The 117,641-nt window shown below is 33.1% G+C and overlaps 4 protein-coding genes across 7 annotated transcripts; all 4 read left to right on the top strand.

Moving 5' to 3' along the window:
• Window positions 1-6,934: 6,934 nt before the first annotated feature.
• Window positions 6,935-55,465, top strand: LOC140440873 (uncharacterized). 2 transcript variants are annotated; one of them, XM_072531234.1, is made up of 7 exons: window positions 6,935-7,086; window positions 20,333-20,404; window positions 28,123-28,254; window positions 35,251-35,397; window positions 39,620-39,736; window positions 51,636-51,689; window positions 55,266-55,465. In XM_072531234.1, the coding sequence occupies exons 1-7, from the start codon at window positions 7,050-7,052 to the stop codon at window positions 55,403-55,405; spliced, it is 699 nt and encodes a 232-aa protein (XP_072387335.1). In that variant the 5' UTR covers window positions 6,935-7,049; the 3' UTR covers window positions 55,406-55,465. The 2 variants fall into 2 exon arrangements, with proteins under 2 accessions (XP_072387335.1, XP_072387336.1); XM_072531235.1 differs by lacking the exons at window positions 51,636-51,689; window positions 55,266-55,465 and adding an exon at window positions 42,942-43,086.
• Window positions 55,466-59,083: 3,618 nt separating this feature from the next.
• On the top strand, window positions 59,084-68,024 carry LOC140440872 (uncharacterized). 2 transcript variants are annotated; one of them, XM_072531233.1, is made up of 5 exons: window positions 59,084-59,218; window positions 59,708-59,767; window positions 65,724-65,873; window positions 65,936-66,082; window positions 66,870-68,024. In XM_072531233.1, the coding sequence occupies exons 1-5, from the start codon at window positions 59,188-59,190 to the stop codon at window positions 67,952-67,954; spliced, it is 1,473 nt and encodes a 490-aa protein (XP_072387334.1). In that variant the 5' UTR covers window positions 59,084-59,187; the 3' UTR covers window positions 67,955-68,024. The 2 variants fall into 2 exon arrangements, with proteins under 2 accessions (XP_072387334.1, XP_072387333.1); XM_072531232.1 differs by having other exon boundaries at window positions 59,708-59,770.
• A 6,442-nt stretch (window positions 68,025-74,466) lies between these two features.
• Window positions 74,467-98,282, top strand: LOC140442043 (uncharacterized). 2 transcript variants are annotated; one of them, XM_072533089.1, is made up of 7 exons: window positions 74,467-74,622; window positions 77,322-77,399; window positions 82,511-82,651; window positions 89,062-89,208; window positions 92,046-92,153; window positions 92,337-92,390; window positions 97,986-98,282. In XM_072533089.1, the coding sequence occupies exons 1-7, from the start codon at window positions 74,592-74,594 to the stop codon at window positions 98,159-98,161; spliced, it is 735 nt and encodes a 244-aa protein (XP_072389190.1). In that variant the 5' UTR covers window positions 74,467-74,591; the 3' UTR covers window positions 98,162-98,282. The 2 variants fall into 2 exon arrangements, with proteins under 2 accessions (XP_072389190.1, XP_072389191.1); XM_072533090.1 differs by lacking the exon at window positions 82,511-82,651.
• A 2,506-nt stretch (window positions 98,283-100,788) lies between these two features.
• LOC140440871 (uncharacterized) lies at window positions 100,789-117,045 on the top strand. The gene is made up of 7 exons (XM_072531231.1): window positions 100,789-100,915; window positions 103,047-103,115; window positions 109,857-110,006; window positions 113,523-113,666; window positions 114,439-114,546; window positions 116,324-116,377; window positions 116,735-117,045. The coding sequence occupies exons 1-7, from the start codon at window positions 100,870-100,872 to the stop codon at window positions 116,878-116,880; spliced, it is 717 nt and encodes a 238-aa protein (XP_072387332.1). The 5' UTR covers window positions 100,789-100,869; the 3' UTR covers window positions 116,881-117,045.
• The last annotated feature ends 596 nt before the right edge of the window (window positions 117,046-117,641 follow it).

Here is a 117,641-nt window from a genome sequence, read left to right as displayed (position 1 = left end):
AAATTCAAGATAAGTAAACTTTTTTTCCTAGTTATGGAATATAAATTTTGTCTTTTTAATATAGAAAAATTAAGAGACCGTGACATTTATTAAATGAGTGAGTAAACTATTTGAAGGTTAGTTTAGGACAGAATTATTTGTTAAACTTAAGTAAATGTTAAACGTAAGTTTTGTTATATAATTACTAAATAAAATATTTTATAATAAACTTATACAGTGGTACATCGATATACGAGCGCCCTAATATATTGGTGTCTTGAGATACGATCCGCGCAGCGAGCGATATTTTGCTTTGAGATGAGCAAGATTTGAGATACGAGGAATCTGTTTTTATTCAAATTCATACCTCTTATTCGACTAATTCTAATTTGGTTTGTAAATAAAAGGTAGTTTTACTGGTAATAGATCTTTACCAGTAAAAGATCAGATAAAGATCATTTTATGGGTCTGTACGTGACTATTACTTGGACCTACAAATTAAATGGACATTGGAAGTTTTACTCGACAAAAATTCGGATTCTAATACTAACCATATTGCGTATCTCGATGTCAGTGTAATTTACACTGTGTAATTTTTTATTACATACCTCAGTCTGTCTGCTTTGCTTGTTTTCCTCATTTTAGAAGTATTGTTGATAGGTTGGGTTCGCGTTTTGTGCTTTTTGTACATTACAATACTACATTTATTTTTACAACCATGGGTCCAAAGAAGAAAATTAGGTCTATTGAACTAAAACGTGAAATCATTGAAAAGCATGAACAAGGTGTACGAGTAACTGACTTGGCGAGAATGTACGAGCGTACCACATCAATGATATCTACTGTACTTAAACTGAAGGAGGTGATAAATAGTATATTGCCTGCTAAGGATGCTACAATAATTTCTAAGCTCCGGATTTCTCTCCATGAAAAGAACCAAAACGTTTCCCGAACTGATACATCAGCCAAAGGATACATTCCCAGCAATTCTTCAACTGTGATGAGACAGAGCTTTTTTGGAAAAAGATGCCAAATCGGACTTACATGACGCCAGAGGAGAAGACGATGCCAGGTCACAAACCTATGAAAGATAGATTAACTCTACTACTTTGCGCCAATGCGACTGTAAAATTAAACCTCTTCTAGTGTACCATTCAGAAAATCCCAGACCCTTTAAGTCACATAAGATTAAAAAAAACTGCCAGTTATGTGGAGGGCAAATCAAAAGGCGTGGGTCATTAGGAATTTCTTTGTGGAGTGGATAAACCTGGTGTTTGCCCCTTCTGTTAAAAAATATCTACAGCAAAACAACCTACTCATGCAATTCCTTCTTGTCCTTGATAATGCCCCTTCTCACCTATCAAATCTCGAAGATGATTTACTCCAAGAGTTTAAATTTACAAAGATTCTCTACCTATCAGCTAATACCACTTCTATCTTGCAGCCCATGGCTCAGCAAGTGATTTCTAATTTTAAGAAGTTGTATACCAAGCACATTTTTTGGCGCTGCTTTGAGGTGACGGAGAACACAAGCCTTACCCTTCGAGAGTTCTGGAAGGAAGGAAAGAAGAGATTTAACATAGTAATATGCCTAAGAATTATTGAGCAGGTCTGGCTAGGTGTTACAAGTACCTTAACTTCTGCATGGAAGAAGCTGTGGCCTGAGGCTATAGATGAAAAGGCCTGCGAAGTACTGGAAACCGAAGTGTCAGTGGTAGATGAGATTGTTTCTCTTGGAAAATCCATGGGTCTGGAGGTGGATGAAAGAGATGTGAACGAACTTGTTAAGGAACAGCGTCAGGAGCTGACAACCGAAGAGATATAAAGGAGATCCTGGGAATGTGGGAGAAAGTTGCAGAGTTTGTGGATAGAAATCACCTCGAAAAAGTTACAACTGGTCATGCATCGGTGTTATTCAATGAAACAAATAAAACAAGGGAAATTCTGAGTATGGCAAAAGAACGAGCGGCCAATTTTATGTAAGAAAAGTCCATTCGCTTGACTTTCGGACCAAAATTGACGCCAACATAGCCGATTAACGAAATTTGGTAAAAATCCAATGGTCTACAGTTTTTTCGATTTTCCGGAAAAACTGTGCATAATTTCTAGCCACATGTTTATATTTTTTTAATTAGCAAGTCACCCTTAATTGAAATAATTCAAATTTCAAACAAAATATTCACTTTTAATTTTCAGGAAATTTTCAGCTAATACAGACATCCAAGTGGAAATTTTTCTCATGAACCGTTAGATCTAGAAAAATTCTGAGTATGGCAGAAGAACAAGCGGCCAATTTTATGAAGAAACTGTCCATTCGCTTGACTCTCGGACCAAAATTGACGCCAACATAGCACATTTCTGCAATATTCTGAAAGGGAGGAAGAAACAAACCTCCTTGGACAGTTTTTTTAAACGATCTGTAGATGGAAATGAGTAAAGTGTGACGAAAAAAGCGAAGACCACTGACGAAAATTAAGCGCTTCCGTAAACACTTCACTTTTTCTTTATGTTTTTACAGAATATGTATGTATTTTTTGTTACTTATGAATAAATGTTTCTTCTTTTAAATACATTTTTCTTATTTTAAAACACTTAACAAAAACAACAAACGTGTTTTTTTGGGGACTGGAACGGACATGACATTTCATTTAATTTCAATGGGGAAAATTGCTTTGACATACTAGTAATTTGACATACGAACAAGATTACGGAACGAATTACACTCATATGTCGAGGTACCACTGTAATTGAAGAAGACGGAAAGTGGCTTTATAAGCAACGATCAAAGAGGTAAACATAACATGTATAAAATATTTTTTAACGAAACTATGAACAGGGTTCGTAAAAATCTTTCTTAAACTCTGACACTGGAGAGCTACTATTGTTTCTTAAAAAAATATATAGAAAGAGGTAAAACATTAACAGATCTGTACAATGATTATAAAGCTGATTGCCAAAGAGACAATGATGAATTTGTAAAAGTTGATTTATATCGTAAACTTTTTAATTATGAATTTAACTATGCATTTTTTTGCCAAAAAAGATCAATGACAGTATTATGAAAAATACAAAAATTCGAGCAGTGAAGAAAAAATAGCTCTTGAAGATGCTTATAACAACCGCTGAAAAACTTAAGCCGGGAGTTAAAAAAACTTAACAAAGAGGATGTAATTAACATACAAAAAGTTGCTTGTTTTGACCTACAAGCTGCTCTACCGACTAATCTAAGCTGTCAACAAAACATTTCTTTGTATGTGAACTTCAGAACAAGGGACTGGGAAATGTGCGCAGCTGTGTTTGGCACGAAGGAAAAGGTAGTAAAAGTGCCATAGACTATAAAAACCGATTCTGACGATTTGAAATTCATATTTGACTCAGACAATTGTGGTGGTCAAGGAAAAAACAAGTACCTAATTAATGTATCAGTACGCTGTGATTTATTTTAAAATTTCTTCTATAACTCATTGCTATTTAGTTGTCGGCCATACTCAAAATGAGGGTGGCAGCTGCCACTCTATAATAGAAACAAATATCACTAAAGCTTTAAAAGGAGGGCCTATTTATCTACCGGCATATTACGCTATGTTATTTTGAACTGCTTGTTGTAAACAACCATTCGAAGTACACGAATTATGCCATAATGATTTTTTTGACCTGAAAAGGTAAATACTAAAACAGCGACAATTTTCAATGAAGATTTTTAAGGAAATAGTTCATTTCAACAATATTTGTGAAATTTATGTAAAAAAAGCTCTGGTACTGACTACTATTTTAAAACTTCATTTGCACAAGAGGAGTACACATCGGTTGAAACAATCAAGAAAATAACAAGAAAAGGATTAGAACGTATGGATATTATAAAACCACAAAAGGCTTAGACTGGCAGGTTGTCAATAACTGAATAGAAGAAAAAAGACCTTATTTACCTTTCTAAAGACAAGAGTGTTACTCCAATTCACGCTGATTTCTACCGACATTTAAAGGATTGTTAATCATAATCATTGTTGTTCAAAAATTCCAATCCAATGTAGTAAAACAAATAAGACAAAATTATTGGCACACAAACTTTAAGCCCCTGCTAAAATTATTGCTTGTCAAATTTAACGTGATACTTGGCCGATTTGAAATTAGGCTCCACCCACGATGCGCATTCGACCACAACACAATTCGTCCTTAATATTTCTTGGCCCTTCGAAGGGCAAGGTACTTGTATAGTCTGCGACAATGTTTTTGTATTTTACTTATGTTTAAAGTTACTGTGTGTTGAAGAAATATCGTATTACAATAGATTTGACTTTTTAAATAATAATTGTATAATAAGTATTTTAAATAATAAACATGGATTTTTATTCAAAATTAGAAGGCAAAGTCTTCTCTGGACAAACGAGGGAGGTAATAGCCAATGTAATTATTTTTATGCAGAGAGAAGCGATGCAAAATCCGCATGTTAAAGATTTTAAAAAAGTTCAAGAGCGTGCTTCCTTAGCAACGGGAGTAAGTATAGCCACTATAAAACGGATCTCTCGTGAAATGAAAAATATAGAAGAAGGTGCTTCTACATAATTTTCGACGCCTAACAAAAGAATGAGATCTGCCCCAAAATCCAACTTGGGCGATTTTGACAAAGGTTTACTTCGGCTTCGGCGTATAATAATAAATTATGTCACGGAAAAACGAGTTCCTACATTGCGACATCTTACAAAAGTAATTAATGAAAACAATATTTATACAGGGTCGCATGAAACTTTGAGAAAAGTGATTAGAGATATGGAATTTCCCTAATGGAAAAACCCGATATACAAGTGCCCCGGAGAAAGTTTCTCAAAAATATTAAACAATACAGGGAAGAAAATCTGCCCATAATTTACATGGATGAAACTTATATTCATTCCTCTCATACCCATGACAGATACTGGGGAGACAATACCACCGGAGGTTTTCACAAGCCAGTGTCCAAAGGGCAAAGGCTGATTATTGCCCACGCTGGCGGCCAAATGGGGTTCATAAAAAAACGCATGTTTGACATTTAAATCTGGTACGAAATCTGGAGATTATCATAGCGAAATGAACTATAATAATTATAGACAATGCATCATACCATAATATCCAAGTGCAAAAATGTCCCACTATGGGGTGTAGAAAATACGAAATGATGGAATGGTTAAGACAAAAGAACATTTCCTTTTTCAGACGAAATGATAAAAGCATAATTATATAATCTAATAAAAATTCACAAACCCAGAAATAAAACTTATGAAATAGATCAAATTATGAACAATGCAGGTCACTCTGTCTTAAGACTTCCTCCCTACCACCCGGACTTAAATCCAATTGAGTTAGTGTGGGCTGCTCTAAAACAATATGTGGCAAATAAAAATGTAGATTTTAAATTTAAAAATGTTGAAACATATTGTGATGAGTTTTTCTGCAAATTTTCCCAAGATGAGTGGAAAAAATATTGCGAGCATGCTATTTCTTATGAGCGTTATTATATGGAAAAGGAACCAGCTCTAGACTTAATTGTAGACGATTTAATAATACATTTGCAGGAAGATAGTGACACTGATAGTGTGGATTCTCCAGAAAATAGTAGTTTGGAGACAGAAGATGAACTTTAATTTTAATCGTGTCTTTTGTGGTGAGTTATAAATTAAATTATCTCGAGTGACCGAACACACACAGTTTGGACAGCGAGACATCGACCCAGGTCGATGGGCGATGGCCCACTGTCTGGACAACACATTTAGGGAACATGAGTCCTAAGTAGTCATTCAGTTTATAGTCATCCAAAGGGAGAAAAGCTCTTCTAGCTACCCCTAGCTATTAGGTATTTAGCTATTAGGTATATTAGGTAAATTAGGTGGCTTAACCACATACGGAAGATGTTCTATTAAACAGGGTCTCCAAAGTAAAAAATGAGTACAGTCTCCTCTGCAAGGGGGAGGGGTGGAAGGATAGCTTGTGGGTCAGATAGGTACCACTCGAAGGGAGTGTGACCGGTTTGATCTTCAGACATGTGGGTCCCACCATTGGAACACATATCTCTGTAGGAGCTGGGTTGTACGCTTGTGTGTGTGTGTGTGTGTGTTTTTATTTAAAATAAAAATCATTCTTAGGCTATTTTCTTGTGGCATAATAATGTAATTTACTATTTTTATTGGAAATAAGCCACAATTTTAGTTTAAAATAAGTTTTAAATAAAATATTAAGACAACTCTAGTATAAAAATTAAGTAATACATGTTTCGTCGGTATGTTCCAGGTATAAGATTAACTACTGTTCTTTTATTCTTATACGGTTTACTGTAACGCAAATGTAAAGCTTTCATCTCTGCCAATATTCCTCTTATAAAATTACAGAACGAGACATCTATAGAAGTGTTAAAAAAAACTGCCGCTTCAACATGACTGAATGGTCAATATTAATGAGTCAAATAAAATATAATTATTAGAAGAATTTTTTTACCAAGTAACAAAACAAAATATTTTGTATTTTGAGAAAAATTTCCGAAGGAAACATTGAAATGTCAAAATAACATAAAATATAGACATATCATAGAAGTTCCATTAATAAATAAGGCCACTCTCTGTAAACTTGTAGTATGGAGTGTACCAACGAGGCGAAGAGACCGAGCGCATTATGTATCTCTTTTCCTCCGAATGCGTTCTCACTTAATTTTCTACGCAAGTGGACAAATTTGTCAAGCATCACCTTAAATTTGACAATTGTACCAGTTTTTGTGTTGTGCTACTATGGCAAACAGCCGACGATATATCCTAGTTCATTTTATTTAGTAATATATTGACTATAATTTGTTGCGATTATAAATAATTTTTTTAATTGATAAAAAACTCTTAAATTTTTATATATAAAAGTGATTTTGATACAGTATTTGCCTATTCCTTGCTGTCTTCCAAGTAAGAACGTTCGCTGTTAGTCATTAACCATAAATATTATATTACTCACTTAACAATTAGGAATAATTTTCCATTTTTTTAAATGTAGAATTATTATCTGATATAAATGTTAAAACATTTTTTTTCATTTAGTGTTGACTATCTCTAATTACAATGAAGTTGAAAACTTATTTGGCTGTAGTTTTACTTGGTAAGAAATAAAAACTAATTCATAGTAAACGTAGGTTAAGTGTATGACAGGATGATTTAATACATAATTTATAAATATAATTTATAAATTTATCGGTACCAATTTCATTGAGGGTTTTTTTTTAATAATTTCAGTGAAGTAGCTTCTCTGAGTGGGTCCAAATCAATCCAATCTTTTGTATGTTTTAACCACGAATGTTGCACATTTCCTGTCTTCTTATACATTTTCTTCTCCTCTCAGTAACTACCTTTATAAATTTAACAGCTTTTCTCTGCTGCTTTTTCTAATATGGTCAAGGAAAGAAGTTTTCTCTGTTTTATGGGGAAAATAAAACTTCTACAAAGAGAGTTGAAAGATGTACAACATTACCTACGTGGTCCGCCCACTGTATTTTAGAGAGTCTTCTTCAGCACAGTATTAAAATTGTAGTAAGTGACTCATATTTTCGGTGTAGATCTTTGCGGGTTTGAGAGCAAAGAAAATCGACGAGTCAAAGGCGTACGGTTTTTATTAAAAAAATAATCAGGATTTTAGAACGAATTGATTGTCAGTAGTAATATCCCTAGGACATTGATAACAGAGATAATTTCATGACAATCGAAAGCTCGTTCCTTGGTAACAGCACGAAGCCGAAGGCTGAGTGCTGTTATCAAGCAACGAGCTTGAGAAATTTGTCATGAAATTATGAGGCATTCATCAATGTCCGAGGGATATTCGGCGGATAATTTTTCGACTGTTCTAACAACCATTCAAATTTCGTCATTTTGAACATTAGACTGATAATTGCATTCAGTGCAATTTTCAATCCCTATGACAACACGATCGAGTTTGACAACTTCATCCAAATAAATTTTAAAATGTCAAAAATTTTCAATCTAATGTTAACTTAAATTTTAATAATTGTACTTTCACTAACTGTACTTTTAATAAATAAATGTTTCGTTATGTTGAGTTATGATTGTTTTTTCGAAAAATTATCCGCCGAATATCCCTCGGACATTGATGAATGCCTCATAATTTCATGACAAATTTCTCAAGCTTGTTGCTTGGTAACAGCCAAGGAACGAGCTTTCGATTGTCATGAAATTATCTCGTCTATTATCAATGTCCTAGGGATATTACTACTGATAATTTTTCGAAAAAAAAAAAATCATAACTCAACATAACGTAGGTTGTATTTCTGGGAATTTTTTCTTTGATTAGCACATTTATACTTTGAACATTCTCATTGCCGAAACGTGACATTTTGAAATTTATTTAGATGAAGTTGAGTCAAACTCGATCGTGTTGTCATAGGGATTGAAAATTGCACTAAATGTTGACATGATTGGGTGAAATTGTTCCACATGACACAAAATGACGAAATTTGAATGGTTGTTAGAACAGTCGAAAAATTGTCATAAAAATTGAATCGGTTATTTTAAAAAGGCCACAACTCCAGAAATGTTAATTTTACAGGAAACGAAAAAATCGTTTCATTTTGGTATTAATGAAGATATCTTTTTCTTTAATCCAACATAAAAAAGACATAGGTATACTGTAACAAATAATTTAGTTTTTGAAATTCTGGCCTTTTCCAAACAAACACTAATGATTTTATGAATAATAATAGAAAATAATAGAAAACTCCAATATTATTAAGGAAAAATTTATTAGGTGGCAAAAAAACATGTTGAAGGTTAAGAAATAGTCTTTTAGTAATCTTCCTCTGGTGGTTCATCACTATTAGTGGTAGGCCATAAAATCAGCTCATTATAAAAAAACATTTTGTCTTCTGGCACATATTGTACAAGTTTCTTGATGTTGTCCATTTTTTTCAAATTAATAGGGATTTTTTCTGTGTAAGCAGACTCTGTTGGCAAACTAAGACAAACTCCAGCTAATTTTCCCAAGGAAAATTCATGAAACATAAGCCCATCGATAAATGGACGTACTTTAACAATTCCCGGTTTTTTGTTGTCATATTCGAACTCATAATGAGATAAGAGATGAGATATATGTAAAAGGGCAAAACTGACCGACAAGGGCATAAACACAAATGGAGAAAAGCTTAGCCATCTAAGGTTTGCAGATGATATTGTACTAATAGCTGATAGGATAGATGAGGCCAAAGAACTTTTAAATCAGCTCTATCTTTCCTCGCTAGAAGGGGGATTGAAAATAAATATATCTAAAACCCAGATGATGACAAATCTTGTAGTCAGCGAAGATACATGCGTAGGAACATTATCCATAGACCAGGTAATGGCCTATAAATACCTAGGTCATGAGATTCGCATAGGAAAAGATAACCACACCCTTGAGCTTCTCCGTCGTATAAGACTGACTTGGGCAGCCTTCGGCAAGCTGAACCATATTTTCAAATCGTCTGATATACCAATATGCCTTAAAAGAAAAACGTTTAATCAGTGTGTTTTGCCAGTGTTAACTTACGGGCGGAAAAGTTGACCATGACAAGGAGAACAGTTCAAAAGATCCGTGTGTGTCAAAGGGCGATGGAGCGTGCTATGTTAGGCGTTACGAGACAAGATCCCAAATCGCCAGCTACGACAAAGAACAGGAGTGGCTGATGCAGTAGAGAGAGTAGCAACACTGAAATGGAACTGGGCAGGTCACGTGGCTCGAATGACAGATAATAGATGGACAAAACGGATACTGGAATGGAGACCAAGAGATGATGCCTACCGAAGCAGAGGTCGTCCACCAACACGTTGGACTGACGATCTAAAACGTTGTCATAGGAATTGGATGCAAGAGGCACAAGATAGAAATAGATGGAAAATTATGAGGGAGATCTATGTCCAGCAGTGGATAACCAAAGATTGAATGATGATGATGATGATGATTCGAACTCATTATATTGAGAAATTTGAAAAGTTGTTTTCTCATGTTTGGTTTTGTTCCCATAGGAATCAATGGAGAGTACGGTTTTCTTATAATGCATGGGCCACCATTTCTTGAATTCCAAAATTGTTTCACTTTTTAACAGTTCTATAGAAAAAAGAAATTTTCTTGACGATTTTTTTATCAATCGTAATATTCTTCAGGAAGAAAAATTCGGTTTTAATTACTCTGAACACACTAGCTTCGTAAACTTTTGTCAATATATTACACAATGTAACTACATCGCTTCCATTCATATTTTGTTCTCTGGCTCTAAGTCCCTCAAATACATTTCCGATCATAGTTTTTTCTTTGGGTGTTACATTGTGACATTTTGTTTAATATACGGTTTACTATACTACTGTCAGTTATATTTATTCTTGTCAAAAAATTGAATTAAACTAAATTACTCACAATTCACAAAAATTAAACGTAAAAGCTCATTCACTAGTAATAATACTACAACCAATTCTGTTCTTTGCTTTATAAAACACTTTAGTGACCTTATAATGCCGACGTACAAATAACAAGAGACAATAAAATTGTTACTCGAACAATGGCGTTGTTGTCAGTTTTATCGCCGTAATTTACGATAATGTTGATCGCCGACATTATTTACCGTTAGATAAAGATAATAACTACCACATTGCAGATAACGTCAAGTTAAATCATACACGCTGACAACGTTACATTTTTTTTAGAACCCAAATCTTTGCCAAAACATTTGAACAGTTTAAAAATAGACCAGCCAAATTATTGAAATTCATTTCACATAATGACGGTATTAGATTTTTGTTTTGATATAGGGCAGCGACAACCGCTTATACGTATTTCGACCTCTTTAGGTCTCGTCAGAACGGTATCGCCACTGCTCTGAACCAAAACAAAAATCTCTCCCGTCCTAGACAATAGTTATCAAAATAACTATATACGAACGTAACTACGCCATCTAAAAACAAAAAGAGATATCAAACGATTTCTACCTAGCGAAACCGAATTCAAATTTTTACCACTGTGTTTCCTAAAATTTGCGAAACAAACACCTGGATAAATTACTCGGCAAGGGAATCTAAAATTGAATTCCACATGTCGTTCATCCTGGTCAAAATTCGTAGTGAATTCAGTTTCTGGTACTCCAAACAAAGTAAGTAATAAAACATAATGACGGTATTAGATTTTTGTTTTGATACAGGGCAGCACTTAAAATAAATAATTAAAACATAAGTCACTTTCTACAATTGTGATATTTGATTGTATAGATACACATTAATTCAAACGCAAACTTACCTATAATTATTAGGACAAAGTAGTTCGACATCGACAAAAGATTAAAACCTTAAAGGATGGTGAAGATCTATCGCAATCACTTGCATTTACATAGATATATAATTATGTTGAATATGTTTCATTTCACTGTGAGTTAAAGGTGAGTCCATTTCAATTTAGGTTAAGAGAAATACTAAAAATACACTCACAATCAATTTATTCTACCACGAACGACTGGTTTCCCATACTACAATTTACAATTTACTATGCATCCTCAGATCTCTGGTAGGTACGGTAAACTAAATGATGAATTACAGATTACCAATACAAGGGTGCTGTGTGATAAAAAATATATACAAAAGTAGGGAGTAAATGGTAACTTAGCACCGGAGCACAACTGTTTCCCGCACCTGTTCGCGGACCTGTGTTCCGCACAACGATACCATATTGCTGGCAGATAGTGTGCAGGGCCCCAAAGGGTGATGAATGATGTAGAAATATCTTACAAATACGACCTAAAACTAAATTGCAAGAAGACGACAAAAATTATGATCATCAGTAATAACACCAACATAAATGCCCAAAGTTTACGAAATAGACTTTATTGACAGAAATTCTGACCAGTTTTTATAAGAAATATTTTGTTCCTCCTTTTTGTATTTTAGAAGTTATAGTGTAAGTATACGCCTACAATAAAGTGCTTAAAGAATGACGCGATATTAATTTATTAGTCTCTTTCAACATCAAACAAAGTTTAGTTAATATTTTATGTTTCTGTTGATAAATGTATACCCTATCCCTTTGAAAATTGTTCACAAATGCGAGAAAACTTATTATTCCGTATAGATACGTTATCGAATAATAACGGAAACGCGCCGTCAATCACAACCTTGAAATTTATCAAACTAATTTTAGGACTGCTATTGGAGCATTTAACTATGGTAGACATGGTAAATACACAAAGAAAAAAACAAGAGTTGTTAATTATAACCAACGTACCAGACGCGTAAAAAATGGAAATTAAAACATATATATTTACCATCGCTGATTGTTAATACACGATTATAATTATAGTATCGCTGATTGTTAAGGTCAAATAATATTGTTTTAATCTGCAGATTCTTTTTTTTATAGATGTTTTATATGTGTGAAGTTTTTGTTCAAGTAGAGAAGAAGTAATAGAAGGATTATCAAATATAAAAATAGGCAAGGCAGGTGGAGATGATGAAATTGAACCGGAAATGGTAAAATACATGGGAGAAGAAGAAATAAACTGGCTATGGAAAATATATAAAGAGGCGTGGGAAAAACAAACAATCCCTAAAGACTGGCAGAACAATATCATCGTGCCAATATACAAAAAAGGAGAACATGTAAACTGCGACAACTATAGGGCAATATGTCTGTCATCGGTGTGCTTTAAAATATATACGAAAATAATAGAGAAGAGACTGAGACAAGAAGTAGAAATGGTGTTGGGAGAAGAACAAATGGCATTTAGACCGGGAAGACAGACAAATGACAACATATATATCATTAGAAACCTAATAGAAAGAAGCATAGATACGGGAAAAAAACTAGTATTAGCATTCATAGACCTAAGAGCAGCATTTGACACGATAGAAAGACATATTATAGGGAAATGCTTAAGGAAAATTAACGTACCTAATGCATTTAAAAAATTATAGAAAGTACTTACAAAGAGGTAAAAGGAAGGGTACAAATAACAGGGGAAAGATCGGAAGCATTTAATTAGAAGAGAGGTATTAAACAAGGAGATAGTCTCAGCCCTTTGCTATTCATAATAGTAATGAACGAATTGATAAGAAACACTAGAGTCAGAACTAATCAACTACAGACAATAATAGGTTACCGCAGATTACAACCGGTAACAATAGAGTCCTTAATGTATGCAGACGACATAGTACTAATAGCAGATTCCTAGAATAAAATGCAGAAACTAATGGATATATGGGTAGAACAAATAGAAGAACTTAAAATGGAGATAAACGAGAAAAAAAGTAAGATAATGATAATCAGCGGCAAAGGAGATAAGGAAGATAATCAAATAAAGATAAAATGTAAAAACTCAGAATTGGAAATAGTAACAACTTACGAATACCTGGGAAGTATAATAACTAATGACGGAAAACTAGACTGGGAAATAACAAATAGAGCAAAGAAATCAAACAAGTTATATTATGCTTTAGCCCCAATAATGGGAAAAAGAGAACTTGCACGAGAAACAAGAATAAAAATATATAACACAATAGTGATACCGACTGTGCTCTATACAAGTGAAAACTGGACAATTCTGGAAAAACATAAGAGCAGGATAAACGCAATGGAGATGAGACATCTAAGAAGGATAGTTGGAAAGACAAAATGGGATAGATTAAGCAACGAGACTATTAGGAGAATGGCCAACCAGGAACCGCTAATGAACAAAATAGCAAAGAGACAAATGAACTGGTATGGGCATCTGATGAGGATGCAATCTAATAGAATAACAAGAAAAATTTATGAAGCAAAAAACATCGGAAAAAGAAAAAGAGGCAGACCAAGAAAAAAATGGATACAGCAAGTAGTAGAGGCGGGAAAACTTAAACAAAAATCACTCGAGGAATTGAAAATAATGGCAGGAAACAGAAAAGAATGGAAGAGGTGGGTAAATGGAAATTAAAATAGCTAGCCCAAATCCGACACCCTGTTAGGGTCAAAGGAAGGGGAGAAAGAAAGAAAGAAAGAAAGAAGTTTTTGTTCTCAAACATCTATTGTTAATCATTTGGATACGACGATTAAACAGGATCCAATATTTTTAAGGTAAAATAATATTTTTCTAAAAGAAAGGACAGTTAAGATATGATTTCACGTATAGTGCCTCTGTATATCCGCTTATACGTATTTCATCCTAAAAGGAATCATCAGAACGACTGGTACAAAAGCCCTAAACTCAAAAACAAATCTTTGTCGTCAAAAGAAGCAACAATAAAATTGCTTCGATTTGTACGCTATAGCGACATCTGATAATAAATTACGAAAGTAGAAATTGTGACGAATATTTTGCCTACCACATAGGGTATTACTATAAGGGGTTGAAAATTGGGGACAGAAATTACGGGGCTAGAGATAGGACTAGCAAAATGAACGAAACTTATGCGAACGGCGCTCAGGGTTTATTTGGAGAAATTAAGTCGTGGATAAGTGAATGGCGCAATGGGATTGGATTGGGCAACTACAAAAATTAAAAAAAGAGCACTTACATGAATCTCCTGGACAAATGGCCAAACAAAACAACAAGAAGGATGAAAGAGAAGGTTCTTCCGTCCTAAAAAACACAAAAGAGAGGTTAGGAACATTTTTTTTTTATAAATAAACAAATGTTTAGGGGAAAAAATTAAACATTTTTTACTGCTTCACCACAAACAGTTACAAAGTAAATAGTACAAAAATACTATATTAATAGCCACAAAGCTAAATACAAAAATAACAACGAGAAACACTTACTATGTCCTAACCGTTTACAAAATCTGTTTACAAGTTGGAGATACTACAAAACTTACAAATATTACTGGGCTATAATTTGTAGCAGAAATAAATCATTACAAATAAAAAATTTATCTTTTTAAATGACAGTATGGATAGTGATTAACTTTTTTCTAAAATAACCAAAACAAAATCTCAAATATGATTAGATATTTACCAGATGTCAAAAATAATAAAGCTAAACAAGTTAAGAAAATAACATTGAGCTTATGGAGATCAGTGTTGCCAAAACTCTCAGGCCGGTTTTGCTATTAGATTGTTGATATATGATTTATTCTAATCAGAGCCGTATTCAGCACTGTGTAGTTGTAGTTAATTAATTTCACTAATAAAAGGGTATATATAGTTGAATACAAAATAATGCATTATAAATACTTGTTTCTTTAATTGACATTAATAATATATAGGTATGTTATTATTATAGCTCTAATAAAAATAATTAAATTACACTATTGTTTAACATTACATATTTATTACCGCTTTGGATAAGATGTAACTAAAAAAAACAAGTGCAGCTTTAATTTTATTTTCATGTAAGTAATAACAACAATTACATACATAAAATTTTTTCCTTATGTACAGGGTAAATCACCACCAACGGAACGAAAGATTACAGCGAAAGAGTAAAAAAATTTAAAAAATTTTAAACTATTAGTTTGTAAGTTGGATGGATGAGAATGATGTTAATGTACAGTGAGTTAATTATGTCCTTTCAACCCATCAATAACCCAAAATTTTTGTTCTTCCTTAATAGCAATTTTACAATAGTTTTTTCAGAAGTTTAGAATAGTTTTTCCAGTTTTCCACTGTTACTACACCAAATGCATTTCTTATTAATTGTTCCATAGCGGCGGTCTTAAACTCTGTGTTGTGTGAGGGAATATGTCTTTTGACTTGACTCCATACCATTTCAATTGGAGTTAACTCACAATGGTATGGAGGTAGTCTCAGAATGACAAGTTTTTCTCTTTGCACATCTCGTCGATTTTATATTTTATGTATTTTTCTTTGTATGTGTTTACGACTTTTATGAGCTCTGATTTTAAATAATCTTCTTCAAAAAAGATATCTTTCTCCAGCAACCAGATATCTGTCGGAATCACTTCTTCTCTCCTCGAATGGTACGAAGCGTTGTCCATTACCACAAACCACAACAGTTTTCTCTGGAAGATTAGGAAGCAGCTTTTCCTTAAACCATTGTTCAAATATAAGACCATCCGTCTCATCATGATAGTCTGCTGAGTTTTTTAGCTAAAGACCAAAAAGCAGCACCTTCTACAAAGCCCAGTTCGCTACCTGCATGCAATCTAACAAATCGGGGGGGTCGTTGTGTCGGCTGTTTTAGGCCTGTTGACAACCCCTTAACAATCGCATCCATGGTTGAAGTCACTGAGAGGTCTTTCCATTCGTTGGAAACACTATGTCCAACATTCACCCAGTCTTGTCCAAATAAACGACCGTCTATCCTTGAGAACAAAATTTTTTCTTATCTCACGCAAATACTGATGCCTCCATTTTAGAATATCGGGTCATTCAATCATGTTTGACTTTACTCCTTGTTTGTAAAAAACAAAGTTCATTTCATGGAGTATTCTCCACATTGTCGTGCGTGATATGTTTGCTAAATCTTTGTCTTTTTTAACCAGTGCAAAAACTTTGTTTAATGTCGGCGGTAAATTTTTAAAGAAAAAACTATGTACGATGGCATGTAGCCGCGTATGAACTACTGCATTGTAAGTGAACTTTCTACTGTTCACTCTACTTTTGGTACGTTTTCTTGTTTTTTTCTATGGGCCTTAGTCCTCCTTCCGCAGCTTCTTTGCGTATTTTAGAAATAGTACTAAAACTTACTCCCGTCATAGCACTTACTTTATCGGTTAAACTTTTAACACTTTTAAATTTAGGTAATAATTAAATACATTACAATCAATTTGTTTTGCACGGATGTCCAAGATATTCCCTTGGCTTAATTTTTGAATTTCCATTTTTAATTAACATTTAACTGTAAAGTCACAATAACTACTAAAGAACCGCAAAGAATTATTATCATTATGTAGTCAGAGAACGACATTAAATCGCTGACATACGCACACCGTGTTATTTTAACTTGCAATTAGTAATTAGATATATGCATTCCAAGCGGTCCGTGTAATTGCATATCTTTCATAGCCGGCAAAATGCATGATTTAGCTAAAACTGATTTCTATGATTCATGGCAAATAGTATTCTCACCGAAGAACAAATAAACTGTCGTTACTATAATTAAAATAAGATAAAATAAAATTATCTTTTGTAAATACTATATATTTAATTAAAATCATTTTCCCTACTTTTCATCTCTTGTTTCGAATGGGCACTTTTGCTCAATTAGGTTAAAAAACATTAATTTAATTCATGTCTGTGGAAACGAAAATACTAATAATACAACTCTGGATCGTGCGTACATGGCGTGCTTACATGTCGTGCTTACATGGCGTGCGTGAAATACAGGGCCCCATCTCCGCAATGTTATTTTCTTAACGTGGAACGCTTTGTAGCTGTCATATGTCAAAACTAAATCTTAAACTAAGAACAAATAAAATGACAGTTAAGCCATGCCCTAACACATATACAATTTTAATAATATATACACAAGATATATAGAATTATAATGTACAATTTAAATTGTTATAAAAGCTACTATTATTAAAAATTGTTTATTTTTACTAATCAAACATTAAGAATCAAACACAAAAGTTACCTGGATTAAACTAAAACTTCTGGGAGTGGAAACTAGACTTCACTGGAATTTCTGGGGGTAGAACTGGGCTTAAACTCCCTGCCACACGAACAAAAACTGCATATCACACTGCGAATTGTGTTGAAACGGCTTCTTAATTAGGACAGAGCAAAATATGAGATTGAACACGCTGGACGCAAAATTTGAAGCTTCACTTCTGAAAAAACTGGAACATGTGGGTATTTTCCAAATTTTTTGGAAACGCCGTTTTATATTTCACGATGAGATATGGCATACAACAAAAACCAGTGATTACTCTTAGTTTAACTGACACATTACTTTGAGTATACATCACCTTTTTTTAACAAATTAGTCGGTTGTTTCAGACTAAATTAAACAGATCTGCCCCCAATGGCCTACGTTTCAAACCTCCCTTAAACTACGACTATTACATTGAACTGCTACTATATACTATATTTTCCAATCGCCAAAAGCCAATCGCTCTTGACAACGGCCTCAGCGAGAGTGAGTAAATTCTTAAAAATCATTCGCTTAACTTGGTAAAAACAAAACACTAAACGGGAATATTTATTTGAAACGCAGAATATTAAGCGGCTTCGATCAAAAGAAAATAACAAAGAAATACGCGTCTGTGATATATTTAAACCAACTGTAAAATGTGCTTATATCAACTCGTCGACGCAAAAAGGATTGAAAATATTTTTTGGTGTGTTAACGTATACGGGGTGATTTCAATATTTACCTAGAAATTTAAAAAAATTTAAAAATGCGAAGATTTCTATTGACGAAACCAAAATTCAGATTTTTGCTTTAATCTGTGCCTTCTATAAATTTGTAAGGCAAAACAGACGATGCTAAAAGATGTATTAGCAATATGTAGGATCTAAAAGTTGCATCTCACAACATATCTCCTCATCTAAGCAAAAATCTTTGGCGAATTAGTTTCATGTACTCATAAAGAGCATACCGAAATAAAAGAAAGAAAAGTTAAGATTTGATAGAATCTGATCACATTTTTTACTTTAAATTAGTACAATTAATAGAGCTGTAAACCACCAATTATCCAAATACTTCACAGGTCTTTTCAAGTAAGTCGATAGATAACGGTATCTGTTCTGCTGTCTAATTAATTTTCTAATATTTTCAGAAGTTAGATCAGTCATTCAAGTCATTAAATTAGAATGACTTACTTAATCTGACTTCTGAAAATATTAGAAAATTATTTTAATAATTATATAAAATGACTTACTTAAGCTGACTTCTAACCCTCCGCCGTTCAGGGTTGCCACCTCCGCCTTCCAAGTCGTACTGAAGATCTAGTTCTTACGTAGTCTTCGTTCATATCCCTGGGTAGGTTATACCCCACAGAACTGAACCCGACCCAACTAAACCCCAACCTGAACTTAGCCATCTATTGACTCCGGCCTACTAAAGGGATAGCTGCTCACCATCATGTTGTGGATGTGCCAGATTGGAGTTATCCACGTGACCGTGGTTAACCATGGTTACCACAAGAAGGTGACTAGTTCTAACCATATGATGATACCCAGATACAGACTAAAATACCTTTCCAAGTGGACAGAGGCACACAATCGGGATAAAATTGACGAAATATACTCTATAAATTGAGGCTGCACCGAGTACCTAGACGAGCACTAAACTAAAGGGATGTATATGGTGTTGGAGAACTATAATCTCCAACCACATAATTCTATTTTCATAATTAATAAATATATTTCCGAGCCGCCCCTGATAAGCAGATAAATTAAAATAATAACATTGTGCATAGACTGCACTCTTGTTTTGTAGAAAGTGTTAGTCTCCGCCTATTTGACCTTGAATGATCAGCCGATCATTCAAATGCAAAGATGCGTATTTTCGGGTGTTGTTAGCGGCACCAGTGAGTTAGTAACATTCTTAGGGCAAAGACCTGTTAATTTTCGGAGAGTCCTTCTCCAGGCTCAAAGTTACGCAACATAAACCGGGACCGTAATGTGAAGATCTCGTTATGGTGTTTTCGGAAGTTTGGTAACCTGTATATATTTTCTAATTAGGTTCTTTACAATAATTCACTTACTGCTAATACTATAAATTTCTATTTCTTGTCCCTTCTTTAAGTTTTTCATTATAATTCTAGCTAAGAAAGCAAGTGTTTAATTTCATTTTGTCAACCTTTTCAAACAGGCCAGATCACAGCACATTCTAAGAGTCCATCTAAGTTTCTCTACTGAGCATTCGAAGGCTAGCGGAACATTGGACTTACAGCAAGTGCAAACCGCTGAAAGAGACACTGATTTCATTTAAGACTCTCCCTGAAGGGGTGTTGAACACCGGCACCCCTCCATATGGATAAGAGATAAGGGTTATAATACTGGTGGAAGTATAAATATTTCTAATCCACTAGGAGAATATATCTCTGTATTTCAACCAATTACGCATTATGTAAAAAAAATTGTATGAAAGCTTCAAAATTAAGTAGATCAATATATACACAAATAGTGAAGTAACATAAAACCTGTTAGAAGCTCTAAGGTAGACTTTAGGCTAAAGCGAAAATTCTGAAAGAATTTGATAGATTTAAGGAACCTAAAGTGTTACATTGGTATTGGTTCCAGGTCACTGGAAAATACATGGCAACGAAAGAGCTGATGTACTTGCCAAAAGGGGATCAGCTTCAAAATATTTCGGTTCATAGGAGTACATTTTCTGAAAAATTAAGGGAGGAATTCGGTTATTTTTTAAAAATTTTTTCTTGTCCTACATGTTTTACTGCTATTGCTTTTTTAATTTGTCTTTTAACTTTTTTTTTAGTTAGTACCATTAATTTTTGTAAGGCGGGCAATACCACCGAAGTAACTACAGGCCCACTGGCGATAATTGAAGGTAAGATAACATTTTTAAAATATATTCACATAGAAATAGGGAGAGGAAGACACAGAGAGTAAAAGGCGAGTCGTACCTTACTTATATAGGCAATGATCGAGATTTGTTCACGTGTAATTATTATGTGAACGCACTTTTTGCTTACCGGTTTTTAGATTGCAAGAAAATTAGCAAACTATTTTTAACTTCGTTTTAACCCTTAACTGCTATAAGTCAAAAGTAATTACATAAGTATTGCTGTCTAATAAGTGGGTTTATAAGACCCATTTTTTTATATAAAGAAAACAAACAATTTTTTTTTAAATTGTTTATTTATAAACTAAGATTACAAAATGAAGTACCATAAATGGTTTAAACACAAATTGAAGTTTTTGCACACTTAATCAGAATATTGTAAATATACAGGCACTTTACACTCTGCGCAAACATAGTTCGTTCTTCTGTCTTTCTTGGCTGAACAGAGATGACATCTCTTTCTTTTTCGATTCTCATTGGCTCGAGGAGGCTCAGGTCTTAACATTTAAAAATTAGTGTCTGTCGAAGCATATTAAAGTTATATATTCTTCTCTTCATGTGTGTAAAGTACAAGCTTTCGGCTAATTGTTTTAGGAATTTTTCCCAACGGATAGAATTTCCTTTATTTATAAACTGATATAACACTCTGGCGTTAATACCTGCAATATTTAGAATAGCAAAAAACACTGCCATTGGCCATCTTTGTGATCTTCGAGCTACAGAATAATTGGCGCATTCCTGATCGAAGGCATCTATACCGGCCTTTGTCGAATTATAAAATAAAGTGATATCAAGCTTTTTTGTTTTCTCATCAACAATATTGTCATGGTGCATTGTAGATATCACTATTACACTTCTGGCTTTCGTAGGTACATAAGATACCATAGTAGAATCAGAAGTGAATCCAAACAAAGAAGAAGCAACTGGCCATTTTCTTTGAGGTAGAAATTCTGGCGGAATATTGCGATTATTTTTTTTAATTGTGTCAATGTAAGTAATATCCTTTGTTTTTAATTCACGAGCCACTTATACCGAAGTGTACCAGTTGAGTAACTTCGGTAGGATGAGAGAAGGGTAATTTTGCAGTTTTTTGTACGTTATACGTGTTTGGAATCGACCAATGTTTGTATTTTTAAGCCATATTTAGCATATTTGGAATGTACATTCTGAAGCCACATCGTTTCTTAAATGGAACTAACATTTGATCAATAGTCAAAAAATATCCAGGTGAGTAGTTGTTGGAACAATTTTGTACAAATTGTTGGGGCCAATTTAGTATCTCTTTTTCTCTCAGCTCTTGTTGTAGCATTATCAAATCGGAGACACGACATTATAAGGAAAAATCTTACTCTAGTGTCATTGTACATCGAAATAGATCGCGGCCTGTTCCACCTTCTTCTTCTTAGAGTGCCGTCTCCCTACGGAGGTTGGCAATCATAATGGCTATTTTTATTTTTGAGCTTGCTGCTCTAAACAAATCAATCGATCTGCATTGATACCAATCACGTAGATTCTTCAACCATGAGTTCTGCTTTCGGCCAACAGATCTTCCTTGAATCTTTCCCTGTATTATAAGTATCAAAATTTCTTATTTTGGTTCCCTCATCACGTGGCCTAGGTATTTCAGTTTTCTGGTTTGTATAGTGGTGATTAGTTCTGTTTCTTTACCAACCTTTTCCAGTACTTCTTGCGGTATAACCAGAGTTCGAAAGCCTCGATTCTTTCTAAATTGCATTTTTTTAATGTGATTGTTTTTAAAGTCTCAGCCCCATATAATAATATTGAACAGCAAATGGTACCTAGTGTGATCTCTAAATTTAGATTTTTGCATGTTAGGAGTGGCTTCATTCGTATAAGTGCTGATCTGGCAATCTCTATTCGCCTGTTTATTTCTGCAGTATGATCATTGGTTTCATTGATCAAAATTCCCAAGTACTGATATTTTTCTACTTGTTCTATCACGTTACCATTGATTGTCAATAGGTGATGTATATTTTGTGGTCTTTTTGTCCTATTCATATCATCTCAGCACTATTTATACTTAAGCTTTTGATAAGATGTAGTAGATCTTCTATACTCGTTGCTATGATCACAGTGTCGTCTGCATATTGTAAGCTGTTAGTTAATTTTCCGTTAACGGTAACTTCTGCTTTGATATTATCGAGCGTGTTTTGAAAAATTTCTTTAGAATATAAGTTAAACAAAAGTGGCGATAAAACACATCCCTGTCTAACTCTTCTACAGATCTTCATTTTTTTTGAGTGTTACCCATCAATTTGAACTATGGCACTTTAGTTACAATATAATGTTTTCACTATATTTATGATTTTACAGTCAATGCGCTTGTTCATAAGTATAGTATAGTAGTCAACAAAGCACAAGTGTAGATCATCGTTTACATCCCGACATGGCTGAATCAATATGTTGATGACAAATATTCCTTCTCGAGTACCCATTCCATTTCGGAACCCGAACTGCGTCTCGCTAATATCCTCCTCTAGCCTTTCGTATATTCTCTTATGTATTACTTTCAGTAGTACTTTTAAAGTATGACTCATGAGGCTCAGTGTTCGATAACCAGAGCACTCTTTTGCTGCTTGTTCTTTGGGAATGGTTATAAATGCTGACTTCAGCCAGTCTTGTGGTATTATTCCTGTATCGTATACCGTGTTGAATAAATCTGCCAATACTTACAAGTTATCTTTTTCCGATAGTTTTAACAGTTCTACTGGTATTTCATCTAATCCAGATGCTTTATTGTCTTTAGGTTTTTGATACCATATTTGATTTCATCTGTCTTGATCTTCTGTCTCTCTAAAGGATTTAATTCTTGTATTTTCTGCATTATACCTCTTTCATCTTGGGAAAGTTCTCGAATGTACTCCTCCCATCGTCTTAATTTCTCTGGTAAATCTATTAGTAGTACTCATTTTTTGTCTTTTATGTGTCCTTGCTGTCTATTTCGACCCATTCCAGTCACTTATTTTTTTGTGCATATTTCTCATATTATATTTTGTTTCTAGTTCTTCTATCTCTTTACATTGTTTCATCAAATAGATTTCCTTAGCTGTTTTGATTTTTTCCTTAATTATTCGTTGTATTTCTTTACACTTCTGTCTTTTCCTTTATATTTCCTTCTTTCTTCCATCTGTAATAGTATTTCTTCTGTCATCCACTGTTTTTTAGCCTCTGACCTATGTTGTATCAAATTTTCTTGAGCTGATTTCAGTAATGTGTTTTTTATATTACACTACTTTTTATTTACATCCATAATTTGTTTGTTGTCAGTTAGTGTTTTTTGTATATTTACATTCACATTTTTTTATTTCTTTGTTTTTTAGTATTCTTACATTAATTTTTGGTTGTTATTTTCTTAGTTCAATTTGTTTTAATTTGATTTTCACGTCAGCAACTAACGGATTGAGGTCTGAGTTAACACCTGATCTAGGATAAGTTTTAACTGAGGTTATGGAGTTTTTATATCTGCTATTTACGAGTATAAAGTCTATCTGGTTTCTGACAATGTAGTTTTCTGTATGTGAAGGAGAAGTCCATGTATATAGTCTTTTCTTAGAAAGCTGAAACCAAGTATTGGCAGTTACCATATTCTTTTCTTGGCAGAATTCTATGAGCCTTTCTCCTCTCTCGTTTCTAGTTCCTAATCCGAACTGTCCAACTATATTTTCAACTGTACCTACTCCAATTTTTGCATTAAAGTCTCCTAAAATGTAAGTAATATCTCTAGATTTTGGTAACTTGATTGTATTGTGCAATTATAAATAAAACTTTAAGATCTCATCTTCGGTCTTATCAGCTGTGGGAGCATAGACTTGGATTATATTAATATTACAGTTCCGTGCTTGAATTTTTAGCATTATTATCCTTTCTGAGATTTGAATCACACCTAGCCCTAATTTTCTAATAGTGTTGCTTATGATGAAAGCTACTAACATTATGTTATTTTCCAGGCTGATACATACTTCTTACATTCCAGGTAGTTATTTTTATCTGAAAGGGTTTTGCATTTTTTTTTGGTTTTTTCTGCAAGGGTTTCGCATGTTGACGACCGAGGAGGCCTTGCGTTCTGATCGTTGTCCTTCCGTGCCAGATTTTGGTCTCCGATTACCATAATTAATAATGTCTCTTACGCAAATAGTGCTAGCCATTATAATTTATACTAGAGATGCCATCAGGGACCTTTAATACAGTGGTTACTCGTTGCCTTCTGCATTCTGATGCCGTTGACCACTTTCTTGGTTCTTCCGCCTTCGAGACCAATTTCTCAGTCTCAGTACAACAGAGTTAAGTGGAAAGACACTAACTAGCTCATACGGCCTAAGCCGTTGGCCAGTAAATGGTGGATTGCTTATCCAGGCAAACACTCGGACGCCAGAGTCTCGTTAGTTATCTAGCAGGATGTACTAGAAGACCATGATCTAGATCATCATACGAGCAGGTGAGGTTGACATTTAAATAGGAGTGGCTATATGTTGCGCTTCACTATCCCATTACATCCCGTACATTGAACTTAAATCCTCGGGTCCAGATTTAAATACTGCTTGAATATAGCAAACCAATAAACGCTTCCATTTCTGCAATATCAATGGGATGTATAAAAGCAGGACCGAATACCTTTCTGGAATTTTTATTTTGTTTGAATGTTGCAGTTTGATAACTTCAATTCTTTCATTGGTCCGAAGCGCTACTTCTTCTAATATATCTGGAGTAATAGAAATTTTCAAGTGTCTATAATACTGTCAGGATATTAGCGTGAATGGCACCTTTTAAACCAGGCATAACTATCACAATATTCGCTTTGGGAGCTTTAGCCCTTTTTGGAGGAATTTCTGACCATTTTGTTTTGTCTTTTCCGTATGAGTAATTTCTTTGCTTTTCTTCATCCAACGCATCTTTATTTTCAGATTGGTAGGTCTCTTCACTAGATAGAGTTTGAATCAGCTCTTCATCTGATGGATTCCAGTCGATATCACTGACCGAATCATGATCGCTAAAAATTTCATGGTCACTATCGCTTTGATCGCTGCCATCGGCAATTTGAATGATATTGCCTCCTGCTTGTATCTCCTCAGCACTTACTAAAACATTTTTTATTGAAGACGACGCCGACATTGACGCAACATTTTCCGGATCGTTAACACAAAAATCCTCACTTTGAAATAAGTCATCAATATCTTCGACGGTAAGAGGTTTATTTCGAGCCATATTAAATTGAAAAGGAGAAAATAGATATTATATTAAAAAAATAAAACGAAAAGAAAAACAAATTTCAAATAAAATAAATAAGGATAGACTAAATTAACTTAATATAAAATAATATTTACCTTAAATACCATAATTATGTAAAAATCACATAACTGCTATAAGTGGGTCTAATACATCCAGCTACGTCTATAAAAGTCGCTAGTTCCAAACAAAAGTTATACACTCTTCACTATCCGCAGCCAAAAATTGCGTAAGGTTCTTGGTTGCCGAGAGCTCTCTGGGTCTGACAGACTCAGATTATAGTAACTGAAGGTTAAAACTGTTTTCTTCTGGGTAAAACATTGTGTTTCTATAGAATTACGTCACGATTTATTGCAGTGATAATGAGATTTTTAACTAAAAAAGGTTTCTTTAAAAAAGATTGTTTAAGAATTTTTATAAAAAGAGTGTATACCCGTTAAAGTTGTTGACGACGTTATGCCATTTTACAAAATTGAAAATAAATCCAATTGTCCGCGATGTTATGGGCAACAGCCATGCTTTGACTGAAAAGAGATAAAGGTGGATTTTTGCCCTGTGGAATACTTTGACAGTTAGTCACTCTTTTTTAACAAAATTATTAAATAGTCTTTTTTGAGAACGATTTCACATAATAAAAATCGAAAGTTCAAATTTTTTTATAGTTAAAAATGTAATTAATATTACAATCACTCGTGGCCTAACTCCATATAAACACAATATTTTTAACACGTTCTTTAATTTGATTGAGATTGGGTAGTGTGTAGACCAGTGGTTTCCAACCTTTTTAAGCTTGAGGCACACTAACTTAAAAACTTGCTAAGCGACGGCATACTTGGGTAAATAATCTCTATAATGAGTATAATCATAATGTATTTTTATGTGATTTTTTTACTAGGTTAGTTTCCTTAAAAATATATTTTCAAACAATGAGATAATGCTGTGGACAGATGTAAGAAGTTGACAAGGATATTATTGCATTCATATCTTTCTTTGTCACCAGTGGATATTCATTGAAGAGGGGAATCCAAAATGATGCAACATCTACATTAACTTTGATTTTCTTCAGTTTTGACTGAGCCTCGGCTTCTTCAACTCGTTTACTGTACTTAAGTTTAAGTCCACGGTCGTGTTTTATATCTATTAGTTCACTTCCTTTATCAGTAGTGAACAAGGCCGTGTCATAAGCCGACTCGATGTATGGACTTCGCACCCAGTCCCTTGATGACGTATCGAGGGAGGATCCTTTTTGATATTTATACGAAAATGGTTGCGTTTCGATTTAATTTGAGTTTCTTACCACTCCCTGACACGTGTTTCTGGGTCTTCCCGTCATCAGAGAGAGCTTGTAAGAAAACTCAAACTAAACCAAAACGCACCGACTACTCTAGCAATTATGAGTAAATTGTTGATGCATAGTGGAATATAAATATTCCCAGCATCGCTCTTAATGGCTTGATTAAGCGTGAGTATACAGTTTACTTTAATTGCTATCGACACATTTAACTTCATCTTTTTGATATTGTAATTCAGTTTACTAAGACTTTTCAAAAAACGGTCTGACAGATTTGGTAGTACATTGCAATTGTTTGTTAATTGAAACATGTCCCACTTGGCTTAATTTTCAACTTTCTTTATCCACAGTTAAAGTTTTTGCTGGAACAAACTGATTTTATCAGTAGAGGTGAGAATGTTTTCTTGCTTTCCCTGCATGCCCTTATTTAAAACATACAATTTCCCAAAAATATCTGCCAAAAACGCAACTTTGGAGCACCAGGTGTCATCACAAAAGAAATTGGCATATTCAGACTGTTCACTAGTTAAAAATACTAACAGCTTCTTTTTAAATTCATAGAATCTTTGAAGGACACGTCCGCGAAATAACCATCTTAGTTCTTTATCCAACAATAGCTGCGTATGCTCAGAATCCATAGCAGAACATAAATTGTTAAATAATAATCTCAATTATTTGGCTCGATGTTGTATTGCCATCGATGGTTCGATTCCGATGTTTAATCAATTTTAACCATCGATGTTTTTTCAACGATGCTCATCTCTAGATGTGAGTGCCTTCAAACGCTATCGCCACAAGCGGTAATATGTTGAACTAACCCACGTCTGTATACGATACTGCTGCTACTTTGTTCTGTTGGTCGAGCGTTGAACTATTGAAACTTATATTCAATGAAAAATAGTCGGTAAAAGTTATTATCATGGCAAATTTAAACAGTTTATACTAGTAAAAAAAACGTAAAATTTCGCTGCACATCTACAGGGACTTCGGGGCACACCAGTATGCCGCGGCACACTGGTTGGGAAGCTCTGGTGTAGACTTTTTATTTTTTTTTTCATTTATCAATACTATTTTTTATACTGTCTTTATTAACACTTCTATATTTTTTTTAAAATACAGGGTATTAAAGATATGTATGTTAATAACAATACAATCTCCTTATTTACAGGTGTTATCAATGGCATTCGTAAGGTACCAGCTTTAATATTGGATGATATTGTAAAGTTTGTAGAACGTATTGTAGAAACGTTTACAAATACATTTAATTTGACAGATATACATTTATTTCCTACTACAGAACGTAAGTACTAATAGTTTTTGTAAAAGTATTCAAAAAGAAAGGGTTGGAACATGCCGAGACGAAGCTACGTGATTTTGATACGTAGTTTACAGGTCAAGTTTAACCTTTCAGTAGACGCAGGTTGTCTAGAAGACCGGTGCGAGTCAATGACGGTAAATTCTAAAGTCAATCGGAAGCTTTCGAAATTCTCTAGCTCTGTACCTTCTTGTGATGGGTATAACTCAACAGATATAACAGCAACGCCCAAGGTCACTTCATCGATAGTGGGAGGAGCTAATAGTCAGTTGTATGCAAGCGCCCGAAGCGTAAACATCCGTATACTTAGCATTGAAGATACATTTTAGTGCGTTTGCCACGTTGTCAGATAACTTCGCAATTCGTGAAATAGTTACTGTTTGTTGAATTTTCATAATAAAATCCAAGAGGTGAAATAATTTTTTATTAAAATAAATTACGTAAATGCCGTAAAAAATCGGATTCTGAGTGCACAAGCTCGTGAAATTATATACTCGGTTTTAAAATTTACGCAACAGGAAGCAGAAGGAAATGTTCTTCTTATTGAGTTATTCAAAGTGCAAAAACGTGTAGCTGCTTTGACAGGTAAATTGATTTTATATTTATATTAAAAATCCAGCGTCATAAAAATCACTAAAGAGGGTCGTGAGGTTGAAAATGGAGAAACCCCCAGGTTCTCCACACCTAATAAGCGAGAAAAAAGTCCTCAAAAATACAGCTAGATCCATGTGATTAAAGTATATTACGGAGACAAATATATGATTTTCATCATGATCATCATCATCTTGGTGTTACTGCCCTTATAGGGCCTTGACCTCTTCAAGCTTTCTACGCCATTCTGTTCTTTCCCTTGCTTGCATTTTCCTGTTGTCGACTCCGATCTTCTCGGCATCTTGTGTTACCCCGTCCATCCACCTCAGCTTTGGTCTACCCGATCTTCTCATTCCCGCAGGTTGCGCTGTTAAAATCTTTTTTATCATGTTCGATTCAGGGGCTCGGGCTACATGTCCTGCCCACTGCAGGTGGTTTCGCTTAATTATAGTGGTAATATCTTTACCACCAAACGTATACTTGTAGATATTCTGCAGTTCAAAGTTATACATACGCCTCCATATTTCGTTCTTACAGACCACTCCGAATATCTTGCGTAGCACTTTTCTTTCAAAAATCGATAGAGCGGATTCATCTGTTTTAGTTAGCGTCCATGCCTCTGATCCATATGTGAGAACGGGGACTATCAGTGTTCCATACAGCCTTATACGAGTTGTTTAAAACAGACGTTTATTGTCTAAGTACTTTAATAGACCATGATAACACCTGTTTGCAATTATTATTCGCCTTTTTATTTCCTCAGATGTGTTAATTATTGGAGTTAACCGATGTCCCTTGATATATGAACTCTTTGATTGCTTTGAAGTTTTGGTCATTGATGATTAAATCTGCGTCAACATTTCCAGCTCTTGTGTATGTGTTAGTCGCCATGAATTTGGTTTTATTTAAATTTATATGTAACCCCATTCATTCTGCTGCTGCTACTAGGATTTCCGTAGTTCTCGCCCTGGTTCTTGTTATAATGTCTCGTCTGCATATGCTAGAATTTGATGCTAGGACTGATCTGTTATATGATTTACATCTTCGCGATAAACAAGTTCCCACAATTTAAAAAATTTACCAAAAATTTGTAAATGAATTAAATTAAGCAGGAAGTAGAGAAAGTATGAGGATGGGATTTCACAAACTTGGGTTTCGCTGGAAAAAAACAGTTGACAACAGAAAAATGTTGATAGAGAAACAAGAAATTAGACATTTAAGGCTACAATATCTAAGGAAAATCAAGGAAGCAAGAGCATGCAAATAAATTTATAGTATTTACTGACGAGACTTATTTACTAAAGGGCCATATTACAAAAAACATTTGGTGTGATACCAGTAATATTGGACTTAAAAAATCAGTGTCAAAAGAGCAACGTTTAATGATTGTTGAAGCAGGAAATAAACAAGGTTTTATTTCTGGTTCTTATTTTAGGTGGAAGTCGACGTCAAAATGTGGAAACTATCATGATGACATGAACTTTGAAAATTTAAAAAAATGGTTGGAAGAACATCTTTGGTGTAACTTGCCTCCGAATAGAGTAAAGCCTGATCTCTATAACATAATAAAATTGCATAAACCTCGTTATGTAAAATATGAAATCGATAGAATTATACAAGATAGTCGGTCAGATAGTCAAGCGGGCTAGGCGGCCGATTCTCATTCGCTTCACTGTCAAATGGTTCAGTGGATGTGGGTTCGAGCCCCAGCTCGGTGTACAGAAAAAATCAAAAAAGCTAACGCAGCAGTTTAAAATTCTAGATGAATCTGCGGCTTAAACTAGAATATGCTGGTATCTGATCGGCCTATGGTGGAGGAGTATGGCAAGAGATAAGGACATGCTTCTCGGTGATACTCCTCCATAGATCCCTAGCGGAAGGGCGTGGCGAGTAAAAACCGTTTGTATATATAGAATTATACAAGCACAAGGACATGATGTATTTAGACTCCTATCATACCATCCAGATCTGAATCCTATTGAAATGGTTTGGGCAGCTTTGAAATTATACGTGGGAGCCAGAAATGTAAACTTCACATTTACGTCAATCCAGCAGCTGTCGAACGAATTTTTTCAAACCTTTCCTGTGGAATTGTTATTAATCCAGACGAAGATTCAGATAGCGGCGATTTACAATTAAATTCCGACAGCGAAAATAGCGACCTTGATGATATTTGAAAATAAAAACGGGTAGGTAAATCTATTTTTATAAGCTTATTTCCACAACCATTGGAAACAATTTATTTTAACTAAATATCGCAATTCTAAGTATGAAACAAATTTAGCTTTCTAATTTAACAGACTTCCATTCATTCAGGCCATTTTATTGATTATAACTAATAACTTTAGCAAATAACATATTTTATCAATAACCTCAAACATTTTAACTTTGATATTAGTGCTTTGATAATAAATATAATTATAAACTCAATGGAGTATTCAATACCTCTAAAATAATATTTCATTAGGCAACACCACAACAACCAACATCTGTCGTGTCTGGTCGTGTCAAATCGTCACTGTTGCAGTTAAATCTGTTTAGCGGTACAACATTTATCGATTGTGTATATCATTGCAGACTTGATGCTCTAACTGTAAGTTTGTAGTTTGTAAAACCGGTGCAGTGGACCGTGTGCGTCTAGAGAAGTAATAGAATTTTGTCACTTGTAAGTAATTGTTTTATAATCAAAAATTATTTTTCAGATATTATGGATTATGAAAAAGAGCAAAAAAGTTTGTTAGTACCTTTTGAAGAAGTTTCAAAGGGTGATAAGTATGATAATGAATAGGAAATGGAAGAAGAAGATCATGTAGAAGAGAACTTGGGGAAAAGCGATACGGAACATAAAAATGAGGAATTAGATGATGAGACAGCTTTTGATATTGGTCCATATGTTTTGATCAAAAATAATAAAAACAAAATGGACTAAGCATATTGCCCCTACTAAGAACGTCAGAACTCGAAGTGAAAATATTGTTCTGCAGCATTTAGGTTCAAAAAAAAAAATATGTCAGACAGAAAACCGATATTTTAGATATTTGGAACAATATATTTGATACTGATATGTTGCAAATAATTGTTAATGGGACCAATACAAAAATAGAAGCAGAAGTTCTGTCAAGATCTAGATATATATACTCAACAAACATTGATGAAATTCGCGCTCTTATTGGTCTCTTACATCTTGGCCTCATACCTCAATACAAGGCATGATAGAGTTAGTTTGGATAAATAAGTGCCAATAAGAAATATTACTACGTGGAACGAAAATCAGAAAAAATATTTCTCTTAATCGCAATACGTAATAGTGGACGAAAAGTTGGATGCTTTTAGAGGACCGAGATTGTTCCGCCAGTACCTCTCAAGCAAATACAATAGATCATCATCACTTGGAGCTACAGCCCTTCGTGAGCCTTGGTCTGCTTCAAAACATTCTTCCATCCTTCCCTATCGAGTGTCTGTCTTCTCCAGCCCCTCACTCCAATCTCCCTCAGATCGTCCTGTACATCGTCCAGATATCTGAGTTTATTTCGCCCCCTTCTTCTTCTTCCGCCCGGCCTGTTTATAGACCGGTCAAATACAATAGATACGGTATAAAAATATTTGCACTTTCTGATGCAAAGTAAGTTTATACCAGTAACATGGAATATACATTGGCAAAAATCAAGTGGTTGGTCCATACTATCTAAACATTTGTATCAAGGCAGTGGCGGAACGAGCCTGTCAACATCTCTATGGATCTAAGAGAAATGTTGCCACCGACAATTGGTACACTAGCGTTGATCTTGATATAAGCTTGAAGGAAAGGTTTAACTCTCTTTGGAACAATAAAAGTAAATAGAAGAGAAATTCCTGCATATTTCTCCAACAATCAAGGACGACCTATTGGCTCTGGTGCATTTGGGTTTAGTTCAAAAGGAACACTAGTGTCATATAAACAAAAAAAAAAACAGAAACGTTTTGTTATATTTCATTATGCATAGTGGAGACGACGTTGATGTCCTGTAACTGGAAAATATCGGAAATCATATAAGCATATTAAAAAGCAGTATAAATTATGCGCACAATATGATGTGGCACGTTGTAGTAGAAGATGGTCTATGGTTGTTTTGTTTAGCCTTTTAAATTTTACAGCAATAAATTCCTTTGTTATCTACTATTGTTACATTCCAAATTTCACAAAAACCCGACGAGAAGTTTTGACAAATTTAGCATTTAGCCTTATGTACAATCACTAGAAGAATCGAAGCCAAAATGTCTAAATACCCAAGACATAAGGATTCGACTAAAGGAGATATGTCATTTGGATGAAGATGCGCCAGTTCAAAGAACTCCGGGAGAAATTGGGAGGTGTGGTGACTGTGGATGGAAAAAGAATCGAAAAACGAAATATTTTTGTTCAATTTGTAAAATATATCTTTGTGTGGAACATGCAAATCAATTTGCAATGACTGTAACAATATTCCAGCTTAATTTTATTATGTTTTTTGTCATCTCTTATAGGTCTCAGTAAAATAATGTTTTCTTTTTGTTTAAGATACTTCTTGAAGACTGATATGTTATGTTCCAATTTAAAATTAATTGTAATTTGTTTAGTAAAAAAGAGAATAAAATAAAACTATTACAAAACTTGTGGATTATTTTTTGTGCTACGTAAATAAACATTTTAAATAAACAAAATATGTCAATAATAATAAATATTGTAAAAAAAATTACAAACTCATTGTTTTATTGAAATTAAAAAAAAATGTATCGAGATGACTATTTTTATGGCCGGTGTATTAGACCGTATGCGACTACTGATACACAAAATTAATCTGCGTCTACTGAAAGGTTAAGTGTGCGTGCCGATTGTGCGATTTTCATTCATTGAGTCATTCCTGGTTTTGACAAAGTCAATCTTCTAAAACATATATACTAAGTGACATAGAAATCCGAACACCCAGTTTAAATGATTTTATTTTAATAAAATTTTGTATAAGTACTTAATGAAGCATAATAAGTAAATGATTAAAATTTTAAAATTATTGCATTGCTTTAAAGCCCTTTTACCTTTAATAATGTGTGGATGCACCTCAATGTGTTACGTATTCTCCAACGCGCCTAGGCATCCTTCTGATTAATTGGTCAACGTCCTCTTGTGGTATCTCATTTCAGGCAACCACCAACTCCTCTCGAAGTGCTTGTAGAGTCTGAGGAGGACGTTGCAAATTGAGAAATCTCCTACCCATCATATCCCACACGTGCTCAAATGCGGATAAGTCGGGAGATCTTGGCAGCCATGCTAACAATGTGACATCATTATGTTGAAAGAAGTCTATTGTGACTCTTGCAACATGTGGTCGGGCATTATCTCGTTGGAAAGTTGGATTTGCCAGGGTGTCAAAATAGGGTGAAAGGTGGGGTTCTAGAACTTCTTGGATATAACGCTGCGCGTTCATGTTACTTCTGATGATGATTAAAGATGATCTGAAACCATAAGTTATAGCACCCCAAACCATAACTCCAACAGTGTGATAAAAATGTCTTTTAACAAAAAACTGTGGATTCCTCCTTTCACCACGTCGCCTTCTAACCCTCGCTCGACCATCGTGCATGCCTAAACAAAATCTAGACCTATCACTAAAGACAATACTGTTCCACTCCTGATTCCAGAGTGACCGTTCTCTGCACCACTGAAGGCGATTACGGCGGTGTTCTGGAGTTAAAGGGAGGACCCAGTGTGGTAAGTATGAAAACAGGCCAAAACTTCTCATTCGTCGGTAAACACTTCGCATGCCAATAGGTCTTCCGTGTTCTGCAAACCATTCATTTGCAATGGAGCTGGTAGTGGAGAAACAGTCTCTTAAGGCCAATAATCTTAGGCGGCGATCTTCACGGTCTGTTGTTCTACGGCGGCGTCTAGTGCCCCTTGTTCTTTGCGCACGGCCTTCTTGAAGCCATGCCTGACAACACCTAACCACGGTGTCTACACTTCTTTACACTCTAACTGCAACTTCCCGAAAAAAAAGTCCAGCTTCCCGAAGTCTCATTATACGGCCCCTATCAAACTCACTAAGTTGACGAAATCGTACAGGTCCCCGTACTCTAGGCATCGTAACCAATCGTAAAGAATGTCAAGAACCACAATCCGCCAAATTTGGATCTTTACTGCGGCTGAAATATTCATTTTTAGATTGTTAGTGAATTTAAAAACAAAAAGTATAAAAACCGGAATCTCCAACAGATAAGGCTAAAAATTTTATCACTTGTTTTTTTCAGTAAGATAAATAAATTACACCAAATTTTATTAAAATAAAATCATTTAAACTGGGTGTTCGGATTTTCATGTCACTTAGTATATGTATATAAAGTATTAAGTATTTTTAACATAAACTATTTTTTTTATAGAACTTACAATAATTGGTAATACTTTAGTAACATTAGAAGGACAATATTTTGCTTTCTTGAACAGGACTCTCGAACCTGTTATAGACTTTGTAAAGCGACTTCCAGCATTACCTACAATACCTAAGTTACCTGAATTTCCAACTAGCGGTAAGCAAACAATAATTATTTTTTTTTCTTTTTATTATATTTCTTTCGAAGTAGCATTGAAATCTGTTCACTGACAAAACAATGAGTAATTTATTTCTAACTTAAAACCACAAACTGACACAGTAAAGCTACGGTTTGTTAGAATAGTGCGCAGCGCACGGCATACATGTACAGCAGAATCTGTTGTACGCGACTTACGGCAGTTTTGGGTGAGTCGGTTTGTTCAAACAGAGATTTATTTGGAACTGTCTTACAATTTATAAGGGATGATACTACTAAAAAAAACCCTACAACAGAAGACACCACTTAATTATCACAATAATAATAACTATATAAAAATTGTTCTGAAGCTATTTTCTTGTGGCATTTTAAATTAATTACTATTTAAATGGGAATAAGCCACAATTAAAGGCTAAAATAAGTTTATTGACGTTTCAATTTCCACTTCGGAAATCGTTCTCAAAATACAAACATTAGTAAATTAAACAAATTTTGTTTTTTGTTTCTTAGTGAAAAATTCTTCTAATAATTTAATTTTATCTGACTCATCTATATTGACAATTCAGACATACCTTATACATTTTAAAGTAGACGACTTTAAAATGATATTGCCAATATTGTTGAGTTGCGTTCCTGGGACGACTTTACTTTTAAGATAGTTCATTCGATTACATGAAATCAACTTTAACTTGAGAATATCCGTCAGAAAAGATCATAACATGTAATTCGTCTTTAAAAAGACAAATACATGCCATGATGACAGTAAAATTCTCCTGTTAGTGATTCCATAGTAAATTATTAGGGAAAAACCAGGAAAAAACCTCATAATACTATCCCGACATGGTAAGTATTTGATCGTGCATTTAGTTTACCTTCAATAAACACCAAATTCCGATATTATACGTTTGTTATTTAAAAAACATAAATGATGTATTCTCTATATGTTACTGACTTACCAATACTGGTATTTTCCTTTTAATAACTTCCCCTTTCAATATGGGTAACTAGATCCTACTACATTCTGCCGAGGAATTCGCGACACAATTGGTCTCATTTAGCATAATTAGAGCCACTTCTTTGATTTTTCTCGTTTTACCATCCGTTTCTTTTAGGACTATATTTGAATCATTCCATTGAACCCTATGTTCATTTAATGGTCTTGATGTTTCACCTAAATAAAACTGATCGCATTCACAAGGTATTTTATAAATGCAATTTTTTGTCCTTTCTTGTTCATTGTTAGGTTTGGTTTTGGACAAAATAATACGAGGAAAATAACAATACCATACATAAAAGCATTATCGGAAAAGCTTAAAAGGATAGGAAATAAATTCAACATTTCAACAACATTCAAAACAACAAACACGTTGAGATCTATTTTATCTAAAACTAAACCTAACAATGAACAAGAAAGGACAAAGAATTGCATTTATAAAATACCTTGTGAATGCGATCAGTTTTATTTAGGTGAAACATCAAGACCATTAAATGTTAGAATAAGTGAACATCAATCCTATATTAAAAATAGAGAATTTGATAGATCTCAAATCTGTAAACACGCGTGAGATAATGAACATAGGGTTCAATGGAATGATTCAAATATAGTCCTAAAAGAAACGGATGGTAAAAAGAGAAAAATCAAAGAAGTGGCTCTAATTATGCTAAATGAGACCAATTGTGTCGCGAATTCCTCGGCAGAATGTAGTAGGATCTAGTTACCCATATTGAAAGGGGAAGTTATTAAAAGGAAAATACCAGTATTGGTAAGTCAGTAACATATAGAGAATACATCATTTATGTTTTTTAAATAACAAACATATAAAATCGGAATTTGGTGTTTATTGAAGGTAAACTAAATGCACGATCAAATACTTACCATGTCGGGATAGTATTATGAGGTTTTTTCCTGGTTTTTCCCTAATAATTTACTATGGAATCACTAACAGGAGAATTTTACTGTCATCATGGCATGTATTTGTCTTTTTAAAGACGAATTACATGTTATGATCTTTTCTGACGGATATTCTCAAGTTAAAGTTGATTTCATGTAATCGAATGAACTATCTTAAAAGTAAAGTCGTCCCAGGAACGCAACTCAACAATATTGGCAATATCATTTTAAAGTCATCTACTTTAAAATGTATAAAGTATGTCTGAATTGTCAATATAGATGAGTCAGATAAAATTAAATTATTAGAAGAATTTTTCACTAAGTAACAAAAAACAAAATTTGTTTAATTTACTAATGTTTGTATTTTGAGAACGATTTTCGAAGTGGAAATTGAAACGTCAATAAACGTATTTTAACCTTTAATTGTGGCTTATTCCCATTTAAAGAGTAATTTATATAAAAATTATAATTTCGGTATAGATGTGTACGCTGTCAGCTCAGCTGAACGTTTGCATCCAAATCAAATCGCAATTGATTCCAGCGCACACCGTCGACGTACACTGCTATCGCTCTGCAGCCCGCGCAACTAAGCAGAACCTAAAGGTGGGTACACATATGCGAGCAAAACTGTTCGTGAACCGTTTGTGAATGCTATATTCGTATAAATTTGTACGACGGGACGAACCGATTGCGAGCTGTTCGTTCGTTGCTCGTCAGGAACCACGGCCTGTCGGTTTTTGGGACGAACACAAAGAATGTTCGCAGTTAAATTTGGACGGTGTTTGCAGCGATATTGTCTGTTCGTGCCGTCGTCGAATCGAGATTGTATGACTTGTTCCTACTTTGAATTTAGTGCGTATTTTTTTGCATAAACTCAAGTTTTCCATGATTGTACAGTGGACCGAGAATAAATGTATTTAACTTATTGACTTATATCAGAAGTCGCTTATTCTGGGATCTAAAAGACCGTGATCATTTTCGAAAAACTTAAAAGATAACGCACGGTGCGAAATAGGTGAGAATGGACATGCCACTAAAAGATTGTAAGCCGATAATGATAACCCTATCCGGCATCGTTTAGGCGCGAAAAGAAAAAGGTCTCCACAGGGACCGGTGAAATAGGAAAGGGTGTGTTGAATAAAACAGAAATTCTGAAAGCATAAATTATATTTCACCAAATTGTGTTTATTAAAAATGAATAAAACAATTATATTCTTTTCTACACATACAAATCTGTTATTTCGCACAAGTTGGTTCGTCGCTTTCCATGGATCGCGATGAGTTCGCTGTAAACATATTTTTAACGAAATATATGTATAATCATCTTAAAGGTCGGTACACATATACGAGCCAAACGGTATGCATACGGTATGCGAACGCTATAGTCGTTAATATGCGGCAGAAAAACCGCTTGCGTACTGTTTCATCGTGACTCGTTTCGAACCAAATTGTTGCGGTTTATTCCACGACTTCAAAGGAAGCTCGTCTTTCAGTTTGGACGGCGGCGGCGCTTACTAGACGCAGCGAACATTTTTATTGTCTCATCAAATCGACATTGTGTGAATGACGTGTAAAAACAGAAACATAAATCAGTACTCAATTTATAAATAAAATGAATCATTTCGCACATGTGTGTTCGTTGTTGGTTTGTCGCTTTCCATGGATCGAGATAAGTATGCGATCAGTACGATAGAGAATATTTTTCAAGGATCTGTACGCGTACGGTACGTATACCGTTCGGCTCGCATATGTGTACCCACCTATAGAGAAGCATTCCTTTAATTTTGACGAACGTGCGCGGCGTTCGACTGACTGTGAGTTATGCGTCGCTCACTGTTCTAACAAACCATAGCTTAAATCTGATGGAACCGTTAAAAAACGTGTAGCAGAACACAAAAAGGCTTTGAATAAAAGAACAATAAATCAACGTATGCACTTTACCTTCTAGAACATAATCATTCTTTTAATTACCAATTTCAAGAACATTAATTTAAATATTTTTACCTTCGTAAATAAATTCAATGAATTATTGATTTATTTTAAAACATCCCTGATAAAAACAATAACAGTATTCCTTAAAATGCGGTAAAAAAATAATTAAAGTTTCAATCAAACAATAACATAACCTTAAAACATAAACAATAAGAGTAAATATCTTAATACTTTGATATTCTTACCTCACAAATTCACTAACAACAAATAATACCAAACACACAGAATCAATGTTCATAACAAAAAGAAATTGTCTCACTGGCATTATCGGTTACTTTAGTTTCAAGCTATATAATTTTAATATCTTAATATTGCTAAAAATTTTTTAAATTATTTTAGGACAAACTTTAAATTTTATAGTGACACTTGTATCCCTCTATCTTGATTTTCTCCAAACCTTTTGTCAGAATTTACTTGTAAAGATGCCAGCATTACCACCTCTTCCTAATATAGAAGGTTAGTATTTATTTACTATATTAGATTACTTTTAGACAGTGCCAGCAGGTCATAATTTTGTTCAGGGGTCGCTGATTCGAGAATACAAAAAAAAAATAAATAGGTACTTACCAGAAGCCTACTTTTAAAATGAAACTGAGTCTTGTGTTATTCAATTTATAGTAGAGGGTTGAATTTTTTTACTTGTGATTAATAGGGTACCGAGTTATTGGAATTTACTGGAAGTAAAGAGGTGTAAGACATATTGCAGGTGATCTGCAATACTATAGTCATAATTTTTCTGTTTTGAGTTTTCCCAAGAGAGCGTCAATTAATATCGGCCATCGTAGAGGCTATATTACCTATTTTTAATGACAATCTATTACAGGTCTTATAGTGAATGGCGGATTTTCAAGGTAGGTGATTATCTTGCCAAGATTGGCATATACTAAATCACATTCATAGTAGAAGGTTTTATTCCTTTTTCTAGGTTGTTACTTCCATCTGAAAGATCTTGTGTGTATCTATTTTTGGGAGAAGTCAAAATACATTGGTACTTGCCTTAACTTTTCTTATATCCAATTAAGAGTCAACCACATGGATAATTAAATTGGACAATAGGAAACGGAGGAGAATTTAAATACCGAAATATCAAAAATCCTTAAAAATAACAATGAACCGCTGGAAAAGCGGAGTGAAATTAAAGAAGAGATTAGGACTTCAAGCACTAAGTTTTTACTACCTGATAAGAGAAAAAAGAAAGACTGGATGACTGCAGAAATCCTTGACATGATGGAAGAGGGACGGATATATAAAACTAAAGATACTGCCAAATACCGCGAAACCCATAGACGAATTAGAGCTGAGATAAGAAAAACTAAAGAGAAATGGTTCTCGGAGAGATGCGAAGAAATCGAACAGTGCGAAAAGGTATACGACTATCACAATATGCATAAGAAGATAAAGGAACTCACAACAAAGAAAAGCTACAATATTTTATCGAAAGGGCTATGCGATGATAATGGAAATCTACAACTAGACCCCGACAAAATAGTTAGAATCTGGGAAACTTATGTGGAACAACTGTTTAATGATGACAGTCCTAGTGGGTTTACACTGAGCAATGATGATACTGGCCCTTCTATTCTAAAATCAGAAGTGGAGAATGCTATAAAGGGTCTTAAAAATAACAAAAGACCAGGCAACGATAACGTATACGGGGAAGTATTGAAAATGCTGTGCGAAACAAACAGTCAACTTCTAGACTCACTCGTCAGACTCTTTAACAATATTTATAACAGCGGGGAGTTTCCTGAAGACTGGCTAGAGTCAACTTTTGTTGCCATACCGAAAAAACCAAAAGCAAAGTCTTGTGATCAACATCGAATGATAAGTCTAATTAACCACATTTCGAAAGCATACACCACGGTTATTTACAGAATAAGCAAAAAATGCGAGGATAACATTGGAGATTCGCAGTTTGGGTTTCGAAATTCTCTTGGGAACAGAAAAGCACTTTTTAGTCTACAGGTACTCATCCAGCGCTGCAGAGATATGAACAATGACGTGTACATATGCTTTATAGACTACGCAAAAGCATTCGATAACGTAAAGCACGAAAAGATAATTGAAGTTCTCCATAAGATCGGAGTCGACTACAGAGACATTCGAACAATAGCGAGTCTCTATTGGGGCCAAACAGCTAAAGTGAAAGTAGAATCTACATTGACCAATAAAATTGAGATCAAGAAAGGGGTACGACAGGGCTGTATCTTGTCTCCTATTGTCTTTAATATATACTCAGAAGAAGTATTTAAGACAGCGCTGGAGGAAAGCACAAAAGGCATAAAGATAAATGGAGAAATAATTAATAACATAAGGTATGCTGCTAACACTGTGATTCTAGCAAGTAGCATGGAGGAACTGAGTTGCCTAATGAGTAAGATACAAAAAACAAGTGCACAATACGGACTCAGACTAAATATCACAAAAACCAAATGGATGTTAGTAAGCTAAACCCAACAACCACCACAGCAACTGATATTAGACAATGAAAAAATTGAACACGTGGATTCGTACATCTACTTGGAAACAACAGTTAACTCAAATTGGGATCAAGCGAAGGATATACGTATAAGAGTAGAAAAGGCAAGAGCATCGTTCACGAGCATGAAGCAAATTTTCACCTCTAAAAGCCTCACCCTACCTCTCAAAATTCGACTTCTGAAATGTTATGTATTCCCGGTTTTGTTATATGGAATGGAGGCGTGGACAATGACCGCAACATTGATGAAAAAAGTAGAGGCCTTCGAAATGTGGGCTTACCGACGTATATTACGTATATCCTGGACTGAGCACGTGACCAACGAAGAGGTACTACGCCGGATAGGTAAAGAGAGAGAGGTAGGAATAAGTATAAAGAAAAGAAAGTTGGAATACTTGGGTCACGTTATGAGACATAATAAATATAGAGTACTACAACTGATCATTCAAGGGAAAATAGACAGCAGAAGGGGTCCAGGGAGGAGAAGACACTCGTGGCTCCAAAACTTGCGGCAATGGTTCGGATTGTCATCTGCTGAACTATTCAGATCTGCAGTAAACAAAGTCAGAATAGCCATGTTGATTGCCAACGTTCGGAACGGACAAGGCACATGAAGAAGAAGAATAGGAAACGAATTATAGCCTTTAAAATATGGCGCTGAAGGAGAATGCGTAGGATCTGATGGACATAGCAGAATAAATCACTCAATTCCTACATTCAAACACGACTCTCTTCTATTTGTCCCGGAGATGTCTTTCGGATATATTGCAAGTTTTTTAGATATATTGCTAAAAGAAGTAATGATAATCTTGAGAGACATATAATTTCGAGAAACATTGAAGGTCACAGAGACAGAGCTCTCTCATCTAGTCCATAGACAGATGAAGTGCAGAAAGCTAGTGGCAAGACATTATCTGAGCCTATGAAAGCAGCCCAGGATACAAGTCGATTAAAAGTGATTCGTATGATAGGAGATTACGTTGGTCAGTGATGAGCAAAGAACCAGAGAGAAATATCAAAAATACGTTTTTCTGCTCAGGTAGCGTTAATCGATTTTATGATTAAACACAGAAGTAACATCTCAAAACGTATTAAATTTTTAATCGGATTGATATTATTATCTTAAAATATTACGAATTTTTACCAGATATACTCTAACTAAAACTGTATTTTTAATTGTAGCTCTTCTGCAATTTAAAACCATTTTCGACATTTCGGCAGTTCAGGTTATATAGGAGGGTTATTCCAATATTATATGTCGGCATCAGCGCCTTTGATGATCTTTAAAGTTGAGTACGAGATAAGCCACTAAAGTTGTTATTGTATTATTTATTTTTAACAATAAAATGTTACAGAAAATATAAGTTCTTCAGAAATTTAAAAATTTTTCCCAGCAACGTTATACGGATAACATTACGTTATACCGATATGGCAAATTTTTAACTACCGTAAACGTTAATCGGTATGTGGAACAAAGATAACACTTAATTGTTTGAATTGAAGTGAGAGGCAGCCATTATCTCGAAGGAATAGGCATAGTATATTGCTCTATAAAGAATCCGTAAGTTCACTCTCGCATTTTCACGGTTCCAATTTTGTATCCACTCCTAGGTAAATGCGCAATAGATTTCGAAAAGTGGAAAATAAATTTCATAAATGGTAAAATTCTTCACATACCCACTATACACACTTCTAAAGTTTAAAAAATCATATTGCCTAATTGACTTAATCTATTCAAATTACTAATCATAAGTATCTATCCATTGATTTATTACATTTGACAACATTGATTTTATCCCAAACACGTGTTTGTGTTTATGTTGTGAAACTAAAGTTATTTCAGTAATTTATATATAAATTTCAGTTATTTGTTGTTATATAATTGGTTTTATAAGTTTATTTCATATTTAATACAAATTACTGTGATATTTCTCCAGTTTTCTAAGTGGTCTTGTTATTTTAAACGAGAGATTATGATGAATTCAGGCGAAACAAATGTTTGTTATTGCTTTGTATGTAGAAAAAATTCCAGGGACCATAACAACTTGAACTTGAGTTTCTTCAGGTTTCCCAAGGATGAAAATCGGTAAGAACTAAATTCATCGGTGTTGTATTTTTAGGTTTGAAATCTTTGAAAAATTGCCATATCGGTATATACTTTCGAGCTACTCACTGTCTTGTATATATATATATATATATATATATATATATATATATATATATATATATACATATATAGTAAACTCTTAAATATTGGGGAAATCTGCAAGAAATACTCTAATGTGTATCAATTGTTTCGCCGAACGTTTTCGCCAAAGAGAATTAATTTGGCTTCTTCAGGGCTGAAAGAGAATAAATTATAATTAGCTACCATATATTATCTATTAAAACATTATTGATCTTACCGTAACTTAGAATTGTAGGGTTAGAAAATTAAAAAACTTTGCTAGTAACATAGTGGTGTTTTTTTTGTTACTATGTGCAAAAAAAAGTTTTTTTATAAGAATTGAAATGTATGGTAGCTTCGAACTTGACACGTAAAGGCTTACCCAAGGTTAATCGAAAAACCCAATGCAACTACATTTAAAAGGAGGTAATTCTTTGAAATGTCGGCAATAACTAAATTTTTGATTTTTAGATAGTTAAAAGTGAGGTTCTGTTTAAGCCAGAACGCAAGCGCTGACAACTTCATTATCGTTGGTATGAATCTTTATGTCGTTAAGGTTCATTGGTAAAAAACGAATGAATTTAAATCCCAGCAAAGGGAAATATTATTTTGATTTTCTTTATTTAATTATATTATATTGTTCATGTATTATTGAATCTTATTGAGACGTATCTAAGAAAAGCAAGGGAATGTTATATATGTTTGTATACGTATGTTCAATAATACATGAACAATATAATATAATTAAATAAAGAAAATCAAAATAATATTTCCCTTTACTGGGATTTAAATTCATTCGTTTTTTACCAATGAACCTTAACGACATAAAGATTCATACCAACGATAATGAAGTTGTCAGCGCTTGCGTTCTGGCTTAAACAGAACCTCACTTTTAACTATCTAAAAATCAAAAATTTAGTTATTGCCGACATTTCAAAGAATTACCTCCTTTTAAATGTAGTTGCATTGGGTTTTTCGATTAACCTTGGGTAAGCCTTTACGTGTCAAGTTCGAAGCTACCATACATTTCAATTCTTATAAAAAACTTTTTTTGCACATAGTAACAAAAAAAACACCACTATGTTACTAGCAAAGTTTTTTAATATTCTAACTCTACAATTCTAAGTTACGGTAAGATCAATAATGTTTTAATAGATAATATATGGTAGCTAATTATAATTTATTCTCTTTCAGCCCTGAAGAAGCCAAATTAATTCTCTTTGGCGAAAACGTTCGGCGAAACAATTGATACACATTAGAGTATTTCTTGCAGATTTCCCCAATATTTAAGAGTTTACTATTTAACTAATCTGCAAAGATTAAATTTCTTTTCTTTATACATATATATATATATATATATATATATATATATATATATATATATATATATTTATTTATATATATATATATATATATATATATATATATATATATATATATATATATATATATATATACAGGGAGTTGAAATTAGAAACTTTAGAGAAACGATATAGTTGATATTTGACAAATAAGGACACGCGATAATAACCGTAGATAAGAAGCAAACGCCTGACTCGCACTGAAGGACATCAATAAACGACAGTCAAATGAATGCCGCAATAATACGAGCAATTTTATGACTACTACTACTAAGGATTTCCACAGTTTTCACTGTCTTCCTTCACTCAACCGTTTTCTCCAATTTTCCCTGTCATTCCAGTCTCCATCTCGCAGGGTTCTTTTCTCCATAGCCTCGTCGATTTCATCTCTGAATGACCTTCGGGGTCTTCCTCTCTTTCTTCTTCCAATCGGGCTCCATTCTGTGATTTTGTTTATCCAGCGTCCTCTGTCCGCTCTTCTGACGTGGCCGTACCAGGATAGTCTCTTCTCCTCTATATAGTCGATTATGTCTGATTGCACTCCCATTCTCCGCTTAATCTCTTCGTTTTCAATTCTGTCTCTTTTTGTAAGTCTACAGCTTCTCCTCAGGAACTCCATTTCTACTGCTCTTATTCTACCTCTATTTCTCTTGTTTATTGTCCAGTTTTCGGACCCATATATCAGGATACTTCTTGTCAGGGTGTTATATATTCTCATTTTATCGCAATTTTATGAATGGTAACTAATTTACAATAAAAATTAAGTTATAATGGACTCCGATTCAAATCTCATAGACTTCCAATTTTTTTATTGTTGTCTTAGGCATTTTCCAAGTTTAAACTGACCCCTTGGGTCTATATGAACAGTTTGCGACGTATCTTCTAGAGTCTACATAAGCACTTCCGTGCCTTTAATGTACTAATACTAAAACTCACTTTAAAACTAATAGAGTTGTGGAGTGATACTCTCCACAACTCTATTACACTCCACATACAACTATACAACTCCACAAATAAATACAATTTATAGTTCACTATTCATTACACAAAGCAGGAGACAAAGCAAATTTAGAGAATTACAGACCGATTAGCCTCCTCAGCCATATATATAAGTTGTTTACGCGAATACTAGTTAAGAGAATGGAAAGAAAATTAAAGACTTATCAACCAAGGGAACAGGCAGGATTCCGAAAAAGTTACGGAACAAATGACCATCTACAAAGTATAAAAACCCTAATAGAGAAAGCAGTGGAATACAATAAACCGCTAGTTCTAATATTTATTGATTTTCACAAAGCCTTTGATACAGTTGAGCTAAGCAAAATATTACAGGCGCTTAAAGAATGCAGGCTAGATTATAGATATACTAAATTATTATACAAAATATACCTGCAGGCAACAACCACTGTCAGATTACATACTAACAGTAATCGCATAAAAATAGAACGGGGGGTTAGACAAGGAGACCCAATGTCACCTAAACTTTTTAATACGGTGCTAGAACATGCTTTTAAGAGTTTGGATTGGATGACAAAGGGAATAAAAATAGATGGAGAATATCTAAACAACTTACGTTTCGCCGATGATATACTTATAATAGCTCTATGAGAGCATCTAGGTATGGCAAGAGAGATGGTACAGGAACTCGTTGTGGCTACAGAAAGTGTAGGTTTAAATATAAATATCTCGAAAACAAAAATCATGACCAATTTGGTACCCAACCAGAACATCAGTATTGGTGGGAAAGAAATAGAACTCGTCTTCTTCTTCTCGTGCCACTCCTAGCGGAGATTGGAAATCATCATGGCCACTGCGACTTTGTTAGCAGCGCGCCTAAAAAGTTCAATCGAACTACACCCGAACCATTCACGTAGATTACGAAGCCACGATATTTTTCTTCTTTCCACACTTCTTTTGCCCTTAATTTTGCCCTGCATGATATTTCTTAAAAGTTCGTACTTTTCACCTCTCACAATGTGCCCCAAGTATTCCATCTTTCTAGTTTTTATCTCATTTAGAATTTCGCATCTTTTGTCTAAAGTTTGGAGTACTTGCGTGTTAGTGACGCGGTCCATCCATGATATTCTGAGAATGCGCCTATAGCACCACATCTCGAAAGGTTCGATGTTTTTTGTGGTCAACTGTTTTAGTGTCCAAGCCTCTACTCCATACAACAGGGTAGAAAAGACATACACCGCAGCATTCGTATTCGTAACTTTATATTGATATCACGATTGCAAAAGAGTTTGCGCATTCTATTAAAGACTGATCTAGCGATTTCTATTCTACATCTAATCTCTTTTGTTTGATCAGTATCGTCTGTGATCCAAGCACCTAGATATTTATAACAGGACACACGCTCAATCGTTGTATTGTCTATTACAAGATTAGCTCTGATGTTCTTTGATTTCGTGATTACCATAAATTTAGTTTTTTTCAAATTAATTTTCAAGCCGTAACTGTTACAGTATATATTGAGACTTTGAACGAGATGTTGTAGTTCTACTAGCGTTCCCGTTAGGAGAACCGTATCGTCAGCATACCTTATATTGTTGATCGTCTCACCATTTATTATCAGACCAAGATCTTCTTCCTCGAGTGCTTGTTCACAAATAGCTTCACTATACAGATTAAATAAAAGTGGCGACAAGATGCATCCCTGCCGGACTCCTCGACGGATTTGAATTTCTTCTGTTAGCCTACCCTCAACCTTCACATTTGCTGTTTGATTCCAATATAGGTTGCATATAATTCGAATATCTCGGCTGTCTATATTTTTCTTTATTAGAATTTGTCTTAGTGGTTCATGTTGTACTTTGTCAAAGGCCTTTTCGAAATCAATAAAGCAGGTGTAAATTTCTTGGTTCATGTCTAAGCATCTCTGTGAGAGAACGTTCATTGCAAAGAGAACTCGTAGATAGATATAAATACCTGGGACATGAAATTATGATTGGCAGGGATAACCAGACTCATGAACTGAAGAGAAGAATCGGCCTTGGGTGGGCAGCATTTGGAAAACTGAGAGAAACTTTTAGAAGTGAGCTGCCCACATGCCTAAAGAGAAAGGTATTTGATCAGTGCGTCCTCCCAGTCTTGACGTACGGAGCAGAAACACTTACCTTAACAAAAGCAGCAGCTACCAAACTGAGAGTCACGCAGAGAAGAATGGAGCGGTCCATGTTAGGAATAACTCTGCGAGACAGAATAACCAACGAAGACATAAGGAGAAGAACAGGAGTGACTGACATCATCGAGAAGATAGCCAGACTAAAATGGAGATGGGCAGGACACATAGCCAGAATGACAGATGGGCGATGGACAAAGAGGTTATTGGAATGGAGGCCAAGGGAAGACAAGAGAAGCGTCGGTCGACCACCTACAAGATGGACTGACGATTTAAGAAGACTCAATAAAAACTGGATGAGAGCGGCGCAAGATAGACGGGGTTGGAAACATGAGGAAGAGGCCTATGTTCAGCAGTGGACTCTTGAGACTGGATGATGATGATTTATTGTGATATTGTGATTATTGTACTAGTATTACTATTTACTTCAACTTTCAACTTTGGAGGGATTTCCAAAATTAATTTTTTGAAGTTGAAGTTATATGCAAGGAAAGAAGAAAAAATCAATGTTTATAATAATTTCTAAATATTTTAATCTATTTTAGGATAAGTTTGTTAATACTACTGTAGGTATAACCTAACTATTTTTGCCAAAATTCGAATGCCACCTCTCACATCCACCTCAAAACAAATCCGCCCTGGTCTATTATTTATGTCTTTGTGGAGAAATCGTGTCCCGCCTCGTGAATTATTAGTACGTTCAAGCGTAATTATCAATACACGTATTAATACAGCATTAACTGAAGAAAAAAATTAAGGATATACTACGCTATAAAAAACAGAACAATACACTCATCAGTAAAGCTCGGATTATAGGCAAAATGCCTTTTTTGCCTATTTTGCCTATTATAATTGTTTTTTGCACTTTTTGCCTTTTTTCGTAAATTCCGCCTATTTGTGCCTTTTTTAAAATTTCATGGTACTACCCATAATATTATTCTATTACTAAACCATTCTATAATAAAATTTTGGGTCAGTAATAAAATATCAATGGTTTGTTTATATAACAGATTTCTAGGAAAATGTACCTGATCGAGACTTGAGGGTTAACTATTTGGAAATCCCTAAGCTTTATTAGTTTATTATCATTATCAGTTGTACAGTCGGTTACTGTATCAGAGTTTAGTCACAAATTGCTATATCCTAGTTTAGTTTTGTTGCGTATACCGAAATGCAAAGAACACGTTTTAAAACGTTTTAGACATTTGTGTGAAAAGATGACATCTAAATTAAGGCTATGGATCGCACCTTATTCGGAACTTTCTCTAGAAGGAGATGGAGCATTTTGTAAACCATGCGGCAAATCGGTAAGTTTTATTTTTTCTCTTTTTTTCTCGTCCCACAACATAACTAAATTCTAAAGCGGTTTTAGAATTCTAATTATTTTTTTTTAAATTATCAGATTTCAAGTAGAAAAAAGTACTTTATTGGCCAGCATTGTGCAACCCCACTTTAAAAACGTAATTTGGAAAAATTAAATTCCTCTAAGTTAGCCCAAATATCTCTGCGGGATAGTTTAAGCAGTTTAAATAAAAAGGAGGAAGACGCATTTAAATTTGATTTATGCATTCCTCTATATAAAGTTAATAACCCTAGTTTTAAATGCTTTTTCAAAAAATATCTTAATAAATCCTTACCGGACGAGAGTACATTGAGAAAACATACTGTGGAAAAATGTTATGTGGAATGTATTTCAAAAATTAAGCGGGAGTTAGAGGGCAATTTTTTGTATATTATCGTAGATGAAACGACAGATGTATGCGGCAGGTATATAGCTAATTTAATGATTGGAATTTTGAACGAAAACTTTGCGAGAAAACCTTATTTACTTGCCGTTAAAGAATTGGAAAAAACAAACAATTTAACAATAAGTCGATTTATACAAGATAGTTTAACAAACCTCTTTTTACCCAACGCTATATCAGTGAATAAAATAGTTTTAATGCTTTCAGATGCTGCGGCATATATTATGTTAAAATCTGCTGTTAATTTAAAGATTTTTTATCATATTTTAATTCATTGCACTTGTGTAGCCCACGGGGTAAATAGAATTGCTGAAGAAATAAGAAATCTATTTCCGCTGGTAAATAATTTTATAAATTTTATGAAAAAAGTTTTTGTAAAGGCTCCGTTGAGGGTGCAAATACATAAAGAAAGACTTTCCGGTGCCCCTTTGCTACCTAAACCAGTAATTACAAGGTGGGGAACCTGGCTCGAAGCAGTTTTTTTTACTTTGAACACTGCAATGACATAGAATTAGTTATGTCAGAATTTGATGTTTGATGATGATATTTCCGAAGCCATTCGAGAAGCAAAAAAAAATATTAAAAAATTATAAACTCGCTTATATCAATAACAATTATAAATTAATAGTTACCACAATTACCTTATTAGAAAAACAAGAGATAAATTTATGTGAGTCAGTAAAATTAATAGATAATTTAAAGACGAAAATTAAATCGGCACCTGGAAGTAACGGTTAATTAATTTAAAAAAAAATTAAATATGTTTTCGACAAGAATGAAGGTTTTTTGTTTTTATCTAATGTTGCTAAAGTTTTGAATGGGACATTTTCCGAGGAATTTCAAATTATGCCAGATTTATTATTCGCTTTGAAATATGCTCCAATTACATCTGTCGATGTCGAACGTTCGTTTTCAATGTACAACTTAATTTTAAGTGATCGAAGACATCGTTTTTGAGACCAAAAATATTGAAAAACATTTAGTTGTTTTTATTAATGATAAAATTTTAAGTGGTTACAATGTTTAATTATTAATTTACAGTTATTTAGTTACTAGTTTATTTATACTAATGTTATGATTATGATGTGTAGATATACCTGCCTTAAGTTAATATTACGTTAATTCACTTTGTACAATAAATAATAAGTTCTTTTATTGCCTATATTTTGCTTAAATGTTAATATTCCTGCATTTTTTAATAAAAATCTTTGCCTATATAGGCGCCTTTTTCTTCAATTTTTGTTGCCTATAAATCCGAGCTTTACTCATCACAAGTAATCATTGACATACGAAATCTCAACTCAGCGGATTTAGGAAGCTATCACAATGTAATAAATCAAAATTAATATAAAATACAAACTCGAGAAATCCGAGACTGTAGCGACATAAAGCAAATAAGAGAAATTAATAATATTAAAGAAATTTAACATAACATCAGTACACAATTGACATAAAATATAGATATCTCTTCTGTTTTAGATATCATAAAATATATCATTGACGACATCTTTAAATTGTTAAACTCTATACCAGGTAAGAATATCATAAATTTTTTTTTCGAGAAAAGTAGATAAATTCACTTAAGTTGACTTAAGACTTCACTTCGCTGTGTTTTGAAGCTGTTTTATTGTAGGTCTTGAGATTTTCCAAATACATGTTTAAAACTAAGCCCAGATTTTGGAATGAAATTTCTATTTAACAGTTTAAATTTCAGCTTTTTACATTTCGGTATTTTCAAAAACTTTTTCACATTTCGGTATTTTGAAGAACTTTGCAGAACTGCTATTCCAGGAGGGCAAGGGTTCTTAAGCCCAAAAAAAAAGAAGATGGTTTGAAAAAGAAAGTAACCTGTCCCGGTAAAAAAGAAATATTTTTTTCACAATTGCTTTGAATAGTCCTTTTGAGCCACAATCATATAATTCTCTTAGATTTCTTCGCCAAGATATTCGTCTTCTTCTTACACTTTTTCTGTCCTTTATTTTGCTTTGGATTATGTTTCTTATAATAGTTTTTGGAGTATTTTTTTCAATGAATTAAAATGTACGAGATGTTACAGTTAAGTATTTTGGCGCTAAATTTACAGTAAAACCCAAATTACCAAATTGCCGAGAATCAGTAAATTTATTGATATGTGGTAAGACCGATCCAGAACCAATGTCTCTCTTCGCGAAAAGTTCTGAGTTATTTTGAACATTCTCGACCGTCTACATCTGCGACAACAAGATAAAGATAAAGCCACGCGCATGAATAACACTGTCTCTGTCTTCTATGACTACGTCACCGAAAAACAAAATGTTAAATGTTTTATTTTACGTTGTGTTTGTTATGCAGTTTGCGTAAGTGAATATAGTGCTAGATGAGCTTTTCGGAATAAAATTCTTAAATATAATTAGAAGTAGATTGAGCCTTCAATATTTTAAAAATGGTAAACTGTGCGATAGTTGGTTGCAATAGCAATAATAACAAAAAACTAAAAAATCCATCAAAGTGTCGGTTTTTATACCCTTGCGGGAAAAAACCTTGCCAAAATTTGGGTTGACAAATGCATGCAAAAAGAAAAAATAAACGTTTTTACAGCAAGTGTATGCTCAAAAAATTGTTGGGTTATCCAGAAAAAAATGCAAACTAAATCCAACAGCTATACCTAATGCTTATTTACCAACTGAAAACCCTTCTTGTTCCGCATCACAATCTAATACAAAACACCGGGCGGAAACAAAAAAAAGAAGGCAACTAGTCAAAAATATATTGGATAATAAGTGAGTACTTACAAGGACAGAAAAACTGTTTATTGGTTTAATTTATTACATTCTAGTGTATCGCCAGCAGTAGTATACAAAGATAACCTAGTAAACATGGAAATTGAAGGTAACAACCAAGAAAATAGTAACTCTTGTCTTTTACGTTCAATTGGCACTCAGACTGGTTCAAGTGAAGATGAAGAAAAAATTGGACAACTTGAGGAAGAAAATAAACAATTGCAAATTATGCTGGAAAAAATAAAGTTCGAGGCAGATGCTGTAGAAAAAATTTTTACTTAAGGTCAGTTGACAAAATTAAAAAGGGGAAAGCAAATTCAATAGTCTATTGAAGATGTGGCTTCAGCACTTTCCCTGAATGCAGAAGGACCACGATGTTATCCTTTATTACGTAAACGAGGGTACCGTCTGCCTGAAATTCGTACCTTAACAAGATGTAGCCTATCTTATTTGATTATAATCGGTCAATGACAAAAGAATTATTTGAAATAATGGAGAGTTTGGAGAACATTTAACATCCGGTTTATGCTATAAACTCAGATTTATAGGTGGCAATAATCGAGGTTTGTGGAAACGATTGGATATTTATGAAAGTAAGCCCTGGTTTGAAAATCCAACATCTGGAAAACAAATTTATCTATTCGCAGATGCACCACATATGACAAAGTTATTTAGAAATAATTTTTTAAACTGGTTATGTTTTAAATGGAAAATTGACAAAGTCAGATCGATAGTCGATTACACAAGAATACAAGAAGCGTTGATTTGAATATAGTTCACAAAATCAGCGAAGAATTTTTAACAGTGAAAGGACCTCCACGCCAAAAAGTTAAATTGGCAACAAAATTGTTTTTACACACTGTTTCTAGGGCACTAACTAGATTGGGGTCTTTGGGAAAATTCGAGAATAACATCAATTGGCTAGAATGTGCTAAAATGATAAAACAAATTAATGACTGGTTTGATATATTCAATTCAAAAGTTCAACAAAAAGATACAAGACATCATACTAAAGCGTACGGAACATCTTTAAATGAGCTAAATATTATTCTAGATAAAATCGAAAATCTTGTGAAAAATATTCGTACCTACATCCACCTCAAAGTCTTTACTGCCCTTTCAAATGGTATTGCTGTTAGCATTAAATCTTTGCAACTATTCTTTCTAAGTATTTAGAGTATTTAACATCGTCCCAATTGGGGTACGGCGATTTGTTTTATTAAGAATTATTCTCATTCTACGGTTCTGTAATTTTTGTAGCATGTTTTGATGAGTAATAGTCAAAATGAGGTTGAATAATTGTTTTATATACTGTTATTTTTGACTCCATTGACAACTTTTGAGATATTCTACTCAGAAAATAAAGTTTTTTTGATATTTTTTTTATGAACGTACTCGAAATGACTCAAAATTCAGAATATTGTCAAGTTGAAATCCCAAATATTTAACTGTTGTGAAAATTTCAATTTTTTCATTATTATTTGAATTTATGATTTCAGAATCAAGCAAGCTATATTTATGCTTGGTTGTGAGAACCATTGCCTTTGTTTTTTTACATTTAACTTCAGTTTATGGGAAAAATTCAGGGCTTTCAGGAAATCAAAAACTACACAAGAAAGCCCTGAACTTAGTATTTCCACCACCAGAGAAAAAACCCAGTACCTTCTGCTCGATTACATATACAGGCAAAATATCAACAAAAATAGCCAAACTCATAAAAAAGAAAGGAATAACACCAGCTTTCAGAACAAATAACAACCTAGGCAAATATATTAAAAACAATAAGAGCCAACATAAAAAATACTTACACAGTGGTGTGTACAAACTTAAATGTGGTGACTGCCCAAAAACTTACATTGGTCAAACAGGTAGAAATTTTAATAAACGAATAGCAGAACATAAAAGGGCTTTCAATAATAGAAAAACAGATTCTACATACGCACTTCACCTTCTAGATCATAATCATTCTTTTAATGACGAATTTAAAATTCTACACATTCAAAATAAAGGCCTTAAGCTGTCTTTCTTAGAATCTATGGAAATCAACAAATTAAAAAACACAGATATAATTCTGAATGACCAGCTTGAGACAAGCAGTTCTCCCCTCCTCAACCTATTTCATTAGAGACTATAAAATGTAAACTCATGCCAAAAACAGATCACTTGAGAAAGGCAATCAGCCGAAACAGCTGTAGTGATAAGAATTTAAAATAAATTTTGTGAAAGTTTTGGTTTTCAGTGTTTTATTGTTACATATATATATATATATATATATATATATATATATATATATATATATATATATATATATATATATATATCTTTAGTAACTACTTAAATATGTTTTCAGCTACAATCTCCAACACGATTGTCCAAATAGCTAAAGAATATCAACCAGTTGTCACCAACGTTATTACTAATATTATTAAAGGAGTTCTCGACGGTAGCATTAAACTTGGTCCAAGTATTAAAATACCTTTCCTTGGATAAACAGTATTAATGAATTTGTATGTAGGCTTTACTATATTGATAAATTAAAAATATATAACTTTAAAATTTGTTTATTTTTTTTTGTTGATATATGTTTTGAACATAGAAATATAATACAAATAGACCACTGGAAGTGGGAAGATTTTGGAGACATTAGTTGGAATTTTTGATTTGCGTAACTCACATGTCAGGGGCAAGAAGGCCTAAAGTGCGAACTGAAAAATAATAATAATATATGCCTATTGTATTCTCCCCTTAATCCTGTGATTTTACTCCCAGTCATACGGATGCGGGTTCTGCATTTAATCTCAAAAGTAATAATCTCTTGGACAAAACTAAAGTGCTCGAAGAGACTTTACGAAAATCCCTTGTTAGTATTAAAAGCGAAATAGAAAAATTAAGACATAAATGGAATTCCTAAGAGAAAAGGATGTAATACAATTATTAGAATTACTTGCTAAACAAATGGTACAAATTCAGATTAAAATAAGACAGAAGTAATTTTTTGCATGATTATCTCTGATGAATATATGCCAAAAACATATCACTCTTATTGTCATGAAGAACAGGTATTTTTATACAAAAGGATTTTTAAATGAGGCTATCGTATTAAAATTCTCAAGCAACTAATCTACAACTCAGATTTATATGACGGGCATGTCATAACAGATTAACAGATCCCGTTACTAACAAAAAGTTACTCTAGGTAAATGGCTTAACTAACAATAAAATCAAGCTGATGAGTGAAATTCATATCATCAAAATAGCCAAATGTAACAGAATATCCAATAACAACTTATTCTCGAAAATTAAAGATCAGACACCACTTCTAAATCAGAGTAATCTCATTTACCAACTTGTCTCGAATGTGATGGGCGGTATATAGGACAAACGTCACAGTGGTAAAAACAAAGAATAACGCAACACAAAGGTGATTGTAAAACAACAAATATTCTTGTGCAGTAGCACACCATTCCAACACAATAGGTCACACATTTAATTATTCAGATGTCAAAATCTTCGAGATAGAAAACAACTACTTCAAAAAAGAGAATCTGATCCAAATCAGTGCCGCTTTATTCATCGTAAAATATGTGTCGTTTCAACATAATTTGCTTTATAAAATAAAACACAACATTTCGTATCTTTCTTCTTCCTAGGGTGCCTGTCCGTTTCGAACGTTGGCGATCATTCTGGCTATGATGACTTCGTTGGTTGCTATACTGAATAGCTGTGTTAAGGTCTTTCTATACCATGCTCTCAAGTTAGCAAGCCAGGATATTCTTCTTCGTCCTTGGGAAATTTTTCCTTCAATTTTGCTGTGCAAATTCATTGGAATAGCTCATATCTACCTTGATGTTGGTTGCTATATGGAATAGCTGTGTTAAGGTCTTTCTATACCATGCTCTCAAGTTAGCAAGCCAGGATATTCTTCTTCGTCCTTGGGCTATTTTTCCTTCAATTTTGCTGTGAAAATTCATTGGAATAGCTCATATCTACCTTAATTTCTCATTATATTACTGTACTGTACCTTGATTTCTCATTACAAGTACTGCAGCTTACGGTCGTTCACGATGTTGACCAAATCAGCGGTTGTGTTCACCCTCCGCAGTACTTCTTCATTGGTGACTTTGTCTTTCCATGGTATCTTCAGGATCATTCTGCATCACCATTGCTCAAAAGCCTGAAATTTTGATATAGTTTCTGCCTTTAATGTCCACTTTTTTACTCTGTACAAAAACACTGAGTATACGTAATATTTAAGGAGTATTTTTGTTTTTAGGATAAGGTCATGTCGCTTGAACACAGAGCTCATAGTCAAGAATGGTACTTTTTGCCTTTGCGATGCGACATTTAATCTTTTGAATATTGTCCCATTATTCATTGATTATAGTTCCCAAGTAGTTGTACTGTGAGACACGTTCAATTCTCCTTTGTTTTACATACAGATTTGCTCCAGTTGTGTTTTCCTTGCTGATGATCATTAGCTTGGTTTTGTTGATGTTTATATCCACTCCATATATTAGTGGTTTATCACCACTCCAGTGGTAAAATTATGCACCCATGTCTCACCCCCCTTACGATTTTGACCTAATATATCAATATTTTTTATCTACTCGGAGTATTCCTGATTGATTCCAATACAGGTTAGCTATTATTTTTAGGTTTCTTTCGTCAATCCCTGTCCTCTTCAGCACTTCCATCATTTGTTCATGCCTGACTCTATCGAAAGCCTTCTTGTAGTCAATTAAGCGTGCAAAAACATTACAGCTGATATCTCTATATAAATAAAGTTTCTGTCTTGCCAACGGCGTTCACAAATCCAAACTGATTGGGTGCCATTTGTTCCTCGCATTTCCGGTAAATTATTTTGTAGATGACTTTTAAAAACAGCTTGAACATTAATTTATTTATACTAACAAATTAACCTCAACCGAAAACATGTGTTTAAGTAAACTGATGTGAAGATAGCCCACGGATAGCACGGTTTTAGTTACGTCAATCCAAGCGGTCTAGGCGTTCTGGAGTTTTAATTGGACATACAATTTTTTTTTATATGTAGATATAGATTCCAAAAGCAGAAGACAAAAAAGTTACACCCTATGTAAAATGAGAATTAGATGTAAAAACCGTGAATCCTAGCTTGCATCGAGGAGGAGCTATAAACTGAGTAGGGGCTTTTCAGTACTTCATGTAGTTATGTGGAGATGTGGTACTACCGTCGAATGCTGAAGATAAGTTGGGTTGAAAGAATTACAAATTTTGAAGTAATGCGAAGGATAGGAAAACACCCAGAAATTTTGTCAACGATCAAACGAAGAAAACTCGAATATTTGGATCACCTGATGAGACGACATAAATACGCATTATTTTAAAATATAATGCAAGGAAAAATAGAACGAAAAAGGAATCCAGGCCGTAGAAAAATGTCATGGTTGCGTATTTTGAGAGAGTGGTTTGGCTGTACCCCTAATGAACTCTTTAGGCCAGCTGTAAACAATGTCAGGATAGCCTTGATGATTTCCAACCTCCGATAGGAGTAGCACAAGAAGAAGAAGAAGTACTTCATGGAAGATGGACTGGACGGGTAAGTCCTTACTGTTTAAATCCTAATTGCTGTTAGTTAGTTATCGTCATGGTTGTTCCACAATATTTTAGCAGTTCATTTAGTATCTTTTCTTAAAAATTTATTTTCTGTTTTTCTTTATTTACCGACTCTTAGGCTATTCCAGTGATATTAAACTTCTTGCGCGGGTTTATTAACTTTTTTTATTTTTGGCTATTTCTGTTACTTTTTGTTCTAACGTCATTTTTTGTTCTTATGTGTGCAGTTTTTTTAGATAGTCAATCCATTTACTGTTTTCTGTGTGTTTTTGGTACATAAGTTCCTTTATCTTCGTTCTTTATTCTCTCATAAACCATCATGTTATCTTTTGTATACCTACCATAAAAATTATGATTTATTTCTTTTAAAAAACATTCAATTATTATTTTTGACCCTTTTTACAACATCCTTAGTTTCTTACGTTATAATCATGATATGTCATTATGTAAATAATTATTGTACCAGCTACAATGTATCACGAATTATAAATTTCAATTTTAACGTATCAGTTTTGATAAGAAAATGTCAAATTGAACCATATCATTAGATTTTACATAAACTAAAATTTTTATGAAAAATTAGAATATGGCTAAGTAGATAGTAATATGGTTTACCATATCAGTGTATAAAAACAAAAGGCGTGAAAATAAAATACGACGTATTAGTAATTGCCAAAATGTTGCGCGAAATAATTTTAATATCTTTAGGTAAGTTTTTCAAAGTATTTTATAAACTTCTCCTAATTTTATCGGCAGCTGCCACGAAAATGTCTAGTTGATTTTTTTATATAGGTCTTCAATTATGCTTTTCCTATCTTTAAACTTAAATTAAACAAAATATGTGTAAGATATCATTGACATTTATTTGTTTAAAACGTCTGTTGATGCCATTATGCCGCTACGATCTGTGGCTTATTCAAATAAACGTGCGACTTAGAAAACCCCACAAAGATGAGTCTAGAATTTCGTTGGTTTCCATATTATTTATCCGGTCTTTATCCGGTTTATCCCAAAAATCAGCTGTTACACGATCGGTTCTTGGTGAGGAAGGAACATTATTTCACCACACGATTTCAATTGCTGATGTTTCAGTTACTTTACTTTGTGGTTCTCGAATTTATTTTTTAAATTAAAAATTTTTTTTCTTAAATTTTTTATATATATGTAGGTATTAAGTAGGTAATACTATTTTTTTAGCTATAGCTGGTTGTATGGCAGATGATCCTTTATCACACACGGACATTGACGGAACTATAGGTAGTAAGTTTTTATACCTGTAATGTTACATCATATACATATATATATATATATATATATATATATATATATATATATATATATATATATATATATTACTTATTTATGCATAAAACATAAAACTCGATAGTCACTTTTGTTACTTTCCAAGTACTCTAATAAATCTGAGGCTTTACTGTTAGTATTGACAAAATATAAGTACTATTTGATATATACAAATCTACATAACCAAAAAAAATACCTTATAATAATAAGATACAGTGGCAGTAACATATCGATGGTATAGATGACATATGTGGTAAGTAGATTTTTTGTACAGTAGACCCTTAATCTTTTGAATTTCAGCTAGTTATTTAAAGTTGGGTACCTTCTCAATTTATAAAACACCTTTTTTAATTCTTAAGTTGCTGTTTCATAATTAGAATTCTATCATGCGGCTGAAGCATAGTTTTTAGAAAATTTTGGAAAACTTACGGACTCGTGAGCTAATGACATTAAAAACTGTACGAAATGGAATAATTTAAAGTTAATATCAATATCTGTATCGATGGGATATACCAACTAAGAAATTTTATGTTAAATCAAAAAAGAATTAAGAGATCAATCTGCATTTTTAGACATTATTTATTGGATAGCATTGATGAGGAGATGTTGTTGTTCATAATTAGTATGGGAAAATGATGACTTTCATACAAATGGGATGTCATATCCTACGTCAGAGATGGTTGCAAGACAGGGTCACCAAGGGATAAATGTATTGGGGACATAAATTTTGTGATTCTTTTATGATTAAGAATAGTCATCGAATCAATAGAATCAATAGCAATTTGTTCGATTTTACATCCCAAGGAATCTGTTTTTTTTGCTCCCTCAAAGTATAATAAGGGCATTCAAATCACCTAATTTGTTTATGGATGCAACTCAGTCCGAAAGAAAATAAATATTACAGATATTAACTTTGTGAGGCCTTTTTATAGTTAGATACTGCCCTTGTCTTTAACTAAGTTTCTAAACATATGAGTTATGACTTCGGTATTATATGAGTTATGAACATATATTACTACTCTCCTACTAGCATGGCTAGTAGTCATTCTATTCTTAAAATACAAGTATAGTTTCTTTAGTTATGATAATTATCTTCTTTGAAGTAAGTCTCTTGTAGACATATTATCGATGGTTTTAATTTAGCTATGAGTAATTTAAGATCTTCTAAATAGGTGTAATGCCAATTTAGGTTCCACTACAGTATACAGTGTCAGCATATCATTACCATATCTGTCAACATATCTTCTCTATACGTTTAGCTATACTGCGAGGATCGGAAGAACCATGTGCGTTTTCGAAGAAATTAATTAAATCTTTCTGGGTTAAGTATCCATTTTAAGATTTATCTCGAAAGAAAAAACTAGTGTATCTAATGCAATCTTCTGCCAAAATCTACTGGTTCTGGCCTACTGTTGTCGAAGGAGTAGTTATTTCTAATGCCGTTCATTTGAACCATTTAGTGTTAGAACATGTCAGAGGTTGAGTTTGACTAACAGTACCCGTTTTAACGTTATCTGGCTATAGAGAAATTTGTGTATGATTTGAATCTTCTTCTTCTTCTTGTAGCATCCCATATCTTGCGCTGTTTCTCATAATGTGACCGACGTATTCAATTTTGACTGTTTTTATTGTGGTTACCAACTCTTTTGCTTTTTGTATTCTTAATGTCTGTTCTTAATTCAGTTATTCTGTCAGTGGCAGTGGCCTACAGTGTAAGTCCAAATTGTTCGTCAAATTTGTATTGTTCTTGTGTTTCTTCATTTTTTATGGAAGATTAGTAGCTTTGCAGTTAATTGTTCAGTACGTGTTAAGTTACGTGCAATGGTTCCAGTTTTGTAAAAATGTGCCGCTGATTTTTTTACCTCACCTATGTTTATCCCGGGCTGATCAACGTTCCAGACTATTTGAAGCAGTCCTTTTTGTTCACGCATAGCAGAAATTTCAGTATAATTCCGGTATGATTCCAGTTTAACCCCAGAAGAGCTAGTGCATTGTTTTTTTTGTGAAACCAAGGTAACTTTTTTTGTTGTCAAACTTTCAAAAGAAATAAAAAACATTAAAATAATAATTGCTTTCATAATTTAAATAATAAAAATAAAGGTTTTAATAATTTATATTGTAAATCTTGTGTTGAGACAGTAATCAATGTTTAATTTATCTCTCTGAACCATTTTGTTTATTTTAGAAAAGTCTCCTAACCCCTGTTTGTGTTCTTTATTTTAGGAAAGAAGAGCCTTCTTTCCTTTATCTAGCAAGATTAGGATTCTTCGAAGCAGCGTCCTTATTTCAAAACGCTAGAGGTCTTTCTTGTAGTTTTTATGCTTAAATTATGCCTATTAATAATGGTTCTGCCTTCAGTTGGTGCTGAAAGCGACCCAGAAACTAGTAGTGATGACAAACAAGAGAAATTATCTTGTAATTTTTTGAAAGAATTCACAGAAGACACAAATGATGTTAAAGAAAATATAATTTGTGTAGAAGATATAAAAGAAGCTGTAGAAATATTAACTGTTTCAGCCAATAAATAGGGACTAGCAACAGCTAGTGTCAATAGTGTCGCAATTGTTTCCAGTAGTCCAAAAATAAGCAAGTTTTTCGAAAAAACAAAAGGGGAATAATGAGCCTTTATTTAACTGGACAACTAATGATTTTGAATATAAGGTGAAAACAGAACAAAGGAATAATTTTACAAAACCCCAAAATATAAAAACACTTTTGCAATATTTTAAACTTTTTTTAGTCCAGATATTTTTAAATTAATCGTAGAACAAACTAACCAAAAAGGCAGGCTCGAAAAGACAATATGTGAAGAAGAAACCAAAAAAATTGGGTTTCAAAATGTTTGTGTGGCGTATCAGGAATAGTGTATCATTTTCTCCCTATGGAGGAAACGATACCTTTAGAAACCATCGTTTTACAGATGAGGAAAATAACATGGTATTTGGGACAAAATGTGTTTTAGCACTATGTTCAACAATCCAAAATAAACCTTTATCAACGGTTTATTTCGATAATTATTTTACAAGTTTAGAAGTTATTACATATCTTCGAAGTGAATTTGAAATACGTTGTTAGTTTGTTGTTGTAAAGTGGTACGATAACAAGTCCGTAACCTTCTTTAGTTTTTATATAGCCTCCATTCTAATGGCAACCATACAAAGATTCTCCAAAATGGAAAACAGGAAAATCCACATTCCATGCCCACAGTTAATAAAAAATTATAACAATCATATGGGTGGTGTGGATTTGGCAGACATGTTGATTGCTCTATATAGAATACGCTTCAAAAGACATATACGGTATATGGGCATTTTTTCTCAAATTATAGATATGTCCATTAATAATGCTTGGCTACTGTATAAACGCGATGCAAGCATTCTACAAGAAGATAAAAAAACAGTTATTCCTTCGAATTAATTTAAGAATTAAACTTCCCAAAAGTCTACTGCAGGCTGACAAAATAAAAAGAGGACGTTACAGCAATGAGCAGCTAAAGATGCTATCAGATTAGATCATCTGGATCATTTTGCAGTATGCAGTGCAATAGGCAGGTGTAGAAATTGCAAGAAGGAACAAACGGCCATATTTTGTAACAAGTGTAATATTAGACTATGTTAAGTGCATAACAGGAATTGTTTTATGGATGTTCACATTAATAAATAAATATTTTTTATTAAACTTTGCTAGTTATTATTCATTTTACTTGGCCTTCATAATTTGACAATTGATGACATGCTATACAAACCTATTTTTTTGGTCTATTTTGCGATGTATACTCTGGTATACAATCCAAATTTTTGACATGTAGATGTCATATATTTTTTTTGTTGTTGTCGAATATTGTATGATGCCCAAACAGCAAACATCAATTTATATTTTTAGTTTAAAAATTAACCTTTTGCGAAGTTAAGGGTTAAGTAAATTAATCAACCTTATGCTGATATTTCTGGTTATTGTTTGTTATTTGTTGATTGGGTATAAAAAGATGGTCTAAAATACTGTAAAACTTGCCCAGAAATCGCTTTTCTAAATTATAATATTAAATCGCAATAAACACACTAATTAATAATATTACCCGTGGCCATTTCCTCTTACTTCAATGATGTTCAATATCAAAGATCATTTCATGATCTACCAAAAAGGATGGAACGGACTCTAGTAAACTCAATATAAACCGAATAGGCATTGCAACTCACTGAACGGTTAATTACCATGTGAATGATATGTCCACGTCAATATGTCCGTAAAATAGCTAAAGGTCAAAAATATACCGGACGCTACTTCCGATGGACGTTCACGAATTTAATTCAAAATTCAGTTAATTACTTAACCATATTAAAGCGAACTCGTAACTGGAAATCCGGAGTTCTATTACAAGAGTAAAACTAACTTTAAATAATAAATAAATCTGCTGTTTCGACGAAACGCCAAATTTAAATTAAATTTAATTAAAAATTATTATTTGTACATGAAGTGCTGTTTGCTTTTAATGTAATTCATTACACTCTGCAATGTTTTATTTTTTGGATACTTAATTTCACGTTAATAAAATACTGTGATGTAGGACTTACAATTTCAACAAGCTTTTTATGAGTACATACTCTTATGAACTGTTACTCCACGTAACAGTTCAAATAAATGGCATAGAAGAAAACTGACCAATACTCGAAAATAGTATAAAAACATCTATGAATAGAAATAAAAAAGAGTAAAAGGAAAAAGAAGAAATAATGGTTGGACACAGAATGTGAAAAAGGAATAGAGTTAAAGCGAATATATAGACACAATATGTTGCAAACAAAAAATGATAAGGATAGAGAAAGATATAATGGGCAAGGGAAATTAGTAAAGAAAATTTGCCGAAGGCAGAAAAGTTTGCTTTTAGAGAGACAACTTTAAAATATGGAAGAAAAATGCCAAAGAAAGGATATAAAATATTTTTACAAAGATGTTCAAGAAATAAGCAGAGGGTACAATTAAAAAATGACATACCTTAAAGACAAAGAAGGTAATCTGATAGGAAATGAACAAAAACAATTAAAGAGATGGAAACAATATTCCGAAGAATACCTAAACGGTGAAATAGAAATGAAAAACGACAACGAACGAGAATCAATACCAATGGATGGAGTAGATATTGCAAGACCAACTAAGTATGAGGTTGAGGAAGTTTTAACTGCGATAAAAAAAAATAAAAGCCCTGGCTCTGTATTTTTAAATTACAAAAAAGAGCATTACAGTCTCTTTTTGGCCTCAGTAGAATTACACATTGCAAAAGCTACTTTAAAAATCACGGGATTTTAACTCTTCTCTCTTTATATATTTTAAAAACTATTTGCTTAATTCGTAAACACCTACATGTTTTTTCAGTAAGACCTAATCATGACTACTCCACCAGAAATTCAACCTGTGATGTTTATATACAGATTCCGTCCACTGAGTTAATAAAGAAATCTATACTCGGCAAAAAAATTATACAACCATCTCCCTTTTCAACTCAAATCAATAACTTCTTTCCTTAATTTTCGTAAATTGACAAAAGCCTATCTACCTGAAAGACCATATTATTTAGTGGAAGACTTTCTTAACGAAAAACTAATAAATTACGTTTAGGTACAAGCAACTAAAATATTTTTATATATACTCGTATATATTTGGGTATCACATGCAGCAACTTAAATTTATTCGTAAGGTTTTATTATGCAATTTGCAATTTAGTTAAATTTTGTAATGGATTGTATATTTTATGATCTTTTATTTTATAATATTGACGATTTATGTAATTTTAGTAAATTTTAAATCGTTATTGTTATTTTTTTGACTTTTTGTAATCTTTTTATAGTAAATTATACACCCGATATAAATTATTTAAAATCAGACAACTGAAATGTAACTTACTTTAATTTTTAAGGTAATCTTCATCAAGGCCTGTATAATACAGAGGAGTTTGCCGTGAACCACGTAAAAGAATTTCAGGATAACGCATCACCAGTGGCGAATTTTTTATCCTATCTATTACCATCTGTACTGTCTAGCTCACAGGATATACTACCATTACCAGGTACAATTTACACGAGCAGGTGAAAATATGTTTCCTAATTAACATGAATTTCCTTTTTACAGCTCTTCTTGAAATTACAGAAAGCATTTTTAGATGGTTTAAAGCTATTCTTACGTACTATATGGAGGTACTACAAACGGCACAAGGTATCAGTGAGCATTTTCCACCCTTTCAAATATTTTCTTCGTTTCCTGAAATGTTTGGATTAGGTAAGTTCACTTTTATAGAATACGAGTGATTTTACCCATCGCAGGCGACGGGAGTTCCAATCAATTGTCATCTACAGTCACTCACTAAATTTTTAAATTAAAGGTCTGGCTAGCGTGATGGGATATGGCCAAAATCTCTAAAAAAATAAAAAATGTCGATATGAATAGAGACACGGCAGGTACCATTGGGGGTAGGAAATTTATTCCATATTTCCACACCGAAGCAACGGTCTGCTGCAAGGATTCTAAGCAGAGAAAATAATAAACAACACCATATAGCAACATACAACATACGTTCCATGGTAAAGATGAAAAACTCCCTTAAAAGAGGAGGTACAGGGTATGTGGACTTACATTCAGGCAACAGGCTCTACTACAAAGGAATGGCTAGACGACATAACGACAAAAAAAGAATAGCCTTAACAAATTTGAAGTATGTTGCTTAGGATATAGATCGATGGAAAGAGTTGGGGAAAACCTATATTCAGAACTTATTGGCAGCACTTATAAATAATGATGTAGTCGATTTTTGTACAATTGTCTTAGATTTTTAGCCTTGATGCTCTTCTTCTACCAGTACCACGCTTACAATGGATTTTTCCCTAAATAATCAAATCAAAATATACTTAGATTGATTAAACTAGTTTATTGATACACTTATTGGTCAACTTTTAAACGTTTTATTTTTAATTTAAAAAATAGTATACATATTTTACATAAATTAGGTTAATTAATTCGCCAAAACAAAAAATCTATTTTTCTAAACAATATATTTTATGATTTTTAGAATCCATCCGTACGGCTTTTGGCAATATCTGGGACCTTATTCTACCTCTTTTATCAATGAATATTTCTGATACTTTGGACAAGTTATTTAAAGGATCAACGTCTCAAATAACAGCTGATTTAGCTGTTTTACCATCGCCGAACATAACAGTTTCAACATTACCCAATGAAATTGTTTCAACATCGCCGAATATAGTCGTTTCAACATTGACCAACATAGGTTCATCACCATCACCTTATTTATCTGTTTCAACATCGCCGAACATAACAGTTTCAACATTACCTAATGAAATTGTTTCAACATCGACGAATATAGTCGTTTCAACATTGACCAACATAGGTTCATCACCATCACCTGATTTATCTGTTTCAGCATCGCCGAACATAACAGTTTCAACATTACCCAATGAAATTGTTTCAACATCGCCGAATATAGTCGTTTCAACATTGACCAACATAGGTTCATCACCATCACCTGATTTATCTGTTTCTGCATCGCCGAACATAACAGTTTCAACATTACCCAATGAAATTGTTTCAACATCGCCGAATATAGTCGTTTCAACATTGACCAACATAGGTTCATCACCATCACCTGATTTATCTGTTTCAGCATCGCCGAACATAACAGTTTCAACATTACCCAATGAAATTGTTTCAACATCGCCGAATATAGTCGTTTCAACATTGACCAACATAGGTTCATCACCATCACCTGATTTATCTGTTTCAGCATCGCCGAACATAACAGTTTCAACATTACCTAATGTAGCTGTTTCAACATCGCCGACTGTAGCAGTTTCAACATTAGCCAACTTAGCTGTTACAACATCGCCTAATATAGTCGGTTCAACATTGACCAATATAGACTTACCAACAACACCTGGTACAGCTGTTCCAACATCGCCTAATACAGTTCTTCCATCATCCCTCATGACAGGCGTTCCAACTTTGCCTTCGACGGCCAATCCAACATCAGCCAAGATCGAGGTTTCAACATCATCCAAAAAACCCCTTTTTACATTCCCAAATATATTCCATTTACCAACACTTTTTCCCCTACCAAAATTTAATTTTACTTTTTGATTTTGATGTAAATTAAATCTCTACAAAAAGATTGCAAAAAAATTAAATAAAACCGTTATTATTTATTGAATTAGACTTCTTTACTAAAACTGCATATTGTGTTATTTTTTACATTACATTATAAATTTAATAACATAATACAAACTAAAAAGAGGCCCTTAGTACTCGGCAACCCAACGGTCTCTGGTGGCGGTAGCCACCAGAACAGACTATGGGCAGAGCTATCATGGACAACGAACTCAAAACGAACTTCAACTTAAAAAAAACTTATTAAATTGCAGGAAGAACTTACACTGCATAAATGAAATGTATTGGGACTTTCTAGAATACGAAAAAAATTAAAAAACCAATTAGTTTTAAAATCAAGGCATCTGCTGCATTCCATTGGAAAAAACGATAAGGCAGTTGGTGGCGTAGGTTTTCTCGTGCACAAAAAAACTATGAGATAAGATTATAAAAATAGAGAGTGTAACCTCAAGGGTTGTGTACCTCATATTAAAGCTAAACGAGAGACGCTACAATTAAATTATCACAGTATATGCACTCAAGACAAGCCATAGATGAAGAAATTCATAACTTTTATGACGATATACATAGAGAGTAAAGAGACAACAAGAGAACGGGGCCAACTCTTTTGGAAATTAACCTGCGAAATCGCTAAGGTTCATTCTGCTCGTTTTTGGCTCATTTCGTGGTAAGGGTAAATACAAAAGCCTACAATAATTATAAACATTTAATAAATAATACAAAACATCACATAAATAATAATATTAATATATATATATATATATATATATATATATATACATATATTATATAATAATAAATATATATACAAAAGGAACATTTTTATTCCCGATAGAGGAAGAGAGAGAAAATATATCTTCTGTCTCTCTCTTACTCATATCTTACATATATGTAATGATTTCACCGATTCGAAGAACCGAAGAACACCGAAGAACTATTAGAAATCATCCAAAGGTACGACGAGAAAACCTCCGATGGAGCACAAAAAAAGTTTTTTTACCTTTGCTTTTTTGAACTTGCTTGGAGAGGTAATGAGGCCGTAAACTGTAAGATTCACTTTTTCCAGAAGGTATTTGATGTCATGGAAGAATTTACGAGCCAAATTCAATACAACAGCATTTTTTTCAAAACAAATCAAGGCGGTTCGAACAGTTTGGCAAGCAGCAAATGGCTGGTAAGAAATTCATCAAACACAAATTTATGGCCAGTTTGATTATTTTTAAAATTAATGGAAAAAAGGGGAAGGATGGATCTTGGTTTAAAAACTGTCCACTTGGAATCAACACCGTATCTAAGTGGACAAAAATGTCAGCTGAAAAAATTAAAAACACCCAAAAAAACATAAAACAACAAACCATTCTCATCGATTTTCAGCTGTGTCAGCCTTGTTCAAACAAGGTGTTTCTGAACAGGAGTTAATTAAATTAACGGGTCACTCAAATGCAACCATATCTGCAGCTGGATTCCAGTCACCACAAGAAATTAATCGAAAATTTAGAACAACAAATAAAGCTGGACCTTCGAGTTCCCAAATGCCACAGGTCAATAATACATAAAATTATGCTTTGTGTACACTTAATATTGTTAACAAATAAATAAAGATTATGTTTTGTTGATATGGTGCATTAATCAAATCGTGAAATAGTTTTGTTAAATATCATTGAGAGAAAATTATTTACCGGTAAAATTTTCTTGTGGTTTTATTCAAGTTTCTTGCCTTTTGGCAATTTTCGCTTATGAAATGTTGTCAAAATCACGAGACGTCAGTCGAGTGATTTAAGTGTCAAAATTTAATTCGCGAAAATTGTCAGGAAACAAACTTTCATACCAGTCGAAAATATTGCCAGCTAAATTTTCTCTCTGATGATATTATATGCGATAAAAACCAAGCTTGTCCCCAATGTATTATGGTTCATCATATAATAAACTCTATTATGGCGAACTCACCTCATCCGCCAATTATGCAAATTAAGCGAGGCAACGAAGCATTTAACCTATAAATTTCCGTAGCAAGATGAATTCCTGTGAAACTTTTTGCATTTGATTCTGGAAAGTGTGAACAAAATTTATGGTAATAAAATAAAAATTGCATTGGGCTTATAAGGAAAATGCGTTTCCAAAGTGCATAGAAAATCAAAAATATCAATAGAAATCAGTTCAATTTTGTTGGTCAAGGATTTTTAAGGTCGCTGAATACGGATATATAATAACTACGGTAATCCTTGAGCTAGCTGGTGCCCAGGGTGGATCTCGTCTACCGTATGTAGTAGATATATTAATTTTATTCTAAGTCAGTCGATAGTCTTTACTTGCGGGTTTTCAACGTCGTTAAACACGAATATTATATCGACGATGGTCCTTGAGCTACCTGGAGCCCAGGGTGGACCTTGGCTCTTGAAGTTTTATGCTATTTTTCATTCAAAATCAGTCAAAAGTCATTACACAGGTGTTTTTAGGGTTGTTAAAAACAAATATTGTGAAAGGGTACTTACATAAATATCCTGGAACAAAACACAATACAAGAATTTTCTCAAGCTATTTAAAATGGACGCCGCTTTAAAGAATCTTCCTGCTGGATGAAAGAAAAGGTTCTTTCTTTATAAAAACACAAAAAAAGGGTTAGACAGTTAGTTAAGAAAAATATGTAGTATGTGTATATAGTTAAGAGAAATGGTTTAGGAAAAAAAATTTAATATTTATTGCTGTCACACCACAAACAGTTACAAATATAGATAATAACAATAAAATACAAAATAACAAAAACAAACTTAATATGTTCTATCACCTTACAAACTCTAGAAGTTGGAGATGCTACAAAAACTTACAATTGTTAATGGGCGACAATTTGTAGCGGGCATAAATTATTACAAATGAAAAAATATCTTTTTAAGTGAAACTATGCATAGAGGTTAACCTTTTTCTAAAAAAAATAAAACAAAGCTAAACAAGATTTGTTATGATTAGATATTTACCAAATGTCAAAAAAAATAAAGCTAGCTCTCAGATGTCAATATTAAATTTTAAAACTGAGAACAATTATTATGAAAGCTAAGAGCCACACCCTAACATCTATAATTTTAATTACAACAATTTCTTAAACTGTTATGAAAGCAATTATTATTAGAAAATGTTTATTTTTCCTTTAAAAATCAACACAAAAGAGTTACCTGGAGTTCACTAAAATTTCTTTAAAATTTCTAGGGCTAGGAACTGGACCTACACTCTCTGGCACATTAACAAATTTATCTCCAAACTGCGGAAATATTCTGAAACGGCTTCTTAGGGCAAACAAATTGAGGCTGGAAGTTATTTATATCCCAGTTATACACTGGGACGTAAATTTTAGACTCGGCTTGTTAAATAAACTGGAACACATGTGGGTACCTTTCAAATCTGTTGGAAATGCGGCAAATCTCTTAAGGGAGAGACGACATAAAACAAAAAATTTCATTGAGTATTAATCACTTTTTTTCAAGAAATTTGCCGGTTCTTGACGCCGACACCCACAGCGTCTTGACTTTTCAAAAATTCTTCCAAACCTAAAACTTGAATTCACTCCTACCTTGCCTCTGTTTCGGCTTCCTCTTTCGCATTCCACCCCATGTACCATTCTTCGCAACGGGCTAACCAAAAATTCTTTTCAAATGAGCATTTGACCTTGAATCATTGCTTGCTTTTAAAATTGTAGAACCAAGACGTAATATATGAATTATTTTATTACAGAGTTCTCTTGAATGCGTCTCAAACACGTTTTTGTAAACAACTTTTAAAAGAAATTTTATGTACAGCCCAGGAGCGTTTCAGATAAATTTTATACTTTGAATATTCGATAGTTTTTTTCGGTAATTTTATACATGCTACAGTATCAACGCCATATTCTAGGGTTGTTTTAAAAATTTTTTACAGGGTTGCAATTTGATGAATTGTCAATTTACTACCTCTGACACCAGCCTGGTATTTTTCTACTATCTTAATTCCTTTGTGGTTAGAGCATTTAAAAATATCTTCTTTTTTGTGTAGGGTGCAAAGTATTTTATTAATTCAATCATTGGGGAGGGATGTCTGTGTCGATATTTCTTTTATAAGTTGCTGTAATGCCATTATGTTATCCTGGTCACCTTCTTAATATAGTTTAGCTATGAGATTATCTATTCCGGGTGATTTGTTTCTGGCTTATTATTTTAACTGCATCTATAACTTCAAGAATCGTTGGTGGTTCCTCTTCCCTCTCGTCTATTTTCCTTACCTCATTTAACGAGAGTGACTAATAATTAAAGTTACCGCAGAAAAGACGTGTTTCACCAAAAAAACTATAATCTTAATATTAATTAACTAAATAATTAAATAATAATTATTTGATATTTGCTGCCATTTATTAAACAAGAATGAGAAGAAAAAAAGAAGGAGTGTTAATCTCATTCTGCACATCTGCTTTCTCCTTTTATAATGTTTTAAAACAGCACTCGTTCGGATTCTCTCCACAAATCAAATCTCCGACTCGTTCAAAATAAGACCAGCAATCTTTAGACCCAAGGATTTTTCTCCTCGACTTGGTGGCTTGTGCTAATTTTATATAATGCTTCTTTTCTTTACTCACAGAAACTGAAAGCCCTTCGGACACAAGAGTTTGGAATTCTCGACTTGGTCTCTTTTTGCCTTCCACGATTCTGCTATCACCACCGAATTAGCCACACAAAAAACAGCTTATAACACTCAGCTTTCAACTGGACTGCTTGTTATGGGTTGTAAAAACAACAAATACAAATTGTTCTTATAACGTAAATCACCATAAGATTCAACTCTTTTTCGAACACTTCTTAATGTTAAATTATTATATTAACAAATTTATCATGTACAGGGCAATAAAAATTTATAGTCACGTGGTCTTTTTCATAAAAAATTATTTTAGTTTTAAGTTAATTTAGAACTACAACTGTTATGCAGAGATTAATTTAGATCTAATTCTCCGTCAGCATTACGAACATTGCTATAAAATCTTTACAGATGCATCTAAGTGTGATAAAGGAGTAGGTACTGCATTCGTTACTCCAAGCGATACATATCAATTTCGTCTTCCAACCGTCTTTTCGATTTTCTCCGCTGAGCTCTATGCAATGTTTAAAGCTATCATGCATATAAATTCTAATAACATTTCTAACTCTGTTATATTAAGTGACTCACTAAGCGCCCTTTAAACCCTCAAACAGATCTATCCCAAAGGTCCCCTTGAGAAACTGATAAAACTAGAACCCATGAAGACTCAAGAAAATTATAGGAGTATCAGATTTATATAGATTCCATCCCACATTGGCATTTCTGGCAACGAAAGTGCGGACCAGTGTGCGAGTGAAATTGCTAAATGTGCCAATATAGAAAAAAGCCGAGAATCGAAATACCGCGAGTAATATAAAAGCTTTTATAAAAAATCGAGTTTTGTGCAAGTGGAAAAATGAATGGCAATCTTCTCAAACATCCCTGAAGCAAATTAAAAATGACGTTACAGCTGTACTTTGTGCTTTGTGCTCAAAGATATTTTAAATTTTAACATGCATTTTATTAAATGTACAGTTTCATCAACAATAATGTTATTTTAATATTCAATTTAATTTATGTGTATAATCTTTTAATTTCTTTACTCCCGATGAAGCTATTAAATAAATGGCGAAATATTGAGCTTTAGAAAAAACAAAGATTTTTATTTAATATAGACCACATACCCGATATTTCCAACATATTTATAAATTGTTTTTTGATCGAAATAATCACGTTAATATATATATATATATATATATATATATATATATATATATATATATATGTTCGGAAAGATTTCCGCGGTTAGTACAATTTATACAAATACCGTAGTAGTGAACTAGTGAGTGAACTAGAAGTTACTAGTGAGTGTAGTAGTGTCTGGGGGCTCGGGAGACTGAGACCTCGGAAGCCCTGAAGAAGACATCAGAGAGGATGTCGAAAGCTCGGCAAAATGGATATCGACGCGGTTCAACCCGGAAGACTGGTGAGTTTAATATTAATTTTTATAATAATATTAATCTTAGCTCTATATATATATATATATATATATATATATATATATATATATATATATATATATATATATATAATGTTTATATATATAAGTATATTTTCTTCTATGGATCTAATTTGATCTTTTATTTTTCATTTATACTTTGCTAAGATAGACTTCTCATTTACATTAGGTACATATTAAATTTGTTTCAAAGTCAAAAACAAAGAATCATATCTAAGAAATATGTACAATATACCTATAACTTAAATGAACTGAAAACATCAAACAAAGTAAAATATTCCTTACGTAGTTAGTTCTCATTAAAATACTTCCCGTGGCACCACCTAACAAGAATATTTATACCAAAAAAATTTAAATTTTATTATCGCACGCATATTTTGTAATTTTTTACCATACATAGAACAAATTATTTCAAATATAAAGCAACAACATTATCATGTACCTGTTTTTTAATACAATGATAAAAAACATGCCGATATTTAAATAACTTTAAGTGAAAAACGTACAAAATATTTTTAATACTCAGTGAAAGTCATACGCATAACCTCACGAAAGAAAATGCTTAAGAATATTTTAGTTTTGTGCTTGGGTAAGATATATTTCATATATATTTTGGAAAAACTATGTTGAAATTAGTATTTAGAATGTTTGAGACATATATAAAGAATTTACTACAGAATATATAAAAACTAAATAGAGGAAATAATGAAAACACTCAAGCTTTCTGTAAGTCCAGAAAAATTATGCTGAAAACTGTGTTCGTTTTCTTTTGGTACCATATTAGGTCCTTCTAACGTTGAGAATTACATTAGCGAGTTGTCCACAGTCTTCAGATAATCAAAATAGTTGTTCAAATCTGCGTACTCCGGTGCAATGTCAAATGTTCTTGAGCCATCTGCTTCTTGCCAATTCCTTTACGTTTCATGATAAGATGAATGAATAGCTTATCGATCCACTTTAATAACATGCCCTAGTTGTGAAATTTTTCTTAGGTTTTAATAGCTCAACTCAATGCTCGTTGGTCTACATCGCTGTCCATGGTTTTCGTAGCATTGTTCTGTGTAATTATATCTCAACTGCCTCTAGGGGAGTGATTGTGTCAGTCTTCAGAAATCAAATCTTAACTGTATTTTCCTTTTTTTCCGATTTACTCTGTACAAGTACTAGAAACAAAATTCGCTAAGGATTTTTGTTTAGTTGAGGAGACATGTCATGGAATGCAATTTTTAGATTCCCCATGTCTCTATTAACATCTTTATCAACGTCTGTTTTGCCTTGCACTTCTTAGAAGGCACATATTAAAGCAAAAATCTGAATTCGGTTTCGAAAATTAGTTTACGGATTTTATTATCAGATGTCGCTATTTGCGTCTATACGAAGCCAATTAGAGTTGCTTCCTAAGACAGAAAATATTTATTTTCACTTTCAGAGCGTCTGTGAATAGCCGTCTCTGATGATCCCTATTAGGGTGAAATACGTATAAGCGGATACACAGACGCACTCTACGTGAAATCAAATCTTAACTGTCTTTTCTTTTCATTTGATAATTCTTTGACGTAATTTTAGGTTTAAGCTCTGGTTACAGAAGAATAATTTTATTATAGGAAACGTTGTGCAATCTGTTTAAATTTTGTATTTGAAATCTTTACTTGGATTTATTTGATCTGCAATGAAGCATCACAGATATTTAAAGTAACTATTTCTCTCAATGTTTTGTTGATCAATCTGTAGGGAAGTGGTGTCGTAAGGCTGGAATAAGTGTCATAAATTTTGTCTTTAAAGCATTCATTGTAGACCCATTTCTTTTCCTGTCGTGTTAAAGTAATCAATAACTTTTAGAGGCCCTGGAGACTATCGCAAGATAACAGGATATAATCAGTTAATAATTGATTTTTACTTCAAAATAATTTTTTTGTAAAGCCTGTTTAAAAATTGTATCCAAGTAAATATTAAATAACAGCGGAAATGAAATGCATGTCTGTCTAAGGCATTTTTAAATGGCCGATTTGAATTGGTTGATTAACCACTCCCCAATTAACCTGCTCAAATGCAATTAATTAAAACAAATTGATGTAAAATTTGTACGTATTTGTAAAATAAAGGCGACGCCATGAGTAAGCTTAAACGATGGAGAATGGGACAACAGAGAGAGATGGAAACGATTGAGCGAGGGAAGGTAGTGAGTACTGTAGAATCCCTGAATATATATATATATATATATATATATATATATATATATATATATATATATATATATATATATATATATATATATATAAACTGTTTTGGATGGGTTGGAGTCAATAAAAGGGCTATTGGTTAGCTATTTTATTTAATCTCGAGCTTTCAACTGTGTTTACAATTATTATCAAGAGCTAAAAAAGACAAAATATCTTACAAGGTTGAACTAAAAAGAAAAAACAATTTTTGTTAACTTACCAAATAAAAATTAGTTTAGTAAGTAAAAATTACTGCTAATACATCTTCAAAATAATTAATATAAAAATGTTTTAATCCAATAAATGTTTCTCTGAAAATTTTTATAATTTTGAAAACATTGTTTTTAATACAAAAATAATTGAATTTATTAATAAGTTAAAATAGCAACCAATTACAAATAAGCTTCAATGTCATAAATGCCAACATAAAATTTTTATTTTTGACAATTATATTGCCAAAAGTAAAATTTCGTTTAAACATTCTTTTTTGTTTAGTAACAAAAAAGAAGAAGATTTATTCACCATTGACAGATGCCTGAAAAAATGTAACAGATATATGGAGAATTAAATATGACATTTTTACAAGTTTTATATAAATATCATAAAGAAAGAATATAATTATAAATTTTGCTTAGATTTTGAATTTCTGATCTTATGTTTAAATTATTATCACTTTTGCTAATACAAACCATTTCCAAAAAAGTCTTCCAAAGCACCAGATGGTTTTTTAATTCTGCAATCACTTTTGTGAGAAATAATGCGATTTGAAAGATTTCTTCCGGTCTCACCAACATATTCAGCCTCACAGTGAGTACAACTAATGCTGTATACTAAATTCGTTTTTTCAAATTTGTCTATAGGATATTTAGTTTTAGAATATAAAGATGAAATAGTTTTGATGTTCTTTGTTGCTATTTTTAAATATATATTATTATATTAACGTATATATTATTATATATACGTAAATACGTTATGCAAATACGTATAAAATCCCTAGTGATGTTTTTAATTTTTTATATATTCTAGTTTGACCAGACTTTATTAATTATTATTCTACTTTATTTTCTAGTTTTCAATGCCTGTATGGCATACACAGCAACTGTATCTCAACCAGCTGTTGATGTTGGTATGACAGGAACTATATCCGGTATGTAAAATTTCAAATAGTATTTAGTTATGTTAGTAAAGGTCGGTAGCCATATTGTGTACCTGCACTTAAGTATAGCTACACCACATATGTGTGCCTACTGTTAGTCCAAACGGGTGCGTAGTAACGAAACGCGCAAGACATTAGGTCTGTCTATACCTTTATGTTTATTCAGTTATGACATTTTTGAGTACTTTGTTAGTTATTCTTTTGAGGGGGAACTTTTCTATTAGTTTTGTGTACTATGCTTCATAGTACTAGGGTCAGTAGTTCTCTGGTTATAGGTCCATTGTGCCTGGTTTCTAAATTACAATGATTCTTGTTCTCTGAAGTAGGGCAGATATTGGTGCTTTTTGCATATACGACGAGCTTTATATAACATATAAAGCCATCAGAGAGGGAGTCTGAATATATATGTTCAATCTAGAGTTTGCGGTTCAATCTAGAAATAAACTGTTCGCTGTTTCCAGGGGAACTAATGCATTGGTTAGTGATCAGTATGGTAGTGTCTGGGGGCTCAGGAGATTAAGACCTCGGAAGCCCTGAAAAAGACATCAAAGATGATGTCGAAAACTCGGCGCAAATTCCTAAATTGCAAAGTTAAACGAGAAAGTGCTTAAAAGTTAAATGATTTGTTAGGCCAATGTGATTACTATGTCAAAAGTGTCCCATACTCTGCTCACTAAACACAGTTATTATGAAAGAGATAATAGAAATAAATTTTTTACAGCTTTCTTTTAAACGTAATTAAAAATTGGAGACTAGAATAAACAATCTGCAACGTTTTTGCCAATCTATTCAATTTTGACAAGCCCTTTACCTTCATGAAAATTAAAACGGATAGTAAATATGTACAAAACCAAACCTAATAACACGTAAGAAAGATCAAACAAGTACCGTTCGCGTCATAAAAAACTGGTACAACTCTTATAACCAAAAACCGTGTTTTTTAAGTTGTGTACGTTGGTCTTGTCACATGTGTCATTCTAATTTCTAGGGCACTGTTGCCAGTTCAACGAAAATATTATATGAAACCAGCTAAAAGCAGGGCTGTGCGACAGACCGCCAGTTTTAAGTGTACTAAAAACTAAAACATTATCGAGCATTCTCGATCAGTCAATCACATTAAATTTGTTTAAACATGCATCCTAAAAAATTCCTATATTAATTTTGTAATTTTCCATCATCTCAATTAAGTACCCATACATTGATTTGTGTCTTATTACAATTTATGAAAATATTTCAATTCAAAAATAATGATAGATAAATAATCGATCTAGACATAACTTTAAATTATTATAATAAAATATTACAGTCGGATATTGGATTGCAACCGAAGACAAAGACAGAGAAAACTAAGAATCGGCACATGGAATGTGCAGGGCTGGAGAACAAAAGCCAGTGAAGTAACATCAGAATTCGAAAAGATGAATCTCGATATTCTCGTCACAAAGGAAACAAAAAAGAAAGGAAACGGCACGGAAAGAATAGGGGAACTAATCCATTGTTGGAGCGGAGTAGAAAAGAAAGACCGCGCAAAAGCTGGAGTTGGAATTCTACTAAAGAAGAAATGGGAAAAATCTATAGACGATTGGGAACCCATAAACGAGAGAATTGCCAAACTGAAAATCAAGATGTATGGCAGAGAAATTATAATACTAGCAACATACGGTCCAACGGAAGACAGTCCAGCCAATGAGAAAGAACGATTTATCGAACAACTTCAAGAACAAATGGATAAGAGAAAACCTAAACAAGAAATAATAATAGTGGGGGATCTAAATGGAAGAGTCGGAAGAAAAGACAATGACAGAACAGTTGGTTTATTTGGAGAAGACACAATTAACAACAACGGAGAAAAATTGGTAGAACTATGTGAAGTAAATGATTTGAAAATTATGAACGGATTCTACAAACACAAAAATATACATAAGTACACATGGACTCAAGAGACAAGAAAACTAAGCTCCATTATTGACTACATTATCATGAACCACAAAAGCTTCATCAAAGTGAAAGACACCAGAGTGAAAAGAGGGGCAGCGTGTGGAACAGATCACAAACTTGTGGTGGCATGGATGGAATTCCCCTATATCTGGACAAAACAAAAACATACATCGATTGTTACAACGGGAACGACAATAAGCGAAAAGAGACTCAAATTACATCTATTGCAGGAAGAATCAATAAAAGATTTATACAAAAGAAGACTAGACCAAAAACTAGAAGAATTCAGATATGACACGTTAGATGAAATGCATGAACACATAAAAACCTGCCTGATTTCAGCGGCCTTAGAAGCTCTTGGAGAAGACGACCAAAGAAACACCCATCAGAATATCAAATTAAGGGAAGACACATTGAAATGCATAAAAGAAAAGAAAAAACTACACATAAAATACCTAAACACCAAAAGACAGGAAGACTTAGACCTATATAAAGCGAAAAACAGAGAGGTAAAGAAAAGAGTAACAAATGAAAAGAACGAACGATGGGAACAAGCATGCACAGAGATAGAACGACATATCGGAGGAACGAGAAATTCAGAATCATGGCGAATATTAAAAGCACTTCAACGAAATAAGACAGAGAAAACCCAGATCGGCAAAATTAGTGAAAACGAGTGGCAAGAATACTACGTAGAACTACTTACAGAAAACCGTCCCCAATTTCAGGAAGAGAATATAGAACATGCAGGAAATGGGGCATACGACCAGATAGAAATAAGCCTGGCAGAAGTTAAGAGAGCAATCAAGACATTGAAGAACAAAAAAGCCAAAGGACCCGGAGGAATATCAAACGAACTAATTAAAAACGGAACCGAAAAGTTATTCCCCATGCTACATAGAATGTTCGAAAGAGGACTAAATGGAGAAAAAATACCTGCGGAATGGACACAAGCATACATCACATCCATACATAAGAAAGAAAACAGGAAAAAATGTGAAAACTATAGAGGAATTAGTATCATATCGTCGGTAGGTAGACTTTACGGGAAAATTATTAAAGAAAAACTAGAAACTAAAATAATAGGAAAAATTGGAGAAGACCAAGCAGGGTTCACAGTAGGAAAATCATGCGTAGATCATACGTAAACATTAGAACAACTAATAGAGAAGAAAATGGCAAAAGGTAGACCGGTCCATCTGGCCTTTGTTGATCTAAAGAAAGCATATGACTCAATACCTAGAGTCAAATTATGGGAAGCAATGAATGATCTCGGAATCCGACAAACACTAATAAAAGCAGTTAAAGCACTATACAAAGAAAACAAAGTAGCTATTAAATGTGGAAATAAAGCCTACAATCCATTTAAGACGACAAAAGGACTTCTACAAGGCTGTGCTACGTCCCCTACTCTGTTTAAAATATTCTTGGAAAAGACACTCAAACCATGGAGGAGAAAGTGCGAAGGAATGGGCATACCAGTAAGAGACGAATACCTATACACCTTAAGTTTTACCGACGATCAAGTAGTCATCGCACAAGATGAAGAAGATCTCAGCTTTATGCTCAGAAAACTAGAAGAAGAATATAAAAACAACGGAATGGAAATAAACTTAGAGAAAACCGAATACCTAACAACAGAAAACAAGGATATGAGAAACCTAGAGATAGACGAGGGAAGACAAATAAATGGAACAGATAAATTCAAGTATTTAGGAACCATAATATCGAACCAGGGAACAACAGAAGAAGATATAAACAACAGACTGAGACAAACAAGAAACTGTATAAGACAACTAAACTCAGTGTTGTGGGATAAGAACATTACGATAAAGACAAAAAAGAGAATATATAACACCCTGACAAGAAGTATCCTGACAGATGGGTCCGAAAACTGGACAATAAACAAGAGAAATAGAGGTAGAATAAGAGCAGTAGAAATGGAGTTCCTGAGGAGAAGCTGTAGACTTACAAAAAGAGACAGAATTGAAAACGCAGAGATTAAGCGGAGAATGGGAGTGCAATCAGACATAATCGACTATATAGAGGAGAAGAGACTATCCTGGTACGGCCACTCCAGAAGAGCGGACAGAGGACGCTGGATAAACAAAATCACAGAATGGAGCCCGATTGGAAGAAGAAAGAGAGGAAGACCCCGAAGGTCATTCAGAGATGAAATCGACAAGGCTATGGAGAAAAGAACCCTGCGAGATGGAGACTGGAATGACAGGGAAAATTGGAGAAAACGGTTGAGTGAAGGAAGACAGTGAAAACTGTGGAAATCCTTAGTAGTAGTAGTAGTAATAAATAATAATTTAATTTTGGTAGTTTGCCTGTTACTAAACTTATTAACACAAAATACAGTTCGTGTTCGGTAGGCAATTGAAGTATAAAATTACAGTAGACGCATTCCAATGTTCCCTGTGCCAATACCCTAGGTTTAAAGATCCTTTAAACATTTTGGATATTAACTCAACCCTATCTCTGGTTATTAAATTAATTAGATACGGTTTTTTGTTGTTAATGATAAAAATAATACCTATCTACATTACAATACAATTACAATAATACATTTTTGAACGTTATTTTTTTTTATTTAGATTTAGTGCAATTACGTTATCTGCGATGGCAACAACAAATTGATTCATGAACCATTGTGTCCAGTCTGAACACAGGTTTACATTGGGAAAAAAAGTGTACCAGTTTTATATGACTAGAAGTGTACATCTATAAAATTCCTTAATAATTTCTATATGGGAGAAATTACAAGCCAACTATGTGTCAGGATAAAGGAGCATAAAATATACATAAAAAGCGGAATTCGACAAGTCACATATGCAAACATGTCTGGGACAATGAACACATAATACATTGAAAAGAGTCATCAATAACCATGCAAGAAACAGACATGAAAAAAAAAAGGAAAAAAGCAGCCCTCATGGCTGTGGCCTATAACTCCGCGGCCAAAAAAGCCAACTTTTAATTTTTAAAAAGACAAGAAAATAACGAAATCAAAACGTCAAATTCCTAGTTGAAAATTCAATTTTCATTACAATCAATTGTGACTCAACCCAATATAAACATAATATTTACAATTTACTGATCTACAAAAATTTTTCTATTGCACCTAGCGCCTTCACCATTTTTTAATATTTTTGTTTCAGCCATTTTGGATGAAATACTAAATATTATTGGCGTAATTACTGCAAACAATGCGTCCATTTTACAGGATGCAACAGTACGCATTTTAACGGTATTTAGTAACGTACTTCCCCCGTTACCGCCTGGTATGCCGCCATTTCCAAGTAAGTAAATTTTACTTAATAAATCTGGTTGTGCAATAATTACTATAATGCTTTTTAAAGCAGTCTTCTTCTAGTTGCCTAAGATGTTTTAATCGGTTAATACATATTCGTGGTTAAAAGAATATTTTTTGATAGTAAGAAAGTCAATTATTTCTCAATCTCTTCAAGAGCCTTCCTTGCGTACACTTTCTACATGGTTTTCACACTAGCACAAGTATCGGTAATTCGTCTCACGTGACTGTACTATTCCGTCGTCTCTATATTTTCTATGCATTTGGTGTATTTTTTGTGAATGTGGGGAATCACTTTGGTTTAGAAGACTTTGCTGACAGCTGTCAACAGTTATACTCATCCACTATCTTTATCGACGTCCCTGAATGCTTTTGACATTTTTCTTCTTCATTTTGGAACTGAAGGGTTTATTTCAAAAACAACCAATGTCAATTTTGTTGAATTTTAAACGGTTGGCACTATCTGATAGCAAATTATCATTTACACTTAACAGAAACGAATCGTGACAAAAACCGTTGTAGTCTTAAAATTATAACAAGTTCTAAAAACGCTGTTTTTGTATAAACACCAAATGTCAGTATATAGTTTTTTCAGTAACAATCAATGCTAGTATATGTTTTAGTATAGCTTGAGTTACTAAGGTAATAACGTGGATATTTATAGTTTTGTTGGTGATATTCTCAAGATACCAGCAGGAACATAGAAAAAATTAAATGGGAAATAAAAACCAGGTAGCACTTCTTTCTTCCTATTCTTTCTATTGTTTTGCATAGAACGTTGCAAAACAATTTCTGCCATGTTTGAGACAAAGTCCGACATTGCAAGATGAACATTCCCACTGTGTTCTGCTAACATTTGCCGTCGTGCTGCAGTTGGCATATCTCAAAGAAGTAGTTATTTGGTGCGTATGAAGGGACTTTAAATGGTACAGTTCCAAGGGAATATGCCGTTTGAATTTACTCACTGGTTTTTCTGCTGATGGTCTTCCCCTTTTTAAGTGTTCTAGAGCTCCAATAAGGCCTCTAACTCAGAGAGCCAGAATTTTTTAAAGACATACTTTTGGATAGGCTTCTAAGTTAAAATAGAATGGATGCGTTTACGACCCAAGCATCCACAGAATAAAAAATTATTGTATGCCACTTGTGATTTACGATTCACCTTATAACGACTTTTCAACATGTCAAATTTGTCAACATACCCCATATGTTAGGTGTAGAGCACTACCATTTGTGGACATGAAACCTTATTATAATTGGTTTCAAATGAGTGTAGAGTAATAAATCATGAAGTGTCATAAAATTTGCCTGAATTTCGGTGTCGTCATGGGCGTAGGCAAATGGACGGATGTCAACTTCGTCGTCAAAAATTGATGTACCTCAAAATATCATATTTTGGATATTTTGTGATAACCAATTTTATTTAATTTTTCGATTAACTTATTCTTCAAACTCGTATTCCATTATAAGATCATTAAAGCTAATTACATTTTTATTTATAAAAACAAATTCACTTCCTTACTGAACGAATAAAAGCATTAGAAGAAACTGATAAGGGTATGACGCACCTCCTAATATTACTAAGAACTAAAATAAATCAACATGAAGACTAATAACGCGTAATGAGGTTTTACTTACACTTTCATTATAATCCCTCTTTTATTTTATTATTATCATTCGACATTCGACATTCGAGTTAGTAATTGTTACTACACCAATTAAACGTACAGTAATATTGTGATATAGAAATAGTGAAAAAGTTATAAAATGGCGACATTTACTCCAAAGAAAAGAGGTGTAAAAAATTCTCCGCTATCTGTTAGTGAAAAAGTTATAATTTTAAATGTATATGATTGCATAAAACACGATCACCCTAGTTTGTCTGTGCAAGAAAGTGTTGAGCGATGTGCCCGAATGACTGGAATTGGACAGTCCACGATTTTTAAATTATTGCGAGAAAGAAAGATATCAGGCCAGTTAAGTCCATGCAAGAGAAAATCAGGAAGACCAATAAAAATCTTAGGTGAAGACACCAAACGTGACATTCGAAGAAAAGTTCATTCGTTTTATTTTAAAAAGGAAATACCCACCCTTGACAAAATACTAATGGAGATAAGCCAAGATAACGATATTCCTTTGATATCCAGAAAACTTTTATGGAAAACTTTAAAAAGTATGAATTTTTCCTGGGAAAAGCACAATCGAAAGGCACTATTACTGGAAAGTGATGAAATCATTTGCTGGAGACGAAAATATTTGAGAACTATAAAACAGTACCGCAGAGAGCACAAGAAAATTTTTTATCTTGATGAGACGTGGATAAACGAAGGTTATATAGTCCAAAAAATGTGGCAAGATAAAAATGTAACAAGTGCTCGCCAAGCTTTCATAGAAGGCCTTTCGACGGGTATTAAAGTGCCTTCGGGAAAAGGGAAGAGGCTTATAATTGCTCACATTGGAAGCGAAGAAGGATTTTTAAAAGAAGGTTTGTTAAGCTTTGAGTCGTGTCGGACGGGAGATTATCATGAGGACATGAATTCGGATGTCTTCGAAGACTACTTCGGGGAAATGTTAAAATTTCTTCCAGCTGATTCGGTCGTGGTTATGGATAATGCAAGCTACCATTCAAGGCGCATAGAGAAGGTACCAACTTCAGCTTGGAGAAAGCAAGAAATTAATAACTGGCTGTCAAATAAAGGTATTCAGTTTGAGACGAATTCAATAAAGAAGGAACTACTAGCCGTAGTAAAACAACATAAATCTCGCTTCATAAAATATGCCGTAGAAGATGTAGCAGAAAATTATAAAGTAACTGTGCTACGCCTACCGCCATATCATTGCGAATTAAATCCCATAGAACTTATATGGGCACAAGTTAAAGGATATGTTGCAAGGCACAATACCACATTTAAAATGAAAGATGTCAAGGTATTGTTTGATCAAGCCGTTATGGAAATCACATCAGAAAACTGGCAAAAAGCAATCCAGCATGTTTTAAAAGAGGAAGATAAAATGTGGGAACTGGACAACTTGGTCGATCAGGTGGTTGACCCTATAATTATAACACCAGGGGATGATGACAGTTCTTCGGATGAAGACTATAGTGATGTAGAATTGTAATAACGTATCCAGTAAAGTTTTTGTAGTTTTTGTGAATAAATTGATTTAAACTCCCCACAAGTGTTTCAATATGTAAAGTTCATTCGTGTGTGTTTGTGAGTATTTCCCGATTTCGGTTCGTATATATTTTATTGTTACATTTTATATTTTTTTAATAACACTGTTCTGCTGTATTACATTTTTATTTCCTTTAATATGATTTTTAAGAATGCATATTCTTTTGTCAATTAACCCACTAGCGCGCCTCTGGCTTAGTGTTTATCTGTCGATAACAATGGACTTATCCCTTAAAACAGGGTGATACCTACCTGCTCTTTATAAAACGACAGAATTTTGCAATGCGGACGGAATTTATTGACGGATTACCCTGTAGCGCTTTTGAATACTTCATGAGATTTTATTACTCTACACTCATTAGAAATAGATTATAGTCAGTTTTGAACTCTGGTAAATCTTTTTTTTAACGGTTTCACTTGTGTAAATTCTGTCCGACAATAAAGATCTCTGAAGATTATTATAGTTGAAATAAATGTTAAAGAATACTCGGTGGTGATTATTTACTAATACCCTTGTTAGATCCTGTACGTAAGTTTTTTTTCGGTGGAATTTCTCACTTTACCGGCTTTTGGCCAGTAGAGGTTGCACTTTGTAAAGTTTTGTCAAATCTGGGATCAGTTTTTTTTGGCTGCACTATATTATCAACCAGATGTAAATTGCCTAGTAACCAAGCGAATCTGTTACTTGAACTGATGAAAAGGTCTCGGAATTTATCACGTGACGACCAATAATTTGTAAAACTGGGTATTTCCTTTATATCTATTAATAAATTTACTTACTTACTTACTTACTTACTAATTACTATTTAAATGAGAATAAGCCACAATTAAAGGTTAAAATACGTTTATTGACGTTTCAACTTCCACTTCGGAAATCGTTCTCAAAATACAAACATTAGTGTTTAAACAAAAACTAATGTTTGTATTTTGAAAACGATTTCCGAAGTGGAAATTGAAACGTCAATAAACGTATTTTAACCTTTAATTGTGGCTTTTGCAAGTTCATCCGCCGCTTCATTACCTTCAACACCGACATGACTAGGGATCCATTGTAGAGTAATCAGCCACCCTTTTTCCATCAAGTTCGATAGTTGGACGCGGCAAGATATTGTTTTGGCACAGTCGGTGTATCGATTTTTTGACAAGGCGAGGATTGCGGCTTGGCAGTTGATGAAGAAGGCAACTTTTGTGGGGTGTTGAAAATTCTCAATATTTTTTGCAGCTTCGTGTATAGCAGCAATTTCGCCGTCGTAGTTGGTGAGAGGGGCACCCACAGCTATAGAGCCTTTGAAGAACGTTGAGACATATCCTGATCCTGTTCTTCCCGAGTCCGGCATCGAGGATCCATCGCAGTAGATGTGAAGCCACTCATGTGCTGGGTACTTGGTGTGTATCGTCTCTAGTGCGGCTTTCCTTAGGGCAATGTCTGACGATAAGTGCTTCGGGTCGTTATGGTTTTCAAGCAGTAATTCTGTGTTTGGTAGACAGCGGGCCAGTGTGGTTTGCGCTGGGAAGGGGGCGGCTTCCGACAGGACAATGTGGTATTTTTCCATGATTTGGTTTGCTACTGTAAGCGGAGTGGTTTGTGTTTTAAGACGTGAGGTTGCTTGTCTATATTCGTCCCATTTTTGTGGAAGTATTCGTCTTTGCCTTTCCCAGAAGGTTAACGCGTGTTGCTCTCTGCGGCATTGTATTGGTTCAATACCAGTCTGGGCTTCCATTGATGTAATCGGTGTTGATTTTGGAGCACCGGTGATGACGCGAAGGGCAGTGTTCTGGGCGACTTCAAGCTTGGAGGTGGTGTTTGTACTCGCAGTTATTGTAGCTTCACTCCCATATTCTAATATCGGCCGGACATAGGTTTTGTATGTTGCTACCAGAACATCTTGCGTGGCGCCCCACTTTATTGCTGTGAGACGTTTGAGCAGTCGACATCTCTTTGTGGCTTTCTCTGCAATGTCGTCGATTTGAGGTTTCCACGTCATTTTCTTATCTATGTACACCCCAAAGTATTTTGTTAAGTCCTGTCTTTCCAGATCAACTCCTTTATACGTTAGCTTGACAGCAATCTGTTTTGTTGAAAGGCTAAGTACTTGATATACGGTTTTGGTTGTACTGACTGTAAGGCAGTTTTTATCCGCCCATTTTTGGCCCTAAGAAATGTTTTGACTTCCTCCTGTGTGGTAGGTGTAAATCCATTTACTCCTCCGGGTTTTTGAACGTAATATAGATTGTTTTGAAAACAAAATTAGGTGATTTAGATCCTCAGGAAACAGTTGCAAAAACACATCTGTGGGATTCTCTGCAGGATTTTAAATGTTTGGTAGTTTTATTAAATTGATTTGTTTGTGTTATATAACTTTCATTTTGTGTCCAAAATATAGAGTTATCTCGCTGTGCTAGCTGTACTGCTAGCGGTACATCGTCTTCACTATCCGATTCCGATTTTTGATTATTTGGAGTATTGGTTGTTTTATCTTGATTGTTAATGTGATCTTTAAACACGATGTCCATATTTTCAATATTAAAGACATCCTCATTATTTGGTCGCCGAAATTTATCAACATCCAATTCATCTCCCAAGACGCTTTCAATATCGGAGACAATTGACTCCTAGTCACTTGGAATTTTATCCAATAAGGCATCAACCTTGTTTTGGAACATATTTTCTAAATGCCCAAAGCTCCACTATTATTTTGCATATTGGCAGAATTCATATAGATAGTGTCCTGTGGTCGTGCTAGAATACCACATAAAAGACAGCGATCTACAAAAAAAATGAAATGTATTCATGCAAATAACAGTACTTATTGTGAAACAGACTCCAAAAATATTACTTACCCGTAATTTTTATGATTTAATAATAATTGAATAAACAAGAAAACAACTAAAATATGTCGCTCTTTCAACACCGAACGTCCGCTTCAAATGTGTGCTTGACTAATAATCCAGTCAATGTGACTCGATCAAATCGGTTCTAAACTGGTAAGACACTTAGAATATATAGGCAACCATTTTTACACACTGGTATAACTGTAAAATGGCTGGAAAGTTTAAAGGAAATATTGTAAAGGTGGTCATATCAGCATACCGACAATCATCAAAGGGTTAATTACACAAAAATTAATTTTACATGCCTACTTGCTTTTACAAATCTCAGTTACATAATCTATTACTCTTTTATTTACGTTTCTTTTGGATAATAAAATATTTTGTTTTCTTTTAGACTTAGATGAGGTTACTCTCTCAGTATTTCAATGGTTTCGGGATATTTTAAGGTGGTACACTACTGTAATACAACAATTACAAGCCTCTTTATTAGAACTTCCAGAGTTAAAGAGCTTCCCAAATTTACCAGCTAATTTCACTATTGGTATGTTTAAACAATTTTGTTTGTTTATTTATTTTTTGTGTTAGTGCGTATTTCATTAGAAGTTGTAATATATCCTCCTGAAACCTGATGTCCAATTAAATGGACATTTACGTTTTATATATTTTTTTGACAAGAACTAAATTTACAGCTACTAGTCCCATGGTCCATCATAGTGTACATACTAGTAAACCTGACAACAGCGCTCCGTCTTGCTAAGAGCAAACTTTAACCCTTTCGCCACTATCGGGACATATATGTCCCGACGGATATTTAAAAATAACTGTTGGACTATATTCTCCCAAAAATACGTAAAAGGTGATGTATTCAGTGTTTCAAGTCTTTGTGGAGGCAGGCAATACAAAATACAACGTATATTGTGATTCGTTTTCAGTTATGGCGGCAGAAATAGTACACGTGTTGTATCGCTGAAGTATAAAAGTAAGATTATTGTAGAAATCAAACTGCTGACGCTTTGAAAAGCTCTTTTCGCAAACACCACTCATTTCGTAAACATATTCGAGTTACGATTATTTGTACCATCTTGGATGTACTGTTACTGTTTTGTTATTGTTATTATTTGTTGGTTGCTGTTGTTGTGATTTGATGTTGGCAATTACTGTTATTTTATGTTGTTGGCTATTGATATATTTGACGCCGAATTTTTACCGCAAAATGGAGGAAATTGTTCAATAGAAACGTGGAAAAGCTCTGAAACTTTCAGAGAAGCAGATACTAATAAATATTATTAATTATGATCTTAATCAGGATAACAACGATTCTGTATCAAGTGTAATTAGGAAACTGTCAGATATGAGTGGTGTTTGCGAAAAGACTCTGTTTCGCATACGACAGGAATATTCATCACCTGCTGGATTACAATCTCCAAAGAGCAGGCCCAAGAAGCGAATGGTTGGTAATTCTCGTGACAACAAGTACGATGAAGGTGTCAGGGGCCAAATTCGTAGAACAGTTCATCAATTTTTTCGTGACAACATACCACTAACAATAAACATTAGCTGTTGAAAATATCGAATAAACGTTGCCCAACTTTTCACGGGCCACGCTACACGTGATATGGATTTTGTGTTTATAAAACGTGACAGAAATTCAATTTTGATTGAAAAACCAGAAATCATCTCGTGGCTTTATCGTTATTTACGCACAACTCGTAAATACCATGCAAAAGGATACAACATAGTGTATTTGGAGGAATCATGGGTAAATACCGGGCACAGTGTGAACAAAGATTGGGTTGATAAAACAATTACATCTAATCACGATGCTTTTGTTGGTGGTCTGACAACAGGATTAAAAGCTCCAACAGCTCTTGGTGCACGGTTCGTTTTATTGCACGCAAGATCTACCAGTGAATTTGTTGATAAAGCAGAACTCACGTTTTTGGCAAATAAAAATACTCAGGACTACCACGACGAAATAGATGGACCGACCTTTGAAGATTGGTTCGAAATTAACTTAATGCTAAATTTGCCAGAAAAAACTGTTGTGGTAATGGACAATGCCTCCTATCACAGCAGAAAGTCAGAACAAATTCCCAACATTCAACACTAAAATAATATATTCAAGAATGGCTTCTGTCAAAGGACCTATTTTTTGAAGAAGACTACCTAAAATGCGAGTTACTTGATGTAGTCAAGGCCTTCAAAGCAAAACATGACACGTACATAATAGAAGATATTGCCAAAAAGCACAATGTGAAGATTCTGAGGCTCCCACTCTATCACTGTGAACTCAATCCCATCGAAATTGTTTGGAGTGAAGTGAAACGGTATATAGCTGGACGCAACGCGAATTTTAAAGAAGCTAAAATGCGAAATTTAATTACAGAAGTATACCAGGTAATTACGCCAGAGAAATAAAAAAACTACGTAAACCACGTAATAGCACCAGAAAACAAAATGTGGGAAATTGACAATTTGTTGGATGATATCGAAACAGTTATTATACATATAAATAACGGAGATAGTGATAACAGTGACAATAATAATGATGATGATGATAGTGAAGCAGAAACTAAATGTGACAGCGATTGAAAGAAAAAGGAACTAAATATAATGGTGTACAATTAGAATTACTTACACACGAAAGTAAATACAATGACTTCTTTTATTTTCAACTTATTTATTAGTTTTATTTTCGGATATTTCTACGTTTTCTTACTGCCAACATATACAGTGCGGTTTTTAAAAGTCCTTCCCCCCTAAACTTTTGATCGGAACAATACATAAATAAAATGTTTCTTTATATTTTAGTTTTATTTTATTCGATTTTATTTTAATCTATAAACAAATGGTTTGTATCGCTAGCACATACTGTAGAATTAAAAACAAACTGCTTGTGTGACATAAATAAAAGGCATTTCTTAATTTCTATTTATTATAATATTTTAACCCAAGTATGTTATAGCAAATATTATATATGTTTGAGAACCACTGACAGAAGGAAGCCAGGCAGGGTCGTTAGTGGGCTTTAGTACTTAAGCTACCCTCAACATAAAAGATGGATTAGGCTAAGTAGTAAGAAGTGACGTTTATTTTAATACAAGTTTGCAAAGAAGTATGGCATAATTTTGTATTGATGCGATTCTGATGTCCCTTTAAATGGACATGTTTTTTTCTTACATTTTGCAAAAAAATTAAAATTTAGAAATATTTACATGTGTTTTTATACTAAAAATCATACGAATTTCATTATTTAATAGAAAAAAGGTAAGGTCAGGAGGATATACGTACACGACTGTGTCTTGAACATAATGGGCAATGTTTTGAGCATTTATTAACATTAGTATACAAATAGGATATAATCTGTTAAATTTTTAGACGATATAGGAAATGCTATAACAGATTGGATAACTGTTAATCAGAAATCTATACAGGCAGCAATTAATAAAGCTCTTGGCGGATTAGACAATTTCCCTGCTTATCCAGGTATAAAAATTTTAAGTCTTAAATATCAGTTTACAATGTTCTCCCTATTTCGATACAGATATTTACAGTATTTTTATGTTTGATCGACTTGTGGGATCACAAAGTAATGTTTTTTTTTTGACACTACAATATTTTTGAAGTGTATATTTAGGACTGTTCACTATAATATAAAGTATTTTTCAGATATATTCTCAAAAATTGCCAACCAATACATACAATATTTTAAGAAGGTGCCAGGTAAGTGTCAATTTAAGAAATATTTCATAAATGTTAAACAAAACTAATTAGAATAATTTAATAATTAGAATATATATTTAAAATAATAAAAATCTTAACTTGTTTAGAAGTTACAACTATGGAGGTCAAAAACAACAGATCAACTGCTTGAATTTGCGGACAACATCTACGCAAAAGTTTACCAATATAAAACTTAAATTTAATATATTAAACAGCAGCTGAAACTGCAGGTATTAGGATTAATCCTTCTCAGATCAAGGAGATACAGTTAAATGCCGCAAATATATACCAGAACTGAAACATTGTGGATAATACCGTAGAAGCAGTCGACTTCTTTATATAGCTAGGATGCATAGCAACTGCGGATATATGGACCGTAAAACCGTTAAAAGTTGCATTAGAGATGTAAAAGCTGGATTTCTTTATTATGAAAATAATTTCGGGAGAACAGAATCTACCAACTTGTCTACATGTTTCAAAATAGTATCATTTGTATCTACAATACGTCTGTTCTCTTGTACGTTTGTGAAAACTGAAAAGTCGAGAGAAAAATATCGTTATAGCTCCAGGTGTTTATTAAGCGTAGTATTAGGTAAATTATAAACATTTTGTGTCAATAAAGAAATGCTAAAACGGAAGAATTGTTAAAGAAGACAAAACGGACAAGTGTTAAAATACAGATAAAAAAACATAATGAAGGCGGCTTGGCCACACTTATAGAAAATCAGATGCTGCCATTAAAAAGAGCTCTAAGCTGAAATCCTTAATAAACAAGAAGGCGACTTAAAATCATAGGTAACTGGAAGAAGACTATATATATATACCCGATATTTAGGCGGCACACGCCCTTCTGGTAGGGATCTATGGAGGAGTATCACCAAGCCGCAAGCCCTTATCTCTTGCCGTACTGCTCCACCATAGGCCGATCAGATACCAGCATATTCTAGACTAAGCCGCAGATTCATTTAGAATTTTAAACTGCTGCGTTAGCCTTTTTGTTTTCTGTACACCGAGCTAGGAATTAAACTGACATCTCTCGCAGTGAAGCGAAGGAGAAGCCAGCCGCCCACCCCGCTTGGCTATCCGATCGACTGGAAGAAGACTATTGACCATAAATGATCTTGAAGCACCGGAAAGACCTACCACGACCTGAAAAATCTGGCTGGAAATAGAAACCAATGGCGAATTCTCTTGGATGTTCTATTCTCTTTAGGGAGTTGGTTTTGCAAAACCAAAAAATTGATATAGTTTATTCAGTTTATCTGAGAAAAAAAGTAACTCTGAGAGCCATTTCAAATAATATTCGAAAAACACATGTTTTGAGATACGCATTATTTCCACTATTAGTGTATTTTGTTGAGTATAATTTAAATATGCAATCAAAAAGTGTCTGTCGTATAGGATTTCTTTAAAAAATTCCACTTTATATTAACTTATTAATATAATAATAATATATTCTAAACAATCTAAGATTTAAAAATTCCATTGTAAGCGTTAAGACTTTTACTGAAGCAGATGTCCCCTCAGACCATAACCCCATTGTCTCAAAAATAAAACTGAGGGTAAAAAAGATAATATGTAAAATCCAAAAGTTCTAGGGTGAATACTCAGTTACTCAAGATAAATGAAATCGGTGCTGAGGCTTCAGCTTGTATCAATCAAGAAATGAAGAAATTAACATCAGAAATGATAAACACTGAGAATGTGAATATTATGTGAAGCAAAATCAAAGATTTTGTTATAAAAACACAGAAAGAAACTATACAAAAGAAATCAGGAAGCGGAAAACCATGAATGACTTAAGAAATATTGGAAATCATGAAACAAAGAAAAAAATATAGAAAAAAAAACCCAAATAAGTACAGAGAAAAACATAAGTGAACAAGGATTAAAATAAAAGAGGCTAAAGCAAAATTGGATGATGGAAACATGAGTCGAACTGGAAGAATTGCAGAAAAAGCATGATCATTACAATTTACATAAAAAAGTGAAAGAATTATCTGAAAAATCACGAAGAAATACACCTAACCGATTAATTGACAAAAACAATAAACCTATTAATAACCCAATTGAAACAAAAAAAAGTATGGACTAAATATATTGAAGATCTTTTCACGGACACAAGAACGGAACCAACACAAATTGGTAACGAGGAAGCTCCAATAATATTAAAATCTGAAGTCCAACATGACTTTTTTTAATATAGTATGAAAAGCTTTAATATACTATATTTTTAATATACTATGAGACCTGCGGAGGCATACAATTGGAGTACTGTCGCTGATTAATCCATGTTAATCATGATATACGCTGCTGATTAGACCAGATCGCTAACACTGACCTAAAACTTGTAAAAAATGCGATTAAGTCATTTTCAACTACCAGAGGCAAAAATTCTAAGTCTCACAATACACAAATAGGAAACTTAAGTATCGATATTAATACCAAACAGCAAAAACAAAATCATTAGTGTTAGCTTCAAAACGCACAACTTATATAATAAAAATATTTTATTATAGAAACCCAAAGTACACTTTTTTTATTAAAAACAAAAACTCTTTTGCACAATTACGAAACAGCCAATTATCCAATTTTTCTCACTAAAGTTTTACTATTTCATTTATAATTCGTGTGCTTTCGTAGAATACGGTTTTGATTACAGCGATTCTTTTTATTCCTAACTCAATTTTACTTGCAAATAGCACAATATTGTTCATTAATGTGTTGGCCTCAGGGGCATGCACATACGTGTGGTATATCACAAATCCTTTTTGAAATTAGATTATAAATTATTGCGTTTCGTTTCGTAAATTTAACAAATTAAACAGTTTTAGCAGAACAATATATGTATTATAACAATCTAATATTTAGTCTGCTGCAATGTAATATTAGTCTAGGTAGTATCTGCTTATAATAAAGATTTTTGGGTGTGAAGCATATACACTCAATTTTTTGTGCATAAATGTCTCTAAAATATCACTACAAATGATAATTTTACTATGCGTGGGTTGTAAAATGTGGGCTTAACTTTTGAATAAACGAAATAACGAAAAAAAAACAAAAAAACGAAACAAAATATACAAAAAACATTTAAAAAATTCGAGATTTTTCATCCTTTTTTGCATGTATGCTAGAGAACTATTGTAGGTTAATTTTATATAGAACATAAAAGTTTTGTGACAAAATTTGACACATAATAATAGTAGTTTCCGTAAAACGGGGTTACTTTGCACTGAGCAGGGTAACTTTGCACAAAAACGTGTAAAAGTATATTTTCTATTAATCTACGCTCAATTTTGTTTATATATTTGTACTACCTTTGTCTCTGCGGTCGCCAGTTATCTATCAGCAACGGAATATTAACCTTGAAAATCTATTATTTTCCAACTTTGAAAAATCATACTGTGCATACAGTCCCAGCGGACATAAATTGGTAAGTACACGTCTAATGGCATATACCACAATCGATTGCGATTTTTAGTTGTTAAAATAACGGTTTTAAACCAATATATCAATAACAAAAAAAAAACATTGTTTACATATGTGCACTTAACACGTGAAATTGGGTATACTTTTCACCGCCAATTTGCAAGTGGTGCAAAGTATCCCCAAGAGTAAAAGGTTAATAGGAAAATAATTTTTAGGAAATGCCCAGACGTTATAAAAGAAAACTGGGATCTCGCAAATATGCAGACTACTCAGTAGAAGATTTGAAAGCATGTCTGTCGGCAATTAAAGATGGCATAAGTACAAGACTTGCCGCTGAATCCTTTAACAGTCCAAGGAGAACTATTTTTTACAAAGTAAAAGGAGTGCACGCTGGAAAATCTGGATACCCATTAATATTCTCTTATGAAGAGGAAAGGTGCTTCGTACAATGCATACTGGAATGGAATTACGACAAATAATCAAGACTCATTTAAATCGCCACGGAAAAAAAAATAACTCGCTTTAAGGATAATACTCCTGGTATGAATTGGGTCAAATAATTTTTAAGTCGTCAAAAGGACCTTACTGTAATGATAGCCTCAAACATAAAAAGAAATAGAGCAGTACTAAATGCAGACCAAATGGCTAAATACACACATATTTTAAAACAAACATTAACTGGTGTGGAGCCACATTCTATTTTTAATTGTGACGAGACGAACTTAACAGATGATCCCGGACAAAAAAAGGTAATAACTAAACGAATATCCTAAATGGTTAAATAGGTTCTATGGCCAAAAAGCTCGACTATTACATACAGTTAAATTTAGGAAGTACAGAACCCCATCAAAAAATATTCGCTCCTCTTCACCAACGGTAGCGCCATAATAGTACATTTAAAAAACAAACGAATGACACTACGACCGACCTTGATAAGTACGAACTGTGCACTAGAAGAAGCAAGTACCAAGTTAATTTTTGAGTTACTTGTAAAAAGAACTGAATGATTGCCAACCTATTGATTGTAAGCTATTGATACTACATGCTTTGATATGTAAAGATTTGCGGATCCTTGCTCTAATCTCACACACATAAGCTGGATTGAAATATTTTTTCTTGAATTGAAAAAACTGCTACTAAGTTAATAAGCACCAGAGGCAAAATTCATAATAATAAATCTATATTATGACTTATGTTTTAATCTTTACTTAAATGCACAAAAAATAGAGACAATTTAACTTTAAAAATGCGAATTGTGTATAAATATGATTTTGAGTGTCTTGTCTGAACGGCTGTGGCAGAATGAATCAATATAAATGTATATTTCTTTTAATTAATAGGCAATCTTTTACAATAGGCGCCTATGTGAATGAAATTTTGATCCAGTATAAGCCGTAATTGAATTGGAAACAAAGTATGTTGATATTTCAATAAAATATATTCTCAAACTCATTTGGGGCTATAGAATTTAACTATGAGAAACTATTGCAAAGATCTAGTATCGACATTCTTAAAATATTGCAATCAAAATTCCTCCGAACCAATAACTAGTGCTTCATAGTACATTCAAAATGAGACGACTTATGAGACCTCAAAATGACAACTCTGCTACTTTTGGTGATATAAACAGAGACTAACAGACCGCCCTAACAATATAGCTTAAAACTTAATAATACAACCAATCAGACCTAGGCTTAAACACGGAAGATCCCAGCCGACCTGTTAACTATAAACTAGTCATAAAGGACCAATACTATTTGGAAGAAGTAGCCCAACCAAACCCTAAGACATATGTGACCCTCTTTATGCCCAAGATACATATGCCCACATATGTATCCCAAGAATACAGAGAGAATTGTCAATGGGCAATTTTCTACAAGACATTTGTTAAATATTTTTTAAATATTGTTCAATTAAAAACTGTTCAACAATTTACTTATTGTGAGTATTATATAATACAGATTGTAAATATATTGGGATATTAAATAAAGAATAAAAAAAAGTTATATTGTGTTAAACGCTAACATTAATAAATGAATTGAAATTTAAATTAGCTGTTAATTATTATACTAATTATTTATTTTGTATTATCGAAAAATGTTGTAGTGTTTTTTAGTATATGTAGCAAACTCACAAGAATTTCCTAATATATTCTTTGATTTTTAGATTCAGTAATGAAAGTTTTTGAGAATATAGCAAAATCAATTGCTGCATCAGTCAACAACATGGTTCAAGAAATGATTAAGGAAGCGGTTGCGTCAGCTTTCCCACAAATAAAGCTTAATATTCCGAAAATACAACTATTTCCAACCAACACATTACCAAAATTATTTGGTCTGTAAACAATTAAAAATATGAAACAAAATTTTGTAAATAATTATGATTCTTCAACCTAACGTGTATTTTGTTTATTGTACTGTTCAAATAATTTAAGAATATCAATAAAAGTTGTTTTATTTTCTACCTTATATAATTTTATTCATTTACATTTTTAAAATGGTACAATTTTGGGATATCGACAAGAAGAAAATGATTCTTCGTCTTTTTTCAATAACGCTACAACAAAAATTTGGCCTTGGTCTCTTGTAATTCCTGCTTTCAATATAATCAGTCCCACGTCTTGTCGCTTGCCTCCAAGCTCTGACCTTCAGCAAACTATGTGCGTCCTCTGCTTCCTTTTTGATCTCGTGATCTTGTGATCTTTTGCACGATCCTTTTTTTGATCTTCTAGTAATATAACTATTCTTCAGAGGCTAAGAAAAGACAATGAAATTATTAACACCATAAAGAACAGAAAATTGGCTTACTTCGCCACATGTTGCATAATAATAAATACCGACTTTTACAGTTGATTCTACAAGGCAAGATTAGGGGAAGAGAGGCCCTGGACGTAGATGTATACCCTGGCTGACTAATCTTAGAAAGTGGACTGGTCTAACGTCAACTGATTTATTTCGAGCTGATGTGAATAGAATTAGATGGTCCAACGTCAATGTGGTCTCCAACATCTTTAGAAGATAGGCACATTTAGTAGAAGAAACAGTAAAATTTTTAAACATTAAAAAATTAGATGGAACTACTTATAAAACCGACTCAGGACCATAAAAATCAGAAAATGGCAACACGGCACCAAAAACTGAACAGGATGGCGACGAATTGGAGTAAGCCAGGATCCACAAAAAAATTTTTAAGCCAAAGTGATGATGAAACATTGAAAAACTAAGGCAACGAAATATTATTATACTATAAATAAATATAAATATATTTTTTTTATAAACAAATACATAAAGAAAATAGTAGAAGACAAAACAATACATATATTTATATATATTATATATATATATATATATATATATATATATATATATATATATATATATATATATATATATATATATATATATATATATATTGTTGATTTGCTCAAACATGTTTATAATATTTATTTTTTTAACAAATTAATATGATATCTCAGGGCTCTTTTACTTATTAAAAACAAAACGTGGCTTTAAAGTATTTTTTTCTAGTTGCCTTTGAGGAAAAAGAGGATAGACAATAGGAAAATAAAATTACAGCACAATTATGACTTACAAAGCAAATGTTATATTAAAAAAAACCAATCAAAATATTAAAAGTAAAAATTTTGAATAAAAATAAATATACCCTATACAATTATTAGAATAAAAACCTCAAACATCCATCAAATCATACATCCACAATTATCAATACAAATTAATTAAGCTTATATGCAAATCTAAAATTTCTTAATTTTAGTGACTCCCGATAAATTATCATGTATTATAATTTTCAATAAAACCAATAAAAAAAACGAATAACTCTAATTTAAATAGGTGGTCGTGATTGAAAGTCTCTGTTTCTAAAAAAGGTTGAAACTAACCTTTTGTTCGCAAAATTGATGACTTCACCTCTCTCTCCTTTGATTGTGCCTTGTCCACCTTGCTCGTACCTTTCAGTTTCTCCAGAATACTCCTGCTAAACTCCTCTGCTCCAAATCTTTACTACATGAATAAACTCCTCCTATCCAAACACAAGGATATCTCAACTAATCGACTTGGTCCAGTATAAAACTAATTACTTACAGCATGTCAGTTATTTCTTCTGTCTGCTACCACAGTTGGAGCTCTTTCCACCAAACACAAATGCAACTTTTCACAATCTAGACTTTTTAAAAAAACTTGGCTAATTAGCAACGTCGTCTCCAAAAAAAAAAACTATAGTATACTCGCCCTATATTCAATTCACAATGCCTTCCTCTCTCTTGCAAAACTCTATCTAAAATCCTTCCATCTCCCTCCTCTTTTTCCTTGAACCAATCAGAACGTATCTCCATCCAAACAAATTTTACTTTCTTCAAAAAAAAAGCTAACTTTCTCCTATCCAATAATCCGTCGGTCATCTAATAAACATTTTCAATTTCTAGAGAAAAAAGGATAATTACCTCTCACAAACTATTTACAAACCTACTCTATTGTATAATTCCTAGTAATCCATACAATAAAAAGTTTAAGGTAGAACTGTTTACAAAAATGTCTATTTAAAACTAAACCGTTAGAAAAATCAATATATTGTCTTCTTATTTTCTGAGAATATCTTTGAACGTATAAAATTCACTTTTCGAAAAAAAAACCACTTTCTAAAACTAATGCTAAACAGTATAATATACAGGGTGTTTGCGATTTCTGTTGGTCGGTGATTTGATTTTTGTCTTAATATTTTCTATTTGATTTTTGAAAATTATGGAACCTTATTAATATATATATATTATTTTAGTTTTACCTTTCTACATAGATAACAATTAACAACTAATTACAACTAAAAAATTACATATATAGACAATCCCGTACAGATAATTTTAAGAATATTTAAAATTATTTTGAATATTTTACTGCTATACGCATTAATAAATAATAATGTTTTTGTGTTGTCGTTATCTTATGCAAAAATACTAATTTTTTGTTGGTCTAAATGGGTTAGAATTATTTGAGAAGGCATTTAATATTGTTCATTGTTAGTGAAAGTGTAATTAAAAATGAAGGATTTTAAAATATTTATTGCTCTTTTTGTACTCTCTGTAGGTAAGTAACTTATTTTGTTTATTATTAATTAATTTGTTCGGCAAATAAAGCTTAAAAGATGGAATATAGTTAATAGGGTTCAACAAATTTTTTAGCTTTTGAAATAGGCACCATACTTATTAACCAGTACAGCTGTAGCGAAATGGATGAGAGGAAAGAATAATAATAATGCCAAGAATACAATGAGAATGACTTACAAAACTTTTTAACAGAAAATAAAAATTGCTGCACATCAGTAGAGGTATATAAGGTTAAACAAAGGAGTAAAAGGAAATTTAATTCTGCTGCTTTAACAGCAGTGCAAAGAATCAAGTTAAGATTATTTGTTGAACAGATTCAAGTAGATAGTTTACACATAGAACGAAAATATGTGTCTTAATGATTGATTATACAAGAAATAAGAATACTGGAATATAAGTATAAATATGGAAGCTAGAAGTGAAAATAAATTAATAACTCAACAGCGTAATTTAGTTCATACAAAAAATGTTTTTTTTTTAACTTGTTTTTTATATATTCTATTTAATTAAGTTTAGCAATCATATTCGTTTTTATCCTCATTTGGATTTAGTATTTTTTCGCTGGCACATCGCTATCTAATTCATATTATCACTACTTACGTGGCACAATTCATTTAGATTTTTCAAGGATGATACCTTTTCCTTATATTCGTTTTTTTTTCTTTAATCCGAGATCACTGACCTCCTTTCCATATGTAACAAGATCACTGACCTGTTAGTTTTTTTGTTACATATTGCTCATTGTAAAATAAACCCAAAAATTAAGAAACATACATGTTTAATAACCAATACTAATTAAATTGAAATTAAATCAGTATTGTGTACACTGCATTCATAGCATATAGATATCTTACTTTTTGTTTGTTCCCTGCAAATCGGTTTGCTACAATCTGTTTTGCGAACAATGGTGTTTTTTTCACTGCACATCTTGGTTTCATTTCTGGTGTTTTACGCTGTCTTTCAACCTTTGTTTTGACACCTGTTATTGTTTGAACCTTCAGACAAAATCCATCATCATCATATAACGGGGGTCCTACGGCGATTGCCGCTTCCCGCATTTCAGCCTCCATCTTTTCCTATCTCTCCAATCTCCCTCTTCTAAGCTCTAGATTGCATTGTTTTTGTAATTTCTCTTCTCCAGGAATTTGGTGGTCTTCCCCTTTTCTTTCTTTCTGGCGGAACATACATTAAGGCTTTCTTTGGGCACCGCTCCTCCTCCATTCTCATCACGTGACCATACCATTGTAATTGCCTTCCTTGTATTCTATCTGAAAGAGTATCTCTAATTCCTGTACGATTTCGTATTTCCTCATTCCTGATTCTTTCCATTCTCGATACTCGACATGACTTTCTAAGATAATCCATTTCCACAACGTCTACTTTATCTCGTTCATTCTTTGTCATCGTCCAACATTCGGCACCATATGTGGTAATGGGTTCTACAATTGCTCTGTATACGCGAAGTTTGGTATGCATCTTTATTTTATTAGACCACAGTAATGAATTCAGTATTCGGATGCATTTTTTCCCTTGGGTTATTCGGTTTTGTACATCTATCTTAACTCTGCCATCTGCTGATATGATGCTTCCTAGATATTTATACTGATTGCAGCCTTTTATGACTGCGTTTTCAAGCCTCAGATCTGTGGTATTTCCTCCAATTTTTAAATATTCTGTTTTGCTTATGTTTACAGTAAGCCCCCATTTGGCATATTCCTCAAATAATTTTCGATTCATATAATTTATATCTTCCTCATCGGTTGCAACCACCACCTGATCATCTGCAAACAACAATGTATACAGAGTTTCTTGTCCCACTTCGATGCCCATAAATCTACATTTATTTCTCCAATTCCTTAATGCTTTTTGGACGTATATTTTAAAGGGTGTCGGTGACAAACAGCATCCTTGCTTTAGGCCTTTAGTGACTTTAAATTCATTTGAGGTTCTGGTTCCAATTTTTATACAACTAACTGCATTTTCGTACAATTGTTCGTTAATCGCAAAGCGCTCGCTTTGCTCACGCGTTAAATTATCTCAATTGTTAATCGCCCTTATTAATACATTTGTTGGTTAAATAACTATTAACTAACAGTGTGTTAAAATTTTAGCTATAAATGGATTGACGGCCCAATCAGAAGAAACATTTGGTCAAACTGAGATTATTGAACATATCAATGGTAAGTATATTAATAATGTATTTATTAATGTAACTGTGATAAATTCATAGGTAATTATTAAACAGGTTCTAAAAATGTTTTTATTTTGGCATGATTAAAATAAATATTTGTTTGCACCATGTTCTCGGTTGTGTTTTCTTTAAGAACTTTTCATATAACTGCTCAAAGTCAACTTTGAGCAGTTAAATGAAAATATTTTTGAGGGAAATCCCGAAACAGGTCGATATTTGTTATAAAGTACCCATCTTATAACGTACATGAAGTAGGGATGACCTCACCGGTGTGGATGTAGTGACATAACCGTTTATTTTTTTAAATAGAAATTGGTATAATGCGACACCTCATTCGAAGGAGAATTTAATTATCAGTAGTACTATCCCTAGGACATTGATAACAGACGAGATAATTTCATGACTATCGAAAGCTCGTTCCTTGGTAACAGCACGAAGCCGAAGGCTAAGTGCTGTTACCAAGCAACGAGCTTGAGAAATTTGTCATGAAATTATGAGGCATTCATCAATGTCGGAGGGATATTCGGCGGATAATTTTTCGAAAAAAAAAATCATAACTCAACATAACGAAACATTTATTTATTAAAAGTACAGTTAGTGAAAGTACAATTATTAAAATTTAAGTTAACATTAGTAGGTTGTATTTCTGGGAATTTTATCTTTGATTAGCGCATTTATACTTTGAACATTCTCATTGCCGAAACGTGACATTTTGAAATTTATTTGGATGCAGTTGTCAAAACCGATCGTGTTGTCGTAGGGATTGAAAATTGTACTGAATGCAATTATCAGTCTAATGTTGACATGATTGGGTGAAATTGTTCCACATGAGACAAAATGACGAAATTTGAATGGTTGTTAGAACAGTCGAAAAATTATCTATTTAACGACATTACATTTTTTAATAAAATTTTTTTTAAGGGTACAAAAACAATTTTTTTTAATTTAAATTCAACTAAATTACAACTAATGATTTAAAATTCATAATGTACTATAAAGTATACAAATTATGCTTAACAATTATTTTAAATTAAATGTTCGAAATGCCATCCATCGGTTCCTGCCATGACTTTCTGAAGTAAATACTTAAAAAAGCAAAAATAAGTAAAAATAATAATGGACACAAAAAGTTATCTTATAAATACTTTTTGTCAAATGTTAATTCAAGCAAGTGATAGTGGCATAGTTACTGTAATATTTATTGACGTAAATAGTTAAACACAGAACGAGGTGTGCAATTTATTCAACGCAAAATACCCAGACATACTCATCAGCCAATCAACAGTAAGTAAAATAGTCCGAAAATTTGAAGAAACTGGGCATGTTAAACATATTCCAAACGCTGTGGGTCCTAAAATTGAAGACAATGTAAAATTTGATATTTTATTAAATGTACATGACAATCCTCACAGTAATTCAACTACATTAGGAATTAAACGACGACGATCCCGATCGCCGGCTTCAATTTTCTGAAATTATGCAGGATTTATGTATCCGCAATCCACATTTCATCAATCAAATCCTTTTTTCCGATGAAGCCACATTTTTTTATACATGGTACCGTGAATCGTCAAAATTGCACATTGGATGACTGCATCACATACGTAATATTCTCAAAAAGTAAATGTATGAGCAGGGATCATTAATGACAGAATCATTGGCCCTTTTTTCTTTGACGAAAATCTAACAGGAGAACAATATTTAACTTTTTTGAGAAATCAACTTATACCTGTCCTTGCTAACATGTATACAAATGCCAATAGTCCAAATTTACCTAGTGAAAATATCTGGTTTCAACAAGATGGAGCCCCTTCGTATTACGCACGTGAAGTACATCAATTTTTAAATCATTGCTTTCCCAGGAGGTGGATCGGAAGGCGAGGTTTTATAGAGTGGCCAGCAAGGTCGCCAGATCTAACACCTCTAGACTTTTTCCTGTGGGGTTACATAAAATCAAAAGTTTATGTCAATAGACCCCAAAACTTACAGGACTTGAAAGATAGATTTAGTTTTAAAATGAGTCTAATTACTCCAGAAGTCACCCGCAATGTACTTGACGAATGTGTTCGTAGATTCGCATATTGTTAAGAATAATGCTAAATAATGTTAAAAATAATGCATAAGAAACCGATGGAAGGCATTTCGAACATTTAATTTAAAATAATTATTACGCATAATTTGGTTACTTTAAAGTACATTATTAATTAAATCAGTTGTAATTTAGTTGAATTTAAATTAAAAAAAAATTGTTTTTGTACCCTTAAAAAAATATTTGAGTTAAAAATGTAATGTCGTTATAGTTTATTTTTATGAACGAGAGAGTAATTAGCATAATTTTAACTGGTAGCTCCGACCACTCCATGGGCGTGCTCAAGATTAATTGAAAAATTACTTTGAATAATTGTAAAAAATAAATGAATTATTTCAGTGTTATAAAGTGTTATGTGTATGTAAACAAAAGTGACCTCTTTTATCACACACTATATTATAACTGACTGGCCTACATTAAAAAGGGTTTTAAAAAATTCACATTTTTTTTAATTTTTAAAAATTACAAAAGAGAAAAAGAGTTTTTAAAACCGTATAAGGTATGTTAAATAGATGAATAAAAATATTAATATAAAACTTACAGCTACTTGTTACAAATCCAAATCAGATTCAGAAGATGAACTTTCAGAACCAAGATTTATAATAACTGGCTCGATCATTTTATCAGTAATATTGTCCAGCTTCCACATTTTTTCCTCTTCTTTAATAGTGTGATTTACTGCCTTTTCCCAGTTTTCAGGTTTTACATTATTTACGGCCTCCAAAAACAACTGTTTAACATCATGAATTTTAAAAGTGGTATTTTTTCTTGAAACTTCACTCTTTATCTGTGCCCATACCAGTTCAATCGGGTTTAATTCACAATGATATGGTGTGGATCTAAGTACTGTCATTCCACGATTTTTGGCAATTTCATCAATTTCGTATTTTTTAAATTTTTCCTTATGAAGGGCACACAACGAATAAAGTTCCTTTCTTATAGATCCGGGATGGTACGTAATATTTTTTGAACTCAGCCAATTCTGCAAGTCTTTTTTTAACCACTTGGTTGTGGGCAGTCTTTCTATAAGTCTGGAGTGATAACTTGCATTATCCATTACTATTACACAGTTCTTAGGAAGAAGATCTATCATTTGTTCGAACCATTCTTGAAAGACATCAGCGTTCATGTCTTCATGGTAGTCACCGGTACGAGTTGATTCAAAAGTTAATAAACCACCTTCAACAAAACCGTCTGAACTGCCAATGTGTACTATTATCAGCCTGCGTCCCTTTCCTGATGGTGGGTTTAAACCAGTAGATAAGTTATTTACAAAAGCGTGCCTTTGACTTGTAACAGTTTCATCCTGCCAAAATTTATTTGGTGTATGACCCTCGTTGATCCATGTTTCATCAAGATAAAATATTTTTCTTTTTTGGTTTCTCATTTCCTTTATGGTTCTTAGAAAATGTCTTCTCCATATGGCAATATCGCAGCGGAAGCCTATTTCTTTTAAAAGTTTCCATAACGTATTTCGACTCATTTCTGGGTAATCCTTATCATCTCGAACTGAGACAAGAACTTGTCTAAAGAAGAATTCATGCACTTTCCGTCGAAGTCCTTCTTTAAAATGATATTCTATTTGAAATTTTGGTTTCCCTGGAGCATTACGTGGCATTTGAAAACTACCACATTTCTCTTCTTTAATAACTCTGTAAATCGTAAATTTCCCAACACCAAGTGTACTGCTAACTAACTCAACGGTCTCATCAACACTTTCACATAAACGTTTGTCTGTAAATGATTTAAAACAATTAAATATTAATGTTTTTTCATTAACTGTTAGAGGACCAATTTTTCGGCGTTTACACGGCACTTCCAAATTTTCCATAACACTAGTATACACAATAAACTGCACCTTGCAACTAAAGTACCTACTTTTAGTGAACTGTTAAGAATTTTGAATACGCCACTTGGACCTTCCTACAAAATGGAAAAACCCACTATCACATTTTCTGTGGAATAAGTTTAGAAGGTAATTATCTAGTCAATTACTGTCGTAGATTCCTGGAATTAAAGAATTAAATGTTTGATTGTTGAAACCCTTACTTCGTGGAATGCACTCATTTCAGATAAAATAAAACGTTTTATTTTATCTAAAGAATTAAACTTTATTTTGCAAATAGGTACTTATTAAACTTTTATTGGTTATATATAACTAATAAAATAAACATCTTACATTTCTTGCAAATTCATTAGTACCTGTTAACCTCCATCACTCCGACACTGGCAACCTTATTTAGGGATTAGTATCCCTCACAACTATTGTATACTATTCTGCTCCAACCTTTATACCTGGTGGTCATACTCAATTTAAAATTGTTTTCCTACATACTTCTGTAAACTTGTTGACAAATATCTGTTTTTCATTGAGTCACCCGTATCAACAGTTTAGGGATTTGCATACATAATTTATTGTTTTATTACTCTCTCATACATAAAAATACACTATAAATAGAGAATTAAATTCTCGTTTAAATGAAGTGTCACATTATACAGATTTCTATTTAAAAAAATTAACGATTACGTCACTACACCTACACCGGTTCATCCCTAGTTAATGTACTCCATGTACTCCCGTTTAGGATTTCAAAGCTACCCCTACGGGTGGGAAGTCATATTTGGTGTCATTCCATAGATTTTAAAAAATATTGAACATGTGTTTTTCAATGTATTTATTCGATGTAAATTTTCTCGAAATATGCGACCGTTCCGCTTCTTTTGACGCACTCCGTATAGCAGCTTCACTGAATTTATGACATAACAGATACCACATATAAAAACATTTCTAGGAGTATTTTTGTAATACGGCAAATTAAATTTTCATTTGAGTAACCTATTTCCGCCATTCTGACGATTCAAAAGCGCTTCTACCGATTTCTAGAAGAAGATTTTACCGCTTCTCGATAAAGGTTAAAAAAGAACTTCAGACGAAGAAATATTTTTAATTTATAGGCAATAAAAAACAGGGAATTTAAGTAAAAGCTTCAAGCATTCAATATCCTGTTCTTAAAATAAATCTGTACATTTTACCTTATATTCTAAAAATATAAGGTAAGGAAACTATAAATAAAGTAAAGAAAACAAAGAATTTAGAGTTATTTTTCTTAAAATGGTTCTGGATATTTTTAGATATTCAAATCTCGCATATAAAGAGTGTAGATTATATTGAAATATCCGGAAAAAATATACACAAAGCAAAAGTCTAAGGATATTTTAATAATTTGACAATACAAATGACAGAAATTTCATGACCATATAAATTTGCTTGTACTATAATTGTTGATACAGACACTTACTTCTTATCAAAAAAAAAAAAAATGTAAAACTGATAGTAATACGTGTTTTAGAATGTTTTTTATAAGGGACAAAAAAATCGACATATTTATGTTTTGTTTATTTTTAATTTTAGTCACTTTATACCATTTTTGCTTAATAGGTGAGTTAAAGATATTGTCTATTTACCATGCAACGACAACATTTAACGTTGGACGAGATGAATAGAGCCGTGGACCTTCTTCAAGCTGGTATATGACAAACTCAAGTTGCTGACCAGCTGGGTGTCTCCCAAAGCGTCGTAAGTCGTTTGTGACGTCTATTTAGAGACACTGGGAGTCCAGCCGAGCAACATCCCGGACGTGGTCGCTCTACAACCGTCGCTCAAGACCGATATTTAATTTTAAATGCCAGAAGGCAGCCAACAATCACAGCACCCGAGGTGGTTAATAAATTACTGCTTGCACATAAGGTAACAATTAGCAGCAGTACTATGAGGAATCGTCTCCATGAAGCCAATCTTCGTAGTCGGTGACCACTGAGATGTTCACCTCTATCTAGAGGCAATTGTTTATTGTAATAATTGTGCAACAATTATTACAATAAACACGTTGTTTTAAGAAAGAAGGTTTAAGAATTTAAGAAGAATCACAAAAAAAAACAGTGTCAACTTCAATTGTTTGATTTAATATTAAACATAGTGGGATAGTTAAAATATGGTTACAACAACAAATAAATTTGTTGATACATTTGATTTACAGCTAGACAAACTACAATAACAGGTAAGTATAAATAAATAAATGTTATTAAAAAAAAAAACAAATACAAAAATACCAAAGACAACGTTTTAATAACAATGATGGAAAAAATGGTATTTTTAAAATTTTTTAGTTTGATATTAAAGTACCTAGTTAAAAAATCTCAGCTATATCACTCACATACATGGCTGGCAATGTTTGGATTCCCGAAATATTTGATTTTAGAAGAAAAGTGTAAATTGAGCTTAAATTTTCAACATCCTTTTTGTGATTAACGGAATTTTTGGCATTGTAGATAAAACACATCACGAGGATTTTGCACTGACATTCTGTATTGGATTGATTTTAAGATAAATGAATCATTATACAGGACTCTGTTCTCTTTATTATTAACATGGTTGCTGAGACTTGTTGATTGTGGTTTAACTTTACAATCACTTTTGTGAATGGCTAACCTTTTGTTTAATCTTTGGCTAGTTTGACCAATATATATTAAGCCACATTCACATGGGATGACCGATTTTTAAATGCTTCATCACTGAAATAAAGGATTATCCCAGTGTTATCGTTTTGTATTTTAATATATCATATGTATTTTTAATTCAAGGTTTATTGGATAATGCTCTCGATGTAATTAATCAGCTTATGCGGGAAAACAACACACAATTGAGAAATGGTGTAAATCAATTCATTAATTTCCTCAAGAATGTACTACCGCCATTGCCATCGCCTCTTCCAAGTTTACCACCACTTCCAGGTAATTTTTTTTTTAAATAATATTGATCAGTTCAGAGACATTCATTTTTTATTTAAATTAAGTAAATTTTTATTGTTACGATTTTAACAAATCGCGGTAAGGTAGTAATAGTTTAGTTAGTATTTAAAGTTGCTATTTGAAAAGTGCTGGTATTCATAGTATTGTAAGTATATATAAGTAAGACTTTATTCTCATATAGTCGACATATGATTTCTGTTTTCCTATTGGTTTTTGCAGGTTAGCTCTAGCTGGTGTCTGAACCATGCCAAAGCATGCCTTATTTCGTTAAAAAACAGTCAAGAAGAGTAGTTTAAGTCCGGGAGAGATGACTCACATTTTTTTGACTGTAAGTCTACGCTCTGAAATATTTATATATTTTTAATAAAATACCATTAAAAAAAAGTGTACAGAGTTGGTTAAGCCAAATACTTACATACAAAAACAGTAAACATCAAAATACAAAAAATTGTAAACGGCCAACTCACCAGATCTGTCAGGGTGAGAAGACTCGGACACCAAGGGTGATATAAATCGATCATAAACTTTATTTGACACGTTTTTTTTGTCAATACTTTTCCACATATATCACATAAATTAACATCAAAGTTTTTATGAAACAAAGAATTGCAATGTACGCACTGTACCTAGTCTTCTTGTTTCCATATGGTTGAGTATATTTCCCTACAGCCGGCACATTCACAATTTGCTTCATCTTTTATATCATCACTAGAATCTTTAGTAATTTCCATATGATCGTCAGAGTCTCCGGAAGAAGATGACTCACAAAACATCTTCTTTTGGTTCTTGAGTTTTTTGACTTTTTTTCCAGGATCTCTTTATTCTTTTTAGTATCCTTTTCTTTCTTTTTAACATCTAAATCTTTGGGCTAGTAAGTACTGCAGCCAATTGTCTACCGCGTTTCCTTACTTGTGAAATACCTGATGTAGAACTGTAGTACTGGAGAGATATTCATATTTAAAATTTTACCGGGAGTGATTTTTTCTTTACAGGTCGGCTTATTACCAGGTATAGATGGTAGTTCTAATGGTGACGTGTGAGATGGCGTCGAACTGCTTGTAGATGGTAGGTTTAGACGTTGAGATCATCTATTTCAGTAATTTGTGTTGTTAAACTCTCAAGAAAGGCGTACTCTGGTATTGCATTCTGGTCGACAGGATAAATACCGCATGCGCGAAAACCAGATACGGTATTTTGTACTGGGGCAGCTTTTGTTCAAGCCTCATTTAATAATTTGCCGAACTGCAAGCGATTAATCTTCTTTGTAGGATTCATTTTAACAAATGAATTGAAAGCATTGTAATGTGACTTAAGCGACTTAAAAAATAAACGATCTAATGGTTGCAAAAACTGTGTAGTGTGGCTCGATAAACACAGTAAAATGATTTCATTTTCGTCTGCATACTCCAACATTTGGACGGAGTTGCAATGACATGCATGACCATCCAAAACCAGTAGGACTTTTCATGGGGGCTTTTTAGGAACAAAGTGATGTGTTAACTAATCAATAAATATATCTGTGTTTATGTAAGCGGACTTTTCATTCATGTAAACCTTTGATCCTGGGGGCATGCCGTCTTCGAATTCTTGCTTTTTATTTTTGCCTTTGAATATGCAGGTCGGGGGAAGGAAGTTACCTTCAGCATTGTAACAGGTGATACATAAAATTGTTTCCCTTTTCTCCGAAGAAGTAACTGGTGCTACATTTTAGATCCCTTTTTGGATACAAAAAATGCAGGTTTATTATTCAGTTAGAGTCCTGTTTCGTCCATGTTAAATAAACTCCCGGGCTTCTCCATCAACTTATTTTCTAGAATAGCTTGTTTTAACAGATCAAAGTAACCGCTTACATCCTTTTTGTTCATGCCTTGACTTCTTGCTAAGGATACGCCTTCCGATTTTCTTATATTCAAGTCAGGGTTACTTCTTAAGAATGATTGTAATCAGTCAAAACCTGCAATTTTTTGTTTCTTGTTGAAAGTAGTTTTAATATGTAATTCTTCCGCTAATATGAATGCCATTTCTCTAACTCCAAGTTTTCTGCAACTTTACGATATGTTTCTTTATTTTATTTATAGTTTCTTCTCCGAGAACACTACTTGCTCCTAATGAACTTTTTTTAAATTGTTACTTTTCATTCTTCTTCTTAATGTAGGTGCTGGCACTTCAAAATTCCTGGCGGCAGCATTGACCCCCATTTGTCCACTTCTTACGGCATGTATGGCTGATTCGAGTTGATTTTCAGTCCACAAACCACGTTGGCAATTTCCTTTTCTATCATACTGCGTTGGCATGGCTGAAAATAAATTTATCGATTAAAAATATCCGTAATAAAGTAACTAAAGAGTTAGGCCATATCTCCCTAACATTTGCGAGCCAACTAACCCGAATTGTCAGGGTGAGATGGCCCACTTAATTTCGGTGTGTTGGTAACGTTTGAAAGGACTGGCAACTATGCGTCATAACCTCAACGATACAAATAACATGCCATCAAAACGTGACTGCGGTAAAATACCGACAAAAATAAGTGCACAATAGTTTTGACGATTACCGAAAAAAGTGGAACAAACACTTAAACAACAGAGTATTGCTAATACCAAACGGACGCATCAAATAACGCAATGCAACTGACTCCAAATGGGATAAAACTGTGATATATTCGACCGAGTCATCTCACCCGACGAGCCATCTCTCCCGGACTTACCCTATTACTCGTCAAGAATGCGAATGACTTTCCAAATTTTATCAACACAGAGATCAGATAAACTACTATTCGGACACTAAAAAGTACGCAAGACTGCATACCTTGGACACATACTAAGAAATAATAAATATAGTCTTCTGAAGGTCATCATGCAGGGTAGAGTCGATCGCAAAAAGGGAGTAGGTAGAAATAGGAAGTCATGGTTGCGAAATATTCGAGACTGGACAAACATGACTGTAGACGAATTATTCCACGTTGCAAAAGACAGAGAAGCTTTTAAAAATGTGGTCGCCAACCTCCGTTAATGGGGACGGCATAGGAAGAAGAAGAAGACTATTCGGGTAGAAATTTTTACAGGTGATTTTTAAATGTAAATACTAGGTCGCGTTTACTTACTCTGCTATGATAATTTCTGATAATTTGGTTGCGCATCAAGGGACGTGAAGATTGTAGGGTTTTTAAACTTATTCCTAGTTTTGACAATAACAGTAGTTCTGTAACGACAATAGTATAACGATGTCCAATAGAACAGCATAAATACTTTAAATGAAAAAAAAACATATACGTCATGAGCAGCGTATATTTAAAAACAAAATGAACGAAATAAAAGATCCCTTGTCGTAGGATCTTACACTATAAAAACATTTAAAATTATAAATAAAATAATATTCATTATCCAAATTTATGCATTGACGATTTTACTTATAATCTATAAATACACAGTAACAATATAACCAAGGAACGAAAAAAGAGTCCCAATAGTTTTTACTCACACTATATACTTTTATTTTTAGATCAAACGGAAATTAGTGATGCTACGTATAAATATACACGAGACATTTTAGAATACCTCTCTAAAGTAATACCGATAGTACAAAACGTTCTAAAGAATCTTCCACCAGCCTCGCTACCTGAACTACCCAATGGACTTGATCTAGGTAAGTTTGAACTAATATAGATCTACGTTTCCGTGCTCAACTTAATATAAACTTTTTAATATTGTGTTGTAGTATCATATTTTCATCATCATGTAGCAACGTTTCGAAGGTTAAAATTCAGATGTCCTTCGAGTATCTACAACGTGCCTTGTCGTCAGGCAGTGTAGTGCTGGTGTGGTGGATATGCAGACATGTGCGCTGCTAACAAGTATAAGCGCTATTAAAGGGCTCCTTCAAGATCTCTTAGTTTAGCGATATTGCTACAATTTCGGCTACCAGATGTCAGCTGGATCTCAGATACAGATGGCACTGAAGGCTACAGTCAAAAAAACTTAACCCGTACATAGCGAAGACTCCAATATGAGCACAACTTCCTCTCATAGTCCCGCATCGTCTGTCTTCCATTATGATTTATTATAGCAACCTTTTATAGTACTCATACCATCTTTGCTATATTTCAACATTGAATCTTTTATTCTATTATTCTTCCATCCGCGCTTTAAACTCATCACACTCCTCCATCACCGCGGGTGTTTCCACGTCTTCATACAGTTGTGTAGACGATATTTTCTTAGCAGTAGCTACAGCGTGCTTTGCTTCACTCTTTGCTACTTTGTACTATATTCTTTACAGTTCCAAGTCCACTTTCTCAATCCATATATCCTAATCATACAATTGTTTATACAATTATTTTAAAATTAGTGACTGGTTAGTTATAAATATTTATTGATTATGCTTGAAGTATAATAACAATTATGGGTTTTATTTTCAGAGGAGATAAATATTATTTTAAGTCCTTGGATGAGACAGCATCAAGGTATACTTGTTCTTGCAATTCTGAAGGTTTATTCTCAAGTACCACCGCCTCCAAAGGTTCCTGGTAAGTATTCGTATAATCAATAAAATAACGTAGTAATAGTGAGTCCAAAATGTACTTCTTCTTACGGTTGATATACGTTCCGGATGTTGGCAATCAGCATAGCTATCCTAACTTTACTTGCAGCTATTCGGAATAGTCCGGTTGTAGACGAAATGAACCACTTCATTTGGTTTTAAAACCTTCTTCTGCCTGGTCCTTTCTTTCTAAATACCTTGCCTTAAAGAATAAGTTGCAATAAGCAATATCTCTGTCTATTTCTCATAACATGGCCAAGATGTTCTAACTTGCGCTCTGTGATTGTGTTAGTGATCTCGCAATCCTTACCCATTCTACGTAGGACCTCAATATTAGTCACATAATTCTTTCATGAAATTCGTAAGATGCGCCGATAACACCACGTCTCTAAGGCCTCGAGCTCTCCTAAAGAAGCTTCCGAGAGCATCCATGCCTCTACTCCGTATAATAATGTAGAAAATACATAGCATCTTATGATAAAGATTTTGGTACTAAGTGATAAATCGTGACTTTTGAACCATATATCTTTGTCAACCATTTTCCATCTACTCCTGAATGTAGGTCTCTACCAATTGCTTCCATCTTTCTCTATCTTACGCCAATCTAATCCACTGTTTGATTGGCACTGCTCTTATGTCATCTATCCATCTTTTTTGAGGTATTCCCATGCTTCTTGTTGTCGTCCTTGGTCTCCATTCTAGAATTCTCCGTGTCCACCTGTTGTCATTATATCATACTACGTGACCTGCCTAGCGCCATTTCATTTTTGTAATTTCTTCCACAATATCCCTAATCTTCGTTCTACGTCTTATCTCGGTGTTTCTGATCTTGTCTCTCAGTAATATTCCAAGCATGATTCATTCCATTGCTCTTTGCGTTGTTTCTAATTTTTTAGCAGATTTTTTGGTAAGGGCTACTGTCTCCAAGCCGTAAGTACAAACTGGTAGATATAGTCTAGTTTGCCGAAAGCGCCCCATGCCAGTTGTGTTCTTCTTTTAAATTCAGCATCTTGATTTGGTTTTCCTAGTTTGATGACATGACCTAGGTATACATATATCTACTGCAAGGATTTATATATATATATATATATATATATATATATATATATATATATATATATATATATATATATATATATATTAGAAGTGATTATTTCGACCAAAAAATAATTTATAAATACGTTCGAATTATCGGGTAAAGTGGTCTGTAATGAAAATCTTTCTTTTTTCTGAGATACTCAATATTTCGCCATTTATTTAATAGCTTCCTCAGGAGTAAACTAAAACAATTTAAACATTACAAAAAATGGCGTACAAATACATTTTAAAACACTCACAGAATTTAAAAGCACGTGTCTTAAGCACGTTCGTTACAGCTATACGATAAAAAATTAAAATTATTTCAAATGTAAAAATAAAAATAACAATAAAAGAAACGTTAGAAGAATGATATTTTTTTGATGAATTATTAAGGTTAGTTGTTATTAAGATGAATGTTGGCTATTTTGAATATTTATAAATTTTGTTCAATATTTCATTACAGACCACTTTATCCGATAATTCGAACGTATTTATATATATACATATATATATATATATATATATATATATATATATATATATATATATATATATATATATATATATATATATATATCTTTATCTTTTGCGTATTACTCGAATATTTGGAAAATGTTATTTAAAATTTCGAAGATTAAAATGGTGTAATGAAAAAATAAAATAAATTTTATGTATATTTTTAGATATCATTGTAAATATTGCGAATGACTACGCCCAGTATTTAAGTAACTTACCAGGTACGTAGATCAGGCTTATATATAAGTAGTGTGTAACTTAAAACGATTTATATACGAATTTGCAGAACGCGTAAAATTATTTTCAGGGTGCGACATGAATTGTATCAATCTAAAAGATCGCCATATTAATATGGATTGTACGCAATATGCAACGTGTTTTTTAAAGGACTTATAGAAGAAAAAAATATTCTAATAACCATTATAATAACAAACAAAATGTAATTAAGCTAAATATAAAGTTAAATAGAAAGGAGATTGGTTATGGCATTTTTCTAAATTTTTAAGTCAGTTATTTAATGTGATCTTTTTATGTTGTTTATTTTTGACAATTTTAAATACCATTTTTTAATTTTTTAGATGCATCTGAAACTATGGTTGGTATATTAGCACAGATCCTGGTACCAGCAATTCCAACAAATGTGCAAAGCCTACTACATGTTGGCATTTCTAGGCTCTTACCTGAAATAAGTATAGATTTACCACCGGCAGTAATTTTAAACTAAACTGTAAATAAGGTCGTGCTTAATTATTATTTTCGTAATTTAACAAAAATAGATGATCCGAGTTAAGCAAGTCTACTGTTTAAAATAATACTATTTATTTATTGTATATATTAACATTGGCTGTAAACGAAAAAATAGTAAACAATAATTATACATTGCAAAATATATTTACAGTTGTTCTTTTATTTGATCACTTGTTTTTCCCCTTCATTATTAAACCATTTTGTAACCATTGAACGACTTGTCATATAATAGTGAAATAGTAATATAATATACTGAATAACATTTTCTGAAGAATAAGAATAAAAGAATACAATGAAAGAAAAAAACATAAAAATTGTGTCGTTCTATCTATACCATCTAACTTAAAATATTATATACCAATAGAATGCAAATTTCATAATTAATTAGATAAATTTGGAAACTATAAATAGCAAGTAAGAAATTATTGTAATAAAGATAAACACAACCATAAACATAAACATGTACTTTTGAGTACACTGAAGTACCTATTAGAAAAAAGTAGGAAGATTTTAGTAAGGAAAAATTACCTTTATCATGAGAAAATATTAAACCTTCTCTTCGGTCTTTGGAAATATAAAAAAATTAACAGAGTACTTAAAAAAAGATACTCAAAAAACTGGTTAAGTTGAAAAAAAAACAGACCATTTAAAAATCACCACAAAAGTACCTGCCATAAAAGTATTGCAAAAAGCACGAAATATTTAAAAACATATATTAAATGGTAATAATGGAAAATT

This window comes from Diabrotica undecimpunctata, chromosome 5, assembly GCF_040954645.1.
Source record: "Diabrotica undecimpunctata isolate CICGRU chromosome 5, icDiaUnde3, whole genome shotgun sequence".
In the NCBI taxonomy this organism is placed as follows: domain Eukaryota; kingdom Metazoa; phylum Arthropoda; class Insecta; order Coleoptera; family Chrysomelidae; genus Diabrotica; species Diabrotica undecimpunctata.
The sequence above is the reverse complement of the archived record's forward strand: the minus strand, read 5'-3'. Positions and strand labels throughout refer to the sequence as shown.

Excerpts from the sequence above, each read along its gene's own strand:
- LOC140440873 (XM_072531234.1), top strand. The coding sequence starts at position 7,050 with ATGAAGTTGAAAACTTATTTGGCTGTAGTTTTACTTG. Across the intron at positions 7,087-20,332 it reads TTTGGCTGTAGTTTTACTTG|TTAGTACCATTAATTTTTGT; the intron begins GTAAGAAATAAA and ends CTTTTTTTTTAG. Across the intron at positions 35,398-39,619 it reads ACCTGAATTTCCAACTAGCG|GACAAACTTTAAATTTTATA; the intron begins GTAAGCAAACAA and ends AAATTATTTTAG.
- LOC140440872 (XM_072531232.1), top strand. The coding sequence starts at position 59,188 with ATGTTGCGCGAAATAATTTTAATATCTTTAG. Across the intron at positions 59,771-65,723 it reads CATTGACGGAACTATAGGTA|GTAATCTTCATCAAGGCCTG; the intron begins GTAAGTTTTTAT and ends TTAATTTTTAAG. Across the intron at positions 66,083-66,869 it reads TCCTGAAATGTTTGGATTAG|AATCCATCCGTACGGCTTTT; the intron begins GTAAGTTCACTT and ends TATGATTTTTAG.
- LOC140442043 (XM_072533089.1), top strand. The coding sequence starts at position 74,592 with ATGCTTAAGAATATTTTAGTTTTGTGCTTGG. Across the intron at positions 92,154-92,336 it reads CAATTTCCCTGCTTATCCAG|ATATATTCTCAAAAATTGCC; the intron begins GTATAAAAATTT and ends AGTATTTTTCAG. Across the intron at positions 92,391-97,985 it reads ATATTTTAAGAAGGTGCCAG|ATTCAGTAATGAAAGTTTTT; the intron begins GTAAGTGTCAAT and ends TTTGATTTTTAG.
- LOC140440871 (XM_072531231.1), top strand. The coding sequence starts at position 100,870 with ATGAAGGATTTTAAAATATTTATTGCTCTTTTTGTACTCTCTGTAG. Across the intron at positions 103,116-109,856 it reads GATTATTGAACATATCAATG|GTTTATTGGATAATGCTCTC; the intron begins GTAAGTATATTA and ends TTTTAATTCAAG. Across the intron at positions 116,378-116,734 it reads GTATTTAAGTAACTTACCAG|ATGCATCTGAAACTATGGTT; the intron begins GTACGTAGATCA and ends TTAATTTTTTAG.